This window comes from Myodes glareolus, chromosome 17 (assembly GCF_982192425.1).
Source record: "Myodes glareolus chromosome 17, mMyoGla1.1, whole genome shotgun sequence".
NCBI classification, from domain to species: Eukaryota; Metazoa; Chordata; class Mammalia; order Rodentia; family Cricetidae; genus Myodes; species Myodes glareolus.
The window spans coordinates 58673904-58780954 of NC_142042.1; the positions used below are offsets into that span (position 1 = coordinate 58673904).

The 107051-nt window shown below is 43.3% G+C and overlaps 3 protein-coding genes and 2 long non-coding RNA genes across 14 annotated transcripts; 3 read left to right on the forward strand and 2 right to left on the reverse strand.

Moving 5' to 3' along the window:
• The first annotated feature begins 8689 nt into the window (after positions 1-8689).
• Positions 8690-30232, forward strand: LOC148119422 (NADPH-dependent 3-keto-steroid reductase HSD3B3-like). Its single transcript, XM_087897713.1, has 5 exons — positions 8690-9115; positions 11204-11267; positions 24746-24942; positions 26806-26970; positions 29078-30232. Exons 3-5 carry the CDS (start codon positions 24798-24800, stop codon positions 29887-29889), a joined length of 1122 nt encoding a protein of 373 aa, XP_087753839.1. The 5' UTR covers positions 8690-9115; positions 11204-11267; positions 24746-24797; the 3' UTR covers positions 29890-30232.
• On the reverse strand, positions 28149-36500 carry LOC148119423 (uncharacterized). The gene is made up of 4 exons (XR_015735365.1): positions 36327-36500; positions 35189-35299; positions 31681-31834; positions 28149-29189 (listed from the first exon to the last, which is right to left on the reverse strand). It is a non-coding gene; the product is annotated as an uncharacterized LOC148119423 (long non-coding RNA).
• A 7480-nt stretch (positions 36501-43980) lies between these two features.
• On the forward strand, positions 43981-62973 carry LOC148119424 (NADPH-dependent 3-keto-steroid reductase HSD3B3-like). Of its 3 annotated transcripts, none has more exons than XM_087897710.1 (4): positions 43981-44105; positions 57473-57669; positions 59533-59697; positions 61777-62973. In XM_087897710.1, the coding sequence occupies exons 2-4, from the start codon at positions 57525-57527 to the stop codon at positions 62586-62588; spliced, it is 1122 nt and encodes a 373-aa protein (XP_087753836.1). In that variant the 5' UTR covers positions 43981-44105; positions 57473-57524; the 3' UTR covers positions 62589-62973. The 3 variants fall into 3 exon arrangements, with proteins under 3 accessions (XP_087753836.1, XP_087753838.1, XP_087753837.1); XM_087897712.1 differs by lacking the exon at positions 43981-44105 and adding an exon at positions 46886-46962; XM_087897711.1 differs by lacking the exon at positions 43981-44105 and adding an exon at positions 57009-57167.
• LOC148119425 (uncharacterized) lies at positions 60878-71302 on the reverse strand. 5 transcript variants are annotated; one of them, XR_015735361.1, is made up of 6 exons: positions 71215-71291; positions 69623-69715; positions 68955-69147; positions 67844-67954; positions 64342-64495; positions 60878-63864 (listed from the first exon to the last, which is right to left on the reverse strand). It is a non-coding gene; the product is annotated as an uncharacterized LOC148119425 (long non-coding RNA). The 5 variants fall into 5 exon arrangements; XR_015735363.1 differs by having other exon boundaries at positions 60878-62925; positions 68955-69102; positions 71215-71290; XR_015735360.1 differs by having other exon boundaries at positions 60878-62925; positions 71215-71288.
• Positions 71303-80544: 9242 nt separating this feature from the next.
• Positions 80545-99415, forward strand: LOC148119426 (NADPH-dependent 3-keto-steroid reductase HSD3B3-like). 4 transcript variants are annotated; one of them, XM_087897707.1, is made up of 6 exons: positions 80565-80690; positions 92311-92481; positions 93502-93660; positions 93965-94161; positions 96024-96188; positions 98223-99415. In XM_087897707.1, exons 4-6 carry the CDS (start codon positions 94017-94019, stop codon positions 99032-99034), a joined length of 1122 nt encoding a protein of 373 aa, XP_087753833.1. In that variant the 5' UTR covers positions 80565-80690; positions 92311-92481; positions 93502-93660; positions 93965-94016; the 3' UTR covers positions 99035-99415. The 4 variants fall into 4 exon arrangements, with proteins under 4 accessions (XP_087753832.1, XP_087753833.1, XP_087753834.1 ...); XM_087897708.1 differs by lacking the exon at positions 93502-93660; XM_087897706.1 differs by lacking the exons at positions 92311-92481; positions 93502-93660 and having other exon boundaries at positions 80545-80690.
• The last annotated feature ends 7636 nt before the right edge of the window (positions 99416-107051 follow it).

The window sequence follows — 107051 nt, forward strand, 5'->3', positions numbered from 1 at the left end:
ACTATCTATCATATTACATTTTAAAATGAGCTGCACAAACACAATACCTTAATCAAGAGCAGAACTATACATATAACAAAATTGACCTTAAATTTGTATCAATAAACCAAGATCCATATCTATGCAAATCTCTATAGCATATCTCCTTTAAATGTAAACAAACATTTATAAACAATATTTGGGAATATGGGTATAGTTTTTCTCTAAACTGCTTCCTGTTGTTTATTGGGTAAAGTAATTTTTGTGGGGTGTTCAAGGTGACCTTTCAGGGGATCTTGGTCCATCAAACTGTATTAGTCTTTAATTAATCCATAGGTTCTCATCTTCTGTGGAAACAAAACAAGAACCTTTTTTCCAAAGTAACATATCCTTAGACTCAAATTCTGAAGTCAAGATACCTTTATATTGGTTCAGTTTAGCAGCCCATACAATGAAATGTCTCTCTGCACTCAGCTCCTTCACAGTCAAAAAATTCAAAGAAAATACAATGATATTCATAATCCAGACTCTCTGTGAATTGTCTATCTTTAAGTAGCTTATTTTCTTTACTCCTTTTAATCTATGACTGTCTGTACTCTTTTTTTAAAGACTTTGTTTTATTTTTTTAAAGCCATTTACTTCTTTTTATAACTCTCTGCACTCTTTTTCTTCTCTCTCCAAAGCCTATGTACATTTATTCAACACTGTGACCCATTTAGAGGTCTTTTTGTCTCTAAATCTAAATGTCTGAATCTTTCCTGTTGTGAATCTGTAATTCTTTATTGTCTAGGAGTACTTCTTAAAATGCTAAGCACTTCTTTAAAACTTAAGCTGCAGCACTACTACTTTATATTTGGTACTTCCTGCTTGCTCTGCGCAGTCCAGCATGGTAGAGATGTTTGCTGCCTCTGAGAGCCATGCCCACAGCCCCATTGTCAGGCAAACAGTCAGTTTATGCCACAATTAAGCAAGCTGCAGCAGTCTGCTCACAAACCCCATTCAAATCCTCCGTAGCCAGACTTCCAGCCTGAAAGAGTCAGAGTTTATACTGGTAGCATGTCCAGGAAGCAGAGTTTCAAAAAGATGCAGCTTTTTTTTCTGCTACCACTGAATCAGGAAAATCTCTCTTAAAGGAGATACTGCATGCCACCAGCCCCCCCCAAAATATGGAGCTAAACTTTTTTTCCATGTTTAGAATTCCTTTCCAAGCCCTCGAAGATTTTACATGGGTTTAGTCCATCACGTTGGTGTGACAATCTGTTGTTGGAGGAGGCTGCTTGTTCATTTCCCCACCGCCTGGCAGCTCAGGCCCAAAATCACACAGAAGCTATATTAATTAAATCACTGCTTGGCCCATTAGCTCTAGTGTCTTACTGGCTAACTCTTACATAATTTAACCCATTTCTATTAATCTGTGTATGGCCATGTGGCTGTGGCTTACCAGCTAAAGTTCCTGCATCTGTCTCTGGTGGAGCTACATGGCATCTCTCTGACTCTGTCCTTCCTTCTCCAAGCCTAGCTTTCCCCGCCTAGTTCTGTTCTTCCCTGCCATAGGCTCAAATCAGTTCTTTATTCATTAATCAATAAAAATAACACACAGACTGAAGGACTTCCCCATGCCATCCAGTCACTCCATATCACCTACCGTATGCAATCCTGTTCTAATTGCATGTGGCCTCAAGGAAGGGCTAGGGTAGATAGGACTGGAGAGAGGAGAGTTCTGTCTCTTTGGTTATGAGAAAAGTTGTCACATCACCCTGGGTATGTCCAGAATTTCTACTGTAGTCTTCTGCAGGGAGCATCCACACTCCTGTAAGTAGCCACTTCACCTATACACTGAAAGTAAGGCCATTAAATTCATTGGTATGGCAGGATGAACTTTGGTAATGTCTTGTCTTGGTTTTTCACTGGAACCTTAAAGATAGGAGAAAACATTGTTTACATCTCCTCGTGTCACTTTAGCAACAACATCTAGTGCCCATATCACCCATAGTTCTAGAACACTGCTTGATGTGTATGGTTATTTCCAGTCTTAGTTTCTACCTTTCCCTTTACACAGCAGGACAAATTGTGAATTCAAAGCCAAGGAAGACAAAAATATTTGAGTTCCTCCCAAAATTTGTCTCCCGCTGAAACAAATTCTTTCTCCTTCTTCCTCCATATCCAAAGCTTCCTTCCCTGTAGAAGGAATGGCAGACTGCATCCGGCATCCCACCTCCTGGCTAGCTTTACCTGAAATAATTACACAGAAACTGTATTCATTTAAACACTTCCTGACCCATTATCTGTAGCCTCTTATTGGCTAACTCTTACATATTGATTAACCCATTTCTAATAATTTGTGTAGCACACAAGGTGGTGGCTTACCGGGAAAGATCCTAATTTACATCCATCTTGGGCCGGAGCTTCATGGCGACTGCCTCATTGCCTTCTTCCCAGCATTCTGTTCTGTCTATTCTGCCTATCTAAGCTGCTGCCTTGTCAAAAGCCAAGGCAGTTTCTTTATTAACCAATAAAAGTAACACATAGACAGATGATCCTCCTACATCAATTCCCTATCCACAATCTTCTCTCCTTTGTCCTTGGCCTCTTTCTCTTCTTGCCACTTCCTATATTGTCCATCCCAATTTTCCTGAAAAGAGGAAGATAATAAGGACAGGTTTGAAATGTGGCCAGATTCAGAAAGCAACTGAACCTGACCACCTGAATTCAGTCCCCGGGACCTATGTGGTATAATAAGAAAACTGACTCCAGCCATACGTATGCAGCATGCATGTGCATGCATGCACACATGCACACACAATATATATATATATATATATATATATATATATATATATATATATATATAAAAGAAAAAATAAAACATAAGTTTTGGAGCTTTTGATTTGATTCTTAACTGGAACCAAAAGCCAATAACGCTGCCAAGTTCAGAAAGGCAGTGCCAATCCAAAGGAGGTATATGGCTGGCAATCTTATAGGGATAAAAATGCTACCTTCTAAACTTGGATATTGACTCTTCAGTCTTTAAGTGCCACAGACAGCACAAGGGTCTCACCTAGCACAGAGATTGCCTCTTTGTCCTATTCATTAACACATTGGCACAGACAGAAAACTGATGAAAACAAAATTGGAAATCATAGTACATAAACAAAAGATCTGTAAAGTTTTAAAAGAAAACAATTCCAAAAGTACCATTGAGTTTGTTTTGTGTTGGTCAACTCCTGGTGGACATGGGGCTTGCCCTTCAGTGTGCTTTGTATACCCAGTGAGACTCCAAAAAACAATTTTTTTCTTTGTGATCCATTATTAATTGGAGATGACTTCGGGTTTATGGAAGGGGTCTCTGTCTACTTGCACTCTCAGCACCCATGCTCTGTTGGGCTTAGACCCACATAGCCCTGTGGCTGCTGCATAGTGTCTGTAACTTCACATGTGTGTGAGACATGCTGTGTCTAGGAGGCCTTGTTTCCCTGATGTCGTCCATTCTCTCTTGCTCTTACCATCTTTCTGCTTCCTCTTCTGCAGAGTTCCCTGAGTCCTGAAGTGAGGGACGTGTTGAAAACAACCCAATTAGGATTGAGTGTCCAAGGTCTCTCACTCTCTCTACTTCATGTCCAGCTGTGGATCTCTGTATTCATTTCCATCCACTGCAGGAAAAAGCTTCTCTGATGATGGCTGAGCAAGGCACTGATCTATGAGCATAGCAGAAGTCATTAGGACTCATTTTATTGCCACATTTCATTAGCACAAGAATATTTGGTTTCTCCTAGGTCCCTGGCCTCTCTAGCTTCAGGTTCTTGGTCACTTGTGTGGTATCAGGCATGGGTTCTATCTCACAGAGACGGCCTCCACTGTTGAGCGTAGGGTGCTGTGGAACCATCTTTGTACACTGTAAATACGCATCGCGCTCATTGCAAGTATGAAGCTGATTGGTCAGTAATTGGGCAGGGAGAGATTAAGTGGGACAACCTGACACAGAAAGGAAGATGAGAAGAGGAAGGAAGGAGTTTGGAGTTGTGAGCAGATGCAGAGAGAAGCAAGATGGATATGCTGTACTGAGAAAAGTTACCAAGCCACGTGAAAAAGCATACTGTAGTGTGAATCCACGAGAGTCTGATAAAGGTTCTCAAGAAAGGATTTAGGTATAAAACAGGGGTAAACACTCACTGATACTGAACAAGTTGGATGCCACCACAGATCCAGCTGTTTAGTTCAGTGGTTCTGTCCGGGAGTGAAAACACCAACAGCAAGCTGCCTGCTCTGCTCCAACCACCCAAGAGAGTATGAGAACAAGAAAGCTAGACATCCTTTCGCTCAACCTATAAATTATCACATAGGCAGACAAGACCATGCCCTAGGGCTTGTTGCCCCAAAAGTTATTGGCTAAACAGATCAAACTCCCACAATAGCATAGATAGAAATATGGGCTAATTTAAATATAAGAGTTAGTTAGTAAGAAGTCTGAGCTTTTGGCCAAGCATTTGTAATTAATATTAAACCTCTGAGTGGTTACTTGAGAGCAGCATGGAGGACAGAAACTCCTGCCAACAGCAGTGTTTGTACATGGATTGATATTTAAATTTTTCCTCTGGTAGTGTACAGAGTTTTTCCAGTATTAACACTACTGTTCAGTGAGGGCCAAGGCTCTATGCAGACACCAGCTCAACTTCTCCATGTTTAGTGAGTTATGAAAGTGCTGTCTTCAGCAATAAGTTTTCTTCAGTTTGTAGAGAGCAACCAACAGCCTTGCCAATAGCCTGGGTAATTTATGGATTGCCATGGAGCCCCAGTGGTCAACAACCAAATTAGATTATAGGTAAACCATTTCCAGTACTGGTGGTTTCATTTGGTGGTGAGAGATGTCTAGTTGAGACTTTGTCTCCCCTGCTAGTGGTGATTCCAAATTAGAATTATTCTATGTATGTTATATTTTAAGAAGTCTCTATACAACCCCTCAAATGGCACTTAGTTTTAGCTATCCTGCCCAGTATTCCCTCTCTTGTCTCCTCTTTCCTCCCCTCCCCACTTGATCATCCCTTTCCCTTCTCCTCCTCATTCATCCATTACCATCTATTCTATTTCCCCTTCCTAGGGTTCTCCTAACCTCATCCCTAGTTCCTGATCTATACCTAACCTCTGTGGTTATAGGGATCATTGCCTGCTTACCAAATATTTAACAGTTAATGTATAAACAAATACCATATTTATCTTTTGGGGTCTGGGTTACCTCACTCAAGACAATTTTGTTTCTAGTTCTATCCATTTACCAGCAAACATTTTTATTGACATTGAGTAGTGGTGGATCTGGGAGAAGCTAAGGGGAGGGAGTTGCAGGTGGATAGGATCAAAATACACTGTATGAAATTTCAAAAAGTCAATAAAATAGTTTTTAAAAGAGTTTAATCCATGTGAATTGCATGTGTGACATAACATAAGAAATTAAGATTATCTGACAATGAAATTGTTGAACTGTTATAGGCCCGTATTTCTATATGGTGTGGCAGCCAGGCTCTAAAGCCATGGGTTCCACCTGAGAATGGTCACGAGCCTATCATACAGGCCGTAACAACCTAACAAAAGGTCGGGATGTTGTTGCTCTGTTGATGGCAAAAGCAACCTTACACCCAAAATAATCACACAGAAACTGTATTCATTTAAATCACTGCCTGGCCCATTATCTCTAGCCCCTTATTGGCTAACATCTTGATTTAACCCATTTCTAATAATCTGTATACATCACCACAAGGTTGTGGCTTAATGGGAAAGATTCAGCTTGTCTGACCTGGTGACTCCATGGTGGCTCTCTCTGACTCTCTGCTTTCTTCCTCCCAGAATTCAGTTCTGTCTTCTCCGCCTACCTAAGTTCTGCCCTATCAGGCCAAGCAGTTTCTTTATTGATTAACCAATGAAAGCAACACATAAACAAAAGGACCTCCTACAGCTGGCACTCTCACAGAACACACTTTTTATCTGGTAAAGGGAATGATTAGAGGTCCGGGGAGATGGAGCACAGGCACACATGTTAGGACCCAAAAGATGGTGAACTATGCATGGGCAGGGAAAAGCCAGAGGAAACTCTGGTGGAGGTCTGTAGCAGTCCTGACATGCAAATCAGTCATCCGACCTGGGAATAGAGGTGAAAGACTAATCGAACCAATGGTGTCAGACAAATCTGTATCTTATCAATTATGTTTTAAATAAATGCTGATTGGCCAGTATCCAGGCAGGAAGTATAGGCAGGACAACCAGACAGGAAGTAAAGGCAAGGCAATGAGAATAGGAGTATTCTGGGAAGAAGGAAGCTCTCTCTGCAATCCTGGACAGACATCAAAGAAGCAGGATGTGACCTGCCCCATTGAAAAAGGTACTGAGCCATGTGGCTAACATAGATAAGAATAATGGGTTAATATAGGTTATAAGAGCTAATACAAAGCCTGAGCTAATGGGCCAATCAGCTTTATAACTAATGTAGACTTCTGTGTGATTCTTTGGGACCTAACTACTGTGGGAATCGGGCAGGACAGAAACCCCAACAAGCAGGCCCTCATGTGACTTTGCTCCTTCTTTGTAATTTGGAGAATACCTGATAGAAATGCTAATTCAAACTTATGTGACAGCTAGCAGACCCAGCAGACAGGTAGTTGTGGATGTGACTGAAAGCCATTCACCTGGTTACCTAGGAGACAGAATGCTAATGTATGTCCCCTAAGTTATGTTTTGGTATAAAGACTGTTTGGAGAATAAACGAGAGGAATTCTTCAGGATATGAACTCAGGACTTCATGAGGGATCACTGAGAATCTCCCTCCCAATAAAGCCACAGTCATGTGGTTCTACACAGATTATTAGAAATGAGTTAATCAAGATGTGAGAGTTAGCCAATAAGAGACTAGAGCTAATGGGCCAGGCAGTAATTTAATTAATACAATTTCTATGTGGTTATTTCGGGGCTTAAGTTAGATGAGTGATGGGACGCAGCCCACTTGCCTCATACTACATAAATGGGTAGAAAATGTGAAGGAAGATGACTTTTTACCCCAAAGTATCACTAGGTTACTGCTGAGATTGAGGAGCCACGTGTGCACAGTAGTCAGCTAATCTAACACACTTGTGGGGGGTGGGGGAGAAAGCGGGAGACAATGTAAGTTTAGAGAAAAAATTTAACCTCACACAGTCAGTACCCCAGAGTCAGTCAATAGAACAGAGGAGAGGATTCAGAAATTCTCCTACTTTTATGATGTACAAGTTAAAATTAAAAAGATAGTTAAAAATTCGCCCACCAGAGCTTGAAAAGGCAGGCTGGCAGGTGGAGAGAGCCTGTGTCCTACCCCCTCCAGTTAGGCGCAGCTTCAGATGGAAACTGAAAGGTTTGAAATAAGGTAGCTTCTGAGAACTGAGGCTTCAGGTCAATAAAAGTAAATAAAAATGTTAAACATGTTTGTTTTCCATTTCACAATTTTGCTTCTTTGTCAAAAGTCTGCTGTTTATAGGCAGGTGAATTCGTATCCAAGGTGAATTGATTTCAGTACTGTGGCTCTGTAGTGAAGTTTTAAAGTCAGAGATTGTGATGCATTCAAGAAGTTCCTTGATTATATAAGATTTTAAAATTGTTTAGGCTATCCTGAATTTTTATTTTTTCTTATAAAGTTGAGAATTGTTCTTTCGAGGTCTGTGGAGAATTTTGTTATAATTTTAATGGGCATTTGCCTTGAATCAGTAGACTGATTTCAGTAAGATTGTCAGTTTGCTGTGTTGGCTCTATCTTAGCAAGAGAATAGGAGATCTTTCCATTTTCTGATGTCTTAAATTTCTTTCTTCAAAAATTTAAAGTTCTTATTATACAGGTTTTTCAATTTGTGTGATTAGAGTTACTCAAAGATATTTTATGATGTTTGAGGCAATTGTATAGAATAATGTAACTCATTTATCATATATTTAGAAGAGGTGTATTTTGGTTTTTTTTTTTCATATTCTAGCTAGGATAAAGTAATTCTGCTGTGAACATAGTTAAGCATGTGTCCTTAATGGTATAATTCAGCATCTTTTGTACATTGGTCCCAAAGGGGTATTGCTGATTATTAGACAATTGTATTTGCTCAGTTCAAAGGTCAGAAAAATAATCTTTCCCAGACGCTTGTGGCTGCAATTTGTACAACTATATTTTGCTAATGTTATAGCTAAAGATCGTCTAAAGGATGTTATGCAAAAATTTTACAAATGGCTCTTCCAATGGAAGAACTGTATATACGATTAATAATAAAAAGAATCATGGAACGTGATCTGGCTCCTTGAAAGCAACTTATAAAAGTTGCAGACAGATGTGCTACAGATAGATCTGACATAATGGCACCGAGGTGAACTTTGCTAAGGCAAGGTGTAAAAGCTCTTGCAATGAATTATAAAAAGACCCGACCTAGATATATATTTCGGGTCAAGGATGTGTTTATGTTCTTTTTTCAAAGGAAGAAAATAAATTCTGAATAATATGACTGCATATACAGTAAACAAGAGGCAGACCTGATGATGTCATAGCTGCAAACACCCCATGGAGGAGTTGGAGAAAGGAGATGGAGAAGAGTTCATGATCCAGTCTTCCCCGCCCCCAGCAGAAATGAGTGCCTGATAGCCAGACCTGCTACCACCACTCTACAATGCAGGGTGCCATGCTGCACTGAGGAGCAGTTGCTGAGCTGCGTCTAGACACCTGGGACACACGCAGACCCAGAGACCCTGCTGAGGTGACCTGACCACGGAGACTACTGTTTTGTGCAGTTTGAATCCTGTTTGCTTTGGAACTAAGATGCAGACTGAACATTTGGGTGCTTTTAATTTCTGGGACACAGAACTCATTTTGGTTAAACTATTGAACCTAAGAACTCTGACCTAAGTTTTCCCCTCAGGGAAAGAAAGACTCAAAATAAGAAGTGACTAAAACCCTTCTTCACTTAAGAAGGGAGCCGACTAAGGGTTTGACTGCAGTTCTGAGACTGGAACTGGTATTTGATAACAGCAATGTCATTGTTCTCTTACTGGTGTTGACTTGATATTGATAATTGTAGATAAGATGTTGAGAAAAGTTGGTATTGATCAATAACGCCAAGAATCATGACACTGACCTAAAGAGATTGAGAAAAGTAAGTATTGAACAACAATGCTGAGAATTATGGTACTGCCAAAGATACTCGGAAAAGTTGGTATTGACCAACAATACTGAGAATTATGGTACTGACAAAGATATTTGGAAAGTTGGTATTGACCAACAATGCTAAGAATTATAATACTGACCTGTTAACTGCTGAGAAAAGGTTGACACACCCTGTAAATGTTGGGAGTTAATACATATGTTAAGAATTTTAGATTTTGATATAACGTAAAAGATTTAAGAGCTGTACTAAACTAGCTGAAGAAGAATTCTCAATTCAGGTGCTTCTCTTCTCCTTTAAATAGGAGACTATGGCCTTTGGGAGTGTGATTACTCATAAAGTATTATAATTTATCCTGACAAGAAAATATGGCTCTGAGACACAGGGCCCAAAAGTATCTCTCTCCATTAATATCTTTTCTTCATCGAGATTAGCATTCAATGATGGGTTTGAAGCTTCTTCTCCCCCAGATGCCAAGGACAGGAAGGAGCTCGCATATATGAATGCCTGTTCCAAAGATGGAAAAATTTGGGTAAATGAAGAGGTCTTTGCCCAAGCCAGGCATGATCATTCTATCCTGTTGCAGAAGCACATGTTTTATTAAAATTAATAAGAGAGAGTGGATTGTAAGCCCATATTTCTATATGGTGTGGCAGGGAGGCTCTACAGCCATAGGCCTCACCTGAGGATGGTCATGTAGCCAACCAGACAGGCCGTCGCAACCTAACAAAAGGTCAGAATGTTGTTGCTCCTCCTTTGTAATTTGGAGGATGCCTGATAGAAATGCTGATTCAAACCTATGTGACAGCTAGCATACACAGCAGACAGGTAGTTGTGGACGTGACTGAAAGCCATTCACCTGGTTACCTAAGAGACAGAATACTAATGTATTTCCCCTAAGTTAAGTTTTGGTATAAAGGCTGTTTGGAGAATAAATAAGAGGAATTCCTCAGGATGTGAACTCAGGTCTTCATGAGGGATCACTGAGAATCTCCCTCCCAATAAAGCCATGTGAGTTGTGTCTTTATTTCCCTGCCTCTACGGCAGTCCAGAGAGACACCTGGTTTATGTTGGGGTCTGGTCAAGAGAAATAATTGAGGGTCTGGGCTAGCATCGGACCCCGACAACTGTAAGAATTTTGCCTATTGCAATTTCTTAGGGCAAACCTTGCTGTTGCTTGGATTTCATTAAATTTTTTTTCACACATTGATTTCTCCTATAAAAGTCTGATAATTGCAAGATGTCACACTGAGCTCGAGCCAACTAAGATAAAGGAACTCCCAAGTAAACTTGGACAGTGAACTCTACAGTCAGGAAAAAGCGGCCGAAAAAAAAAAAAAACAGCGCCAGCAAATCTTTACATGTTAACCCTTTGCTGAAATTTTAAAAAGTCTTTTGCTCCCATTGTTTACCTAAGCATTGGGAATGAAAGGCCAAGCTTCCATGGGGTGAGGCTTTAATCATCACATTACACCCCCAGCTCACTTGTCAAGTTCCCAGCTCAGCCGCACAATGGCAATGCCAGACATACTCCTTTCTCTAACTCTTCATTTTCCCCTTTTGTTTTTTTATAATAACATCTTCTAAAACAGAAACATCATCTTGTTGATTTTGACAACTACATCAATAATGTTCCATATAGTGAAATGCTCTATTAATCTTTCAGTATTGAACAAGTGGTTTTATATATAGCTAGCAAGAGTAAAATTACAAATAAAAAGTAGCCAAGCAGAGAGAAGTGGCAAAGAAACATCGTCAAATCAGGGGCTTGCATTATCCAGCAGGAAGGACGAGAGTAGCCCAAGTGAGAGAGAAAGCAAATGTAATCTCAAATAAGTCTCTTAAGACACAGGTATTACTGATTAGAGCGGCCCTGTTGAGACAGCCATGCCAAAGCTTGACAGTTTTGGTGACTTTGCATGAGAACGGCTCCATAGGCTCACATGTTTGAATCCTTGGTCCCCATTGGTGGAAATGTTGGAAAGGGGGTAGGATTTATGGCCTCTTGGAGGAGGTGTCTCTGAGAGTGGACTTTGAGCAGCAGCTGCTGCTAATGCAACCTCTACTTCCTCTTTGCAGATCTAGAAGGGAGCTCTCTCTGCTGCACCTGCTGCCATCCAGATCTCCAACCCCTGGAAACAAAGTAAGTGTAATTAAATGTTTTCTTTTGTAAATTGCTTCAGCAGTAAAATCTCCTGACAGCAATACAAAGTAACTTATCCTTGCCTTGTAGGAAAGTTTCTGGAATATAAGTGAGCTTCTTGTTTGCTGTTCCCCCAGTAGGTATCTTTATACCATGAGACAAGCCATACCCTCTGTTGGCAATGATTGCCCTAGCTGTTCTCAACCCTCTGTTCTAGAGGACTCAACGGCTTGAATACCTTTAATTGTTTTCTGTTCTATTTTCTCCTCATCACGGGGGTGAGAGAGAGGGAGTCTGTCTGGGGAAGGGCTCTTGAAGGACGTTTGAGATAAATGCTTGAGTCTAAAATTGGAGGAGTCATGATCTCAGATTTGGCTCCCAATATGTATAAACAGTGCATATCAATTTACCAACAGGAGAAGGAGCAGGCGTGTCTTCTGCTAACACTTCTCAGCTTCCTACTCACTCACTATACAAAGCTTCTCAGTTCACCACCTCCATGTGTGCTCCATAGTTGATGGCACTGCCCTTATAAATGCCACCAGTGAGTGTCATTTAGCTCATTTCTGGGTTGAGCGGGTATGCCATATTTCACCTATATGCCAACAGTATGTGATCAGGTAGGCAACTCAGAGTAAATAAAGAGAAAAATAAGGTACAACATACGCAGATTTTTATCAAATAGCTGGCACAAGGAAGGAAGAGGCAGAATACTTTTAACATAATTATGAATTTAAAGTATTGCTGAACATGAGCAAGTTGCAAAATCATGAGGAGAATCAAGAAACAGAATGTTACTCGGAGTCTACGGCCAAAAATTTTAATCATTATACTATATATAGAAGAAAAGGGGAGAGAGAAGCATATGGAGGGAGGAAAAAAAAAGGAGGAAGCTGACTCTTTTACTGGCTTTTGGGACCCTGCTCCTCATTCTGGGTCCTTGCCCAGCCTAGTTCCTCCAGGACTAGCCCTTCTGGCAGCACCTCCCACTCCCTGTAGAGGTTTCTCAACCACTTCCTCTTGTCTCAGGCTACCTTCTCTGGGGAATCTCCAGCATACTAGACAGAGTTGCCTACTGGTTCAGGGGACCTCTCCCTGTTGACTATGCTTGTTCTTTAACTTACTGATCATTCCACAGGTCTCTCTAGACTCCGGAAGAACACCTGAGAGCTTCACACCAAAAACTTGTGCGCATATATAAATTGGGGTCAAAATGAGTATTGCCTGAATTTGCAGGAGGCAAGGCTGAAAGAAGACAATGGCCATAAAGAAAGATCATTGGGCTCCATGTCAGTATGTTCCAACTGGCTTGGGCATTCCTATCCCTATGGGCCTTACTGTTATGGTAAAACTAAAATGCCACAAGTCCCCGAGTGGTGGCAGTGGGCAATGGGAAAGAGACCATGGTGGGCCACAAATATAGCCAGTCCCAGGTAGGGAGCCACGCAGTGGGTGAGAGACAGAGCCCTATTAGGCATGATGTAATGGTAAAAGTAAAAATGCTGTGGATCCCTGGCAGCTGCAGCAGCAGAAATATTACAGATCCCTGAGCAGTGGCAGTGGGCCATGGGCTGGCTGGTAGTGAACAGCCAGTCCCAGGCAGGGATGGTGCAGTTCCCCGAGTTGCTGCAGAGGCCACAAAGAGAGACAGACAGGTGGGCATGCCATGAGACCATGCCACAGGTCTCTGAAGGTGGCTTGTCCCAGGCAGGGATCCACATGGTGGTGGGCAAGAGACAAAGATATGGATAGGCATGCCCTGCAGAGTGAGGTTGAATATTTATTTAGTGGGTTATGGAGGAGAAAAAGAGAAGGCAGAAGGGGGAAGAACAGAGAGGCAGAGAGAGAGAAAGAGAGAGCACAAGGAGGGAGAGACAGAAGGGAGAAGAAGAGAAGTAGGAAGAGGCAAAAGCTGCCTCTTCAAGAGGGAGACAGAAAAGGAAGGGGCTCGGGCTGGAAGCTAAGATCAGCTTGCCTCTGTATACAGGGGAGGGAGTGGGCATGGCTTGTCTCTTAAAGGAACAGGACAGATCATTACATTCTCTTTTTTATAATAAAAAGGCAGGAGGTTAGGCACCACAGGTTAAAGGAATTGGGGCAGCGGATTCTCAAGACTGCTCCTGCTTATTTGTGGGCATCATCTTTTGAGGGAACCTGAGAAGGCTGGGTGCTGGCCACATCCTCGCATAGCTGGTCTCTTTGCTCCTGTCCGGTGTTTGTGGTATGGACATGTCTGTTGTCTGTTTAAGGTATTGGCCGAACAGAAAACAAAGTTAAGTTTAGGAAAGAAAATTAGAACCAGGGAATTGAGTGGGGTGTATCTGACCTGTTTAAGGTGGATCCTTAATTCCATTCCCTGGAACTCACAAGAATTCTTTGGGTTTATAAAAACAGAAGTTTTAGACACATACATTCTATAAACAGTAGCATATTTATGCCAGAATGACTGTGACAGATATTTTTGCACAATGAAAAGATTTTTAAGACTATGGAAGACAACATGAGAGAGAAATTTAATAACTTGTATTTGTCCTCACACCTTTAGAACTTGCAAGTCTTGCATTTGTATTTGTATTTTACTGAAATTTGTTTGGTGAGGTTGTTCATTTAAAATGACAAAACCTCTCAGTTGTCAAACTGCATCAGAGATTTTGAGAAGGATAAAATTTTACTCACGTTATTAATTAAAAAATGACAGAGAGCTTCCTTGGTTGGCACCTAGGGCTATTCTTCAGGGTCCTCCATGGCTGCAGAAGCTCATATTTGCCTTCTGCTGTTTAGCACGAGGCCTGGCAGGCTCCAGAAGATCCTGTGGGCTAAGAATCTGTAGGAAGACAAGCGTATCTTGACCTGATCAGGTAAGCTATCGATTCCAGCGATTCTGTCCATGTCTGGAGATCTTCAGTTTAGATGAACGGCAATTTTTCCCAATGGTCAGCGCTGAGAAGTTGAAGAAAATTGTGGATGGACGTTGCTGTGTGTCCATTTGTCTTCTGTCTTCTTTGGAGGAAATAGAGTGCTGCTAGGAGCCAACCTGTTTCTTTTTGTTATGAAAAGTTTTTTTAATACTTAAATATTTAAATGCTATATTTCCCAGATCTCTGAGCAGTTAAGGACTGTTTATCAGGTATAACTACAGTACAGAATCTGCCTGGAGAGCTGGGTCTGAGCTTGACTGTACTGGCTTTTAACTTAACAGGTAAGATTTATACTTGTAAAAAGACAGAAAGAAGAAAAAATTGCTTGCAATAGAAGAACGGCAGAACTGGCAGTAGTAGAGAACATATAAAGTATTTTTGTAAGAGACTAAAGGTACATACAAGTTTAAAACATGAGACTTATTGTTTTTGTAGTCTGAAATGAGATGCGATGAATAGACAATTATAACATTTAACAGTAAACATAGGCTCATTTAAGTTACATGTATGAACATACACATACACACAGAGTAAACAGGAATTGGGTGAAATGGATGCTCTTGGTGGGCCCTACCAAAGGCATGCCACTGCAAAAAAACACACATACAATAGAGTCAACAAGAGGAATTTAAAGACAAAAACATAAGTAAATGGGGGGACCAGACAGGGTATACCTCACTAAAGATGGTGGGACTTGGTCACCTGACCTGGCTCTCAGTTAAGATGGCATTGAAGTCACCTGACCTCAGCTAAGATGGTGGTAAGGTCACCCATGTAACAGAGCTAACACTGGGGAACCAGACAGAATATACCTCAGTAAAGATGGCAGAACTTGGTCACCTGACCTGGATCTGAGCTAAGATGGTGGCGAAGTCACCTGACCTCAGATAAGATGGTGATAAGGTCACCCATGTAACAGAGCTAACACTGGGGAACCAGACAGAATATACCTCAGTAAAGATGGCAGAACTTGGTCACCTGACCTGGATCTGAGCTAAGATGGTGGCGAAGTCACCTGACCTCAGATAAGATGGTGGTAAGGTCACCTGACCTCATTCAGAACGGCAGTAGTCACTTGTTGTATGGAAAAGCCACAATTTTTGAGCTGTGGGGATTTTAAGCTCAATAATAAGAGAGACCTAGAGGCATCATCTGCCCTGCTGCTGAGCCACCATGCCACAAGCCATGGCAGAAAGCAAAAGGCTGGAACTGAAAACAGCCACCTCATGGATCCAACCAATCTTATTGGCAGCAGTAGTGGTGGCAGAGACAGTTTGAGGAAACTTCTTTCATTTCCCTGTGTGCTGACAGTGGCTAGAATGAGGGGAGCCAGTGGGACACCAGCAGGGTGGACAAAGGTGGGCTTCTTGATGTAGCAGAAAAACGAGCTGCCAGTGAGTTCTGCAAAAGGTAGAGAGGACAAACACGGAAGATAGGCTTCTCTTGTTTCACAAGCAGATGCCTCCCCCAAATTAGCCAAATTCCTGGGCTGCCACTTCAATCCCCCCTTCTCCCCCCCGGAGTTCACCAAATTTCCTCACCTGAAAATTGAAACTTTAGACTGTAAGGATGGTGGGAGAGCTATTTGACAGCTGTAACCTGGTGCGCATGCTCTACCTCCCACAAGTCTGTGCACCTCACCTTCCTGCAGCACAGTCCTGCATTTGAGTATTTGTTGGTGTGAAGGCACAGCTGCAGTGGAGTGACAGGGTTTCCTAGTCCTCCTGACACCTGAGGGTCATGAACCTCTCAGGGACTGTGAAGCTGAGAGCCTGGGGCCAGCCCTTTCCGTGATATCAGCGACCTCCTTGACTAGAGGGCTGAATGCTGACACCAATAGAACTGCCTAGCATTCCTGCACTGTGTTCTGGGTGCTTCCCAGGTGCTGGTGAGTTTGAAACTTACTTGCAGCCACTGAACCTCACAGTGGGGACACTGACACCCAGAAAAGTCAGAGCCCTGATCAAGACCACACTCTGTTGATACACATCCCTGCCCTGCTCACTTCCTAGGCAATGCCACTTCCCTTTTGGGTCCATGAAGTTAGTGATGACTTGCTTAAACCCTGAGTCTTCTTTGCTTTAAAATGTTAACCAATGCCAGGAGGTGGTGGCGCACACACCCCTTTAATCCCAGCACTCAGGAGGCAGAGGCAGGTGGATCTCTGTGAGTTTGAGGTCAGCCTGGTCTACAAGAGCTCGTTCCAAGATAGGTCCCAAAAGTTACAGGGAAACCCTATCTCGAAAAACCGGAAGAAACAAATAGAATAAAATGGTAGCCAATGGATAACATATGAAGAGAACCTTAGAACTGACGCAGGACTTGTTTCTGGCCCTCCTGCATGCTAGCCTCCCACGGGTCAGATATCAAAAGTTAGATTGATGACTTGTGAAATTCCTCGCCGTGCAGGATCTGGATTGACGATTGGCAGGGAACAAAGCAACCTTTCACCTTTACACGGTATTGGCTTGCTCAGCCTTGCACCTGGCTCCACCATATATTTACAGAGTGAACTCTCCTCCGGGGCTAAAAATGAGGTAGAGATCTGAACCACGAGATAGCTCTATCCCAGCTAATAATTTATTCAGGACATTATGGAACCTTGTGTGGATCTGTACCCTCCCATGTTCAGATAACTTGTCCTGTGGTGAGGAGCGTGTTGCGAATAAAATTACAGCATCAAGCTACCTACAATGATCTCACGGTCTCCAGTCCCAGACACTGTGTGTCCATTTTCCCAGAAAACTCCTGGATATGCCCAGTGTCTTCCAGGAGCTGGTGGATTTGAAGCTTTTTTGCAGTCCATATGCTAGACGGACTGTTACCCTGAGCATTGCTGTATATTGGTAACATAGTCAGCCATCTTTGTATGCATGGGGATACATTGCCACCCCCTCTCAATAGTGTCCAAGACAAGCAATTTCTTGCTACTTGGGACAAGCAGGGCACCAGATGTAGGCAGAGTGAGTAAATCCTGCCTGTGTCCCACAAGGGCAGCGGTAAATGGAAGCACATTGGAATGTGCTTTGAGTCAGAGGTGCTGACTTTGAAAGCTCAGACGGGCTGCAGTGAACTAAAACCTCTAAGTCACTGGGGACTCTGAAGAGAAAATCACAGAGCCTGGCACTAGACTACTCATCCTGAGTTGGCAGGTTGTGCATCCTCTGCCACCAGAGCAGAGGGAGTGGAAGTATCCAGATTCTCAAGGAAAGCTGAGGAGGAGTAATGGGGAGAGTTTTCTAGTTAGTTAACTGAGTTGGGAACAGAGCTCAGAGAGGCGGGGAGAAAAGCAAATGGTCAGAGGACAAACAGAAGAATAGGCAAGCCTCCCAGGCCTGTCTCCCAGGCCTTTTCTTGCCTGTTAGTGGAAATCAAACAAGGCAACTACACAGACTTTATTTATAACCTCCTGATTTGGAGAGCATATGTGAAAGGAAGCCTCCAGTAGCCCACAGGCAATGCATAGGAAACCCTATAATGTATGTTCACGTTTTCCATTTCCTTAGGAATATATGGAGTTTATGGTTTATACTTCATGCCCAAGAAAGAAAAGAGGCAATTAACTAACTGATCCTAAGGAATCCCCATCCCTGTTTGCTAAAATAACCATTAAGGCTACTCCAAAGTAATGGCTCAGTTGGTAAAAGTGCCTGTTGCCAGACCAGGTAACCTGAATTCTGTCCCTGGGACCCACATGTGTATAAGGGAGTCACTTGTTCGTCCTGGCCTGCTGGCTAGCTTAGACTAGAAATAATCACACAGAAACTGTATTAATTAAATCACTGCTTGGCCCATTAGCTCTAGCTTCTTAATGGCTAACTCTTACATATTAAATTAACCCATTTTTATTAATCACCACTAGGTGGTGGCCTACCAGCAAAGTTTCAGCATATCTTACTCTGGCGGCAGCTCCATTGTTTCTCCCTCTCCACCTTCCTTCTCCCAGCATTCAGTCCAGTTTTCCCCACCTACTTAAGTTCTACCTGTCAACAGATCAAGGCAGTTTCTTTATTCATTAACCAATAAAAGCAACACATAGACAGAAGAACCTCCCATATCATTTCCCCTTTTCTGTTTAAATAAAAAAGGAAGGTTTTAATTTTAACATAGTAAGATCACATATACCAAAACAGGTATCAAGCAAGAATTACAGTTGCAATATTTATATCTACTTTATCTTTTATCATAACTAAGGAAAACTATAACTATAACTCTAAATTCTTCAACTCCATCAAAGGCTTCAGAAGGATAAACTATTACCTAAGTAAACAAAAGTACACTGTGAGCAACTTCCAAAATTAGAAAAACTCTAGAATTGACAGAGACATCTTGCTTGCCTGGACAGTCACCCAAAGTTCTTCCATACCATTGGTGCATTCAGTCTTCAGCCCACAGGCCCATAGTATCCAGCAGACTATTCCACAAAGCAGGAAATTTCAAAGACAGTTCCACCTATATTAGCAATTTGTCAGTCACTTTCTTCTGTGTCCTGCAGAATGTCTGCAGAGTCTTTCATGAAGCAAGAACCCCAAAGGACCATCTCACCTTTAGGCAAGTTCATTAGTCATTTCCTACGGGTCCTGAATGTCCAGTTAAGCAGTCCAGGTGGGAGCAGTTTCTTGCCCAAATAGATAGCAAACTCCACAAGGAGCCTCTTCGATGCCCATCATCCTCTTGAAGTAGTTGGGGCTGATAGGATCAGATGTGTCTCGCTGTCATGAAAAGTTTTACGTTCTTAAATATTTCAAATGCCATATTCTGAAGGTCTTTGAAATATTTGAAGAATACCTATCTGACTGAACTATGTCTCTATACATCTAGAAAATCTAATTAATATGACTATGAGCTTGACTATTAAAGATGAGTATCTATTAACTTATATTTCTTAATTATACACTACATTTTTAAATGAGCTACAGAAACACATACCTTAATCAAGATCAGAAGTTCATATTCATATAACAAAATTGATCTTAAATTTGTATCAAAAAGTCAAGATCCATACCAATGCAAATTATTCATCTCTATACTATATCCCCTTTAAATGTAAACAAACAATTATAAACAATATTTGAGAATATGGGTATTGTTCTGTCCATACTGCTTCCTGCTCTTTGGGGGTGCTGTGAATCAGGTCTTTCATGGTGTATCCTGTGTGCTAGGTTCATCTCAGTCATCAGTTGGGTGAAGCAATTTCTTGAGGGTGTTCATTGCAACCTTTCAGGATGATATGGTCTTTCAAACCATATTGGTATGGAAGAAATCCACAGGTTTTCATCTTCTGTTAAAGCAAAAGAAGAACCTCTTTTCCAAAGCAACATATCCTTACTCAAATTTTGGAATCAAGATACCTTTATGTTGGTTTAACTTAGCAGCCTATACAGTGAAATGTCTCTCTATACTTAGCTCCTTCATAGTCAAAAAATTCAAAGATAACACAATAATATACATAATCTGGACTCTCTGTGAATTTTCCATCTTTGCATGGCTTATTTTCTTTACTTCTTTTAATCTATGACTGTCTGTACTCTGTCTCTTTAAAGACTTTACCCTGTTTTTTAAAGCATTAACTTTATTTTATGCCTCTCTACACTCTTATTCTTCTGTCTTCCAAGCCTACATACATTTACCCAACACTATGATTCATCTGCATTTGTCTTTATTGAGTATCTGTAATTGTTTTCTGACCAGAAATGCTTCTTAAAATGCTAAGTGCTTACTAATCTAAGCTGCGACATTACTAGGCAACATACAGTACTTCCTGCTTGCTGTTCCGATTCCAACATGGCAGAGCTGCTCACTGCTCTAAGAGTCATACACACTGCCCCAATTTCAGGCACACAGCTGGTCCACCTTGCCATCAAGCAAGCTGAAGTAGTGTGCTCACAAACCCCATCCAGATCTCCTGCCTGAAAGAGTCAGAGTTCATGCTGGCAGGGCCCAGAAAGTCGGCATTTTAAAACAGTGCAGCTTTTTCCTGCTCCCACCGAATCAGGTAAACTTCTCTTAAGAAGCCATGCCTCTTCTTGCTTCTAGCAAACAAAGCCCATCCAAGATAATACTGCTAGTAAACCATGCTTAACTCTGTTCTTTTGTGTCTAGAAGTAATTTTTTTAAAACATTTATTATCTATTCAGTTTGTCTGCATGTACACCTTCATGCCATAAGAGGACACCAGACCACCTTACGGAGGTAATTTCCATGTGGTTGCTGAGACTTGAACTCAGGACCTCTGGAAGAAAAATCAGTGTTCTTAACCTATGAGCCATCTCTCCAGCCCCCTAGAAATAATTTTTAAGATTCCTCAGGTTTATATGTGGATTTTAGTTGGCTACATGGGCACCAATTTATAGGAGGAAGCTGCTTGTTTGTGTTTCACTGCATCAACTCAAAAGGGTATTAAAAGACACACCCAAAAAGACTTCTCCGAAGTAACAAATATGTCTATGCTCAACTAGTGAAATCCTAGAATTCTAAATTCAACTCACATACATTCTTCCACCAGAGTGTGGCAGAAGCCTTTTCTACCAGCACATTTAGTCTGGGGAGTTCTAGAGTGCAGCTTCCCTGTTGTGGTCCAAACCTGTCTGTGCAGCTTCCTGCTATGGTACAAACCTGTCTGTGCATCTTCCTGCTGCATCCCAAACCTGTCTGTGTAGCTTCTTGCTGCATCCCAAACCTGTCTCTGTGGCTTCCTGCTGCATTCCAAACTTGTCTCGTGGTTGTAACAGAACATCTGACAAGAAGAACCTAAGGAAGGAAGGGTTTGTTTAGGTTCATGGCTCCAGAAGATGCACGCAATCCTGCTAGGCAAGGCATGGCCACAATGGAGGAGGCCCACTAGTCCCATTACCCCTGCAGTCAGGAAGGAGAGAGTGGTCAGGGAGTGGCACTGGGCTCTAACATGTCAAGGGTCGTCCTCAATGATCCCCTTACTCCATCAAGGCTTCCTAAATTTCCCACAGCTTTTGCAGACAGTGCAATCAGCTGTGGACCAATGGTTCAAACACAGGCACCTACAGAGTACATTTCCTGTTCAAACCTACCCCATACCCCCGTGGACTAAGAGACAGACATTCTGGGGTTCAAAATGTATGGGTTCCTATGTCCAAACTAGCTAGCAATGCTGTTCCAAAGTCAAAATAATCCCTTTACTTTAAACATCTGTTTAAAAAAACAAACAAGAAAGAGAAAGAATTCATACTTCAATACACAAAACCACAGAGTAGACATTCTCTTTGCCTAGGAGGAATGGAGCATTTACAGTGAGATCAAAGCAAGACCTAATCCAACCGAGGCAAACATGGGGTCCAAGCATGCTGCATAGCTACACAAGGAAGGATCATACACAGAATTTTTGGAAAGTGGGATGTATGCTAGCTGTACAAAACTTGTTTCATTTACCTGGAGAACAGGGACCACCCAACTGTCCCTATGTGTGCTTAAAAAGAGAGAGAGAGAATCCAAACTAAGAGAAATGTGAATGAAAAATTTAGTAACTCAAACAGGAACTTCAAAGGCAAGCCTCACTGACAGAATACAAGAGATAGAGGAGACAATGTCAGAATTGAAGACAAAATAACAAAGAAAATGTTAAATCTAAAAATCTCCCAACACAAAATATTTAAGAAATCTGGGACACTATGAAAAGATCAAATCTAAGAATAATAGAAATAGATGAAGGAGAAGAATCCAGGTCAAAGGCATGGAAAATATTTTCAATAAAATAATGAAGAAAATTTCCATTACCTAAAGAATGAGATGCCTATGAAAGTACAAGCTCACAGAACACCAAATAGACTGAACCAGAAGAGAAAGTCCCATTGACAAATAATAATCAAAATACCAAACATGTAGAACAAAGAAAAGGTATTAAAAGTCGTGAAGGAAAAGAACAAACAACAGATAAAAGCAGACTTATTAAAAATAACACCTTGAAACACACCTAATAAAAACTTAGAGAGAAAAATTTGTGTTCAACCTGAAGACCTGAAAAGTAAAACAGTCAGCCACTGGCTCTTACCTCAACCTCAGTCCAAAAATTATCCTGCCTCTAAGACTCTCAGAAGGAGACTGTGTCTGAGAACTGTCTTCTCCCATTTTAATCCTCTTTAGGGCTGGAATTAAAGGTGTTTACCCCTTTGATTAAAGGCACGCACTGCCCAGTTTCTATGGCAACTACTGTGGCTACTGGGATTAAAGATGTGTGTTGCCACTGCCTGGTCTGTAAGGCTGACCATTAGGGCTGTTTTACTCTCTGATCTTCAGGGAAATTTTATTTATTAAAATAAAAATGATATGCCATTACATTTCCCTTTTGTCTAAAATAAAGAGAAGGCTATAACTAATAAAAGAAAACCCATATACAATCAGTACAATAACTATATAATATATACATACAATAAATACATCAACAATGTCTAGTCCACGTGGATTTGAAAAATTCAGAGAAAATACTTCATTTCTATCCCATCTTTTGAGTCCAAAGTCTTGTACCTAATTTACTTTCTATTATAACTTGCTTTTCATGTCAGGGAAACAAGGAAAACTATAATTATCTAGTCTTCAACTACCTCATAGGCCCAAAAGAAAGTAATATTAATGGAGAAAACAGGAAGTAACTTCCAAAAACGTGAGTAATGACAGAAGCAGCTGACTGCCTGGACAGTCACCCAAAGATTTTTGGTAATATTGTGACATCGTTCTTCAGCCTATATATGCTTAATATCTGGCAGACTTTTCAGTGAAGCAGGCAATTTGAAGACCTGTTCTGGCTGTATTGGCAGTTTGTCAACTACTTTCTTCTATGTCCTGCAGAATGCTGACAGTTTCATTGGTAAAACAGAAACCTTCTTTTGGCAAGTTCAGCAGTCATTTTTCTGTGGATCTTGCACGTCTAGTTTATATAGCTTACCAGTAGTCAAGCGTTCCAGAAAAGAGCAGTTTCTTACTCAAATGGCTAGCCTTGTCTTTTATGACTCTCTTTCTCCCTGAATGCAGGGAGAAATGAGGTAGAGTCAGGCAGATGCCATGTAGCTGCCAAAGGAGAAGGATGCCAGAGCCTTACCGGTAAACCACAGCCTCATATTGATACACAGATTAATAGAAATGGATCAATTTAAGACATAAGTGCTATCTAGGAATACACCTGAGCCATTAGCCAATCAGTATTGTAATTAATATAGTTTTGTGTGATTATTCGGGTCTGGGTGGTCAAGAAAAAAAAGTGCATCTGACTTCTCAGTGGTACTCTAGAAGCCAGATGAGCCCGGACAGATGTTCTAGATTCTCTAAAAGACCAGAAATGCCAGCCCATCCATCATACCCATAGAACTTTCAATTGCCATAAATGAAGAAAACAAGATGTCTCATGATAAAACCATAATATTTAAGCAATATCTACCATAAATTCAGCCCTGCCGAATGTGATAGAAGGAAAACCCCAACCCAAGGAGTTTAATACACCCAAGAAAATATAAGGAATAAATAATTCCAGAACAGCAAAACAAAAGAGGGGAAGCACACACCCGAACAACAACAACAACATAACAGAAATTAACAAACACTGCTTATTAATATGTCTCAAGAAAGAGACACAGACTAGCAGAATAGATATGAAAATCTATTGTTCTTTTTCTGCTGATTCAAGAAACACATCTCCATATCAAAGATAGGCATCACTTCAGGATAAAAGGATAGAAAGGGATATTCCAAGAAAACAGACCTAAGAGGCAAAATATCAATTACATATGTTTGGCTGATGGCTCAGACTTATTACTAGCTAGCTCTTACATTTAAATTAACCCACTTCTATTAATCTAAGTATGGCCACATGGCCATGGCATTTATTATTTTCCTGGCATGTTGCTCCTTGGGTGGCTGTTTGCATCTCGCAGACTCCACACTTCTTCTCTGGGAGCTCTGCTTCGATTTCCTACCTGGCTCTATCCTGCCTTGCCATAGGCCAAAGAAGCTTTATTTTTATCAACCAATGAGAACAACACATATTTACAGTACTGGAAGACATCGCACAGCATCTTGGAGGTTGGTACATCAAGCAAGAATGTAGAAGCCTTGTTCCCGTTTCTCATTCCTCAGCCTATGCACCTCTTCCTCCATATCCTTCGTGGCATCCTTCATAAGAAGCCAACCAATGTAAGCTTTGGTCTCTGAAGTCTATGGGAAGCTGCAGGAACTAACCACATACAGTGAGGGGTTGTAGGACCCCAGTGTGTGTGAGGCTTCTCAGAAGCACAGGTAAGACAGTCCGGGCCTTGAAAGTGGCAGCTAATATAAGAGGGTGCAACCGTGGGGTGCAGCCTACCACTGAGATCCGAAGGTGTCTCCGCGTCACAGCTGATCTGAATAAGAGGTTGCACACCTGGTGTCTGCTGCAAAACTGATCTACTTACCTTCTGAAGATGATCCACGCACTTTGGAATCACAGAAGTGATGTTATGAAGGAAGTGGTCAGGAAACACCTCTTTTCTAATATGCCATCACAGTAGAAACTCCATGACTATGTACCAATCCATTGCATCTCTCTCTACCCCTCCCCAGGATCACCAGACATCACACCTGCTCCCACTGCGATTTACTTCCTGTGTTGACCATGCCTAGATGGAGCTGCCTGGTGACAGGAGCAGGAGGATTTCTGGGCCAGAGGATCGTCCGCATGCTGGCACAGGAGGGAGATCTGCAGGAGATCAGGGCCTTGTTCAGGTCCTTCACTCCAAAACACAGGGAGGAGTTATCCAGTAAGTGACCTGGAGGCTGGTGAACTCAGACTAGGGGTGGGGAGGGTTCTCTTGTCACCAAATAAAGACAGGTAGATCTGTGAAGAGGCTCAACAGAGATCATCCCAGTTGGCGCCACATACAGTCGAGAAGACAACTGACTTCTCCATGATCCTGCAGCTAAAATAAGACAAGGAAGGGTAGCGATCTTGATCTGGTGGTCTGTCCTTCAAAGGCTGGGGTGTGGTAGCTTCTCTCTGGTTCTTCTCCCACAGCCCCACAGCACAACATCAGATCCACGATGTGGCAGGGAAGAACAATTGCCAAGTCCATGGTGTCTTGGACAAGGTGGGAGATGTGGCTCTACCACAAAACACTCAAGTTATCCCCTCCTGCTATCTCAGAACTCCCCAAAGAACTGATGTGTGAGTCTACTTTATCCTATGTCTGGGCTCCTCTGGTCCTAGCACATCAACCCTTTGGATCCAGTCTGTCTAAAGTCAGTAGCAAAGCAGAGCAGAGGAAAAACCGCACAGAAGGAGACTCAGATCCTGATATCTGCCTCCATTCTGAAGGCTTTTCCCCAGTCCTTCCCTACTTCAAGGCCTTCTTTGGGTTGCCTGACAAGGGACATGGGCTTAGAGTAGACACACTCAGCAGAGGCTGGAATCTATCCCAACAGGGATTCCTCCTGCTCAACATTCCTACTTCTGCCTCTGTCCAAGTATTCTTTGGCATTCCTAGCAAAGTTTAGTTGACCGGATTGTTGCAAGAGAGTTGATTCCAAAGGAGTCTTGCTTTTAGAGTGCATAGAGAAGTGAGGATGGATTGGGAGGAGTCAGTTGGAAACCAGAGCCGTCACTGGAAATATGTGTATCTGTAGACACGTCCTGGGGCTTTCTGCACTTGCCCCAACATTTGCCAGGGACATCAGGATCCCAACTTCATGAGGTAGCTGGGAAAGGAGACAGCGAACTGAGAAAGTCATAAATAAATTATGGCGCTCAAACCAGTGCGGGGCATTGGTACAGGCTGCATGTGGCACACTGTCGATTTTGTGAACTAATGTAGGTGACATGGTGATTGCCAGTATCATCCTATAAATTTTAGCGGAACCTAAAGATAACCCATTGCCCCTAATGTAGTACGGTCCCTTGCAGGAGGCCTCCTTGACAATGTATCTATCTGATAAGAAATACTCACCTAAACCCTACCTGGAGCCTGTTCTGAGTTCTCTCATTGCCTCTCAAGCGTCCCCTAGTAATTGAGCTGACTCTCCACTGGGACTCAGCACAGACCCAGAAAGCATCAGTCCTATCAGGGCAGGGCTGAATTCTCCATCTTTGTGCCTCCCGCTTCTGGGCCCTCCTCACTGGAGCTCTGGAGGACACAGACTGAGGAAAATGTTCCTGGTCCGGGTTACGCTTACGTCTTCATGCCTGGACATTCACAACCTGAGACCACTGTTACAGCTTCCCACGGCAGGACTCTGCCTCTGCTTCTCCCTCAGCCCAAATCCACAAGTGACTCCCCTTCTCTGTCAATCAAACCCTACTTCTCTCTTTTTGCATTCGACTACCACCACTTCTCTGGTTGCTTTAATGAGTTTATGAATTTCCATAACTCTGTTTTCATGTGCAAAGCACAAATGACATCTCACTGATCAGATTCATTTCTACAAAAGGATGGGGGTGGAAACGACGCTCACTCCTTCCCTACAAATGCTGCATTCTGACTGCTGTGCATTTATTGTTCCTTCAGCAGAAAGGCCTCCTCCCTAGGATCCCCTGGCTCTGACTGCCCTTGAAGGCCTGGGCCTACTCTGTCAGGAAACTTCCATCCCGTGCAGAACGGTTTCCCAATGACCTGCCTTGTGTTTCTCAGAGCTGCAGACAAAAGCCAAGGTGACTGTGCTAAAGGGAGACATTCTGGATGCCCAGTACCTGCAGAGAGCCTGCCAGGGCATCTCTGCTGTCATCCATACCGCGGCCGCCGTTGACATCTCAGGTGCCATTCCCAGACAGACCATCGTGGATATCAACCTGAAAGGTACAGAACCTCAGGAAGATATGGAGTGAGTGGGAAAATCTGAATGGCCAAATAGCATGAGGACAGGAAGGGACATGCCAATCGTGGAACACCTGCACTGCTCTGGGTTGCTTTGGCTTGCCAGCCCAGAGAACAGAACTCGGAACCATTGTCCTCGGTGTTTAGAAGAAGACACCAGACTGACAGAGGAGGGAACAGTGGCCCCACAGGTAGTCAGTAGGAGAGAAAAGACATAAAGTCACAGCCATGACACTCTGACTGCTAGGGAAGTTCAACTGCTCCTCCATGCCAAAGTGAGGGGCCTCCAACTCCAAATGTTTGATATCCATCCACCCACTGCCGCTCTGAAGCAGACCCTGACCTTTCTGCTACAGAGAGCCATCACAGCTGCTCCATGGGGGTCTGCCAAGAAAAAGAACCCAGCACTTGTTTTCTTGAAAGCAACAGTTTTTCAATTTCCACAGTGCCATCTCTTCAGATCAGCATCAATCTCCTCTTGAAGGCTGGTCCTAGCCAGAGCGCAGGCTCTTCTTCAGATCCCCATCCCTAAATGCTTAGTGTCTCTGGAAGTAGCTTCCAATAGACTTTAATGATGCACTTTACCATATAACATGATCACTCTGACTGCCCCCCCAACCCTAAGTCAGTCTTCTTAGTACCACTCTACTCCAAGGTCCTGCCTGGCATGTTTGTTCCAGGTGACCTCCAAATTTAGTGATTCGGACTCCTTTTCCAAATCAACTAATTATTTGAGTATTCTCCATTACCAACTCAGAAGGATTCCTTCGAGCTCTACCTAGGTCCTTCGCTCATGCCCTGCCCTGCAGGCTGGTGCTGGAATACTAGGAGTCTCAATCCTGTATTAGTCTTTATTAAATGAGAAAAAATACCAGCCTTTAGTGTCTAATTGTGAGTGTATACTGCATCCCCAGGTGGACTGGTGCCCATCTGTAATCCTAGTACTCAGGAGGCTGAGTCAGGAAGATCATACCTTCCAGGCCAGTCTGGACTGCACAGTCATGAGACTCTACATGAAAAGTAAAATAAAAATACATACGGCTTATATGTGTACACCTGAGTAGGCATGCTGTAAGTTCTGCACTACTTCTGAGAAAATGGTGCCTTGAATTTTTGGATTAAAAGCTGGCCCTCCTTTAATGAAATGAAATGCATGAACCTAAGTAGCTGTTTTGCTTTTATTTGGGGGAGGAATCTTTTTGACACTTTGTTGTTGTTTCTGGGGATCAAACCTTCAACCCAAGGCAAAGGCTTGACCACTGAGCAACGTCCCCAAACTAAACGGGAATTTGTTGATACTAGTTTTTAGAAAACAGAAAGGAATAATTTTCCAGAATAAAAATGCTGGCTTTAGTTTGCATCGCTTCGAAACATAGCAGTCGCCTGGAAAGAGGGACCCTCAACTGCAGAGTTGGTTCCATCAGATTGGGCTCTGGGGATATCTGTGGGCTACGTTCTTGATTAACGATTGATATAGGAGGGCCCAGGGCCACCGTGAGCTTTCACCACTTGGCAGGTGGTCCTGGCATTCTATGGGTAAGCTTGCTGGACACAGGGGAAGCAGCGTAGTAAATAATCTTCCTCCATGGTTTCTGCCTTTGTTCCTGGGGTGACTTTCCTCAGTGAAACTTAGGAAAATCGTAACATCTAAGCCATAGATAAACCCTTTACTCCCTGAATTGCTCTGTTTATGATGTTTGTCACAGTAACAGAAAGCAAACGAAGATTCAGTGGCTCAGTGGGGCAGGCCTTGTCTAACATGTCGAAGACCCTAGGTTTGATCTCTAGCACTGAAAAGTAAGGACATGCAGACAGAGAGAGAGAGAGAGAGAGAGAGAGAGAGAGAGAGAGAGAGAGAGAGAGATAATCCTATGAATTCAGAAACCTAGAAATCCCTGTTTTCCAGAATCTAATTTTAGGGTTATTCTGTGGCTATGGAATGGCGATTTGAGTCAAGATCAGGTAAGAAGGCATTTGGATCTGTAGCGGCCCTTCCAGTAGGGTCAAGGAGGAGATGAATGTGACATCGTGGCCACAATGGGCCCTTTGGTGTATTTCCTGTCGGTAATGGCGAGCTTTCTGTGAGCAGGTACTCAGCTCCTGTTGGATGCTTGTGTGAAAGCCAGTGTACCAGTCTTCATCCACTGCAGCTCAGTATCCGTGGCTGGACCAAACTCGTATAAGGAGATCATCCGGAATGCCTGCGAGGAGGAGAATCACGAAAGCACGTGGTCTGATCCATATTCATACAGCAAGAAGATGGCTGAGAAGGCAGTGCTGGCAGCCGATGGACACACCCTGAAAGATGGTGGCACTTTGCATACTTGCGCCTTAAGATTCCCATTCATCTATGGAGAAGGAAGCCAACATCTTTGGGGCATAGTGAATAGAGCACTCAAAAACAACGCCGTTATTCAGAATTTTTCCAGATTCTCTATAGCCAACTCAATATATGTGAGCAATGCAGCCTGGGCACACATTCTGGCTGCCAGGGGCCTACAAGACCCCAGGAAGTCACCAAACATCCAAGGACAGTTCTACTACATCTCAGATGACACTCCTCACCAAAGCTATGATGATTTATATTACAATCTGAGCAAGAAATGGGGCTTCTACCTTGATTCCAGCTGGATCCCTCCTCTGCCCCTGCTGTACTGGCTTGGCTTCCTGCTGGAAGTTGTGAGTTTCCTGCTGCGTCCAATCTACAATTACCAGCCCCCCTTAAACCGCTACGTGGTCACAATCTTAAATAGTGTGTTCACCTTCTCCTACAAGAAAGCTCAGCAAGACCTGGGCTATGATCCACCTGTCAGCTGGGAGGAAGCCAGGGAGAAAACTTCGGAGTGGATCGGGTCCCTAGTGGAGCAACACAAGGGGACACTGAACACAAAGACTCAGTGATGTGCCGATGGCAGGGACATGACCCTGGGTGCCATCAGATCCTCAAGAACAGGTCTAAGACACAACCCAACTCTTACACTTCCTTTTGATATAGTGGCCAACGTGCCTTCAGGTCACCAGAAGCCTTGCCAGCCTCTGGTCCAGTCACAACCTTCTGCCCTAAACACTTGCACAGCAAAACAGAGGCCGTGCCTCAGCTGCTACGACCAAAGGCTCAGTTGCTGGTGTTGAACCGCCTGGAGCCTCTTGTGACTTAGAGTTCTGTCAGTGTTTCCACTTCCCCTATCAGAGACCCACAGCATTTCTTGTCTAGGAAGTGTTTCATGGCTTCATAAAGCTTGTGGTAAAGAACAATAAAAAATATATTAGTACCTAATCTGCAAAATGTCGGTTTGGTCAATCTCATTTCTGCCTTTCCTTTCCATATCCAGTTAAGACTTTAGCCAGTACAGAAACAGAATCTCACTCCTGTGTAGACGGGGCCCAAGCACAGACTGTTTGACTGACCTAGAGTGCCTCGGTTCAACATCACCAGGTCACAGACAGCATGTTGCCTGTGGTCTTAGAAAGTTAAAACCCTCCTCCCACTGAGTGGTGGAGCTCACAGTGGTTGTCTGTGGGTACCAGCAGAGTCCTAGAACACAGACTCTTCCTTGAGGGAAGAGTCTTGCCTCCCTTGGTCTCCCTCCTTCTTACCCTTCTTACCAACTGTACAAGGGCCCCTTTAGGACCAGGACAAGCCTTAAGAGGTACCTGGGAGGGTGCGAGCACTGTGACAAATGGCCCTGGGCATCAGAGATGATCTGAGAGTCTCCTTCTAATGGATTCCCCTAAATGTACTTCCCTCTGAGCTGATAATGAAGATCTACAATCCCTACCTCTAAATGTAACTACCTCTCCTTCTCTTGTATTCCATTTCCCCATCTCCCATGCCCACATCCTTCTATTTCTTTAGCATCCTTCTCCCATGCCCATATCTTTCTATTACCTTGGCATCTTTCTCCCACACCCACATCCTGCTATTGCCTTAGCATCTTTCTCCCAATCCCATATCCTTCTATTGCCTTAGCATCTTTCCCCCATACCTTCTATTGCCTTAGCATCTTTCTCCCGTGCCCACATCCTTCTATTGCCTTAGCACCTTTCTTCCCCCTCTCCCTACTTCTCATCCCTCAGTTTCCCTGAGCATAGGAACCCAGTCAAAACAGGTTTGAGGTCTTACAGGAGAACTGAGTAAGTCGCTGACTACAGAACCCGCAGTTGAAAGAGGCCCTGTCTGCTCAACCAGACACCATCAAACTGAAGGAGCTGTGGGGACATAGGATAGAGGGGAAAATAAATATGTCTCTTGTCATAACTGGGTATGAACTTGCCTGCCTTTTGGTTTCACAGACAACACTAAAGTCTCACCCAACATCAAAACTTCTTTCTCACCCCACATTAATTAATGTTCATAGGAAGCCATTCCCTGGGACTGAGCCCCTGTGCTAGGATCAGGAGACAACACCATGCTGAAGTTCCTTACAGCAAACCAAACCCAAGAGTGTTTTCCTGACCACTAACATATCAGGAAACAGCATCACTTTCAAACAGGCCATTCATAGCCCAGGAAGTCCACTTTGTGTCACGTGTGCAAAGAGGGCCATCTGGAAGTGTACGCTCTGCCGTGGCCATCTGGAAGTGTACGCTCTGCCGTGGCCATCTATTTCTGCTTTCTTTGCCCTGCCGGGCCCAGATAGCCCTCAGTTCAGCTCGCTGGACAATGTTCTATGGTATAAAAGGAAGAGTTACCTTGGAACATAAATCCCAAGGAAGGTTTCTTTCTAACCACAGTTGGTTATATGATTATGTGTTGACTCCTGCATCCATAAATTCTTTGAGCTGGACAGTCACTAAGGATATAGCCTCAGTAGCCACTGTCCAGAAGGAAGGGGAAATGCTCCACCTGTAATGACACAAGGGAAAGTTCTCACTGGGCATCCAGGTTGGGCACAGCTCAAGACTGGTGCACATACATCCCGGGCAGCTTGTACAGAGGGAGTGTCCATCAACCCTGGGTAAACTAAACACCTTCCATAAGCAGGATCTATTAGCTCAGAAGGAAATGATTCTGGTGAGGTATGGGAAAGGATCTTCAATCTTGATTTCAGCCTACTGAAATCCCTCACTGAATCCACCCGACTGTTTTCTCAGGGGAAAGCAGTCTCCCAAGGTCTAACAAGGGTGACAGGAAAGAAAGGAAACTGGTTTGTGTGTCTAGCCTGACAACCAGAAGGCCTTTGAATGCTTTGAATAACAAAGACCCCCCCCCTTTACCTACTCAATCTAAGCACAGAGTTGTAGTAAAAGGCCTACTCAAGGAAGCCATGTACTACATGCAAACTACCACAAGGAGGCAGTAGAGGCTCAAACAGAATGGCACCTTCCCCAGCCTGGGAGTCTCCATCCCTTTTCCTCTGGGTTTAAGTGTGGTGTACATATGACTGAAAGAAAGGAACTGAGCAGATGGCATTCAGGAAAGCTTCGGGGAAACAGGTAAGACTTGGAATGTCGAGTCAGGTGGATCCATACTGGGCAGACATCCGGAGAGATGGTGCAGAGGAGGCGTGTTCAAGTCGGGGAGCACCAAGGTGAGTAAAGGCACTGGACACCACTTCAGCAGGGTTTGCTGAGAGTCAGTGCCTATCCTGGGTGCCAGACAGAGTCAGGCACTAAACAAGGGTGGCCTCTGGGGACCCAGAAAAGTGTCCAGTGAATGAGACCATCTGAAGGACAATGGTCAGAGGCGATGCTTGGTCTTGGATCGCCAAATACTGGAGTGTGAGCTTTGGGAAGCAGAGTGAGAACACACGGCTCAAGGAAGAGGGTGGGTGGCTTCTGCTCCCCAGTATGAGTGTGGAATCCTTTTTCCGTCTAGAAAAACTAACTAACATGACTACAAACTTGACTATTATTGGTGACTATCTATTACATTACATTTTTAAATGAGCTGCACAAACACAATACCTTAATCAAGAGCAGAACAATACATATAACAAAATTGACCTTAAATTTGTATCGATAAACCAAGATCCATATCCATGCAAATCTCTATAGCATATCTGCTTTAAATGTAAACAAACATTTATAAACAATATTGGGAATATGGGTATACTTTTTCTCTAAACTGCTTCCTGCTGTTTATTGAGTAAAGTAATTTTTGATGGGTGTTCAAGGTGACCTTTCAGGGGGTCTTGGTCCATCAAACTGTATTAGTCTATAATTAATCCATAGGTTCTCATCTTCTGTGGAAACAAAACAAGAACCTTTTTTCCAAAGTAACATATCCTTAGACTCAAATTCTGAAGTCAAGATACCTTTATATTGGTTCAGTTTAGCAGCCCATACAATTAAATGTCTCTCTGTACTCAGCTCCTTCACAGTCAAAAAATTCGAATAAAATACAATGATATTCATAATTCAGACTCTCTGTGAATTGTCTATCTTTAAGTAGCTTATTTTCTTTACTCCTTTTAATCTATGACTGTCTGTACTCTTTTTTTAAAGACTTTGTTTTATTTTTTTAAAGCCATTTACTTCTTTTTATAACTCTCTGCACTCTTTTTCTTCTCTTTCTTAAGCCTACATACATTTATCCAACACTGTGACCCATTTAGAGGTCTTTTATGTCTGAATCTTTCCTGTTGTGAATCTGTAATTCTTTATTGTCTAGGAGTACTTCTTAAAATGCTAAGCACTTCTTTAAAACTTAAGCTGTAGCATTACTACTTTATATTTGGTACTTCCTGATTGCTCTGCGCAGTCCAGCATGATAGAGCTGTTTCTGCCTCTGAGAACCATGCCCACAGCCCCATTGTCAGGCAAACAGTCAGTTTATGCCACAATTAAGCAAGCTGCAGCAGTCTGCTCACAAACCCCACTCAAATGCTCTGTACCCAGACCTCCAGCCTGAAAGAGTCAGAGTTTATACTGGCAGCATGGCCCAGGAAGCTGTGTTTCAAAAAGATGCAGCTTTTTTTATCTGCTACCACTGAATCAGGAAAATCTCTCTTAAAGGAGATGCTGCATGCCACCAGCCCCCCTCCAAAAAATGCAGCTAAACTTTTTTTCCATGTTTAGAATTCCTTTCCAAGCCCTCTAAGAATTTACATGGATTTAGTCCACCATGTTGGTGAGACAATCTGTTGTTGGAGGAGGCTGCTTGTTCATTTCCCCACCACCAAGCAGCTTAGACCCAAAATGACACAGAAGCTATACTAATTAAATCACTGCTTGGCCCATTAGCTATAGTGTCTTATTGGCTAACTCTTACATAATTTAACCCATATCTATTAATCTGTGTATGGCCATGTGGCTGGGGCTTACCAGCTAAAGTTCTTGCATCTGTCTCTGGTGGAGCTACATGGCATCTCTCTGACTCTGTCCTTCTTTCTCCAAGCATACAGCCCAGATATCCTCACCCAGTTCTGTTCTTCCCTGCCATAGGCTCAAATCAGTTCTATATTCATTAACCAATAAAAATAACACACAGACAGAAGGACTCCCCTATGCCATCCAGTCACTCCATATCACCTACTATATGCAATCCTGTTCTAATTGCATGTGGTCTCAAGGAAGGGCTAGGGTAGATAGGACTGGAGAGAGGAGAGTTCTGTTTCTTTGGTTATGAGAAAAGTTGTCACATCACCCTGGGTATGCCCAGAATTTCTACTGTAGCCTTCTGCAGGGAGCATCCACACTCCTGTAAGTAACCACTTCACCTACGCACTGAAAGTAAGGCCATTAAACTCATTGGTATGGCAGAATGAACTTTGGTAATATCTTGTCTTGGTTTTTCACTGGAACCTTAAGGACAAGAGAAAACATTGTTTACATCTCCTCGTGTCACTTTAGCAACAACTTCTAGTACCCATATCACCCATCGTTCTAGAACACAGCTTGATGTATATGCTTATTTCCAGTCTTCAGTTTCCAACTTTCCCTTTACACAGCAGATCAAATTATGAGATCAAAGCCAAGGAAGACAAAAATATTTGAGTTCCTCCCAAAATTTGTCTCTCACTGAAACAAATTCTTTCTGCTTCTTCCTCCATAACCATAGTTTCATTCCCTGTAGAAGGAACGATGGACCGCCTCCTTCAACCCGCCTCCTGGCTAGCTTTACCCAAAATAATTACACAGAGACTGTATTCATTTAAAAACTGCCTGACCCATTGTCTGTAGCCTCTTATCGGCTAACTCTTACATATTGATTAACCCATTTCTAATAATCTGTGTAGCACACGAGGTGGTGGCTTACCGGGAAAGATCCTAATCTACATCCATCGTGGGCCGGAGCTTCATGGCGATTGCCTCATTGCCTTCTTCCCAGCATTCTGTTCTGTTTACTCTGCTTATCTAAGCCACTGTCCTATCAAAAGTCAAAGCAGTTTCTGTATTAACCAATAAAAGTAACGCATAGACAGAGGACCCTCCTACATCACTTCCCTATCCACAATCTTCTCTCCTTTGTCCTTGGCCTCTTTCTCTTCTTGCCACTTCCTATATTGTCCATCTCAATTTTCCTGAAAAGAGGAAGATAATAAGGACAGGTTTGAAATGTGGCCAGATTCAGACAGCAACTGAGCCTGACAACCTGAATTCAGTCCCTGGGACCTATGTGGTATAATGAGAAAACTGACTCCAGCCATATGTATGCAGCATGCATGTGCATGCATGCACACATGCACACACAATACATATATATATATATATATACATACATACATACATACATACATAAAAAAGAAAGAATGAAACCTAAGTTTTGGGGGCTTATGACTTGATTCTTAACTGGAACCAAAAGCCAATAACACTGCCAAGTTCAGAAAGACAGTGACAATCCAAAGGAGATATATGGCTGGCAATCTTATAGGGATAAAAATGCTACCTTCTAAACTTGGATATTGACTCTTCAGTCTTTAAGTGCCACAGACAGCACAAGGGTCTCACGTAGCACAGAGATTGCCTCTTTGTCCTATTCATTAACACATTGGCACAGACAGAAAACCGATGAAAACAAAATTGGAAAATATTGGTATGTAAACAGAAGATCTGTAAAGTTTTAAAAGAAAACAACTCCAAAAGTACCATTGAGTTTGTTTTGTGTTGGTCAACTCCTGGTGGACATGGGGCTTGCCCTTCAGTGTGCTTTGTATACCCAGTGAGACTCCAAAAAACAATTTTTTTCCTTGTGATCCATTATTAATTGGAGATGACTTCTGGTTTATGGAAGGGGTCTCTGTCTACTTGCACTCTCAGCACCCATGCCCTGTTGGGCTTAGACCCACGCAACCCTGTGGCTGCTGCATAGTGTCTGCAACTTCACATGTGTGTGAGACTTGCTGTGTCTAGAAAGCCTTGTTTCCCTGATGTCGTCCATTCTCTCTTGCTCTTACCATCTTTCTGCTTCCTCTTCTGCAGAGTTCCCTGAGTCCTGAAGGGAGGGACTTGTTGAAAACAACCCATTTAGGAATGAGTGTTCCAAGGTCTCTCACTCTCTCTACTTCACGTCCAGCTGTGGATCTCTGTATTCAATTCCATCCACTGCAGGAAAATGCTTCTCTGATGATGGCTGAGCAAGGCACTGATCTATGAGCATAGCAGAAGTCATTAGGACTCATTTCATTGCCACATTTCATTAAGACAAGAATATTTGGTTTCTCCTAGGTCCCTGGCCTCTCTAGCTTCAGGTTCTTGGTCACTGGTGTGGTATCAGCCGTGGGTTCTATCTCACAGAGCAGGCCTCCACTGTTGAGCGTAGGGTGCTGTGGAACCATCTTTGTACTCTGTAAATACGCATCGCGCTCATTGCAAGTATGAAGCTGATTGGTCAGTAGCTGGGCAGGAAGAGATTAAGTGGAACAACATGACACAGAGAGGAAGATGAGAAGAGGAAGGAAGGAGTCTGGAGTTGTGAGCAGATGCAGAGAGAAGCAAGATGGACATGCTGTACTGAGAAAAGTTACCAAGCCACGTGGAAAAGCATACTGTAGTGTGAATCCACGAGAGTCTGATAAAGGTTCTCAAGAAAGGATTTAGGTATAAAATAGGGATAAACACTCACTGATACTGAACAAGTTAGATGCCGCCACAGATCCAGCTGTTTAGTTCAGTGGTTCTGTCCAGGAGTGAAAACACCAACAGCAAGCTGCCTGCTCTGCTCCAACCACCCAAGAGAGTATGAGAACAAGAAAGCTAGACATCCTTTCGCTCAACCTATAAATTATCACATAGGCAGACAAGACCATGCCCTAGGGCTTGTTGCCCCAAAAGTTATTGGCTAAACGGATCAAACTCCCACAATAGCATAGATAGAAATATGGGCTAATTTAAATATAAGAGTTAGCTAGTAAGAAGTCTGAGCTTTTGGCCAAGCATTTGTACTTAATATTAAACCTCTGAGTGGTTACTTGGGAGGAGCATGGAGGACAGAAACTCCTGCCAACAGCAGTGTTTGTACATGGATTGATATTTAAATTTTTCCTCTGGCAGTGTACAGAGTTTTTCCAGTATTAACACTACTATTCAGTGAGGGCCAAGGCTCTATGCAGGCACCAGCTCAACTTCTCCATGTTTAGTGAGTTATGAAAGTGCTGGCTTCAGCAATAACTTATCATCAGTTTTTAGAGAGCAACCAACAGCCTTGCCAATAGCCTGGGTTATTTATGGATTGCCATGGAGCCCCAGTGGTCAACAACCAAATTAGATTATAGGTAAACCATTTCCAGTACTGGTGGTTTCATTTGGTGGTGAGAGATGTCTAGTTGAGACTTTGTCTCCCCTGCTAGTGGTGATTCCAAATTAGAATTATTCTATGTATGTTATATTTTAAGAAGTTTCTATACAACCCCTCAAATGGCACTTAGTTTTAGCTATCCTGCCCAGTATTCCCTCCCTTGTCTCCTCTTTCCTCCCCTCCCTACCTGGTCATCCCTTTCCCTACCCCTCCCCACTCATCCATTACTATCTATTCTATTTCCCCTTCCCAGGGATCTCCTAACCTCATCCCTAGTTCCTGATCTATACCTAACCTCTGTGGTTATAGGGATCATAGCCTGCTTACCAAATATTTAACAGTTAATGTATAAACAAATACCATATTTATCTTTTGGGGTCTGGGTTACCTCACTCAAGACAATTTTGTTTCTAGTTCTATCCATTTACCAGCAAACATTTTTATTGACATTGAGTAGTGGTGGATCTGGGAGAAGCTAAGGGGAGGGAGTTGCAGGTGGATAGGATCAAAATACACTGTATGAAATTTCAAAAGTCAATAAAATAGTTTTAAAAAGAGTTTAATCCATGTGAATTGCATGTGTGACATAACATAAGAAATTAAGATTATCTGACAATGAAATTGTTGAACTGTTATAGGCCCGTATTTCTATATGGTGTGTAAACCAGGCTCTAAAGCCATGGGTTCCACCTGAGAATGGTCACGAGCCTATCATACAGGCCGTAACAACCTAACAAAAGGTCGGGATGTTATTGCTCTGTTGATGGCAAAAGCAACCTTACACCCAAAATTATCACACAGAAACTGTATTCATTTAAATCACTGCCTGGCCCATTATCTCTAGCCCCTTATTGGCTAACATCTTGATTTAACCCATTTCTAATAATCTGTATACATCACCACAAGGTTGTGGCTTACTGGGAAAGATTCAGCTTGTCTGACCTGGTAGATCCATGGTGGCTCTCTCTGACTCTCTGCTTTCTTCCTCCCAGAATTCAGTTCTGTCTTCTCCGCCTACCTAAGTTCTGCCCTATCAGGCCAAGCAGTTTCTTTATTGATTAACCAATGAAAGCAATACATAAACAAAAGGACCTCCGACAGCTGGCACTCTCACAGAACACAATTTTTATCTGGTAAAGGGAATGATTAGAGGTCTGGGGAGATGGAGCACAGGCACACATGTTAGGACCCAAAAGATGGTGAACTATGCCTGGGCAGGGCAAAGCCAGAGGAGACTCTGGTGGAGGTCTGTAGCAGTCCTGACATGCAAATCAGTCATCCGACCTGGGAATAGAGGTGAAAGACTAATCGAACCAATGGTGTCAGACAAATCTGTATCTTATCAATTATGTTTTAAATAAATGCTGATTGGCCAGTAGCCAGGCAGGAAGTATAGGCAGGACAACCAGACAGGAAGTAAAGGCAAGGCAATGAGAATAGGAGTATTCTGGGAAGAAGGAAGCTCTCTCTGCAATCCTGGACAGACATCAAAGAAGCAGGATGTGACCTGCCCCGTTGAAAAAGGTACTGAGCCATGTGGCTAACATAGATAAGAATAATGGGTTAATATAGGTTATAAGAGCTAATACAAAGCCTGAGCTAATGGGCCAATCAGCTTTATAACTAATGTAGACTTCTGTGTGATTCTTTGGGACCTAATGACTGTGGGAACCGGGCAGGACAGAAACCCCAACAAGCAGGCCCTCATGTGACTTTGCTCCTTCTTTGTAATTTGGAGGATACCTAATAGAAATGCTAATTCAAATGTATGTGATAGCTAGCAGACACAGCAGACAGGTAGTTGTGGATGTGACTGAAAGCCATTCACCTGGTTACCTAGGAGACAGAATGCTAATGTATGTCCCCTAAGTTATGTTTTGGTATAAAGACTGTTTGGAGAATAAATGAGAGGAATTCTTCAGGATGTGAACTCAGGACTTCATGAGGGATCACTGAGAATCTCCCTCCCAATAAAGCCACAGTCATGTGGTTCTACACAGATTATTAGAAATGAGTTAATCAAGATGTGAGAGTTAGCCAATAAGAGACTAGAGCTAATGGGCCAGGCAGTAATTTAATTAATACAATTTCTATGTGGTTATTTCGGGGCTTAAGTTAGATGAGTGATGGGACACAGCCCACTTGCCTCATACTACATAAATGGGTAGAAAATGTGAAGAAAGATGACTTTTTACCCCAAAGTATCACTAGGTTACTGCTGAGATTTAGGAGCCACGTGTGCACAGTAGTCAGCTAATCTAACACACTTGTGGGGGGGGGGGGAGCAAGCGGGAGACAATGTAAGTTTAGAGAAAAAATTTAACCTCACACAGTCAGTACCCCAGAGTCAGTCAATAGAACAGAGGAGAGGATTCAGAAATTCTCCTACTTTTATGATGTACAAGTTAAAATTAAAAAGATAGTTAAAAATCCGCCCACCAGAGCTTGAAAAGGCAGGCTGGCAGGTGGAGAGATCCTGTGTCCTACCCCCTCCAGTTAGGCGCAGCTTCAGATGGAACCTGAAAGGTTTGAAATAAGGTAGCTTCTGAGAACTGAGGCTTCAGGTCAATAAAAGTAAATAAAAAGGTTAAACATGTTTGTTTTCCATTTCACAATTTTGCTTCTTAGTCAAAAGTCTGCTGTTTATAGGCAGGTGAATTCGTATCCAAGGTGAATTGATTTCAGTACTGTGGCTCTGTAGTGAAGTTTTAAAGTCAGAGATTGTGATGCATTCAAGAAGTTCCTTGATTATATAAGATTTTAAAATTGTTTAGGCTATCCTGAATTTTTATTTTTTCTTATAAAGTTGAGAATTGTTCTTTCGAGGTCTGTGGAGAATTTTGTTATAATTTTAATGGGCATTTGCCTTGAATCAGTAGACTGATTTCAGTAAGATTGTCAGTTTGCTTGTTGGCTCTATCTTAGCAAGAGAATAGGAGATCTTTCCATTTTCTGATGTCTTAAATTTCTTTCTTCAAAAATTTAAAGTTCTTATTATACAGGTTTTTCAATTTGTGTGATTAGAGTTACTCAAAGATATTTTATGATGTTTGAGGCAATTGTATAGAATAATGTAACTCATTTATCATATATTTAGAAGAGGTGTATTTTGGTTTTTTTTTTCATATTCTGGCTAGGATAAAGTAATTCTGCTGTGAACATAGTTAAGCATGTGTCCTTAATGGTATAATTCAGCATCTTTTGTACATTGGTCCCAAAGGTGTATTGCTGATTATTAGACAATTGTATTTGCTCAGTTCAAAGGTCAGAAAAATAATCTTTCCCAGATGCTTGTTGCTGCAATTTGTACAACTATATTTTGCTAATGTTATAGCTAAAGATCGTCTAATGGATGTTATGCAAAAATTTTACAAATGGCTCTTCCAATGGAAGAACTGTATATACGATTAATAATAAAAAGAATCATGGAACGTGATCTGGCTCCTTGAAAGCAACTTATAAAAGTTGCAGACAGATGTGCTACAGATAGATCTGACATAATGGCACCAAGGTGAGCTTTGCTAAGGCAAGGTGTAAAAGCTCTTGCAATGAATTATAAAAAGACCCGACCTAGATATATATTTGGGGTCGAGGATGTGTTTATGTTCTTTTTTCACAGGAAGAAAATAAAATCTGAATAATATGACTGCATATACAGTAAACAAGAGGCAGACCTGATGATGTCATAGTTGCAAACACCCCATGGAGGAGTTGGAGAAAAGAGATGGAGAAGAGTTCATGATCCAGTCTTCCCCGCCCCCAGCAGAAATGAGTGCCTGATAGCCGGACCTGCTACCACCACTCTACAATGCAGGGTGCCATGCTGCACTGAGGAGCAGTTGCTGAGCTGCGTCCAGACACCTGGGACACACGCAGACCCAGAGACCCTGCTGAGATGACCTGACCACGGTGACTACTGCTTTGTGCAGTTTGAATCCTGTTTGCTTTGGAACTAAGATGCAGACTGAACATTTGTGTGCTTTTAATTTCTGGGACACAGAACTCATTTTGGTTAAACTATTGAACCTAAGAACTATGACCTAAGTTTTCCCCTCAGGGAAAGGAAGACTCAAAAGAAGTGACTAAAACCCTTCTTCACTTAAGAAGGGAGCCGACCTTGGGTTTGACTGCTGTTCTGAGACTGGAACTGGTGTTTGATAACAGCAATGTCATTGTTCTCTTACTGGTGTTGACTTGATATTGATAATTGTAGATAAGATGTTGAGAAAAGTTGGTATTGATCAATAACGCTAAGAATCATGACACTGACCTAAAGAGATTGAGAAAAGTAAGTATTGAACAACAATGCTGAGAATTATGGTACTGCCAAAGATACTCGGAAAAGTTGGTATTGACCAACAATACTGAGAATTATGGTACTGACAAAGATATTTGGAAAGTTGGTATTGACCAACAATGCTAAGAATTATAATACTGACCTGTCAACTGCTGAGAAAAGGTTGACACACCCTCTAAATGTTGGGAGTTAATACATATGTTAAGAATTTTAGATTTTGATACAACGTAAAAGATTTAAGAGCTGTACTAAACTAGCTGAAGAAGAATTCTCAATTCAGGTGCTTCTCTTCTCCTTTAAATAGGAGACTATGGCCTTTGGGAGTGTGATTACTCATAAAGTATTATAATTTATCCTGACAAGAAAATATGGCTCTGAGACACAGGGCCCAAAAGTATCTCTCTCCATTAATATCTTTTCTTCATCGAGATTAGCATTCAATGATGGGTTTGAAGCTTCTTCTCCCCCAGATGCCAAGGACAGGAAGGAGCTCGCATATATGAATGCCTGTTCCAAAGATGGAAAAATTTGAGTAAATGAAGAGGTCTTTGCCCAAGCCAGGCATGATCATTCTATCCTGTTGCAGAAGCACATGTTTTATTAAAATTAATAAGAGAGAGTGGATTGTAAGCCCATATTTCTATATGGTGTGGCAGGGAAGCTCTACAGCCATAGGCCTCACCTGAGGATGGTCATGTAACCAACCAGACAGGCCGTCGCAACCTAACAAAAGGTCAGAATGTTGTTGCTCCTCCTTTGTAATTTGGAGGATGCCTGATAGAAATGCTGATTCAAACCTATGTGACAGCTAGCATACACAGCAGACAGGTAGTTGTGGACGTGACTGAAAGCCATTCACCTGGTTACCTAAGAGACAGAATACTAATGTATTTCCCCTAAGTTAAGTTTTGGTATAAAGGCTGTTTGGAGAATAAATAAGAGGAATTCCTCAGGATGTGAACTCAGGTCTTCATGAGGGATCACTGAGAATCTCCCTCCCAATAAAGCCATGTGAGTTGTGTCTTTATTTCCCTGCCTCTACGGCAATCCAGAGAGAGACATGGTTTATGTTGGGGTCTGGTCAAGAGAAATAATTGAGGGTCTGGGCTAGCATCGGACCCCGACAACTGTAAGAATTTTGCCTATTGCAATTTCTTAGGGCAAACCTTGCTGTTGCTTGGATTTCATTAAATTTTTTTTCACACATTGATTTCTCCTATAAAAGTCTGATAATTGCAAGATGTCACACTGAGCTCGAGCCAACTAAGATAAAGGAACTCCCAAGTAAACTTGGACAGTGAACTCTACAGTCAGGAAAAAGCGGCCGAAAAAAAAAAAAACAGCGCCAGCAAATCTTTACATGTTAACCCTTTGCTGAAATTTTAAAAAGTCTTTTGCTCCCATTGTTTTCCTAAGCATTGGGAATGAAAGGCCAAGCTTCCATGGAATGAGGCTTTAATCATCACATTACACCCCCTGCTCACTTGTCAACTTCCCAGCTCAGCCGCACAATGGCAATGCCAGACATACTCCTTTCTCTAACTCTTCATTTTCCCCTTTTGTTTTTTTATAATAACATCTTCTAAAACAGAAACATCATCTTGTTGATTTTGATAACTACATCAATAATGTTCCATATAGTGAAATGCTCTATTATTCTTTCAGTATTGAACGAGTGGTTTTATATATAGCTAGCAAGAGTAAAATTACAAATAAAAAGAAGCCAAGCAGAGAGAAGTGGCAAAGAAACATCGTCAAATCAGGGGCTTGCATTATCCAGCAGGAAGGACGAGAGTAGCCCAAGTGAGAGAGAAAGCAAATGTAATCTCAAATAAGTCTCTTAAGACACAGGTATTACTGATTAGAGCGGCCCTGTTGAGACAGCCATGCCAAAGCTTGACAGTTTTGGTGACTTTGCATGAGAACGGCTCCATAGGCTCACATGTTTGAATCCTTGGTCCCCATTGGTGGAAATGTTGGAAAGGGGGTAGGATTTATGGCCTCTTGGAGGAGGTGTCTCTGAGAGTGGACTTTGAGCAGCAGCTGCTGCTAATGCAACCTCTACTTCCTCTTTGCAGATCTAGAGGGGAGCTCTCTCTGCTGCACCTGCTGCCATCCAGATCTCCAACCCCTGGAAACAAAGTAAGTTTAATTAAATGTTTTCTTTTGTAAATTGCTTCAGCAGTAAAATCTCCTGACAGCAATACAAAGTAACTTATCCTGTGCCTTGTAGGAAAGTTTCTGGAACATAAGTGAGCTTCTTGTTTGTTGTTCCCCCAGGAGGTATCTTTATACCATGAGACAAGCCATAACCTCTGTTGGCAATGATTGCCCTAGCTGTTCTCAACCCTCTGTTCTAGAGGACTCAACGGCTTGAATACCTTTAATTGTTTTCTGTTCTATTTTCTCCTCATCACGGGGGTGAGAGAGAGGGAGTCTGTCTGGGGAAGGGCTCTTGAAGGACGTTTGAGACAAATGCTTGAGTCTAAAATTGGAGGAGTCATGATCTCAGATTTGGCTCCCAATATGTATAAACAGTGCATATCAATTTACCAACAGGAGAAGGAGCAGGTGTGTCTTCTGCTAACACTTCTCAGCTCCCTACTCACTCACTATACAAAGATTCTCAGTTCACCACCTCCATGTGTGCTCCATAGTTGATGGCACTGCCCTTATAAATGCCACCAGTGAGTGTCATTTAGCTCATTTCTGGGTTGAGCGGGTATGCCATATTTCACCTATATGCCAACAGTATGTGATCAGGTAGGCAACTCAGAGTAAATAAAGAGAAAAATAAGGTACAGCATACGCAGATTTTTATCAAATAGCTGGCACAAGGAAGGAAGAGGCAGAATACTTTTAACATAATTATGAATTTAAAGTATTGCTGAACATGAGCAAGTTGCAAAATCATGAGGAGAATCAAGAAACAAAAGGTTACTGGGAGTCTACGGCCAAAAAATTTAATCATTATACTATATATAGAAGAAAAGGGGAGAGAGGAGCATATGGAGGGAGGAAAAAAAGGAGGAAGCTGACTCTTTTACTGGCTTTTGGGACCCTGCTCCTCATTCTGGGTCCTTGCCCAGCCTAGTTCCTCCAGGACTAGCCCTTCTGGCAGCACCTCCCACTCCCTGTAGAGATTTCTCAACCACTTCCTCTTGTCTCAGGCTACCTTCTCTGGGGAATCTCCAGCATACTAGACAGAGTTGCCTACTGGTTCAGGGGACCTCTCCCTGTTGACTATGCTTGTTCTTTAACTTACTGATCATTCCACAGGTCTCTCTAGACTCCGGAAGAACACCTGAGAGCTTCACACCAAACACTTGTGCTCATATATAAATTGGGGTCAAAATGAGTATTGCCTGAATTTGCAGGAGGCAAGGCTGAAAGAAGACAATGGCCATAAAGAAAGACCCTTGGGCTCCATGTCAGTATGTTCCAACTGGCTTGGGCATTCCTATCCCTATGTGCCTTACTGTTATGGTAAAACTAAAATGCCACAAGTCCCCGAGTGGTGTCAGTGGGCAATGGACAAGAGAAAATGGCGGGCCACAAATATAGCCAGTCCCAGGCAGGGAGCCAAGCAGTGGGTGAGAGACAGAGACCTATTAGGCATGATGTAATGGTAAAAGTAAAAATGCTGCGGATCCCTGGCAGCTGCAGCAGCAGAAATATTGCAGATCCCTGAGCAGTGGCAGTGGGCCATGTGGTGACTGGCAGTGAACAGCCAGTCCCAGGCAGGGATGGTGTAGTTCCCCGAGTGTCTGCATAGGCCACAAAGAGAGACAGACAGGTGAGCATGCCATGAGACCATGCCACAGGTCTCTGAAGGGGGCTTGTCCCAGGCAGGGATCCACATGGTGGCGGGCAAGAGACAAAGATATGGATAGGCATGCCCTGCAGAGTGAGGTTGAATATTTATTTAGTGGGTTATGGAGGAGAAAAAGAGAAGGCAGAAGGGGGAAGAACAGAGAGGGAGAGAGAGAGAAAGAGAGAAAGCAAGAAGGGAGAGACAGAAAGGAGAAGAGGAGAAGTGGGGAGAGGCAGAAGCTGCCTCTTCAAGAGGGAGACAGAAAAGGAAGGGACTCAGGCTGGAAGCTAAGATCAGCTTGCCTCTGCGAACAGGGGAGGAAGTGGGCGTGGCTTGTCTCTTAAAGGAACAGGACAGATCATTACATTCTCTTTTTTATAATAAAAAGGCAGGAGGTTAGGCACCACAGGTGAAAGGAATTGGGGCAGCGGATTCTCAAGACTGCTCCTGCTTATTTGTGAGTGTCATCTTTGGGGGAGACCTGAGAAGGCTGGGTGCTGGCCACATCCTCGCATAGCTGGTCTCTTTGCTCTTGTCCGGTGTTTGTGGTATGGACATGTCTGTTGTCTGTTTAAGGTATTGGCCGAACAGAAAACAAAGTTAAGTTTAGGAAAGAAAATTAGAACCAGGGAATTGAGTGGGGTGTATCTGACCTGTTTAAGGTGGATCCTTAATTCCACTCCCTGGAACTCACAAGAATTCTTTGGGTTTATAAAAACAGAAGTTTTAGACACATACATTCTATAAACAGTAGCATATTTATGCCAGAATGACTGTGACAGATATTTTTGCACAATGAAAAGATTTTTAAGACTATGGAAGACAACATGAGAGAGAAATTTAATAACTTGTATTTGTCCTCACACCTTTAGAACTTGCAAGTCTTGCATTTGTATTTGTATTTTACTGAAATTTGTTTGGTGAGGTTGTCCATTTAAACTGACAAAACCTCTCAGTTGTCAAACTGCATCAGAGATTTTGAGAAGGATAAAATTTTACTCACGTTATTGATTAAAAAATGACAGAGAGCTTCCTTGGTTGGCACCTAGGGCTATTCTTCAGGGTCCTCCATGGCTGCAGAAGCTCATATTTGCCTTCTGCTGTTTAGCACGAGGCCTGGCAGGCTCCAGAAGATCCTGTGGGCTAAGAATCTGTAGGAAGACAAGCCTGTCTTGACCTGAGCAGGTAAGCTATCGATTCCAGTGATTCTGTCCATGTCTGGAGATCTTCAGTTTAGATGAAAGGCAATTTTTCCCAATGGTCAGCGCTGAGAAGTTGAAGAAAATTGTGGATGGACGTTGCTGTGTGTCCATTTGTCTTCTGTCTTCTTTGGAGGAAGTAGAGTGCTGTTAGGAGCCAACCTGTTGTTTTTGTTATGAAAAGTTTTTTAATACTTAAATATTTAAATGCCATATTTCCCAGATCTCTGAGCAGTTAAGGACTGTTTATCAGGTATAACTACAGTATAGAATCTGCCTGGAGAGCTGGGTCTGAGCTTGACTGTGCTGGCTTTTAACTTAACAGGTAATATTTATACTCGTAAAAAGACAGAAAGAAGAAAAATTGCTTGCAATAGAAGGTTAACGGCAGAACTGGCAGTAGTAGAGAACATATAAAGTATTTTTGTAAGAGACTTAAAAGTACATACAAGTTTAAAACATGAGACTTATTGTTTTTGTAGTCTGAAATGAGATGCGATGAATAGACAATTATAACATTTAATAGTAAACATAGGCTCATTTAAGTTACATGTATGAACATACACACACACACAGAGTAAACAGGAATTGGGTGAAATGGATGCTCTTGGTGGGCCCTACCAAAGGCATGCCACTGCAAAAAAACACACATACAATAGAGTCAACAAGAGGAATTTAAAGACAAAAACATAAGTAAATGGGGGGACCAGACAGGGTATACCTCACTAAAGATGGTGGGACTTGGTCACCTGACCTGGCTCTCAGTTAAGATGGCATTGAAGTCACCTGACCTCAGCTAAGATGGTGGTAAGGTCACCCATGTAACAGAGCTAACACTGGGGAACCAGACAGAATATACCTCAGTAAAGATGGCAGAACTTGGTCTCCTGACCTGGATCTGAGCTAAGATGGTGGCGAAGTCACCTGACCTCAGATAAGATGGTGGTAAGGTCACCTGACCTCATTCAGAATGGCAGTAGTCACTTGTTGTATGGAAAAGCCACAATTTTTGAGCTGTGGGGATTTTAAGCTCAATAATAAGAGAGACCTAGATGCATCATCTGCCCTACTGCTGAGCCAACATGCCACAAGCCATGGCAGAAAGCAAAAGGCTGGAACTGAAAACAGCCACCTCATGGATCCAACCAATCTTATTGGCAGCAGTAGTGGTGGCAGAGACAGTTTGAGGAAACTCCTTTCATTTCCCTGTGTGCTGACAGTGGTTAGAAAGAGGGGAGCCAGTGGGACACCAGCAGGGTGGACAAAGGTGGGCTTCTTGATGTAGCGGTAAAACGAGCTGCCAGTGAGTTCTGCAAAAGGTAGAGAGGACAAACACGGAAGATAGGCTTCTCTTGTTTCACAAGCAGATGCCTCCCCCAAATTAGCCAAATTCCTGGGCTGCCACTTCAATCCCCCCTTCTCCCCCCCCCCCCGGAGTTCACCAAATTTCCTCACCTGAAAAGTGAAACTTTAGACTGTAAGGATGGTGGGAGAGCTATTTGACAGCTGTAACCTGGTGCGCATGCTCTACCTCCCACAAGTCTGTGCACCTCACCTTCCTGCAGCACAGTCCTGCATTTGAGTATTTGTTGGTGTGAAGGCACAGCTGCAGTGGAGTGACAGGGTTTCCTAGTCCTCCCGACACCTGAGGGTCATGAGATCTCTCAGGGACTGTGAAGCTGAGAGCCTGGGGCCAGCCCTTTCCCTGATATCAGCGACCTCCTTGACTGGAGGGCTGAATGTTGACACCAATAGAACTGCATAACATTCCTGCACTGACTTCTAGGTGCTTCCCAGGTGCTGGTGAGTTTGAAACTTACTTGCAGCCACTGAACATCACAGTGGGGACACAGACACCCAGACAAGTCAGAGCCCTGATCAAGACCACACTCTGTTGATATGCATCCCTGCCCTGCTCACTTCCTAGGCATTGCCCCTTCCCTCTTAGGGTCCATGAAGTTAGTGATGACATACTTAAACCCTGAGTCCTCTTTGCTTTAAAATGTTAACCAATGCCAGGAGGTAGTGGCGCACACACACCTTTAATCCCAGCACTCGGGAGGCAGAGGCAGGTGGATCTCTGTGAGTTTGAGGTCAGCCTGGTCTACAAGAGCTAGTTCCAGGATAGGTTCCAAATGCTATAGGGAAACCCTGTCTCGAAAAACCGGAAGAAGCAAAAAGAATAAAATGGTAGCCAATGGATAACATGAAGAGAACCTTAGAACTGACGCAGGACTTGTTTCTGGCCCTCCTTCATGCTAGCCTCCCACGGGTCAGATATCAAAAGCTAGACTGATGACTTGTGAAATTCCTCACCATGCAGGATCTGGACTGACGATTGGCAGGCAACACAGCAACCTTTCACCTTTACACGGTATTGGCTTGCTCGGCCTTGCACCTGGCTCCACCATATATTTACAGAGTGAACTCTTCTCCGGGGCTATAAATGAGGTAGAGATCTGAACCACGAGATAGCTCTATCCCAGCTAGTAATTTGTTCAGGACATTATGGAACCTTGTGTGGATCTGTACCCTCCCTTGTTCAGATAACTTGTCCTGTGGTGTGGAGCGTGTTGCGAATAAAATCACAGAATCAAGCTACCTACAATGACCTCACGGTCTCCAGTCCCAGACACTGTGTGTCCATTTTCCCAGAAAACTCCTGGATCTGTCCAGTCTCTTCCAGGAGCTGGTGGATTTGAAGCTTTTTTGCAGTCCATATGCTAGACGGACTGTTACCCTGAGCATTGCTATATATTGGTAACATAGTCAGCCATCTTTTTATGCATGGGGATACATTGCCACCCCCTCTCAATAGTGTCCAAGACAAGCAATTTCTTGTTAATTGGGACAAGCAGGGCACCAGATGTAGGCAGAGTGAGTAAATCCTGCCTGTGTCCCACAAGGGCAGCGGTAAATGGAAGCACATTGGAATGTGTTTTGAGTCAGAGGTGCTGACTTTGAAAGCTCAGACGGGCTGCAGTGAACTAAAACCTCTAAGTCACTGGGGACTCTGAAGAGAAAATCACAGAGCCTGGCACTAGACTACCCATCCTGAGTTGGCAGGTTGTGCATCCTCTGCCACCAGAGCAGAGGGAGTGGAAGTATCCAGATTCTCAAGGAAAGCTGAGGAGGAGTAATGGGGAGAGTTTTCTAGTTAGTGAGCTGAGTTGGGAATGGAGCTCAGAGAGGCGGGGAGAAAAGCAAATGGTCAGAGGACAAACAGAAGAATAGGCAAGCCTCCCAGGCCTGTCTCCCAGGCCTTTTCTTGCCTGTTAGTGGAAATCAAACAAGGCAACTACACAGACTTTATTTATAACCTCCTGATTTGGAGAGCATATGTGAAAGGAAGCCTCCAGTAGCCCACAGGCAATGCATAGGAAACCCTATAATGTATGTTCACGTTTTCCATTTCCTTAGGAATATATGGAGTTTATGGTTTATACTTCATGCCCAAGAAAGAAAAGAGGCAATTAACTAACTGATCCTAAGGAATCCCCATCCCTGTTTGCTAAAATAACCATTCAGGCTACTCCAAAGTAATGGCTCAGTTGGTAAAAGTGCCTGTTGCCAGACCAGGTAACCTGAATTCTGTCCCTGGGACCCACATGTGTATAAGGGAGTCACTTGTTCGTCCTGGCCTGCTGGCTAGCTTAGACTAGAAATAATCACACAGAAACTGTATTAATTAAATCACTGCTTGGCCCATTAGCTCTAGCTTCTTAATGGCTAACTCTTACATATTAATTTAACCCATTTTTATTAATCACCACTAGGTGGTGGCCTACCAGCAAAGTTTCAGCATATCTTACTCTGGCGGCAGCTCCATTGTTTCTCCCTCTCCACCTTCCTATTCCCAGAATTCAGTCAGTTTTCCCCACCTACTTAAGTTCTACCTGTCAACAGATCAAGGCAGTTTCTTTATTCATTAACCAATAAAAGCAACACATAGACAGAAGAACCTCCCATATCATTTCCCCTTTTCTTTTTAAATAAAAAAGGAAGGTTTTAATTTTAACATAGTAAGATCACATATACCAAAACAGGTATCAAGCAAGAATTACAGTTGCAATATTTATATCTACTTTATCTTTTATCATAACTAAGGAAAACTATAACTATAACTCTAAATTCTTCAACTCCATCAAAGGCTTCAGAAGGATAAACTATTACCTAAGTAAACAGGAAGTACACTGTGAGCAACTTCCAAAATTAGAAAAACTCTAGAATTGACAGAGACATCTTGCTTGCCTGGACAGTCACCCAAAGTTCTTCCATACCATTGGTGCATTCAGTCTTCAGCCCACAGGCCCATAGTATCCAGCAGACTATTCCACAAAGCAGGAAATTTCAAAGACAGTTCCACCTATATTAGCAATTTGTCAGTCACTTTCTTCTATGTCCTGCAGAATGTCTGGCAGAGTCTTTCATGAAGCAGGAACCCCAAAGGACCATCTCACCTTTAGACAAGTTCATTAGTCATTTCCCTACGGGTTCTGAATGTCCAGTTAAGCAGTCCAGGTGGGAGCAGTTTCTTGCCCAAATAGATAGCAAACTCCACAAGGAGCCTCTTCAATGCCCATCATCCTCTTGAAGTAGTTGGTGCTGATAGGATCAGATGTGTCTCGCTGTCATGAAAAGTTTTAAGTTCTTAAATATTTCAAATGCCATACTCTGAAGGTCTTTGAAATATTTGAAGAATACCTATCTGACTGAACTATGTCTCTAGACATCTAGAAAATCTAACTAATATGACTACAAGCTTGACTATTAAAGATGAGTATCTATTAACTTATATTTCTTAATTATACACTGCATTTTTAAATGAGCTACAGAAACACATACCTTAATCAAGATCAGAAATTCATATTCATATAACAAAATTGATCTTAAATTTGCATCAATAAGCCAAGATCCATACCAATGCAAATTATTCATCTCTATACTATATCCCCTTTAAATGTAAACAAACAATTATAAACATTATTTGAGAATATGGGTATTGTTCTGTCCATACTGCTTCCTGCTATTTAGGGGTGCTGTGAATCAGGTCTTTCATGGTGTATCCTGTGTGCTAGGTTCATCTCAGTCATCAGTTGAGTGAAGCAATTTCTTGAGGGTGTTCATGGCAACCTTTCGGGAGAATATGGTCTTTCAAACCATATTGGTATGGAAAAAATCCACAGGTTTTCATCTTCTGTTAAAACAAAAGAAGAACCTCTTCTCCAAAGCAACATATCCTTACTCAAAATTTGGAATCAAGATACCTTTATGTTGGTTTAACTTAGCAGCGTATACAGTGAAATGTCTCTCTATACTTAGCTCCTTCATAGTCAAAAAATTCAAAGATAACACAATAATATACATAATCTGGACTCTCTGTGAATTTTCCATCTTTGCGTGGCTTATTTTCTTTACTTCTTTTAATTTATGACTGTCTGTACTCTGTCTCTTTAAAGACTTTACCCTGTTTCTTAAAGCATTAACTTTATTTTATGGCTCTCTATACTCTTTTTCTTTTGTCTTCCAAGCCTACATACATTTACCCAACACTATGATTCATCTGCATTTGTCTTTATTGAGTATCTGTAATTATTTTCTGACCAGAAATGCTTCTTAAAATGCTAAGTGCTTAATAATCTAAACTGCGACATTCCTAGGCTACATACAGTACTTCCTGCTTGCCTTTCCGATTCCAACATGGCAGAGCTGCTCACTGCTCTAAGAGTCATACACACTGCCCCAATTTCAGGCACACAGCTGGTCCACCTTGCCATTAAGCAAGCTGAAGTAGTGTGCTCACAAACCCCATCCAGATCTCCTGCCTGAAAGAGTCAGAGTTCATGCTGGCAGGGCCCAGAAAGTTGGCATTTTAAAACAGTGCAGCTTTTTCCTGCTCCCACCGAATCAGGTAAACTTCTCTTAAGAAGCCATGCCTCTGCTTGCTTCTAGCAAACAAAGCCCATCCAAGAAAATGCTGCTAGTAAACCATGCTTAACTCTGTTCTTTTGTGTCTAGAAGTAGTTTTTTTAAACATTTATTATCCATTCAGTTTGTCTGCATGTACACCTTCATGCCATAAGAGGGTACCAGACCTCCTTACAGAGGTAATTTCCATGTGGTTGCTGAGACTTGAACTCAGGACCTCTGGAAGAAAAGTCAGTGTTCTTAACCTCTGAGCCATCTCTCCAGCCCCCTAGAATTAATTTTTAAGATTCCTCAGGTTTATATGCGGATTTTAGTTGGCTACATGGGCACCAATTTATAGGAGGAAGCCCCTTGTTTGTGTTTCACTGCATCAAGTCAAAAGGGAATTAAAAGACACACCCAAAAAGACTTCTCCAAAGTAACAAATATGTCTATGCTCAACTAGTGAAATCCTAGAATTCTAAATTCAACTCACATACATTCTTCCACCAGCGTGTGGCAGAAGCCTTTTCTGCCAGCACATTTAGTCTGGGGAGTTCTAGAGTGTAGCTTCCCTGTTGTGGTCCAAACCTGTCTGTGCAGCTTCTTGCTATGGTCCAAACCTGTCTGTGCATCTTCCTGCTGCATCCCAAACCTGTATGTGCAGCTTCTTGCTGCATCCCAAACCTGTCTCTGTGGCTTCCTGTTGTATTCCAAACTTGTCTCATGGTTGTAACAGAACATCTGACAAGAAGAACCTAAGGAAGGAAGGGTTTGTTTAGGTTCATGGCTCCAGAAGATGCACGCTATCCTGCTAGACAAGGTGTGGGCACAGAGGAGAAGGCCCACTAGTTCCATTACCCCTGTAGTCAGGAAGGAGAGAGTGGTCAGGGAGTGGCACTGGGCTCTAACATGTCAAGGGTCGTCCCCAATGATCCCCTTACTCCATCAAGGCTTCCTAAATTTCCCACAGCTTTTGCAGACAGTGCAATCAGCTGTGGACCAATGGTTCAAACACAGGCACCTACAGAGTACATTTCCTGTTCAAACCTACCCCATACCCCCGTGGACTAAGAGACAGACATTCTGTGGTTCAAAATGTATGAGTTCCTATGTCCAAACTAGCTAGCAATGCTGTTATAAAGTCAAAATAATCCCTTTACTTTAAACATCTGTTTAAAAAAAAAGAAAGAGAAAGAATTCATACTTCAATACACAAAACCACAGAGTAAACATTCTCTTTGCCTAGGAGGAATGGAGCATTTACAGTGAGATCAAAGCAAGACCTAATCCAACCGAGGCAAACATGGGGTCCAAGCAGGCTGCATAGCTACACAAGGATGGATCATACACAGAATTTTTGGAAAGTGGGATGTATGCTAGCTGTACAAAACTTGTTTCATTTACCTGGAGAATAGGGACCACCCAACTGTCCCTATGTGTGCTTAAAAAGAGAGAGAGAGAATCCAAACTAAGAGAAATATGAATGAAAAATTTAGTAACTCAAACAGGAACTTCAAAGGCAAGCCTCACTGACAGAATAGAAGAGATAGAAGAAACAATGTCAGAATTGAAGAAAAATTACAAAGAAAATGTTAAATCTAAAAATCTCCCAACACAAAATATTTAAGAAATCTGGGACACTATGAAAAGATCAAATCTAAGAATAATAGGAATAGATGAAGGAGAAGAATCCAGGTCAAGGGCATGGAAAATATTTTCAATAAAATAATGAAGAAAATTTCCATAACCTAAAGAATGAGATGCCTATGAAAGTACAAGCTCACAGAACACCAAATAGACTGAACCAGAAGAGAAAGTCCCATTGGCAAATAATAATCAAAATACCAAACATGTAGAACAAAGAAAAGGTATTAAAAGTCGTGAGGGAAAAGAACAAACAACAGATAAAAGCAGACCTATTAAAAATAACACCTTGAAGCCCACCTAATAAAAACTTAGAGAGAGAAATTTGTGTTCAACCTGAAGACCTGAAAAGTAAAACAGTCAGCCACTGGCTCTTACCTCAACCTCAGTCCAAAAATTATCCTGCCTCTAGGACTCTCAGAAGGAGACTGTGTCTGAGAGCTGTCTCCTCCCATTTTATAATCCTCTTTAGGGCTGGGATTAAAGGTGTTTACCCCTTGGATTAAAGGCATGCACTGCCCAGTTTCTATGGCAACTACTGTGGCTACTGGGATTAAAGGAGTGTGTTGCCACTGCCTGGTCTGTAAGGCTGACCATTAGGGCTGTTTTACTCTCTGATCTTCAGGTAAACTTTATTTATTAAAATACAAATGATGTACCATTACATTTCCCTTTTTGTCTAAAATAAAAAAGAAGGCTGTAAGTAATCAAAGAAAACCTATATACAATAAGTACAATAACTATATACAATATATACATACAATAAGTACATCAACAATGTCTAATCCACTTGTATTTCAAAAATTCAGAGAAAATATTTCATTTCTATCCCATCTTGGTGAGTCCAAAGTCTTGTACCTAATTTACTTTCTATTATAACTTGCTTTCCGTGTCAGGGAAACAAGGAAAACTGTAATTATCTAGTCTTCAACTACCTCAGAGGCCCAAAAGAAAGTAATATTAATGGAGAAAACAGGAAGTACAAGCAAGCAACTTCCAAAAAATGTGAGTAATGACAGAAACAGTTGACTGCATGGACAGTCACCCAAAGATTTTTGGTAATACTGGGACATCCTTCTTCAGCCTATATATGCTTAATATCTGGCAGACTTTTCAGTGAAGCAGGCAATTTGAAGATCTGTTCTGGCTGTATTGGCAGTTTGTCAGCTACTTTCTTCTATGTCCTGCAGAATTCTGTCAGTTTCTTTGGTAAATCAGGAACCATCTTACCTTCTTTTGGCAAGTCCAGCAGTCATTTTTCTGTGGATCTTGCATGTCTAGTTTACATAGCTTACCAGTAGTCAAGAATTCCAGAAAAGAGCAGTTTCTTACTCAAATGGCTAGCCTTCTCATTTGTGGCTCTCTTTCTCCCTGAATGCAGGGAGAAATGAGGTAGAGTCAGGCAGATGCCATGTAGCTGCCAAAGAAGAAGGATGCCAGAGCCTTACCGGTAAACCACAGCCTCATATTGATACACAGATTAAAAGAAATGGATTAATTTAAGACATAAGTGCTATCTAGGAATACACCTGAGCCATTAGCCAATCAGTATTGTAATTAATATAGTTTTGTGTGATTATTCGGGTCTGGGTGGTCAAGAAAAAAAGTGCATCTGACTTCTCAGTGGTACTCTAGAAGCCAGATGAGCCCAGACAGATGTTCTAGATTCTCTAAAAGACCAGAAATGCCAGCCCATCCATCATACCCATAGAACTTTCAATTGCCATAAATGAAGAAAACAAGATGTCTCATGATAAAACCATAATATTTAAGCAATATCTACCATAAATTCAGCCCTGCCGAATGTGATAGAAGGAAAACCCTAACCCAAGGAGTTTAATACACCCAAGAAAATATAAGGAATAAATAATTCCAGAACAGCAAAACAAAAGAGGGGAAGCACACACCCGAACAATAACAACAACATAACAGAAATTAACAAACACTGCTTATTAATATGTCTCAAGAAAGAGACACAGACTAGCAGAATAGATATGAAAATCTATTGTTCTTTTTCTGCTGATTCAAGAAACACATCTCCATATCAAAGATAGGCATCACTTCAGGATAAAAGGATAGAAAGGGATATTCCAAGAAAACAGACCTAAGAGGCAAAATATCAATTACATATGTTTGGCTGATGGCTCAGACTTATTACTAGCTAGCTCTTACATTTAAATTAACCCACTTCTATTAATCTAAGTATGGCCACATGGCCATGGCATTTATTATTCTCCTGGCATGTTGCTCCATGGGTGGCTGTTTGCATCTCGCAGACTCCATACTTCTTCTCCGGGAGCTCTGCTTCGATTTCCTACCTGGCTCTATCCTGCCTTGCCATAGGCCAAAGAAGCTTTATTTTTATCAACCAATGAGAACAACACATATTTACAGTACTGGAAGACATCGCACAGCATCTTGGAGGTTGGTACATCAAGCAAGAATGTAGAAGCCTTGTTCCCGTTTCTCATTCCTCAGCCTGTGCACCTCTTCCTCCAAATCCTTTGTGGCATCCTTCATAAGAAGCCAACCAATGTAAGCTGTGGTCTCTGAAGTCTATGGGAAGCTGCAGGAACTAAACACATACAGAGAGGGGTTGTAGGACCCCAGTGTGTGTGAGGCTTCTCAGAAACACAGGTAAGACAGTCCAGGCCTTGAAAGTGGCAGCTAATATAAGAGGGTGCAACCGTGGGGTGCAGCCTACCACTGAGATCCGAAGGTGTCTCGGCGTCAGAGCTGATCTGAATAAGAGGTTGAACACCTGGTGTCTGCTGCAAAACTGATCTGCTTACCTTCTGAAGATGATCCATGCACTTTGGAATCACAGAAGTGATGTTATGAAGGAAGTGGTCAGGAAACACCTCTTTTCTAATATGCCATCACAGTAGAAACTCCATGACTCTGTACCAATCCATCGCATCTCTCTCTCTACCCCTCCCCAGGATCACCAGACATCACACCTGCTCCCACTGCGATTTGCTTCCTGTGTTGACCATGCCTGGGTGGAGCTGCCTGGTGACAGGAGCAGGAGGGTTTCTGGGCCAGAGGATCGTCCGCATGCTGGCACAGGAGGGAGATCTGCAGGAGATCAGGGCCTTGTTCAGGTCCTTCACTCCAAAACACAGGGAGGAGTTATCCAGTAAGTGACCTGGAGGCTGATGAACTCATACTAGGGATGGGGAGGGTTCTCTTGTCACCAAATAAAGACAGGTAGATCTGTGAAGAGACTCAACAGAGATCATCCCAGTTGGCGCCACATACAGTCGAGAAGACAACTGACTTTTCCATGATCCTGCAGCTAAAATAAGACAAGGAAGGGTAGCGATCTTGATCTGGTGGTCTGTCCTTCAAAGGCTGGGGTGTGGTAGCTTCTCTCTGGTTCTTCTCCCACAGCCCCACAGCACAACATCAGCTCCACGATGTGGCAGGGAAGAACAATTGCCAAGTCCATGGTGTCTTGGACAAGGTGGGAGATGTGTCTTTACCACAAAACACTCAAGTTATCCCCTCCTGCTATCTCAGGACTCCCCAAAGAACTGATGTGTGAGTCTACTTTATCCTATGTCTGGGCTCCTCTGGTCCTGGCACATCAACCCTTTGGATCCAGTCTGTCTAAAGTCAGTAGCAAAGCAGAGCAGAGGAAAAACCACACAGAAGGAGACTCAGATCCTGATATCTGCCTCCATTCCGAAGGCTTTTCCCCAGTCCTTCCCTACTTCAAGGCCTTCTTGGGGTTGCCTGACAAGGGACGTGGGCCTAGAGTAGACACACTCAGCAGAGGCTGGAGTCTATCCCAACAGGGATTCCTCCTGCTCAACATTCCTACTTCTGCCTCTGTCCAAGTATTCTTTGGCATTCCTAGCAAAGTTTAGTTGACCGGATTGTTGCAAGAGAGTTGATTCCAAAGGAGTCTTGCTTTTAGAGTGCATAGAGAAGTGAGGATGGATTGGGAGGAGTCAGTTGGAAACCAGAGCCGTCACTGGAAATATGTGTGTCTGTAGACACGTCCTGGGGCTTTCTGCACTTGCCCCAACATTTGTCAGGGACATCAGGATCCCAACTTCATGAGGTAGCTGGGAAAGGAGACAGCGAACTGAGAAAGTCATAAATAAATTATGGCGCTCAAACCAGTGCGGGGCATTGGTACAGGCTGCATGTGGCACACTGTCGATTTTGTGAACTAATGTAGGTGACATGGTGATTGCCGGTATCATCCTATAAATTTGAGAGGAACCTGAAGATAACCCATTGCCCCTAATGTAGTACGGTCCCTTGCAGGAGGCCTCCTTGACAATGTATCTATCTGATAAGAAATACTCACCTAAACCCTCCCTGGAGCCTGTTCTCAGTTCTCTCATTGCCTCTCAAGCGTCCCCTAGTAATTGAGCTGACTCTCCACTGGGACTCAGCACAGACCCAGAAAGCATCAGTCCTATCAGGGCAGGGCTGAATTCTCCATCTTTGTGCCTCCCGCTTCTGGGCCCTCCTCACTGGAGCTCTGGAGGACACAGTCTGAGGAACCTGTTCCTGGTCCGGGTTACGCTTACGTCTTCATGCCTGGACATTCACAACCTGAGACCACTGTTACAGCTTCCCACAGCAGGACTCTGCCTCTGCTTCTCCCTCAGCCCAAATCCACAAGTGACTCCCCTTCTCTGTCAATCAAACCCTACTTCTCCCTTTTTGCATTCGACTACCACCACTTCTCTGGTCAGTTTAATGAGTTTATGAATTTCCATAACTCTGTTTTCATGTGCAAAGCACAAATGACATCTTACTGATCAGATTCATTTCTACAAAAGGATGGGGGTGGAAACGACGCTCACTCCTTCCCTACAAATGCTGCATTCTGACTGCTGTGCATTTATTGTTCCTTCAGCAGAAAGGCCTCCTCCCTAGGATCCCCTGGCTCTGACTGCCCTTGAAGGCCTGGGCCTACTCTGTCAGGAAATTTCCATCCCGTGCAGAATGGTTTCCCAATGACCTGCTTTGTGTTTCTCAGAGCTGCAGACAAAAGCCAAGGTGACTGTGGTAAAGGGAGACATTCTGGATGCCCAGTACCTGCAGAGAGCCTGCCAGGGCATCTCTGCTGTCATCCATACCGCGGCCGCCGTTGACATCTCAGGTGCCATTCCCAGACAGACCATCGTGGATATCAATCTGAAAGGTACAGAACCTCAGGAAGATATGGAGTGAGTGGGAAAATCTGAATGGCCAAATAGCATGAGGACAGGAAGGGACATGCCAATCGTGGAACACCTGCACTGCTCTGGGTTGCTTTGGCTTGCCAGCCCAGAGAACAGAACTCGGAACCATTGTCCTCGGTGTTTAGAAGAAGACACCAGACTGACAGAGGAGGGAACAGTGGCCCCACAGGTAGTCAGTTGGAGAGAAATGACATAAAGTCACAGCCATGACATTCTGACTGCTAGGGAAGTTCAACTGCTCCTCCATGCCAAAGTGATGGGCCTCCAACTCCAAATGCTTGATGTCCATCCACCCACTGCCTCTCTGAAGCAGACCCTGACCTTTCTGCTACAGAGAGCCATGACAGCTGCTCCACGGGGGTCTGCCAAGAAAAAGAACCCAGCACTTGTTTTCTTGAAAGCAACAGTTTTTCAATTTCCACAGTGCCATCTCTTCAGATCAGCATCAATCTCCTCTTGAAGGCTGGTCCTAGCCAGAGCACAGGCTCTTCCTCAGATCCCCATCCCTAAATGCTTAGTGTCTCCGGAAGTAGCTTCCAATAGACTTTAATGACGCACTTTACCATATAACATGATCACTCTGACTGTCCCCCTCAACCCTAAGTCAGTCTTCTTAGTACCACTCTACTCCAAGGTCCTGCCTGGCATGTATGTTCCAGGTGACCTCCGAATTTAGTGATTCGGACTCCTTTTCCAAATCAACTAATTATTTGAGTATTCTCCATTACCAACTCAGAAGGATTCCTTTGAGTTCTACCTAGGTCCTTCGCTCATGGCCTGTCCTGCAGGCTGGTGCTGCGAATACTAGGAGTCTCAATCCTGTATTAGTCTTTACTAAATGAGAAAAAATACCAGTCTTTAGTGTCTAATTGTGAGTGTATACTGCATCCCCAGGTGGACTGGTGCCCATCTGTAATCCTAGCACTCAGGAGGCTGAGTCAGGAAGATCATACCTTCCAGGCCAGTCTGGACTGCACAGTCATGAGACTCTACATGAAAAGTAAAATAAAAATACATACGGCTTATATGTGTACACCTGAGTAGGCATGCTGTAAGTTCTGCACTACTTCTGAGAAAATGGTGCCTTGAATTTTTGCATTAAAAGCTGGACCTCCTTTAATGAAATGAAATGCATGAACCTAAGTAGCTGTTTTGCTTTTATTTGGGGGAGGAATCTTTTTGACACTTTGTTGTTGTTTCTGGGGATCAAACCTTCAACACAAGGCAAAGGCTTGACCACTGAGCAACGTCCCCAAACTAAACGGGAATTTGTTGATACTAGTTTTTAGAAAATAGAAAGGAATAATTTTCCAGAATAAAAATGCTGGCTTTAGTTTGCATCTCCTCGAAACATAGCAGTCGCCTGGAAAGAGGGACCCTCAATTGCAGAGTTGGTTCCATCAGATTGGGCTCTGGGGATAACTGTGGGCTACGTTCTTGATTAACGATTGATATAGGAGGGCCCTGGGCCACCGTGAGCTTTCACCACTTGGCAGGTGGTCCTGGCATTCTATGGGTAAGCTTGCTGGACACAGGAGAAGCAGCGTAGTAAATAGTCTTCCTCCATGGTTTCTGCCTTTGTTCCTGGGGTGACTTTCCTCAGTAAAACTTAGGAAAATCGGAACATCTAAGCCATAGATAAACCCTTTCCTCCCCGAGTTGCTCTGTTTATGATGTTTGTCACAGTAACAGAAAGCAAACGAAGACTCAGTGGCTAAGTGGGGCAGGCCTTGTCTAACATGTGGAAGACCCTAGGTTTGATCTCTAGCACTCTAGCACTGAAAAGTAAGGACATGCAGAGAGAGAGAGAGAGAGAATCCTATGAATTCAGAAACCTAGAAATCCCTGTTTTCCAGAATCTAATTATAGGGTTATTCTGTGGCTATGGAATGGCGATTTGAATGAAGATCAGGTAAGAAGGCATTTGGATCTGTAGCGGCCCTTCCAGTGGGGTCAAGGAGGAGATGAATACGACAGCGTGGCCACAATAGGCCCTTTGGTGTATTTCCTGTCGTTAATGGCGAGCTTCCTGTGAGCAGGTACTCAGCTCCTGTTGGATGCTTGTGTGGAAGCCAGTGTACCAGTCTTCATCCACTGCAGCTCAGTATCCGTGGCTGGACCAAACTCGTATAAGGAGATCATCCGGAACGCCTGCGAGGAGGAGAATCACGAAAGCACGTGGTCTGATCCATATTCATACAGCAAGAAGATGGCTGAGAAGGCAGTGCTGGCAGCCGATGGACACACCCTGAAAGATGGTGGCACTTTGCATACTTGCGCATTAAGACTCCCATTCATCTATGGAGAAGGAAGCCAACATCTTTGGGGCATAGTGAATAGAGCACTCAAAAACAACGCCGTTATTCAGAATTTTTCCAGATTCTCTATAGCCAACTCAATATATGTGAGCAATGCAGCCTGGGCACACATTCTGGCTGCCAGGGGCCTACGAGACCCCAGGAAGTCACCAAACATCCAAGGACAGTTCTACTACATCTCAGATGACACTCCTCACCAAAGCTATGATGATTTATATTACAATCTGAGCAAGAAATGGGGCTTCTATCTTGATTCCAGCTGGATCCCTCCTCTGCCCCTGCTGTACTGGTTTGCCTTCCTGCTGGAAGTTGTGAGTTTCCTGCTGCGTCCAATCTACAACTACCAGCCTCCCTTAAACCGCTACGTGGTCACAATCTTAAATAGTGTGTTCACCTTCTCCTACAAAAAAGCTCAGCGAGACCTGGGCTATGAGCCGCCTGTCAGCTGGGAGGAAGCCAGGGAGAAAACTTCGGAGTGGATCGGGTCCCTAGTGGAGCAACACAAGGGGACACTGAACACAAAGACTCAGTGATGTGCCTATGGCAGGGTCATGGCCCTGGGTGCCATCAGATCCTCAAGAACAGGTCTAATACACAACCCAACTCTTACACTTCCTTTTGATATACTGGCCAACGTGCCTTCAGGTCACCAGAAGCCTTGTCAGCCTCTGGTCCAGTCACAACCTTCTGCCCTAAACACTTGCACAGCAAAACAGAGGTTGTGCCTCAGCTGCTACGACCAAAGGCTCAGTTGCTGGTGCTGAACCGCCTGGAGCCTCTTGTGACTTAGAGTTCTGTCAGTGTTTCCACTTCCCCTCTCAGAGACCCACAGCATTTCTTGTCTGGGAAGAGTTCCATGGCTTCATAAAGCTTGCGGTAAAGAACAATAAAAAATATATTAGTGCCTAATCTGCAAAATGTCGGTTTGGTCAATCTCATTTCTGCCTTTCCTTTCCATATCCAGTTAAGGCTTTAGCCAGAACAGAAACAGAATCTCACTCTTGCGTAGACGGGCCCAAGCACAGATTGTTTGACTGACCTAGAGTGCCTCGGTTCAGCATCACCAGGTCACAGACAGCATGTTGCCTGTGGTCTTAGAAAGTTCAAACCCTCCTCCCACTGAGTGGTGGAGCTCACAGTGGTTGTCTGTGGGTACCAGCAGAGCCCTGGGACACAGACTCTTCCTCGAGGGAAGAGTCTTGCCTCCCTTGGTCTCCCTCCTTCTTACCCTTCTTACCAACTGTACAAGGGCCCCTTTAGGACTAGGACAAGCCTTACGAGGTACCTGGGAGGGTGCGAGCACTGTGACAAATGGCCCTGGGCATCAGAGATGATCTGAGAGTCTGCTTCTAATGGATTCCCCTAAATGTACTTCCTCCTGAGCCGATAATGAAGATCTACAATCCCTACCTCTAAATGTAACTGCCTCTCCTTCTCTTGTATTCCATTTCCCCATCTCCCATGCCCACATCCTTCTATTTCTTTAGCATTCTTCTCCCATGCCCATATCCTTCTATTGCCTTGGCATCTTTCTCCCATGCCCATATCCTTCTATTGCCTTGGCATCTTTCTCCCATGCCCATATCCTTCTATTGCCTTGGCATCTTTCTCCCGTGCCCATATCCTTCTATTGCCTTAGCATCTTTCTTCCCCCTCTCCCTCCTTCTCATCCCTCAGTTTCCCTGAGCATAGGAACCCAGTCAAAACAGGTTTGAGGTCTTACAGGAGAACTGAGTAAGTTGCTGACTACAGAACCCGCAGTTGAAAGAGGCCCTGTCTGCTCAACCAGACACCATCAAACTGAAGGAGCTGTGGGGACATAGGATAGAGGGGAAAAAAATCTGTCTCTTGTCATAACTGGGTATGAACTTGCCTGCCTTTTGGTTTCACAGACAAGATTAAAGTCTCACCCAACATCAAAACTTCTTTCTCACCCCACATTAATTAATGTTCATAGGAAGCCATTGGCTGGGTCTGAGCCCCTGTGCTAGGATCAGGAGACAAAACCATGCTGAAGTTCCTTACAGCAAACCAAACCCAAGAGTGTTTTCCTGACCACTAACATATCAGGAAACAGCATCACTTTCAAACAGGCTGTTCGTAGCCTAGGAAGTCCACTTTGTCTCATGTGTACAAAGAGGGCCATCTGGAAGTATGTGCTCTGCCTTGGTCATCTGGAAGTGTACGCTCTGCCGTGGTCTAGTTCTGCTTTCTTTGCCCTGCCAGGCTCAGATAGCCCTCAGTTCAGTTCGCTGGACAATGTTCTATGGTATTAAAGGAAGTTACCTTGCAACATAAATCCCAAAGAAGATTTCTTTCTAACCACAGTCGGTTATATGATCATGTGTTGACTCCTGCATCCATAAATTCTTTGAGCTGGACAGTCACTAAGGATATAGCCCCAGCAGCCAATGTCTAGAAGGAAGGGGAAATGCTCCACCTGTAATGACACAAGGGAAAGTTCTCACTGGGCATCCAGGTTGGGCACAGCTGAAGACTGGTGCACATACATCCCGGGCAGCTTGTACAGAGGGAGTGTCCATCAACCCTGGGTAAACTAAACACCTTCCATAAGCAGGTTCTATTAGCTCAGAAGGAAATTATTCTGGTGAGGTATGGGAAAGGATCTTCAATCTTGATTTCAGCCTACTGAAATCCCTCACTGAATCCACCCTTTTTTTTGGGGAAAGCAGTCTCCCAAGGTCTAACAAGGGTGACAGGAAAGAAAGGAAACTGGTTTGTGTGTCTAGCCTGACAACCAGTAGGCCTTTGAATGCTTTGAATAACAAAGACCCCCGCCCCTTACCTACTCAATCTAAACACAGAGTTGTAGTAAAAGGCCTACTCAAGGGAGCCATGTACTACATGCAAACTACCACAAGGAGGCAGTAAAGGCTCAAACAGAATGGCACCTTCCCCAGCCTGGGAGTCTCCATCCCTTTTCCTCTGGGTTTAAGTGTGGTGTACATATGACTGAAAGAAAGGAACTGAGCAGATGGCATTCAGGAAAGCTTCGGGGAAACAGGTGAGACTTGGAAAGGCGAGTCAGGTGGATCCATACTGGGCAGACATCCGGAGAGATGGTGCAGAGGAGGCGTGTTCAAGTCGGGAAGCACCAAGGTGAGTAAAGGCACTGGACACCACTTCAGCAGGGTTTGCTGAGAGTCAGTGCCTATCCTGGGTGCCAGACAGAGTCAGGCACTAAACAAGGGTGGCCTCTGGGGACCCAGAAAAGTGTCCAGTGAATGAGACCATCTGCAGGACAATGGTCAGAGGCGATGCTTGGTCTTGGATCGCCAAATACTGGAGTGTGAGCTTTGGGAAGCCGAGTGAGAACACACGGCTCAAGGAAGAGGGTGGGTGGCTTCTGCTCCCCAGTATGAGTGTGGAATCCTTTTTCCGTCTAGAAAAACTAACTAACATGACTACAAACTTGACTATTATTGGTGACTATCTATTACATTGCATTTTTAAGTGAGCTGCACAAGCACAATACCTTAATCAAGAGCAGAACGATACATATAACAAAATTGACCTTAAATTTGTATCGATAAACCAAGATCCATATCCATGCAAATCTCTATAGCATATCTGCTTTAAATGTAAACAAACATTTATAAACAATATTTGGGAATATGGGTATACTTTTTCTCTAAACTGCTTCCTGCTGTTTATTGAGTAAAGTAATTTTTGAGGGGTGTTCAAGGTGACCTTTCAGGGGGTCTTGGTCCGTCAAACTGTATTAGTCTATAATTAATCCATAGGATCTCATCTTCTGTGGAAACAAAACAAGAACCTTTTTTCCAAAGTAACATATCCTTAGACTCAAATTCTGAAGTCAAGATACTTTTATATTGGTTTGGTTTAGCAGTCCATACAATGAAATGTCTCTCTGTACTCAGCTCCTTCACAGTCAAAAAATTCAAATAAAATACAATGATATTCATAATCCAGACTCTCTGTGAATTGTCTATCTAAGTAGCTTATTTTCTTTAGTCCTTTTAATCTATGACTGTCTGTACTCTTTTTTAAAGACTTTTTTTATTTTTTTAAAGCCATTTACTTCTTTTTATAACTCTCTGCACTCTTTTTCTTCTCTTTCTTAAGCCTACATACATTTATCCAACACTGTGACCCATTTAGAGGTTTTTTATGTCTGAATCTTTCCTATTGTGAATCTGTAATTCTTTATTGTCTAGGAGTACTTCTTAAAATGCTAAGCACTTCTTTAAAACTTAAACTGCAGCACTACTACTTTATATTTGGTACTTCCTGCTTGCTCTGCGCAGTCCAGCATGGTAGAGATGTTTGCTGCCTCTGAGAGCCATGCCCACAGCCCCATTGTCAGGCAAACAGTCAGTTTATGCCACAATTAAGCAAGCTGCAGCAGTCTGCTCACAAACCCCACTCAAATGCTCTGTACCCAGACCTCCAGCCTGAAAGAGTCAGAGTTTATACTGGCAGCATGGCCCAGGAAGCTGTGTTTCAAAAAGATGCAGCTTTTTTTATCTGCTACCACTGAATCAGGAAAATCTCTCTTAAAGGAGATGCTGCATGCCACCAGCCCCCCCTCCAAAAAAATGCAGCTAAACTTTTTTTCCATGTTTAGAATTCCTTTCCAAGCCCTCTAAGAATTTACATGGATTTAGTCCACCGTGTTGGTGAGACAATCTGTTGTTGGAGGAGGCTGCTTGTTCATTTCCCCACTACCCAGCAGCTCAGACCCAAAATGACACAGAAGCTATATTAATTAAATCACTGCTTGGCCCATTAGCTATAGTGTCTTACTGGCTAACTCTTACATAATTTAACCCATTTCTATTAATCTGTGTATGGCCATGTGGCTGTGGCTTACCAGCTAAAGTTCTTGCATCTGTCTCTGGTGGAGCTACATGGCATCTCTCTGACTCTGTCCTTCTTTCTCCAAGCATACAGCCCAGCTATCCTCACCCAGTTCTGTTCTTCCCTGTCATAGGCTCAAATCAGTTCTATATTCATTAACCAATAAAAATAACACACAGACAGAAGGACTCCCCTATGCCATCCAGTCACTCCATATCACCTACTGTATGCAATCCTGCTCTAATTGCATGTGGTCTCAAGAAAGGGTTAGGGTAGATAGGACTGGAGAGGGGAGAGTTCTGTCTCTTTGGTTATGAGAAAAGTTGTCACATCACCCTGGGTATGTCCAGAATTTCTACTGTAGTCTTCTGTAGGGAGTATCCACACTCCTGTAAGTAGCCACTTCACCTATGCACTGAAAGTAAGGTCATTAAACTCATTGGTATGGCAGAATGAACTTTGGTAATATCTTGTCTTGGTTTTTCACTGGAACCTTAAGAACAGGAGAAAACATTGTTTACGTCTACTCGTGTCACTTAAGCAACAACTTCTAGTACCCATATCACCCATAGTTCTAGAACACAGCTTGATGTATATGGTTATTTTCAGTCTTCAGTTTCCAACTTTCCCTTTACACAGCAGATCAAATTATGAGATCAAAGCCAAGGAAGACAAAAATATTTGAGTTCCTCCCAAAATTTGTCTCTCACTGAAACCAATTCTTTCTGCTTCTTCCTCCATAACCATAGTTTCATTCCCTGTAGAAGGAACGAAGGACCACCTCCTTCAACCCGCCTCCTGGCTAGCTTTACCCAAAATAATTACACAGAGACTGTATTCATTTAAACACTGCCTGACCCATTATCTGTACCTCTTATTGGCTAACTCTTACATATTGATTAACCCATTTCTAATAATTTGTGTAGCACACGAGGTGGTAGCTTACCGGGAAAGATCCTAATCTCCATCTATCTTAGGCTGGAGCTTCATGGCGATTGCCTCATTGCCTTCTTCCCAGCATTCTGTTCTGTTTACTCTGCTTATCTAAGCCACTGTCCTATCAAAAGTCAAAGCAGTTTCTCTATTAACCAATAAAAGTAACACATAGACAGATGACTCTCCTACATCACTTCCCTATCCACAATCTTCTCTCCTTTGTCCTTGGCCTCTTTCTCTTCTTGCCACTTTTTATATTGTCCATCTCAATTTTCCTGAAAAGAGGAAGATAATAAGGACAGGTTTGAAACGTGGCCAGATTCAGACAGCAACTGAGCCTGACAACCTGAATTCAGTCCCTGGGACCTATGTGGTATAATGAGAAAACTGACTCCAGCCATATGTATGCAGCATGCATGTGCATGCATGCACACATGCACACACAATACATATATATACATACATTAAAAAGAAAGAATAAAACCTAAGTTTTGGGGGCTTATGACTTGATTCTTAGCTGGAACCAAAAGCCAAAAACCCTGCCAAGTTCAGAAAGACAGTGACAATCCAAAGGAGGTATATGGCTGGCAATCTTGTAGGGATAAAAATGCTACCTTCTATACTTGGATATTGACTCTTCTGTCTTTAAGTGCCACAGACAGCACAAGGGTCTCACCTAGCACAGAGATTGCCTCTTTGTCCTATTCATTAACACATTGGCACAGACAGAAAACCGATGAAAACAAAATTTGAAATCATAGTATGTAAACAAAAGATCTGTAAAGTTTTAAAAGAATACAACTCCAAAAGTACCATTGAGTTTGTTTTGTGTTGGTCAACTCCTGGTGGACATGGGGCTTGCCCTTCAGTGTCCTTTGTATACCCAGTGAGACTCCAAAACACAATTTTTTTCTTTGTGATCCATTATTAATTGGAGATGACTTCTGGTTTATGGAAGGGGTCTCTGTCTACTTGCACTCTCAGCACCCATGCACTGTTGGGCTTAGACCCACGTAGCCCTGTGGCTGCTGCATAGTGTCTGCAACTTCACATGTGTGTGAGATTTGCTGTGTCTAGGAGGCCTTGTTTCCCTGATGTCGTCCATTCTCTCTTGCTCTTACCATCTTTCTGCTTCCTCTTCTGCAGAGTTCCCTGAGTCCTGAAGGGAGGGACGTGTTGAAAACAACCCATTTAGGAATGAGTGTTCCAAGGTCTCTCACTCTCTCTGCTTCACGTCCAGCTGTGGATCTCTGTATTCATTTCCATCCACTGCAGGAAAAAGCTTCTCTGATGATGGCTGAGCAAGGCACTGATCTATGAGCATTGCAGAAGTCATTAGGACTCATTTCATTGCCACATTTCATTAAGACAAGAATATTTGGTTTCTCCTAGGTCCCTGGCCTCTTTAGCTTCAGGTTCTTGGTCACTGGTGTGGTATCAGGCATGGGTTCTATCTCACAGAGAAGGCCTCCACTGTTGAGCATAGGGTGCTGTGGAACCATCTTTGGACACTGTAAATATGCATCGCTCTCATTGCAAGTATGAAGCTGATTGGTCAGTAGCTGGGCAGGAAGAGATTAAGTGGGACAACCTGACACAGAGAGGAAGATGAGAAGAGGAAGGAAGGAGTTTGGAGTTGTGAGCAGATGCAGAGAGAAGCAAGATGGACATGCTGTACTGAGAAAAGTTACCAAGCCACGTGGAAAAGCATACTGTAGTGTGAATCCACGAGAGTCTGATAAAGGTTCTCAAGAATGGATTTAGGAATAAAATAGTGATAAACACTCACTGATACTGAACAGGTTAGATGCCGCCGCAGATCCAGCTGTTTAGTTCAGTCGTTCTGCCCGGGAGTGAAAACACCAACAGCAAGCTGCCTGCTCTGCTCCAACCACCCAAGAGAGTATGAGAACAAGAAAGCTAGACATTCTTTCGCTCAACCTATAAATTATCACATAGGCAGACAAGACCATGCCCTAGGGCTTGTTGCCCCAAAAGTTATTGGCTAAACGGATCAAACTCCCACAATAGCATAGATAGAAATATGGGCTAATTTAAATATAAGAGTTAGCTAGTAAGAAGTCTGAGCTTTTGGCCAAGCATTTGTACTTAATATTAAACCTCTGAGTGGTTACTTGGGAGCAGCATGGAGGACAGAAACTCCTGCCAACAGCAGTGTTTGTACATGGATTGATATTTAAATTTTTCCTCTGGCAGTGTACAGAGTTTTTCCAGTATTAACACTACCATTCAGTAAGGGCCAAGGCTCTATGCAGGCACCAGCTCAACTTCTCCATGTTTAGTGAGTTATGAAAGTGCTGTCTTCAGCAATAACTTATCATCAGTTTTTAGAGAGCAACCAACAGCCTTGCCAATAGCCTGGGTTATTTATGGATTGCCATGGAGCCCCAGTGGTCAACAACCAAATTAAATTATAGGTAAACCATTTCCAGTACTGGTGGTTTCATTTGGTGGTGAGAGATGTCTAGTTGGGGCTTTGTCTCTGCTGCTAGTGGTGATTCCAAATTAGAATTATTCTATGTATGTTATATTTTAAGAAGTCTCTATACAACCCCTCAAATGGCACTTAGTTTTAGCTATCCTGCCCAGTATTCCCTCTCTTGTCTCCTCTTTCCTCCCCTCCCCACTTGATCATCCCTTTCCCTTCTACTCCTCATTCATCCATTACCATCTATTCTATTTCCCCTTCCCAGGGATCTCCTAACCTCATCCCTAGTTCCTGATCTATACCTAACCTCTGTGGTTATAGGGATCATAGCCTGCTTACTAAATATTTAACAGCAAATATATAAACAAATACCATACTTATTTTTGGGGGTCTGGGTAACCTCACTCAGGACAATTTTGTTTCTAGTTCTATCCATTTACCAGCAAACATTTTTATTGACATTGAGTAGTGGTGGATCTGGGAGAAGCTAAGGGGAGGGAGTTGCAGGTGGATAGGATCAAAATACACTGTATGAAATTTCAAAAAGTCAATGAAATAGCATTAAAAAGAGTTTAATCCATGTGAGTTGCATGTGTGACAATAACATAACAAATTAAGATTTTCTGACAATGAAATTGTTGAACTGTTATAAGCCCGTATTTCCATATGGTGTGGCAGCCAGGCTCTAAAGCCATAGGTCCCACCTGAGGATGATCACGAGCCTACCAGACAGGCCGTCACAACCTAACAAAAGGTGGGGATGTTGTTGCTCTGTTGATGACAAGAGCAACCTTACACCCGAAATAATCACACAGAAACTGTATTCATTTAAATCACTGCCTGGCCCATTATCTCTAGCCCCTTATTGGCTAACATCTTGATTTAACCCATTTCTAATAATCTGTATATATCACCACAAGGTTGTGGCTTACCGGAAAAGATTCAGCTTGTCTGACCTGGTAGATCCATGGTGGCTCTCTCTGACTCTCTGCTTTCTTCCTCCCAGAATTCAGTTCTGTCTTCTCCGCCTACCTAAGTTCTGCCCTATCAGGCCAAGCAGTTTCTTTATTGATTAACCAATGAAAGCAACACAAACAAAAGGGCCGCCTACAGCTGGCACTCTCACAGAACACAGTTTTATCTGGTAAAGGGAATGATTAGAGGTCCGGGGAGATGGAGCACAGGCACACATGTTAGGACCCAAAAGATGGTGAACTATGCCTGGGCAGGGAAAAGCCAAAGGAGACTCTGGTGGAGGTCTGTAGCAGTCCTGACATGCAAATCAGTCATCCGACCTGGGGATAGGGGCGAAAGACTAATCGAAGCAATGGTGCAGGACAAATCTGTATCCTGTCAATTAAGTTTTAAATAAATGCTGATTGGCCAGTAGCCAGGCAGGAAGTATAGGCAGGACAACCAGACAAGAAGTAGAGGCAAGGCAATGAGAATAGGAGCATTCTGGGAAGAAGGAAGCTCTCTCTGCAATCCTGGACAGACATCAAAGAAGCAGGATGTGACCTGCCCCGTTGAAAAAGGTACTGAGCCATGTGGCTAACATAGATAAGAATAATGGGTTAATATAGGTTATAAGAGCTAATACAAAGCCTGAGCTAATGGGCCAATCAGCTTTATAACTAATGTAGACTTCTGTGTGATTCTTTGGGACCTAACTACTGTGGGAATCGGGCAGGACAGAAACCCCAACAAGCAGGTCCTCATGTGACATTGCACCTTCTTTGTAATTTGGAGGATACCTGATAGAAATGATAATTCAAATGTATGTGACAGCTAGCAGACACAGCAACAGGTAGTTGTGGATGTGACTGAAAGCCATTCACCTGGTTACCTAGGAGACAGAATGCTAATGTATGTCCCCTAAGTTATGTTTTGGTATAAACACTGTTTGGAGAATAAACGAGAGGAATTCTTCAGGATATGAACTCAGGACTTCATGAGGGATCACTGAGAATCTCCCTCCTAATAAAGCCACAGTCATGTGATTCTACACAGAGTATTAGAAATGAGTTAATCAAGATGTGAGAGTTAGCCAATAAGAGACTAGAGCTAATGGGCCAGGCAGTTATTTAATTAATACAATTTCTATGTGGTTATTTCGGGGCTTAAGTTAGATGAGTGATGGGACGCAGCCCACTTGCCTCATACTACATAAATGGGTAGAAAATGTGAAGGAAGATGACTTTTTACCCCAAAGTGTCACTAGGTTACTGCTGAGATTTAGGAGCCACATATGCACAGTAGTCAGCTAATCTAACACACTTGTGGGGGGGGGGGGGGGAGCAAGCGGGAGACAAAGTAAGTTTAGAGAAAAAATTTAACCTCACACAGTCAGTACCCCAGAATCAGTCAACAGAACAGAGGAGAGGATTCAGAAATTCTCCTACTTTTATGATGTACAAGTTAAAATTAAAAAGATAGTTAAAAATCCGCCCGCCAGAGCTTGAAAAGGCAGGCTGGCAGGTGGAGAGAGCCTGTGTCCTACCCCCTTCAGTGAGGCGCAGCTTCAGCTGGAACCTGAAAGGTTTGAAATAAGGTAACTTCTGAGAACTGAGGCTTCAGGTCAATAAAAGTAAATAAAAAGGTTAAACATGTTTGTTTTCCATTTCACAATTTTGCTTCTTTGTCAAAAGTCTGCTGTTTATAGGCAGGTGAATTCGTATCCAAGGTGAATTGATTTCAGTACTGTGGCTCTGTAGTGAAGTTTTAAAGTCAGAGATTGTGATGCATTCAAGAAGTTCCTTGATTATATAGGATTTTAAAATTGTTTAGGCTATCCTGAATTTTTATTTTTTCTTATAAAGCTGAGAATTGTTCTTTCGAGGTCTGTGGAGAATTTTGTTATAATTTTAATGGGCATTTGCCTTGAATCTGTAGATTGATTTTAGTAAGATTGTCAGTTTTGCTGTGTTGGCTCTATCTTACCAAGAGAATAGGAGATCTTTCCATTTTCTGATGTCTTAAATTTCTTTCTTCAAAGATTTAAAGTTCTTATTATACAGGTTTTTCAATTTGTGTCATTAGAGTTACTCAAAGATATTTTACGATATTTGAGGCAATTGTATAGAATAATATAATTCATTTATCATATATTTAGAAGAGGTGTATTTTGGTTTGTTTTCAGATTCTGGCTAGGATAAAGTAATTCTGCTGTGAACATAGTTAAGTTCGTGTCCTTATGGTATGGTTGAGCATCTTTTGTACATTGGCCCCAAAGGGGTGTTGCTGATTCTTAGACAATTGTATTTGCTCAGTTCAAAGGTCAGAAAAATAATCTTTCCCAGATGCTTGTTGTTGCAATTTGCACAAGTATATTTTGCTAATGTTATAGCTAAAGATCCTCTAAAGGATGTTATGCAAAAATTTTACAAATGGCTCTTCCAATGGTAGAACTGCTTATACGATTAATAATAAAAAGAATCATGGAACGTGATCTGGCTCCTTGAAAGCAACTTATAAAAGTTGCAGACAGATGTGCTACAGATATATCTGACATAATGGCACCAAGGTGAGCTTTGCTAAGGCAAGGTGTAAAAGCTCTTGCAATGAATTATAAAAAGACCCGACCTAGATATATATTTGGGGTCGAGGATGTGTTTATGTTCTTTTTTCACAGGAAGAAAATAAAAGCTGAATAATATGACTGCACATACAGTAAACAAGAGGCAGACCTGATGATGTCATAGCTGCAAACACCCCATGGAGGAGTTGGAGAAAGGAGATGGAGAAGAGTTCATGACCCAGTCTTCCCCGCCCCCAGCAGAAATGAGTGTCTGATAGCAGGACCTGCTACCACCACTCTACAATGCAGGGTGCCATGCTGCACTGAGGAGCAGTTGCTGAGCTGCGTCCAGACACCTGGGACACACGCAGACCCAGAGACCCTGCTGAGGTGACCTGACCACGGAGACTACTGCTTTGAGCAGTTTGAATCCTCTTTGCTTTGGAACTAAGATGCAGACTGAACATTTGAGTGCTTTTAATTTCTGGGACACAGAACTCATTTTGGTTAAACTATTGAACCTAAGAACTCTGACCTAAGTTTTCCCCTCAGGGAAAGAAAGACTCAAAATAAGAAGTGACTAAAACCCTTCTTCACTTAAGAAGGGAGCCGACTAAGGGTTTGACTGCTGTTCTGAGACTGGAACTGGTATTTGATAACAGCAATGCCATTGTTCTCTTACTGGTGTTGACTTGATATTGATAATTGATAAGATTATAGATAAGATGTTGAGAAAAGTTGGTATTGATCAATAATGCCAAGAATCATGGCACTGACCTAAAGAGATTGAGAAAAGTAAGTATTGAACAACAATGCTGAGAATTATGGTACTGCCAAAGATACTCGGAAATGTTGGTATTGACCAACAATACTGAGAATTATGGTACTGACAAAGATATTTGGAAAGTTGGTATTGACCAACAATGCTAAGAATTATAATACTGACCTGTCAACTGCTGAGAAAAGGTTGACACACCCTGTAAATGTTGGGAGTTAATACATATGTTAAGAATTTTAGATTTTGATACAACGTAAAAGATTTAAGAGCTGCACTAAAGTAGCTGAAGAAGCATTCTCAACTCAGGTGCTTCTCTTCTCCTTTAAACAGGAGACTGTGGCCTTTGGGAGTGTGATTACTCATAAAGCATTATAATTTATCCTGACAAGAAAATATGGCTCTGAGACACAGGGCCCAAAAGTATCTCTCTCCATTAATATCTTTTCTTCATTGAGATTAGCATTCAATGATGGGTTTGAAGCTTCTTCTCCCCCAGATGCCAAGGACAGGAGCTCGCATATATGAATGCCTGTTCCAAAGATGGAAAAATTTGGGTAAATGAAGAGGTCTTTACCTGTTAGAATCCGCCTTCCAGTGGATATCCACACCCGACCCAGGCGCGCGCTTTCCCGAATCGGGCCCACGAGAATGGATGATTGTCCTGAGGGTTAAAAGAGACACACACAAAAAGAGACCTTTGCTCATTGACCAGAGTAAATGGCCACTTTATTAAACTCAAGTCAGGTATTTATACCAGTGGGCAACCAGGATCAAAAAGGGCAAGGCCTCCTCCCAACAAAAGCAGGAAGGAGAATAAAGGCCCCAGTAAAGGAAAACTCCTCCCCCCCAGAGGGGGCTGGGGAACTGGCCTTTGTGGGAGTTTTTCCCCAGGCAGGTGGTTGAGGGTTCAAGGCAATGTCAGACAGGTTAGATGGGCCTTGGTGCCTGAGCTTCTTTGAGGCAGGTTGAGAAATTACCATTTTAAAGTAAAATAGATCCCTCAGGCTAATATACCAGGCTGTAGCAGAACCGAGGACCGAACTAGCAGGAAGCTTAGCTGGTTAGCGTAAACATTATTTGCATCCAGTATTTTGGTCTCAAAGATCAGGGAGGACAGGGTCCCACAAGTCCCCCTTTTATATAAAATATGATGACTAGCACCTTGTCTTAGGTGGTGATGGCCAGGCAGACTCTTTACCCGTCGTGGAAAAAGTATTCCAGGTCAAAATACCTTTCTGTCTTAGGTCAGAGTCTCCTCCCATTCAATCCTTACCCGTCTTTGGTTACTAGTCATACATTGAGTCCAGCCAGATTATGCTGAAAGATATTTTGAGGCGAATGCCAAAAGGACTTGACCTGAGTAGTCCTGACTCCGGCTTCATGAGATCATGAATCTCATGCTCCAGCATATACAAGCATTCCCAAAGGAGATTGTGCTTTGGCACAATCCTGAAAACTCTGCTCAGAATAGAGCCCCTTTAAGTAAGGTCTCAATAGCACTGGTGTAAGGTCCCTGGAAAGCTAACTAGAATAAATGGCAGTCAATTAGTAAATTTTGTATTTCAGGGACCATGAAAAACAGTAAAAATCCTATTCTGTGACCAGCAAAGGTCAAAAAACCATATCCAATCTGTCAAGATTATCCTCAGTATCCAATTCTTAATTTGAACAACCATGGCATTTTGCAACCTGCCTTGAAGATACCCATAGTGCTCAGCAGAAATAGCTGACAGGATAAGAAAAACTGATAGCAAGCAATAACTGACAAATCAAGGGGAAATCCAGCAGTACAGCAATTGTACAGCAATAACAGTACAGCAATAACTGATAGAACAAGGGTAGGAGCTGGATCACTTTTCAGGAACCCGCCAGCTCCGCAGCAATCAGGTCAGACAGCTCCATAGCAGAGGCTTTGTCCTCAGGCCTCTGGACAGATGAATCCACAGCATGAACAGTACCCAGATGCATGTCAGCATTCCTAGAAAAAACATAAACAAAACTCTTCTCCCAAATTAACATTTAAGAGTACTAAAAAACTCAGTGTAAAAATTCAGCACAGTCAGTACTGGAAGTAGGCTGGTCTTGAACTTAGAGACCTGTAGGTCTCTGCTCCAAAGAGCAAATTCTATTGGCCTGTGCCGTAGCAACCGGCCTAAATATTGGCCAGAATTAGCCAACCTCAAAACATCATTTTTTTACTGGCCTGCACCATCATAGCAGGTTTTGAACTGGGCTGAATGGTCAGCTCCAAAACATCTTTTAGAATCAGCTCCACCTGGAACTTTACCAGGGGCAGAAAATTATTATCTGATCCAGTATGTGAACACTTACACAACTGGACAGAATTATAAAAATTGCTACCTTTATGGGGGCACGTTGACTCCCGCCAACATTAGAGAAATAATTTACAGGATCGACATATCTGGCTACAGATTTGGAAAATCTTTATCAGTCATCAATCCATATAAAAAACATTAGGACTCCATAAATTAGTCCTCCAAAGAGCAATTAATCAAATAAAAATATATGTAACAAACCTAAACTGAAAACTCTCAACAGACAAACTTAAAATGACTGAAAGACATTTAAAAAAATTCTCAAATATAACATCTTTAATCATAGGAGAAGTGTGAATCAAAATAACTCTTGACTCTATCTTATCCCTTTAACATGATTAAGATTAAATACTGCTCATAACTTTTACTTAAGAGAAACTCCTCCACCACTGGTGGAAATGCAAACTGGCACAGTTTGGATTTTAGAAAATTAGGCAACAAACCATCCCAAGATTTAGCTAACCTCTTTTGGGTCTGTATAACTTTTGAATCTATCACAGTCTCCACTTAAAACTGCTGAAGCTGCGCTGCACAGCAGGGGGCGGGACACAGACCCCTCCGCTCTGTTTGCAAACTGTCACCTGAGTTTAGGCGGACGAATTTTAACTATTCTTAGTACCACCAAGGCCTGGCTATTGTTGCTTTTCGTGGGCTGCCTAGCACTCTCTTATCTGTCTGCTCAGGCGCCGCCACAACCGCCATTGTGCCCAGTCCTAGGTCCCTGTGGCCTGCCGCTCACCGGCCGCCTTGGGCTAGGGAGCCAGCATACGCGACTGCCTTTTGCGGCTGCCTTTCTGTGTCTGGTCAGCGCGGCCTTGTCTCCCGGACGAGTTTGCACCCGCGGCTGAGTATACTGGCACACCGCTGTGTTTACCCTCCTTGGCCTGTCTGTAATGGCCCTGCCACTCACAGGCAGGGCCTGGCGGCTGCCTGCGCTTCTCCCTGCGCCAACCAGCAGCCTGTTTCTCTGCTCCTAAGTGTACCTTGTAGAACCTCAGCCACAGTGAATGACCCAGTACAGTCCTGTGACCCGCATTCAAACATGCATGGGAGCTTTCTAGTCTCCCTGAAAGACAAGCTCTGTGAAGCTGTTCTTTTGTTCCTCAAAAACTCTTAATAGAACTCATAAACATATTTTTTGAATCCTCTCTCAGCCCGAGGCCCGCACTTCTATGGGCCCTCGGCTATATTATTTGCTAGTCACCAGCTACCTTTGGCCCTGTTGCCTGGGGAACGGATTCCCGCTGGGAGCTAACTGCACCCAGCCTGTGCTCTAGGGCAAAAATTAAAGTTCCCTGCATGTAAGAGCCAGGGACTGAGTTTTAAAATCTAAGCGGTCTCTAGTGTAGTGTCATCTTATCCTGGTGCCTAGTCTCTTTATGAAATTTAGCAGCTGATTTGCCCACTGGCCTTCAGCTCCGGATCAGACCTTTCAGCACCCATACTTCACACATCAAGCTATTCACCCCTTATCACATGTGCACAATTGCACACTACAAAAATGGCCAGATTCCGGATCGTGGGGTGACCCTCACCTCTATTGGGGTTCTCGTGGTGGATCCACTGACAGCAGGACGCAGTTCTTCAGTTCTTTTTTAAAGCCGACCCGAGGGACACCATCTGTTAGACCCCGCCTTCCAGTGGATATCCACACCCGACCCAGGCGCGCGCTTTCCCGAATCGGGCCCACGAGAATGGATGATTGTCCTGAGGTTTAAAAGAGACACACACAAAAAGAGACCTTTGCTCATTGACCAGAGTAAATGGCCACTTTATTAAACTCAAGTCAAGTATTTATACCAGTGGGCAACCAGGATCAAAAAGGGCAAGGCCTCCTCCCAACAAAAGCAGGAAGGAGAATAAAGGCCCCAGTAAAGGAAAACTCCTCCCCCCCAGAGGGGGCCGGGGAACTGGCCTTTGTGGGAGTTTTTCCCCAGGCAGGTGGTCTAGGGTTCAAGGCAATGTCAGACAGGTTAGATGGGCCTTGGCGCCTGAGCTTCTTTGAGGCAGGTTGAGAAATTACCATTTTAAAGTAAAATAGATCCCTCAGGCTAATGTACCAGGCTGTAGCAGAACCGAGGACCAAACTAGCAGGAAGCTTAGCTGGTTAGCGTAAACGTTATTTGCATCCAGTATTTTGGTCTCAAGGATCAGGGAGGACAGGGTCCCACATTTGCCCAAGCCAGGCATGATCATTCTATCCTGTTGCAGAAGCATAGGTTTTATTAAAATTAATAAGAGAGAGTGGATTTTAAGCCCATATTTCTATATGGTGTGGCAGCCAGGCTCTACAGCCATAGGCCTCACCTGAGGATGGTCATGTAGCCAACCAGACAGGCCATCGCAACCTAACAAAAGATCAGAATGTTGTTGCTCCTCCTTTGTAATTTGGAGGATACCTGATAGAAATGCTTATTCAAACCTAAGTGACAGATAGCATACACAGCAGACAGGTAGTTGTGGACGTGACTGAAAGCCATTCACCTGGTTACCTAAGAGACAGAATACTAATGTATGTCCCCTAAGTTAAGTTTTGGTATAAAGACTGTTTGGAGAATAAATAAGAGGAATTCCTCAGGATGTGAACTCAGGTCTTCATGAGGGATCACTGAGAATCTCCCTCCTGATAAAGCCATGTGAGTTGTGTCTTTATTTCCCTGCCTTACGGCAGTCCAGAGAGAAATAGTTTATGTTGGGGTCTGGTCAAGAGAAATAAGTGAGCGTCTGGGCTAGCATCGGACCCTGACAACTGTAAGAGTTTTGCCTATTGCAATTCCCTAGGCAAACCTTGCTGTTGCTTGGATTTCATTAAATTTTTTTTCACACATTGATTTCTCCTATAAAAGTCTGATAATTGCAAGACGTCACACTGAGCACATGTCAACTAAGATAAAGGAACTCCCAAGTAAACATGGACAGAGAACTCTACAATTAGGAAAAAGCGGCCGAAAAAAAAAAAAAAACAAAAAAAACAGAGCGCCAGCAAATCTTTACATGTTGACCCTTTGTTGAAGTTTTAAAAAGTCATTTGCTCCCATTGTTTTCCTAAGCATTGGGAATGAAAGGCCAAGCTTCCATGGGGTGAGGCTTTAATCATCACATTACACCCCCAGCTCACTTGTCAAGTTCCCAGCTCAGCCGCACAATGGCAATGCCAGACATACTCCTTTCTCTAACTCTTCATTTTTCCCTTTTGTTTTTTTTATAATAACATCTTCAAAAACAGAAACATCATCTTGTTGATTTTGACAACTACATCAATAATGTTCCATATAGTGAAATGCTCTATTATTCTTTCAGTATTGAACGAGTGGTTTTATATATAGCTAGCAAGACTAAAATTACAAATAAAAAGTAGCCAAGCAGAGAGAAGTGGCAAAGAAACATCGTCAAATCAGGGGCTTGCATTATCCAGTAGGAAGGACAAGAGTAGCCCAAGTGAGAGAGAAAGCAAATGTAATCTCAAATAAGTCTCTTAAGACACAGGTATTACTGATTAGAGAGGCCCTGCTGAGACAGCCATGCCAAAGCTTGACAGTTTTGGTGACTTTGCATGAGAAAGGCTCCATAGGCTCACATGTTTGAATCCTTGGTCCCCATTGGTGGAAATGTTGGAAAGGGGGTAGGATTTATGGCCTCTTGGAGGAGGTGTCTCTGAGAGTGGACTTTGAGCAGCAGCTGCTGCTAATGCAGCCTCTACTTCCTCTTTGCAGATCTAGAAGGGAGCTCTCTCTGCTGCACCTGCTGCCATCCAGATCTCCAACCCCTGGAAACAAAGTAAGTTTAATTAAATGTTTTCTTTTGTAAATTGCTTCAGCAGTAAAATCTCCTGACAGCAATACAAAGTAACTTATCCTGTGCCTTGTAGGAAAGTTTCTGGTACATAAGTGAGCTTCTTGTTTGTTGTTCCCCCAGGAGGTATCTTTATACCATGAGACAAGCCATAACCTCTGTTGGCAATGATTGCCCTAGCTGTTCTCAACCCTCTGTTCTAGAGGACTCAACGGCTTGAATACCTTTAATTGTTTTCTGTTCTATTTTCTCCTCATCACGGGGGTGAGAGAGAGGGAGTCTGTCTGGGGAAGGGCTCTTGAAGGACGTTTGAGACAAATGCTTGAGTCTAAAATTGGAGGAGTCATGATCTCAGATTTGGCTCCCAATATGTATAAACAGTGCATATCAATTTACCAACAGGAGAAGGAGCAGGTGTGTCTTCTGCTAACACTTCTCAGCTCCCTACTCACTCACTATACAAAGATTCTCAGTTCACCACCTCCATGTGTGCTCCATAGTTGATGGCACTGCCCTTATAAATGCCACCAGTGAGTGTCATTTAGCTCATTTCTGTGTTGAGCGGGCATGCCATATTTCACCCATATGCCAACAGTATGTGATCAGGTAGGCAACTCAGAGTAAATAAAGAGAAAAATAAGGTACAGCATACACAGATTTTTATCAAATAGCTGGCACAAGGAAGAAAGAGGCAGAATACTTTTAACATAATTATGAATTTAAAGTATTGCTGAACATGAGCAAGTTGCAAAATCATGAGGAGAATCAAGAAACAGAATGTTACTGGGAGTCTACGGCCAAAAATTTTAATCATTATACTATATATAGAAGAAAAGGGGAGAGAGGAGCATATGGAGGGAGGGAAAAAAAGGAGGAAGCTGACACTTTTACTGGCTTTTGGGACCCTGCTCCTCATTCTGGGTCCTTGCCCAGCCTAGTTCCTCCAGGACTAGCCCTTCTGGCAGCACCTCCCACTCCCTGTAGAGGTTTCTCAACCACTTCCTCTTGTCTCAGGCTACCTTCTCTGGGGAATCTCCAGCATACTAGACAGAGTTGCCTACTGGTTCAGGGGACCTCTCCCTGTTGACTATGCTTGTTCTTTAACTTACTGATCATTCCACAGGTCTCTCTAGACTCCAGAAGAACACCAGAGAGCTTCACACCAAAAACTTGTGCTCATATATAAATTGGGTTCAAAATGAGTATTGCCTGAATTTGCAGGAGGCAAGACTGAAAGAAGACAATGGTCATAAAGAAAGATCATTGGGCTCCATGTTAGTATGTTCCAACTGGCTTGGGCATTCCTATCCCTATGGGTCTTACTGTTATGGTAAAACTAAAATGCCACAGGTCCCCGAGTGGTGGCATGGGCAATGGGCAAGAGACCATGGCGGGCCACAAATACAGCCATTCACAGGTAGGGAGCCACGCAGTGGGTGAGAGACAGAGACCTATTAGGCGTGATGTAATGGTAAAAGTAAAAATGCTGCGGATCCCTGGCAGCTGCAGCAGCAGAAATATTGCAGATCCCTGAGCAGTGGCAGTGGGCCCTGTGGTGGCTGGCAGTGAACAGCCAGTCCCAGGCAGGTATGGTGTGGTTTCCCAAGTGGTTGCAGAGGCCACAAAGAGAGACATACAGGTGAGCATGCCATGAGACCATGCCACAGGTCTCTGAAGGGGGCTCGTCCCAGGCAGGGGTCCACATGGTGGCGGGCAAGAGACAGAGATATGGATAGGCATGCCATGCAGAGTGAGGTTGAATATTTATTTAGTGGGTTATGGAGAAGAAAAAGAGAAGGCAGAAGGGGAAAGAACAGAGAGGGAGAGAGAGAGAGAGAAAGAGAGAGAGAGAGAGAGAGCAAGAACAAAAAGAATAAAATGGTAGCCAATGGATAACATATGAAGAGAACCTTAGAACTGACACAGGGCTTGTTTCTGGCCCTCCTGCATGCTAGCCTCCCACGGGTCAGATATCAAAAGCTACATTGATGACTTGTGAAATTCCTCACCATGCAGGATCTGGACTGACGATTGGCAGGGAACACAGCAACCTTTCACCTTTACACGGTATTGGCTTGCTCGGCCTTGTACCTGGCTCCACCATATATTTACAGAGTGAACTCTCCTCCGGGGCTATAAATGAGGTAGAGATCTGAACCACGAGATAGCTCTATCCCAGCTAGTAATTTGTTCAGGACATTATGGAACCTTATATGGATCTGTACCATCCCTTGTTCAGATAACTTGTCCTGTGGTGTGGAGCGTGTTGCGAATAAAATTACAGCATCAAGCTACCTACAATGATCTCACGGTCTCCAGTCCCAGACACTGTGTGTCCATTTTCCTATAAAACTCCTGGATTTGTCCAGTGTCTTCCAGGAGCTGGTGGATTTGAAGCTTTTTTGCAGTCCATATGCTAGACGGACTGTTACCCTGAGCATTGTTACCCTGAGCATTGCTGTATATTGGTAACATAGTCAGCCATCTTTGCATACATGGGGATACATTGCCACCCCCTCTCAATAGTGTCCAAGACAAGCAATTTCTTGCTACTTGGGACAAGCAGGGCACCAGATGTAGGCAGAGTGAGTAAATCCTGCCTGCGTCCCACACAGGCAGGGGTAAATGGAAGCACATTGGAATGTGCTTTGAGTCAGAGGTGCTGACTTTGAAAGCTCAGACGGGCTGCAGTGAACTAAAACCTCTAAGTCACTGGGGACTCTGAAGAGAAAATCACAGAGCCTGGCACTAGACTACCCATCCTGAGTTGGCAGGTTGTGCATCCTCTGCAACCAGAGCAGAGGGAGTGGAAGTATCCAGATTCTCAAGGAACGCTGAAGAGGAGTAATGTGGAGAGTTTTCTAGTTAGTGAGCTGAGTTGGGAATGGAGCTCAGAGAGGCGGGGAGAAAAGCAAATGGTCAGAGGACAAACAGAAGAATAGGCAAGCCTCCCAGGCCTGTCTCCCAGGCCTTTTCTTGCCTGTTAGTGGAAATCAAACAAGGCAACTACACAGACTTTATTTATAACCTCCTGATTTGGAGAGCATATGTGAAAGGAAGCCTCCAGTAGCCCACAGGCAATGCATAGGAAACCCTATAATGATTGTTCACGTTTTCCATTTCCTTAGGAATATATGGAGTTTATGGTTTATACTTCATGCCCAAGAAAGAAAAGAGGCAATTAACTAACTGATCCTAAGGAATCCCCATCCCTGTTTGCTAAAATAACCATTCAGGCTACTCCAAAGTAATGGCTCAGTTGGTAAAAGTGCCTGTTGCCAGACCAGGTAACCTGAATTCTGTCCCTGGGACCCACATGTGTATAAGGGAGTCACTTGTTCGTCCTGGCCTGCTGACTAGCTTAGACTAGAAATAATCACACAGAAACTGTATTAATTAAATCACTGCTTGGCCCATTAGCTCTAGCTTCTTAATGGCTAACTCTTACATATTAATTTAACCCATTTTTATTAATCACCACTAGGTGGTGGCCTACCAGCAAAGTTTCAGCATATCTTACTCTGGCGGCAGCACCATGGTATCACCCTCTCCACCTTCCTTCTCCCAGCATTCAGTCTAGTTTTCCCTACCTACTTAAGTTCTACCTATCAACAGATCAAGGCAGTTTCTTTATTCATTAACCAATAAAAGCAACACATGGACAGAAGAACCTCCCATATCATTTCCCCTTTTCTGTTTAAATAAAAAAGGAAGGTTTTAATTTTAACATAGTAAAATCACATATACCAAAACAGGTATCAAGCAAGAATTACAGTTGCAATATTTATATCTACTTCATCTTTTATCATAACTAAGGAAAACTATAACTATAACTCTAAATTCTTCAACTCCATCAAAGGCTTCAGAAGGATAAACTATTACCTAAGTAAACAAAAAGTACACTGTGAGCAACTTTCAAAACTCTAGAATTGACAGAGACATCTTGCTTGCCTGGACAGTCACCCAAAGTTCTTCCATACCATTGGTGCATTCAGTCTTCAGCCCACAGGCCCATAGTATCCAGCAGACTATTCCACAAAGCAGGAAATTTCAAAGACAGTTCCACCTATATTAGCGATTTGTCAGTCACTTTCTTCTATGTCCTGCAGAATGTCTGGCAGAGTCTTTCATGAAGCAGGAACCCCAAAGGACCATCTCACCTTTAGGCAAGTTCATTAGTCATTCCCTACGGGTCCTGAATGTCCAGTTAAGCAGTCCAAGTAGGAGCAGTTTCTTGCCCAAATAGATAGCAAACTCCACAAGGAGCCTCTTCGATGCCCATCATCCTCGTGAAGTAGTTGGTGCTGATAGGATCAGATGTGTCTTGCTGTCATGAAAAGTTTTAAGTTCTTAAATATTTCAAATGCCATACTCTGAAGGTCTTTGAAATATTTGAAGAATACCTATCTGACTGAACTATGTCTCTAGACATCTAGAAAATCTAACTAATATGACTATAAGCTTGACTATTAAAGATGAGTATCTATTAACTTATATTTCTTAATTATACACTACATTTTTAAATGAGCTACAGAAACACATACCTTAATCAAGATCAGAAGATCATATTCATATAACAAAATTGATCTTAAATTTGTATCAATAAGCCAAAATCCATACCAATGCAAATTATTCATCTCTATAATATATCCCCTTTAAATGTAAACAAACAATTATAAACAATATTTGAGAATATGGGTATTGTTCTGTCCATACTGCTTCCTGCTATTTGGGGGTGCTATTAATCAGGTCTTTCATGGTGTATCCTGTGTGCTAAGTTCATTTCAGTCATCAGTTGGGTGAAGCAATTTCTTGAGGGTGTTCATGGCAACCTTTCAGGAGGATATGGTCTTTCAAACCATATTGGTATGGAAGAAATCCACAGGTTTTTATCTTCTGTTAAAACAAAAGAAGAACCTCTTTTCCAAAGCAACATATTTGGAATCAAGATACCTTTATGTTGGTTTAACTTAGCAGCCTATACAGTGAAATGTCTCTCTATACTTAGCTCCTTCATAGTCAAAAAATTCAAAGATAACACAATAATATACATAATCTGGACTCTCTGTGAATTTTCCATATTTGCATGGCTTATTTTCTTTACTTCTTTTAATCTGTGACTGTCTGTACTCTGTCTCTTTAAAGACTTTTCCCTGTTTTTTTAAAGCATTAACTTTATTTTATGGCTCTCTATACTCTTTTTCTTCTGTCTTCCAAGCCTACATACATTTACCCAACACTATGATTCATCTGGATTTGTCTCTATTGAGTATCTGTAATTATTTTCTGACCAGAAATTCTTCTTAAAATGCTAAGGGGTTAATAATGTAAGCTGCGACATTACTAGGCTACATACAGTACTTCGTGCTTGCCTTTCCGATTCCAACATGGAGGAGCTGCTCACTGCTCTAAGAGTCATACACACTGCCCCAATTTCAGGCACACAGCTGGTCCACCTTGCCATCAAGCAAGCTGCAATAGTGTGTCACAAACCCCATCCAGATCTCCTGCCTGAAAGAGTCAGAGTTCATGCTGGCAGAGCCCAGAAAGTCGGCATTTTAAAACAGTGCAGTTTTTTCCTGCTCCCACTGAATCAGGTAAACTTCTCTTAAAGAAGCCATGCCTCTGCTTGCTTCTAGCAAACAAAGCCCATCCAAGAAAATGTTGCTAGTAAACCATGCTTAACTCTGTTCTTTTGTGTCTAGAAGTAATTTTTTAAAACATTTATTATCTATTCAGTTTGTGTCCATGTACACCTTCATGCATAAGAGGGTACCAGACTTCCTTACAGAGGTAATTTCCTTGTGGTTGCTGAGATTTGAACTCAGGACCTCTGGAAGAAAAGTCAGTGTTCTTAACCTCTGAGCCTTCTCTCCAGCCCCCTAGAATTAATTTTTAAGATTTCTCAGGTTTCTATGTGGATTTTAGTTGGCTACATGGGCACCAATTTATAGGAGGAAGCCCCTTGTTTGTGTTTCACTGCATTAAGTCAAAAGGGAATTAAAAGACACACCCAAAAAGACTTCTCCAAAGTAACAAATATGTCTATGCTCAACTAGTGAAATCCTAGAATTCTAAATTCAACTCACATACATTCTTCCACCAGAGTGTGGCAGAAGCCTTTTCTACCAGCACATTGAGTCTGGGGAGTTCTAGAATGTAGCTTCCCTGTTGTGGTCCAAACCTGTCTGTGCAGCTTCCTGCTATGGTACAAACCTGTCTGTGTATCTTCCTACCGCATCCCAAACCTGTCTGTGCAGCTTCTTGCTGCATCCCAAACCTGTCTCTGTGGCTTCCTGTTGTATTCCAAACTTGTCTCATGGTTGTAACAGAACATCTGACAAGAAGAACCTAAGGAAGGAAGGGTTTGTTTAGGTTCATGGCTCCAGAAGATGCACGCTATCCTGCTAGGCAAGGTGTGGCCACAGAGGAGAAGGTCCACTAGTTCCATTACCCCTGCAGTCAGGAAGGAGAGAGTGAGCAGGGGGTGGCACTGGGCTCTAACATGTCAAGGGTCGTCCCCAATGATCCTCTTACTCCATCAAGGCTTCCTAAATTTCCCACAGCTTTTGCAGACAGTGCAATCAGCTGTGTACCAATGGTTCAAACACAGGCACCTACAGAGTACATTTCATGTTCAAACCTACCCCATACCCCCGTGGACTAAGAGACAGACATTCTGTGGTTCAAAATGTATGAGTTCCTATGTCCAAACTAGCTAGCAATGCTGTTCCAAAGTCAAAATAATCCCTTTACTTTAAACATCTGTTTAAAAAAAAACAAGAAAGAGAAAGAATTCATGCTTCAAAACACAAAACCACAGAGTAAACATTCTCTTTGCCTAGGAGGAATGGAGCATTACCAGTGAGATCAAAGCAAGACCTAATCCAACCGAGGCAAACATGGGGTCCAAGCAGGCTGCATAGCTACACAAGGAAGAATCATACACAGAATTTTTGGAAAGTGGGATGTATGCTAGCTGTACAAAACTTGTTTCATTTACCTGGAGAATAGGGACCACCCAACTGTCCCTATGTGTGCTTAAAAAGAGAGAGAGAGAATCCAAACTAAGAGAAATATGAATGAAAAATTTAGTAACTCAAACAGGAACATCAAAGGCAAGCCTCACTGACAGAATACAAGAGATAGAAGAAACAATGTCAGAATTGAAGACAAAATAACAAAGAAAATGTTAAATCTAAAAATCTCCCAACACAAAATATTTAAGAAATCTGGGACACTATGAAAAGATCAAATCTAAGAATAATAGGAATAGATGAAGGAGAAGAATCCAGGTCAAAGGCATGGAAAATATTTTCAATAAAATAATGAAGAAAATTTCTATAACCTAAAGAATGAGATGCCTATTAAAGTACAAGCTCACAGAACACCAAATAGACTGAACCAGAAGAAAAAGTCCCATTGGCAAATAATAATCAAAATACCAAACATGTAGAACAAAGAAAAGGTATTAAAAGTCGTGAAGGAAAAGAACAAACAACAGAGAAAAGCAGACTGATTAAAAATAACACCTTGAAGTACACCTAATAAAAACTTAGAGAGAAAAATTTGTGTTCAACCTGAAGACCTGAAAAGTAAAGCAGTCAGCCACTGGCTCTTACCTCAACCTCAGTCCAAAAATTATCTTGCCTCTAAGACTCTCAGAAGGAGACTGTGTCTGAGAACTGTCTTCTCCCATTTTAATCCTCTTTAGGGCTGGGATTAAAGGTGTTTACCCCTTGGATTAAAGGCACGCACTGCCCAGTTTCTATGGCAACTACTGTGGCTACTGGGATTAAAGGTGTGTGTTGCCACTGCCTGGTCTGTAAGGCTGACCATTAGGGCTGTTTTACTCTCTGATCTTCAGGTAAATTTTATTTATTAAAATAAAAATGATATGCCATTACATTTCCCTTTTGTCTAAAATAAAAAGAAGGCTATAACTAATAAAAGAAAACCCATATACAATCAGTACAATAACTATATAATATATACATACAATAAGTACATCAACAATGTCTAGTACACCATGGATTTGAAAAATTCAGAGAAAATGCTTCATTTCTATCCCATCTTTTGAGTCCAAAGTCTTGTACCTTATTTACTTTCTGTCATAACTTGCTTTCTGTGCCAGGAAAACAAGGAAAACTATAACTATCTAGTCTTCAACTATCTCAGAGACCCAAAAGAAAGTAATATTAACTGAAAAAGTGGGAAGTACAAGCAAGCAACTTCCAAAAAAAAAAATGTGAGTACTGACAGAAGCAGCTGACTGCCTGGACAGTCACCCAAAGATTTTTGGTAATATTGGGACATCGTTCTTCAGCCTATATATGCTTAATACCTGGCACACTTTTCAGTGAAGCAGGCAATTTGAAGACCTGTTCTGACTGTATTGGCAGTTTGCCAACTACTTTCTTCTATGTCCTGCAGAATGCTGACAATTTCATTGATAAAACAGAAACCTTCTTTTGGCAAGTTCAGCAGTCATTTTTCTGTGGATCTTGCATGTCTAGTTTATATAGCTTACCAGTAGTCAAGCATTCCAGAAAAGAGCAGTTTCTTACTCAAATAGCTAGCCTTGTCTTTTATGACTCTCTTTCTCCCTGAATGCAGGGAGAAATAAGGTAGAGTCAGGCAGATGCCATGTAGCTGCCAAAGAAGAAGGATGCCAGAGCCTTACCGGTAAACCACAGCTTCATGTTGATACACATATTAATAGAAATGGGTTAATTTAAGATGTAAGAGCTATCTAGGAATACACCTGAGTCATTGGCCAATCAGTATTGTAATTAATATAGTTTTGTGTGATTATTCGGGTCTGGGTGGTCAAGAAAAGAAAGTGCAGTCTCTGTTTACAACACCTGACTTCTCAGTGGGACTCTAGAAGCCAGATGAGCCTGGAAAGATGTTCTAGATTCTCTAAAAGACCAGAGATGCCTGCCCATCCATCATATCCAAAGAACTTTCAATTGCCATAAATGAAGAAAACAAGATGTCTCATGATAAAACCATAATAATTAAGCAATATCTACCATAAATTCAGCCCTGCAGAATGTGATAGAAGGAAGACCCCAACCCAAGGAGTTTAATACACCCAAGAAAATATAAGGAATAAATAATTCCAGAACAGCAAAACAAAAGAGGGGAAGGACACACATCACCAACAACAACAACATAACAGAAATTAACAAACTCTGCTTATTAATATCTCACAAGAAAGAGACACAGACTAGCAGAATGGATATGAAAATCTATTGTTCTTTTTCTGCTGATTCGAGAAACACATCTCTGTATCAAAGATAGACATCACTACAGGATAAAAGGATGGAAAGGGATATTCCAAGAAAACGGACCTAAGAGGCAAACTGGTATACTCATTTTAATAGATGACAAAATAGACCTGAAACCACAACTAATCATGAGATAGAAGGAAAGGCATGGCATATTCATCAAAGGAAAATCCACCAAGAGGATTTTGCAGTTCTCAACATCTAAGCACATAGGTACCCAAGTTCAAAATGAACACTACTACAGCTTGAGTCACATATTGGCCATCACACTCTGAAACTTGGAGACTTCAATAACCTACCCTCAGCCACAGACAAATCATCCAGACAAAAATTAAACAGTTAAATGCTCAGTCAACTAACCTTATAAACCAAATAAACCTAAGAGATATTTACAGAACATTTCATTCAAACACAAAAGAATGTACCTTCTTCTCAGCACCTCCTGGAACTTTTTCAAAACTGACCACATACTTGGACAAAAAAACAAGTCTCAACAGATACAAAAAAAATTTAAATAATACGCTGTATCCTTTCTGACCACCACATAGTAAAACTGGCATTCAACAACAACAAAAATTTTGCAAACTTAACCAAAAAGCAGAGAGAATATCCAAATTAACAAAATTATAGCTGAAAAAAGTATAGCAACAGATAGTAGGGAAATCCTGAGAATTATAAAGATTCTTTAAAAACCTGTACTCCAACAAATTAGAAAAAATAAATGAAAAGGATTTTCTCAATACATAAGACAAACAATTTAAACAGACCCATAATCCCTAATGAAATAGAAGCTGCCATCAAAAGTCTCCCAACCAAATAAGAGCCCAGGGCCAGATAGTTTTAACACAGAATACCCAAACCACTTAAAGTCCCACAAATAAACAGAATTACAGAACAATTTCCTTCATGGACACAGATGCAAAAAAATCTGAATAAAATACTTGCCAACTGAATCAAAGATCACATCAAAAAGATCATGAACATGATCAAGTAGGCTTCATCCCAAAGATGCAGAAATAATTCAACATATATAAGTCAATAAAAGTAACCCACCATATACACAAATGAAAGCTAAAAACCACAGGACAATTTCATTAGGTGTAAAAAAGACCTTTGACAGAAAACAACAGCCCTTTATGATAAAAGTCCTGGGGAGATCAGGGACACAAGGGACGTAACTCAACATAAAATAAGGGCAATTCATAGCAAACCCACAGCCAACATCAACTTAAATGGAAGAAGACAATGGTGTCCACTCTCTCCATACCGACTCAATGCAGTACCTAAAGTCTTGACTAGAACAGCAACACAACTGAAGGTGATCAAGGGGTACATCTTGAATAGGAAAGAACTCAAAATATCTTTATTTGCAGATAATAGTCTACTTAAGTGATCAAAAAAATTCACCAGAAAACTCCTAAAGCTATTAAACACTTTCAGAAAAGTAGCAAGGTAGATAAGCCACATAAACCAAGAGCCCTCCGATATTCAATTGAAAAATGAACTGAGGGAGAAATTTGGGAAACAACACCCTTCACAATAACCTCAAATAATACAAAATATCTTGGCGGTAACTCTGACCAAGCAAGTGAAAGACATATTTGATAAAATCCTGCCCTTTGCAATACATTGTAGCTTCCAATTTAGTGTTTTTATGGGATTCCTGAGTGTACAAACTAGTGGGTCTCTGTTTCTTGTACCTTCTCTTGGGCTCTTTTCATTATTTGCTTGTTCAATTCTGATGTGTTGATTTTTGTTTTATCTTACTATATTATATTTCATATCATTATCACTCCATAGAAACCCATTTGCTTTCTAATGAGAGACAGAGAGGGGGTGGATCCAGATGAGATAGGAGGGCGGAGGTGCTCACAGGGGTAAAGGGTGGGGACACCATACTCAGGATATATTATGTGAGAAAAGAACATACTTTCAATAAAGGAAACAAAGGTGTTAAAAATAAGATTATGGAAACTGAAAAGTTCAAACAGACTGTATACAAGCAAAATGTGTCTCCTATATCTGCATATGTGATGGGAAGGGGTGCCTGTCTGCTCTGAGCATACTCTCCTATGAGGTACTGTCAAACCAAGGTACTCATAGAGTCTCAAGGGACATTTTACTTGGAAAAGCGAGGGTGGGTGGAGTGAAGAGAAAAACTCACAGTCATCCTGCAATGGGCTTCTCGTATTACGGTTGCCTCTCTTGTACTTCACTTTTTTATAGGACTGCTATGTATCTAATTGCAAAATATTCACCTATCTAGTTCTATAATCTAAGAATGTACCTAGTTTTGTGTACACAACTTTCAGGTAATATGAAGGAAGTGTTCCAAGTGTGAATGGGTGAAATGAATGTGCTCTCTGTGGAGAGAGCATGTGCTTCTGTGCTTGAGGGCTCCACAAAGTCACCCCATGTGGGACCTACACTGGGGTCTGTGTGCACCTTAACCACCAGAAGGGTCGCGAGCCCCTCCCATGCAGGTATGTCCAACCATTTGAAACCACAACCAGGCTTGCTCACCAACAAAGTTCATGGGTAAGACCCTCACAATGGAATCAAAACATGGAATGAACTTTTCATAATGTTCTAAGTAAATTCTCAACTTTGTCTTGGGCTGCATTCATAGATATCCATGACTACATGGGCCTATGAACTAGATTGGACAAGCCTTAGAGAGTTTCTACCAGAAGGTGATTTGTTAGCATACTGTTGTCAGTCTAAATAAACCAACCAACAAACCATCAGAAGTCATTTATTCTAATAAAAAATGACATGTCTTTTTGGTGAGCGTGTGCATACTCTGTAGTTACCTGTGAGCTTCTCAAAGAAGTGGGGACAAAGAGAAGTTAATAAAAACAATAATAAGGAATATTACAGCTAACACGCTGAGAGAATACTCCTTGGCCATGTTTGATTAGCCTTGGTTGTATACAACATAACCTAGAACCATTGCAAAAAAGGAAATCTCAATTTGCCTGCATTATATTGACCTGTGGGGCATTGTCGTGATTATTAATTGCCACAGGAGGACCCTGCCTCCTAAGCTTCTGGGTAGCCAAACAGTTAGACATTCTTACTGTAAATGGAGGATTCTCTCCTGCCTGCAAGTTCTTAAATAATCATTCAGAGGCTAAATATCAATTACATATGTTTGGCTGATGGCTCAGACTTATTACTAGCTAGCTCTTACATTTAAATTAACCCACTTCTATTAATCTAAGTATTGCCACATGGCCATGGCATTTATTATTCTCCTGGCATGTTGCTCCTTGGGTGGCTGTTTGCATCTCGCAGACTCCACCCTTCTTCTCCGGGAGCTCTGTTTGGATTTCCTACCTGGCTCTATCCTGCCTTGCCATAGGCCAAAGAAGCTTTATTTTTTTATCAACCAATGAGAACAACACATATTTACAGTGTATTGAAAGACATCCCACAGCATCTTGGAGGTTGGTACATCAAGCAAGAATGTAGAAGCCTTGTTCCCGTTTCTCATTCCTCAGCCTGTGCACCTCTTCCTCCAAATCCTTTGTGGCATCCTTCATAAGAAGCCAACCAATGTAAGCTGTGGTCTCTGAAGTCTATGGGAAGCTGCAGGAACTAAACACATACAGAGAGGGGTTGTAGGACCCCAGTGTGTGTGAGGCTTCTCAGAAACACAGGTAAGACAGTACAGGCCTTGGAAGTGGCAGCTAATACAAGAGGTGCGACCGTGGGGTGCAGCCTACCACTGAGATCCGAAGGTGTCTCCGCGTCACAGCTGATCTGAATAAGAGGTTGCACACCTGGTGTCTGCTGCAAAACTGATCTGCTTACCTTCTGAAGATGATCCATGCACTTTGGAATCACAGAAGTGATGTTATGAAGGAAGTGGTCAGGAGACACCTCTTTTCTAATATGCCATCACAGTAGAAACTCCATGACTCTGTACCAATCCATCGCATCTCTCTCTCTACCCCTCCCCAGGATCACCAGACATCACACCTGCTCCCACTGCGATTTGCTTCCTGTGTTGACCATGCCTGGGTGGAGCTGCCTGGTGACAGGAGCAGGAGGGTTTCTGGGCCAGAGGATCGTCCGCATGCTGGCACAGGAGGGAGATCTGCAGGAGATTAGGGCCTTGTTCAGGTCCTTCACTCCAAAACACAGGGAGGAGTTATCCAGCAAGTGACCTGGAGGCTGATGAACTCATACTAGGGATGGGGAGGGTTCTCTTGTCCCCAAATAAAGACAGGTAGATCTGTGAAGAGGCACAACAGAGATCATCCCAGTTGGCGCCGCATACAGTCGAGAAGACAACTGACTTCTCCATGATCCTGCAGCTAAAATAAGACAAGGAAGGGTAGTGATCTTGATCTGGTGGTCTGTCCTTCAAAGGCTGGGGTGTGGTAGCTTCTCTCTGGTTCTTCTCCCACAGCCCCACAGCACAACATCAGATCCACGATGTGGCAGGGAAGAACAATTGCCAAGTCCATGGTGTCTTGGACAAGGTGGGAGATGTGGCTCTACCACAAAACACTCAAGTTATCCCCTCCTGCTATCTCAGGACTCCCCAAAGAATTGATGTGTGAGTCTACTTTATCCTATGTCTGGACTCCTCCGGTCCTGGCACACCAACCCTTTGGATCCAGTCTATCTAAAGTCAGTAACAACGCAGAGCAGAGGAAAAACCGCACAGAAGGAGACTCAGATCCTGATATCTGCCTCCATTCCGAAGGCTTTTCCCCAGTCCTTCCCTACTTCAAGGCCTTCTTGGGGTTGCCTGACAAGGGACGTGGGCCTAGAGTAGACACACTCAGCAGAGGCTGGAATCTATCCCAACAGGGATTCCTCCTGCTCAACATTCCTACTTCTGCTTCTGTCCAAGTATTCTTTGGCATTCCTAGCAAAGTTTAGTGACCGGTTTGTTGCAAGAGAGTTGATTCCAAAGGAGTCTTGCTTTTAGAGCGCATAGAGAAGTGAGGATGGATTGGGAGGAGGCAGAGGAACACCAGAGCCGTCACTGGAAATATGTGTGTCTGTAGACACGTCCTGGGGCTTTCTGCACTTGCCCCAACATTTGCCAGGGACATCAGGATCCCAACTTCATGAGGTAGCTGGGAAAGGAGACAGCGAACTGAGAAAGTCATAAATAAATTATGGCGCTCAAACCAGTGCGGGGCATTGGTACAGGCTGCATGTGGCACACTGTCGATTTTGTGAACTAATGTAGGTGACATGGTGATTGCCGGTATCATCCTATAAATTTGAGAGGAACCTGAAAATAACCCATTGCCCCTAATGTAGTATGGCCCCTTGCAGGAGGCCTCCTTGACAATGTATCTATCTGATAAGAAATACTCACCTAAACCCTCCCTGGAGCCTGTTCTCAGTTCTCTCATTGCCTCTCAAGCGTCCCCTAGTAATTGAGCTGACTCTCTACTGGGACTCAGCACAGACCCAGAAAGCATCAGTCCTATCAGGGCAGGGCTGAATTCTCCATCTTTGTGCCTCCCGCTTCTGGGCCCTCCTCACTGGAGCTCTGGAGGACACAGTCTGAGGAACCTGTTCCTGGTCCGGGTTACGCTTACGTCTTCATGCCTGGACATTCACAACCTGAGACCACTGTTACAGCTTCCCACAGCAGGACTCTGCCTCTGCTTCTCTCTCAGCCCAAATCCACAAGTGACTCCCCTTCTCTGTCAATCAAACCCTACTTCTCCCTTTTTGCATTCGACTACCACCACTTCTCTGGTTGCTTTAATGAGTTTATGAATTTCCGTAACTCTGTTTTCATGTGCAAAGCACAAATGACATCTTACTGATCAGATTCATTTCTACAAAAGGATGGGGGTGGAAACGATGCTCCCGCCTTCCCTACAAATGTTGCCTTCTGACTGCTGTGCATTTATTGTTCCTTCAGCAGAAAGGCCTCCTCCCCAGGATCCCCTGGCTCTGACTGCCCTTGAAGGCCTGGGCCTACTCTGTCAGAAAACTTCCATCCCGTGCAGAACGGTTTCCCAATGACTTGCTTTGTGTTCCTCAGAGCTGCAGACAAAAGCCAAGGTGACTGTGCTAAAGGGAGACATTCTGGATGCCCAGTGCCTGCAGAGAGCCTGCCAGGGCATCTCTGCTGTCATCCATACCGCAGCCGCTGTTGACATCTCAGGTGTCATTCCCAGACAGACCATCGTGGACATCAATCTGAAAGGTACAGTACCTCAGGAAGATATGGAGTGAGTGGGAAAATCTGAATGGCCAAATAGCATGAGGACAGGAAGGGACATGCCAATCGTGGAACACCTGCTCTGCTCTGGGTTGCCTTGGCTTGCCAGCCCAGCGAACAGAACTCGGAACCATTGTTCAGAAGAAGACACCGGACTGAGAGAGGAGGGAACAGTGGCCCCACAGGTAGTCAGTAGGAGAGAAAAGACATAAAGTCACAGCCATGACACTCTGACTGCTAGGGAAGTTCAACTGCTCCTCCATGCCAAAGTGATGGGCCTCCATCTCCAAATGTTTGATGTCCATTCACCCACTGCCTCTCTGAAGCAGACCCTGACCTTTCCCCTACAGAGAGCCATCACAGCTGCTCCACGGGGCTCTGCCAAGAAAAACAACCCAGCACTTGTTTTCTTAAAAGCAACAGTTTTTCAATTTCCACAATGCCATCTCTTCAGATCAGCATCAATCTCTCTTGAAGGCTGGTCCTAGCCAGAGCACAGGCTCTTCCTCAGATCCCCATCCCTAAATGCTTAGTGTCTCCGGAAGTAGCTTCCAATAGACTTTAATGACGCACTTTACCATATAACATGATCACTCTGACTGCCCCACCAACCCTAAGTCAGTCTTCTTAGTACCACTCTACTCCAAGGTGACCTCCAAATTTAGTGAGTCAGACTCCTTTTCCAAATCAACTAATTATTTGAGTATTCTCCATTACCAACTCAGAAGGATTCCTTTGAGTTCTACCTAGGTCCTTCGCTCATGCCCTGCCCTGCAGGCTGATGCTGCGAATACTAGGAGTCTCAATCCTGTATTAGTCTTTACTAAATGAGAAAAAATACCAGTCTTTAGTGTCTAATTGTGAGTGTATACTGCATCCCCAGGTGGACTGGTGCCCATCTGTAATCCTAGCACTCAGGAGGCTAAGTCAGGAAGATCATACCTTCCAGGCCAGTCTGGACTGCACAGTCATGAGACTCTACATGAAAAGTAAAATAAAAATGCATACGGCTTATATGTGTACACCTGAGTAGGCATGCTGTAAGTTCTGCACTACTTCTGAGAAAATGGTGCCTTGAATTTTTGGATTAAAAGCTGGCCCTCCTTTAATGAAATGAAATGCATGAACCTAAGTAGCTGTTTTGCTTTTATTTGGGGGAGGAATCTTTATGACACTTTGTTGTTGTTTCTGGGGATCAAACTTCAACAAAAGGCAAAGGCTTGACCACTGAGCAACGTCCCCAAACTAAACGGGAATTTGTTGATACTAGTTTTTAGAAAACAGAAAGGAATAATTTTCCAGAATAAAAATGCTGGCTTTAGTTTGTACTGCCTTGAAACATAGCAGTCACCTGGAAAAAGGGACCCTCAACTGCAGAGTTGGTTCCATCAGATTGGGCTCTGGGGATATCTGTGGGCTACGTTCTTGATTAATGATTGATATAGGAGGGCCCGGGGCCACTGTGAGCTTTCACCACTTGGCAGGTGGTCCTGGCATTCTATGGGTAAGCTTTCTGGACACATGGGAAGCAATGTAGTAAATAGTATTCCTCCATGGTTTCTGCCTTTGTTCCTGGGGTGACTTTCCTCAGTGAAACTTAGGAAAATCGGAACATCTAAGCCATAGATAAACCCTTTCCTCCCCGAGTTGCTCTGGTTATGATGTTCGTCACAGTAACAGAAAGCAAACGAAGACTCAGTGGCTAAGTGGGGCAGGCCTTGTCTAACATGTGGAAGAACCTTGGTTTGATCTCTAGCACTGAAAAGTAAGTACATGCAGAGAGAGAGAGAGAGAGAGTCCTATGAATTCAGAAACCTAGAAATCCCTGCTTTCCAGAATCTAATTTTAGGGTTATTCTGTGGCTATGGAATGGCGATTTGAATCAAGATCAGGTAAGAAGGCATTTGGATCTGTAGCGGCCCTTCCAGTAGGGTCAAGGAGGAGATAAATGTGACGTCACGGCCACAATGGGCCCTTTGGTGTATTTCCTGTCGGTAATGGCGAGCTTTCTGTGAGCAGGTACTCAGCTCCTGTTGGATGCTTGTGTGGAAGCCAGTGTACCGGTCTTCATCCACTGCAGCTCAGTATCCGTGGCTGGACCAAACTCCTATAAGGAGATCATCCGGAATGCCTGCGAGGAGGAGAATCACGAAAGCACGTGGTCTGATCCATATTCATACAGCAAGAAGATGGCTGAGAAGGCAGTGCTGGCAGCCGATGGACACACCCTGAAAGATGGTGGCACTTTGCATACTTGCGCCTTAAGATTCCCATTCATCTATGGAGAAGGAAGCCAACATCTTTGGGGCATAGTGAATAGAGCACTCAAAAACAATGCCGTTATTCAGAATTTTTCCAGATTCTCTATAACCAACTCAATATATGTGAGCAATGCAGCCTGGGCACACATTCTGGCTGCCAGGGGCCTACGAGACCCCAGGAAGTCACCAAACATCCAAGGGCAGTTCTACTACATCTCAGATGACAGTCCTCACCAAAGCTTGTGTGATTTAGTTTACAACCTGTGCAAGGACTGGGGCCTCCGCCTCTCTTCAGGTTGGAGCCTTCCTCTGCCCCTGCTGTACTGGTTTGCCTTCCTGCTGGAAGCTGTGAGCTTCCTGCTGCGTCCAATCTACAACTACCAGCCTCCTGTAAACCGCTACGTGGTCACAATGTTAAATAGTGTGTTCACCTTCTCCTACAAAAAAGCTCAGCAAGACCTGGGCTATGAGCCGCCTGTCAGCTGGGAGGAAGCCAGGGAGAAAACTTCGGAGTGGATCGGGTCTCTAGTGGAGCAACACAAGGGGACACTGAACACAAAGACTCAGTGATGTGCCGATGGCAGGGACATGACTCTGGGTGCCATCAGATCCTCAAAAAGAGGTCGAAAGCACAACCCAACTCTTACACTTCCTTTTGATATACTGGCCAACGTGCCTTCAGGTCACCAGAAGCCTTGCCAGCCTCTGGTCCAGCCACAACCCTCTGCCCTAAACACTTGCACAGCAAAACAGAGGCTGTGCCTCAGCTGCTACCAAAGGCTCAGTTGCTGGTGCTGAACCGCCTGGAGCCTCGTGTGACTTAGAGTTCTGTCAGTGTTTCCACTTCCCCTCTCAGAGATCCACAGCATTTCTTGTCTGGGAAGAGTTCCATGGCTTCATAAAGCTTGCGGTAAAGAAAAATAAAAAAAACTTAATGCCTAATCTGCAAAAGGTTGGTTTGGTCAATCTCATTTCCGCCTTTCCTTTCCATATCCAGTTAAGGCTTTAGCCAGAACAGAAACAGAATCTCACTCCCGTGTAGACGGGGCCCAAGCACAGACTGTTTGATTGACCTAGAGTGCCTCGGTTCAGCATCACCAGGTCACAGACAGCATGTTGCCTGTGGTCTTAGAAAGTTAAAACCCTCCTCCCACTGAGTGGTGGAGCTCACAGTGGTTGTCTGTGGTACCAGCAGAGCCCTGGGACACAGACTCTTCCTCGAGGGAAGAATCTTGCCTCCCTTGGTCTCCCTCCTTCTTACCCTTCTTATCAACTCTAAAAGGGCCCCTTTAGGACCAGGACAAGCCTTAGGAGGTACCTGGGAGGGTGCGCACACTGTGACAAATGGCCCTGGACATCAAAGATGATCTGAGAGTCTCTTTCTAATGTATTCCCCTAAATGTACTTCCTCCTCAGCCGATAATGAAGATCTACAATCCCTACCTTCTAAATGTAACTGCCTCTCCTTCTCTTGTCTTCCATTTCCCCATATACCATGCCCACATGTAGGTACCAAGGTCTTTTTCCCTTCTTCCTGGTGATTTGCAGGGGCCGTTTGACCTCTGGCTCCCTGGAGATTCTGCACTAGCACTGGCTTGAGGGGATAGCTTAGGAAGAATTTGGCTCTCTTTTGTTATGGTGATTCCACCTGTAATCAAGGTTCTAGCAGTGGGCCCCACACGCCTGGCCCCTCCCAGCTGATTCTGCCTGAGGCACAGGGCACCTGTAATCTCTTTCTCCTGCTCCTGATGGGAGAAGGCCTTGCCCTTTTGAACCCCCTTGCCCACTGGTATAAATACCCGACTTGAGTTTAATAAAGTGGCCATTTACTCTTTGGTAAGTGAGCAAGGTCTCTTTTGTGTGTGTCTGTTTAAACCCTCAGGACAGTCGTCCATTCTAGTGGGCCCGAGTTCGGGAAAGCGCGCCTGGATTGGGTGTGAGTATCCACAGAAAAGGCCTGGAGCCTTACACCCACATCCTTCTATTGCCTTAGCACCTTTCTTCCCCCTCTCTCTCCTTCTCGTCCCTCAGTTTCCCTGAGCATAGGAACCCAGTAAAAACAGGTTTGAGGTCTTACAGGAGAACTGAGTAAGTCGCTGACTACAGAACCTGCAGTTGAAAGAGGCCTTGTCTGCTCAACCAGACACCATCAAACTGAAGGAGCTGTGGGGACACAGGATAGAGGGAATAAAACTGTCTCTTGTCACAACGGGGTATGAACTTGCCTGCCTTTTGGTTTCACAGACAACACTAAAGTCTTACCCAACATCAAAACTTCTTTCTCATCCCACATTAATTAATGTTCACAGGCAGCCATTGGCTGGGACTGAGCCCCTGTGCTAGGATCAGGAGACAAAACCTCACTGAAGCTCCTTACAGCAAACCAAACCCAAGAGTGTTTTCCTGACCACTAACATGTCAGGAAACAGCATCACTTTCAAACAGGCCGTTCATAGCCCAGGAAGTCCACTTTGTCTCACGTGTGCAAAGAGGGTCATCTGGAAGTGTACGCTCTGCTGTAGTCTATTTCTGCTTTCTTTGCCCTGCCGGGCCCAGATAGCCCTCAGTTCAGCTCACTGGACAATGTTCTATGGTATAAAAGGAAGAGTTACCTTGGAACATAAATCCCAAGGAAGGTTTCTTTCTAACCACAGTTGGTTATATGATTATGTGTTGACTCCTGCATCCATAAATTCTTTGAGCTGGACAGTCACTAAGGATATAGCCCCAGCAGCCACTGTCTAGAAGGAAGGGGAAATGCTCTACCTGTAATGACACAAGGGAAAGTTCTCACTGGGCATCCAGGTTGAGCACAGCTGAAGACTGGTGCACACATCCCCAGGCAGCTTGTACAGAGGGAGTGTCCATCATCCCTGGGTAAACTAAACACCTTCCATAGCAGGTTCTATTAGCTCAGAAGGAAATGATTTTGGTAGGGTATGGGAAAGGATCTTCAGTCTTGATTTCAGCCTACTAAAATCCCTCACTGAATCCACTGGACAGGGGAAAGCAGTCTCCCAAGGTCCAACAAGGGTGGCTGGAAAGAAAGGAAACTGGTTTGTGTAACTAGCCTAACAACCAGAAGGCCTTAGAATGCTTTGAATAACAAAGACCCCCTTACCTACTCAATTTAAAGAGAGTGGTAGTTAAAGGCCTATGCAAGGGAGCCATGTACTAAATGCAAACTACCACAAGGAGGCAGTAAAGGCTCAAACAGAATGGCACCTTCCCCAGTCTGGGAGTCTCCTTCCTTTTTCCTCTGGGTTTAAGTGTGGTGTACATATGACTGAAAGAATAGAACTGAGCAGAAGGCATCCAGGAAAGCTTCGAGAAATAGGTAAGACTTGGAAAGGCGAGTCAGGTGGATTCATGCTGGGCAGACATCCAGAGAGATGGTGCAGAGGAGGCGTGTTCAAGCAGGGGAGGGCCAAGGTGAGTAAAGACACTGGACACCACTTCAGCAGGGTTTGCTGAGAGTCAGTGCATGTCCTGGGTGCCAGGTAGAGCCAGGCACTAGACAAGGGTGGCTTCTGGGGGCCCAGCAGAATGTCCAATGAATGAGACCATCTGCAGGACAATGGTCAGAGGCGATGCTTGGTCTTGGATCGCCAAATACTGGAGTGTGAGCTTTGGGAAGCAGAGTGAGAACACACGGCTCAAGGAAGAGGGTGAGTGGCTCCTGCTCCCCTGTTTCTTAACAAGATGATGGGAGGCAAGCGCTGCAACTGTTTCCCCTTGGTGTGAGTCCCACACATATGACCGGAACCTTCAGAAAACTTGATACAAGCTTTCATTTTAAAGACATGCAATCTGACAGAAAGGAAGTAAGCAAGCTAAGAAAATGTATTTGATGCTGAACACGGGGCTCTGACCTCAGTGTTCCATCCCCAATCTAGGCTGATAGTCTAGTAGAGGGAGAAAACCGTGACATTGGGTAAGGGCTCTAGACAGGAAGGGGCTCAGTGTCCCGAGAGCGGTCAAGTGCTAAGGGAGGTCGGTATTCTATCTGGATGAAGGAAGTAGAAACTGTCAGCTTTAGCAATGAATAATGACAGTCACAGGACAAGGCCCAGGCCCCACTCAATACGGTATGAAAAGCAGTAAGTATTTATGTTCAGTTTCCTAGAAAGCCTCCTGGGGCAGATGAATTTGAAACAATGAGGGGACACCCCAAGAATCTAATAGTAAGATGGAAGTCTGGTGCATGTGACTGTAGCAAAATGGAATTCAGGTCTAGTGAGGCAAGCCTGGGGCCGAGTGGACTAGACACCAGGGAGGAATAAGTTTCCTCACTGCTAACCCAGATAGGAAACTGATGTCACACAGCTCCCTCTGCTGGTTAGTGATAGCCATCGTCTTGACATGACCTGAAATCTCCTGGGAAGACAGTCTTTACAAGGAAGTATGTAGAACAGGTTGACCCCTGTGCATGTCTGTTCTTAATCAAGGTAAGAAGGTGTGAGAGGGAAGAAAGCTACGGGGAGCAAAGCCGCGGGCCGGCTGCATGGATGCATTTGCACCTCTGTGCTCTTGACTGTGTATATGACCAACCTCTTAAGTCTCTGCCTTTATTTCCCTAAAACGATGGACCATAGCCTGCGACAGTACGCAATTAGAACTCTCTTCCGCTTATGCTGCTTCTGGCCAGGGAATTTGTCACAGTGACAGAAATGAAGTCAGAAACTAAGCATCCCGTTTCTCTACTCGAACACCAGATCCTGCCCACTTTCCCTTCTCTCTGGCGACCTAGCTTTGTTTCAATTATTAGCGATCCTTGCCCCATGCCCATTAAGGTCTTCCTACCTGAACAGTCATTCACGCCTTCTTATCAATCCCTAGATTACTCAATTCAGTGGTTCATCAATACGCTGAAACTTGAAGGTTCCTACACACACTATGCTTTTCCATACGGCCATGCCAGGACACACGGATCCTTCGGTTTAGAAGGTGCCCAGCTGGCCTGACAGCCCATCCTTCTCAACCCACTCACCTGCTAGAATTTCTCTTTTCACTGCCTGCCTATCTCATATCTAATTACATTGCCTTATTAGTTTATATATTCTATCTCTTCCTCTGCATGGCCATGCTCTGATGGTAAATTCACCATATATGTGAGGGGTGTGTGTGTGTGTGTGTGTGTGTGTGTGTGTGTGTGTCTTAAATCATGTGTACCCACCAATGCTTGGCACACGAGGGCATACAAGAAGAAAAAGAAGGGAGGAGGAGGAAATGAGGGGGAGTGGAAGGAAGGGAAGGAAGGTAGGGAAAAGAAAGGAAGGCAGTGGAACGATAGGGAGGGGAAGAAAAGGAAGGAGGGAGAACAAGCAGAAATGGACAAAGATCCTGAGATAGAACAAACAACAGTGGAAAGAACTGAGGAGAGCGAAGGGAGGGAGAGGGAAGCAGAATGTTTTTGGTGACAACGAAGAATGTGACCTCAACAAAAGTGACTACAGCATTTCAGTAAACCTTATAAGTCATCACTATGGGAATCAGGGTGCACTGGGGAGCACAGCAGAAAGAAGGGCTCATTCACATGACCTGTAAAAGAGGGGGCATGATAAGGAGAGGAAGGAGGGAGGAAAGGAGCAAGAGAGGGAGGCCCAGAAAAGGAGATCAACAGACCTGAGAAGACACAGAAGACTTCCATGAAAACAAATACCAGCTACAAAGTAATGAGAAGGGAAATTTGATGAAGTTCCAAAATTAAATAATACCAATGGCACTGCCGTGCTCTTAAAATTTAAAAGAAAAGAAAACAAAGAAAGTCTGACTTTAAAAGTTGACATACCTTAACTCTTCAACCCACGGGGACAAGGGAACACCTTCAGGGAAGGAGGAGTCAATCCTTCTGAAGGGAAGCACTTTGTACAACATTGACATTGTGAGAAATCCCATGTCCCCACCTAAGTCAGGGTCTCTACATAGCCCTGGCTCTCCTGGAACTCGCCATGTAGACCAGGCTTGTTCTGCTCACAGACATCCACCTGCCTCTGCCACCTGAGCAGTGCTATTAAAGGTGTGGGCCACCACAGGACGGAAGTTCTCCCTTTTGGACAGTCAAGAATCTCACATAAAGGTAATGAGCCTGGACTAGAGACAGTTTTCTGAGGCCTGAGAGGTGGAGGAAAGGGGAGGAGAATGCAAAGAGAACACCCACTATCCCCAAAGGCAGGGGACCCTGGGTTTCTGAGGACTCAGCCAAGGACATGCTCTGCAGCCCTAAGGCTCCCTGTCAGCGACAAGCATCCTGGCTCCTCGGCTGTGGATACAAGGACCTACACCAGCAAACCAAACCCTGCCAGCATGATTGCCAGGGCCTGCAGGAGCCTGAGGGCTGGGGCCTGATAGCATCCTGGAATGGACACTGGCCACGAAGGCAGAAGCCTCTAAAGCACTTGGTTTTGTCTCACCGGAGTCTGGGAGTCATTGTGTACTTATTAGAACACCTCCTAGTGCTCTGGGCATGGGAGTGGTGTGCAGGGCCCTGTGCTTGGCTGAAGGGTCTATATGGGGTCCCAGACTTAACTTTACATTTAGTGGCCAAATGTGCCACTAATGCCGACTGTGATCAACTTTCTTCCAGCCTGACACAATGGACTCCTCCAAGTCTCCACTCATCAATGAGGACACGGAGGCTTTCGAGCTGAAGGGACTGGTGTAAGCCTCCTCAGGGGTAGTGGTGTAGATGAAAATGGCCCTCATATGCTCACAGGGAGTGGCACTAGAAGGAGGTGTGCCCTTGTTGGAGGAAGTGTGTCACTGGGGGTGGGCCGTGAGGTTTCAAATGCCCAAGGCAGCCCAGCATCTCTTCCTGCTGCCCGCTGATCCAGATGTAGAGCTCTCAGTTCCTTCTCCAGCACCGTGTCTGCCTGCATGCTACCACGCTTCCCACCATGATGACAGTGAACTCAACCTCTGGACTGTAAGCCAGTCCAATTATATGCTTTCTTTCATACGGCTGCTGCGGTCATGGTGTCTCTTCACAGCAACAAAACCCTAACTAAGACACCAAGTCATCAGCAGCAGAGTTGGGCTGGACCCCAATTTCTCTACTCATTTGCTAGAGAAAAGGCTAGCATGGCCAGGCAGGCAGTATAGGCGGGAAAACCAGACAGGAAGTAAAAGTGATACAATGAGAACAGGAGAATTCTGGGAAGCAGGGAGGTTCCTCAGCCACTCCTGCACAAACCTCCGAAGAGACAGCATGTAACATGTCCAGCTGAGAAAGGTACGGAGCCATTATGGCTAACATAGATGAGAATAATGGGTTAATATAAGTTATAAGAGTTAACAAGAAGCCTGACCTAATGGGCCGATCAGTTTATAATCTTATGGAGTCTTGTGTATGATTTTTCTTTGTTGCTTGTCGGTTGTTGGGGTACTGGGAGGGACAAAAACCCCAACAAGCCGGCCCTCATGTTACACTAAATGGCGGCACTGCCGGCTCAGTCAGCAGGTCATGAGCTCCGGTGTTTCCTGGGTGAGACTAAAGCCTTTGACAGTCACTAGATTGTCACTAGGCTGTCAGATACAGAGGGGAAAGCCAACAACGGTGGTGTCTGTTTATCAAACGGGCTCTTAGAAAGGCCAGAGTCTTGCTCCAGACACCTGCTACTTGTTGGCAAAAATCTATCCTGCTCACCCCGATTAACTGATAGCCACGTTTCAATAATGAAGCCATAAATTTAGTTAAAGCATGTCTAGTCTAGCCTCAATCCAGCAAACTTGAGAACTCCAAGGTGTGCAGACAAAGTAACACTCTTGACCATGCTGAGGCTGCCCCATCAATACTGGGCAACTCTAACCTGATCTCGGGAAACAAAACACCAATTTTCTAGTTTTGCTTGTTATATGGCCTTTAATTTGTTATTGAGGCTGGCCTAAAATTCAAGATACTCCAATCCCACCAGTCTCCCGAGTGATGGGATCACAAGTATACCACCACTCCTCACCGCCCCCGCTGCCCTCTGTGGAGAGAGGCTTAGCTGTGGGTTGGGAATGCAGTTCAGTTGGGACAAGGCTTGTTTAACCTATATGAAACCCTGGGTCCAATCGCCAGCCGTGTATAAAACCAGGTGTGATAGTATACAGCCATCACCCCGGTACTTGTGAATCGGAGGCCAGAAGGGTGGGAAGGACAAGGTCATCCTTTACCAGGCTCGCCCATGCCAAAGCTCTGGGTTTCATTTCGGTATCCTGAGATGCTTGTAGGACTAATAGCCGCTCCGATTAAAGTCAGGCTTGGTGAGAGACACAGCTCTCTCTCTGCCTCCTCCCTGCCTGCCTGTGGCCCTGGTGAGTAGGCGGTCACTGCGAATGTTAAAAGATACAGTAATAAATTCTCAGCATTTTTTCTTCAAGATCTCTTCGTTAGGAGCTGCTAAGTCTGCGTTTTCATGTGGCTGGGCTCAGGCTAGCTAAGGCAGCCAGTGTTTCTCAGCCCTCCTAACGCTGCAACCCCTTAATCCAGTTCCTCAGGCTGCGGTGACCCCCGACCAGGAAATTATTTTCATCACTACTTCATAACTGTAATTTTGCTACTGTTAGGAATCATAAACACCTGCGTTTTCCAATGTTTTTAATC

Bases quoted from the DNA above. Each gene is read 5' to 3' on its own strand.
- LOC148119422 (XM_087897713.1), top strand. From the start codon at position 24,798: ATGCCTAGATGGAGCTGCCTGGTGACAGGAGCAGGAGGATTTCTGGGC. The intron at 24,943-26,805 runs GTAAGTGACCTG...TGTGTTTCTCAG, and splicing joins ACACAGGGAGGAGTTATCCA to AGCTGCAGACAAAAGCCAAG. The intron at 26,971-29,077 runs GTACAGAACCTC...TTCTGTGAGCAG, and splicing joins CGTGGATATCAACCTGAAAG to GTACTCAGCTCCTGTTGGAT.
- LOC148119424 (XM_087897710.1), top strand. From the start codon at position 57,525: ATGCCTGGGTGGAGCTGCCTGGTGACAGGAGCAGGAGGGTTTCTGGGC. The intron at 57,670-59,532 runs GTAAGTGACCTG...TGTGTTTCTCAG, and splicing joins ACACAGGGAGGAGTTATCCA to AGCTGCAGACAAAAGCCAAG. The intron at 59,698-61,776 runs GTACAGAACCTC...TCCTGTGAGCAG, and splicing joins CGTGGATATCAATCTGAAAG to GTACTCAGCTCCTGTTGGAT.
- LOC148119426 (XM_087897706.1), top strand. From the start codon at position 94,017: ATGCCTGGGTGGAGCTGCCTGGTGACAGGAGCAGGAGGGTTTCTGGGC. The intron at 94,162-96,023 runs GCAAGTGACCTG...TGTGTTCCTCAG, and splicing joins ACACAGGGAGGAGTTATCCA to AGCTGCAGACAAAAGCCAAG. The intron at 96,189-98,222 runs GTACAGTACCTC...TTCTGTGAGCAG, and splicing joins CGTGGACATCAATCTGAAAG to GTACTCAGCTCCTGTTGGAT.